Here is a 109714-nt window from a genome sequence, read left to right on the forward strand (position 1 = left end):
TGTGTACATATTTGCGGTCAGTTTATGTTGTAATTAACAATAATTTCGAATTAAAAAACTATTGCAGTGTTCCTCAGTATTCATTCCTATTATACTCTACGTAATGACCTAAATTAACCAATGCCAAATCACACATTTTGTTAATTTAACGTTTGTATTAAACGTAGTATTTTTTAATGTTTAAGCGACTGCAAAATTAAATAAATGAATAAAATGTAGTATATATTCTGTACATATAATGTACATTGTTATGAAAAATATCCCGACCACTTCGTAATTTCCAGACCACAATTATTATAAAATAAATTCACCTACTTAGTTTCCAAGTTTCCAGTTTTTATTTAATTAAAAATTGTTATCTGTCGGTGTAAAATAAACTGGAGTGCACCTATTAATTAAATTAAAAACAAAATTAGAAATCCTAAGATAGATTAATAATTTTTAGAACACTGTGTGATTATCGGGGGCCAGATTTTTTTATGAAAAAATGGTAAAAACAAATCAGTAGTTATAGCATCAAATTTTAATGAATGCATACAGATTAAACATAATTTTGAGTCGTCTTTAACTTATAAGATGTCTTAGTTGCAAAACTTAGTGGTTACTTTGGCAAAACACTCCTGTAAATGATTTTAATTTAACGTTTTAGAACTGTGAATTCAAATGACAAAATGAATTGTTTTCCTAGCGTTGTCGTCCATCTTTGAAATTTTGAGCGCCCTCTGTTGGAATTTAATTTTGCGAATTCTGGTATCAAAAAGTTCCGCGTGAAGTTAACTTATATATCTATGTTAACCACTTCTCACAGGCCACAGCGCCACAGCTGTCAGCCAGCTGTTTATGTTTATATAAGTGATAGGGGTAGGTGTAGGTTCATGTAGGTTTTTTCATAAAAAATTGCGAAAAAATCTGTAAAAACATTGATTAGGGATATGTGACGTTTTACCCTTGAGATTGAGCAAGTATTACATTATTTATATGAAGAATAATATTGATTCGCATGTTTATCAACTCTTATCTATTTTTATGAAAGATAAAAGATATTGTTTCATTTAACATTTAAAATGGCTTTGCACTCAAGTAAAAAGTTAATGACACAAGTATTTTTAAAAAATCATCTTATCAGAGTAAGTAAGGTTATGTTTTAACATTTAAATTTAATTAAACATATTGAAAAAAGTTAGTTTACCATCAAGGGATGAAAAAGGGGTTAATTTGTGTTAAGATCTCGAACAGTGTCAGGATTACAGGCTTTGAATGAGAGGACATTATTTGATTTGTATGTTCTAATTTAAAATTGACTTTTTTTAAGTCACTCATATATAATATATTTAGCCCGCGAGAGCAGTCCCGCTCTTAGAAAAAATCTAACTTTTTATCCTTTTTCGCGATAACTTGATGAAAAATTTTGCAATTTTGAAACAAAAAATCGTAAGTGCCTCGAGGAAGGGTGTAGTACCTAATGTGTAGGTATTTTTCTTTCTTTTTGTGGAATTTATGGCTTTGGGGAGAGCCAATTAGCTTTAATAATTGTTAGAAATGATATTTCTAACATAGCCAGTAAATAAAAATACTATCTATAAAATAAAAATTTGTTGTAAATTCGTATTGTGAGATAAAATCTAACTTGTGACTGTTCATGTTACAGAAGTGAGCGCAACTGCTCCCGGGTTAGCAATCAAAACACAAATAAGGTTCTATAAGCCAATTTGCTAGCTGTCGAAAAGGGCTCTTATTGGCTTGGTGAAGTCTTCTCCAGCGACCAGACCATTTTACCCCTTTCTAGGTCAGCTGGCCAATTCCCTTTGAGTGTCCTATTGGCATGGTGTTCTTCATAGTGTTCTCTGCATGTTTCCAAAATTTCCAGCGTATCTATCCTTATTTTATTTCCTTTATCTGTTATTGCTCTGATTTCTTTTTACTTACTTGTTCTTAATTTTCTTAACCTAGTCCAAAACGATTTATTGTTTACTACATATTTTTCATTTATATCTTCTCCAAATTTTCTCCAACTTTCTGTTTTCGCTTCTTTCACCTCTGCTTTTGCTATATTTCTCATTTTTCTCTGTCAGATACAAACTTATTAAAATCTCATTTTTAACAATTTGTGGGTTGGACGTTTTCTGCTTAACTACGTCCATATAATAATGGCCCAAGAACGCTGACCTGTGGGACACAAGATTTTATAGGAAAATTGTTGGAATTACTTTCATTCACTCTTGTTCAGAATTCTCTACTGCTTATACAGGATTTTAGGACATCTTGGATATTAGTGCACCCTATGTAACGCACAGCTGAATCTTATGTTTGTGCGTCACAGTGTTGCCATGCTGTTTTCTATATTTGTTTCATAATGTCAATCAATGTTAAATGTACCTACAAGAATTATAGAATAAGAACATTTACTTCTCCGTCATTATACTAGGTAGAATGACAAATGAGGTGTCAAACGAAAGCTTATAATCCAAGGATAGTACTAAAGGTGAGAAATTAGACCTAGGTTGTCTGTCCGTCTGTCTGTCTGACCGCGAATATAACTCCTCCGTCACTATACCAGGTAGAATGACAAATGAGGTGTCAAATTAAAGCTTATAATCCAAGGATGGTACTAAAGGTGAGGAATTTTATAAGCTTTTATTTGACACCTCATTTGTTGTTCTACCTGGTTTTGTTTTGTTTTGTTTTTTTATTTCCACGGGACAAGCCCAATAAAGTTACAATTGTTTACAAATTTTGGAACAATTTAGTATACTAAATATAAGTCATATATATATAACACATAAAATATAATAGTTAAAATAGAGTGAACATAAATAATATAAATTACATACAGAACAAATTAGAAACAGACTGGTAAAGGTGGACATAACAAAACAATTAAGAGGCAATATTAATTTGTTGTAAGTCGCGTATAAATTGGTTGGGTGTGGAACTAAAATTAAGCCTCTCCGTATTTTGATTTGCTAGACGTAACATTCTAGTTATAGGTTCATTGAGGCCATAATTACATTGATGAAATGGTACATGAAAAGTGGTTTCGACTGCATTTCGAGTACTGTATGAAGGAACTTTAAAACCAACCTTAGACAATAAATAATGACTATTTGCTGTACCATTTAACAAACTATATAGAATTTTCAAATCATGGTGATAACGACGTTCTTCCAGGGTATTGATATTTATAAATGCTCTAATTTCGTCATAACTGTAAAACCTGTTACTCCCAGTAATAGCTCTAATTTTAAATCCCAAAAACCTAAGGAATTTGTTTTGGTATAGTGACAAAGGAATTATATACGCGGTCGGACAGGCTACGTTAAATTTCTCACCTTTAGTACCATCCTTGGATTATAAGCTTTTATTTGACACCTCATTTGTCATTCTACCTGCTATAGTGACGGAGGAGTTATATTCGCGGTCGGACGGACAAGACGGACAGACGGACGTGGATAATTCAATGTTTTCACATTTTTTCAAAATTGGTGAAAACAACAACATAATAAACTTTACTTAATTGGTGTTTCAAAACTACTTACTTTTAACACATTACACAATATTACAAGGTTCCTAGCAAGTTAAACTTCACAATGATTTAAAATAATTAAGTAAAAACCTGTCTATACATAACATATTAGAATATACCTAAAATACACAAATGATACATTACACACAAATATATTATCACAAAAAATTATAACGTGATAGTATGAAAAAATAGAGGATACTGCAACGGTGTTACAAGTGATGGTCGGATCCAATGCCAAAATCTACACAGACATATTAGGGTGCACTAATATCCAAGATGTCCGGATTTTAACAGTTTTAGGTAGTTGAAGGGACGGTATTTCTTGATTTTGAAAATCAGGCCTGTGTGCCAAATCTTATCAAAGAATTGATTAACATCTAGAAAGGCAGCTGTGCAGTGGTTTTCTTTTCATTGCAGAATTTATGGTGTGTACTATTCCATGAACCTGCTCTATTGTTGAGTGTTTTTTCTAAAGCCAAATTGTTGGTTGAGTATCCATTCCTCAGTATCTGGGTCCGAGTTAATTTTTTGTAGCAGTAAGTATTTTGGAGACAATTGGTAGTTACTGGTCTATATGATGAAACCTCATTTGGATTCTTTCCTGCTTTTGGGATTAGTATTATTTCAGCGGCTTTAAAGAGCTTTGACCAGTAGTTTGTGCATAGAATGGCATTGAAGATTAGAGTAATCAGTGTGATTCCATTATCTGGTAGTTCTTTTATCATCTTGGGTGTTATTTTGTTCAGTCCAAGAGCTTTTATAATGTTTAAATATTGAATTTCTTTTTGAACTTCTTTTTGGTTAGTGATCTAATCAGTGGCGGCTCGTGATTTTTTCAATAGGGGAGGCTATACCTAACTGTAAATTATATAGACAAATTTGCACTAGCAAAAAAAAATCCGCCAAAAAAATCTAATTTAAGGCCCCATTATTTTGACCATTTTTTATTTACATTTTATAATATCATCATAATTCATAATTATTTCATAATATCATATCATTTTAAAAATAGTTAGTATAATTGTAAAAGTGTATTACAGTGAAACTTGGATAATTCGAATCTTAGGGGACTTTAAAAAAATTCGAATTATCCAAAAATTCGAATTAAAAAATAAATCTACAAAAACAAGGATTACCTACAAAAACATCTGCAAATGATAAATATCAGTAGTTGATCAGCAAAAAAAAAACAGTAGTTGATAATTTTTATCGCTTGGAGATGTTTTTGTTCCTATTCTTGCCCGAGTTTTGTCAACCTTAAAAAAATTGGGTGACAAAATTCGGCCAAAAATACCAATTAAAACATTTGCAAGCTATAAAAAAGACCGAATTTATTTTTTTCCAAAGAGATCCGAAATTTTTAGCTGCTTTTTAGAATTTAGCTTCTTAGTAATGACAAAAGATTCTAAGATATTCAGAAAAGATAGCAGAAAAGTTCGAATTATCCAAAATATAATTCGAATTATTCACGACTTTTTACCATTACTTATATAGGAAATGCTAGGGACCAGAATAAAAATTCGAATAAAAGAAGATTTCGAATTATGGAATTTCGAATTAAGCAGGTTCCACTGTACCAGAGTTTGTGTTGTTTATCTGTTAACAATTCTATCTCTGTAAGTAGATATGCATATCAAAATAAATACAGATTTTAAGTTTTGCAGTCCATACAGGTTGAAGGTTTACATTGTTTAAGATACTCAACTGAATTTTTTTAATTCTAAAAGCGGCTTACTCTGCGAATGCAAAAACACGGTAAATTACCGATATTTTGCTTTGCATTACAGATATCGGAAAAAGTTATTTAAACAAGTTGTTCCAAATATTATTCTAATCCCACATACCAAATTTCATCACAAAATTCGCACTTTTAGTTTTTTCATTATTTGTAGTCAGGATCCTAAAATCCCAGAGGAGGCTGCTGGCCGAAAAATCTCGCTTGCCCGATCTCCGGGCAGCGCGTGCGTTAAGCGATGTGCAGCTCTAAGGAGACCGGGTCTCCTTAAACGCTGCTGGGCTACGCGGAGCATTAGCAAGTGAGATTTTCCGGCCAGCAGCCTCCTCTGCGATTTTAGGATCCCGACTACAAATAATGAAAAAACTAAAAGTGCGAATTTTGTGCTGAAATTTGGTATGTGGGGTTAGAATATTATTTGGAACAACGTGTTCAAATAACTACAAATAACTAAGTAAACAAACCAGTGTAGCGTGTGTAAAAAATTTATGGGGAGGCTAAGCCTCCCTTGCCTCCTCTGAGTCCTCTGACCAGCCGCCACTGGATCTGATTACTGGTATGTTTGCTAAAATGTTATTTATGTCTCTTTCAATGTCTGTTTGTTTTTTCCTCATCCAATAGTGTCAATTTCGTTGTGTAGTAGAAATAACTCAACAATTTTTATGCTGTAGAAGCCCATTGACATTCCACTCAAAATTGATTTAATTTATTTGTTATTTGACATTAAAATATTGTGACACTATATAAAACACAAAAGATTATTAAGTACCTATACTTACCAAAGCAACATTTTTCATGAAAAGGTTCCTACTTACTAAGGAGAAGATTGTTGATAATACTGAACTGTATTCAGTTGTATGTACCAGGTGTCCCAATAAGAATGGATCTCTGCCGTATCTCAGGAACTGTTTATGCTGTGCATATTTGATTTCACAAGTTTAAGTCTACCTTTGCAAATAAGAGGTGGGGGTGAGTGGGAACCTTCTTATGAAAAAATGGCTGTAAGTCCGGTTCTGCTAAATCGAATTTTGCATACTTGGTCTTGTTGAAAACAGCACTTTTTCGTCAATGTAAGTGTCTTATTTTCGAAATAGCTTAATAAGTAATATGTGAGCTAGGAGGCGTTATTTAATTATTTTCAGAAATCTAGTTTTCTTTGGAAAATATTAAATACAAGTATGCATTTTTAATCTTATATTACAAAATTAGACCAAATTAGCAACATTATACCGAAAAGCGCATGTCGATACCTTTTTTCTATCTCGAGATATCTTTAAGAAATGTGTAAATTTTAAACATAACTGTTATTGTCATCGGTAAACGAGGTTACTTAGGAAAAGTAGTGTGCTATGGAAAAAACAAATGAACATTTTCCAGATGTAAACGTATATAATTAATTAAAAGAACAATAAGACAAACAACACTATAAAATATAACAAAGAAATAAAAGAAACTACTTACTTAGTTGCCCATCATTTTCGATGCAAGCATTTACTCTTTCAAGAGTAGATTGAATAGCAACATATTTAACTGTTTTAGACTTTTATTTATGGGGACGGATTACAGACCTTGTTTTTGCTGCTAGGCCCACTACTCGAGAAAACATGATCTAGAATCTAGAGAATACGAAACGTCATTCAAAGCATTGCGAAAGCAGAAATTGAGACTGCTGTTCAACCTACTCTTGAATAAAAAGTAAATGCTTGCATCGAAAATGATGGGCAACAATTTGAACATTTAGGTCGGCACTAAAGTAAGTAGTTGCTTTTATTTCTTTGTTATATTTTATAGTGTTGTTTGTCTTAGTGTTTTTTTTTTATTTATTTATGCCTCAACCTCAAAGGGTCATTGGCACAATACAATTAAAAGGTTTACAATTTATTTAGTACATTTATAGAATATAAGTATGATGTCAACTTGTTCATATCAGTTCCGTCACTTAACACATTCGCGGTCATGACTGCATATGAAGTCATTTACTCCATAAGAATACGTGTATAAAATGACATCATGTCCGCGAATGTGTTAATATTGCTTGTGCTTGTAAGGTGTCTTGTAGTTTATATTGAAGTCTCTCCATGCAATAAAGAGGACACTCCAGTAAAATGTGGCGAACACTGAGCTTTGTCTTAGTGTTGTTTTAATTAATTATATACGTTTACATCTGGAAAATGTTTCTTTGTTTTGTCCATAGCACACGACTTTTCCTTAACTTCCTTTACAGGTAACATTAACAGTTGTTTAAAATTCACACGTTTCTTAAGATATCTCGAGATAGAAAAAAGGTATCGACATGCGGTTTTCGGTATTATGTTGCTAATTTGATCTAATTTTGTAATACAGGATTAAAAATGCATACTTGTATTTAATATTCTCCAAATAAAACTAGATTTTTGAAAATAATTAAATAACGCCTACTAGCTGGCATATTACTTACTAGGCTATTTCAAAAATTAGACTCTTACATTGACGAAAAAGAGCTATTTTCAACAAGACCAAGTATGCAAAATTTGATTTAGCAGAACCGGACTTAAAGCCATTTTTTCATAAGAAGGTTCCCACTCACCCCCACCTCTTATTTGCAAAGGTAGACTTACACTTGTGAAATCAAATATGCGCAGAATTTTATAAAGAATGCGATGATTGGATTTCCAGTGCCCTTTCATTAGGCAAATTTTGTACAATTTTGATTTTTTAATTTTTGATATTCAATTACGCCCTCTAGCGGTGGACCTACAATTATGAAAATAATTTTCAGGCTTTTCCCGAGGCAACGTTTGTTATAAATATTTTTTTCTCAAAGCTGTACTATAAACGGTTCCTGAGATATGGCCGAGAGACATTCTTATTGGGACACCCGGTACAGCTTCCCGAACGAACCGAATAACTAATTAATGTTTTTTTAGAACAGTAGTTTTGTACGTATCGTTGAAGTGGGACCAAGAGATGGACTTCAAAATGAATCTGTTAAAGTACCAGCTGATGTTAAAGTTGAATTTATTGACCAATTATCCAGCACAGGACTTAAAACCATAGAAGCGACCAGGTCAGTAAATAAAATTGGTAGAAAATTGTTCTACTAAAGTGCAGGATTTCAATTATCAATTTTATTGTGTACTTTTAGTTTTGTGAGTCCCAAATGGGTACCGCAAATGGGTGACAATGCAGAGGTGTTTTCACGAATTAAAAAATCAAAAGACATTACATATCCAGTACTTGTGCCAAATGTTCAAGGACTTAAATCAGCTGTAAGATCTCATCTTATTATATATACTGAGATTTTTTTAGAATTAAAGTAGCCTTTCATACAAACTACCAAGGGAATTAAATATTATGTTTCTTTCATATTAAGTTTGACAATTATTTTTAGTTTAGTTAAATTTTAAAATATCTGATTTTAGAAAGAAATGGGGTAGTAATAATATATTAGCACTACGAGCCAAGCAAGCTCATGGCTTGGTTTACAATTTTTTTCTATTCCTGTTTCTTTGTCGCTTTTTCTTACTGATTTCCAGAACTCCATGACTTCTGGTCCTATGTCTTCCTTTTCTCTTTTTACCACCTATTTTAGCACACCAAGATTTTTGGCATTCTAACTTGAGTCATTCTTTGGATATGTCCTAGCTTATGTGGTATAGCCAATTCAGCCAATATTTAGTATAGTTTGTTCCTTTTTATTGAGTCGTATGCCTGTTTTAAGTCTACAAACACCTTGTGAACATCAACGTCGTGTTCCCATGATTTGCTCAAGATCTGCTTGACTGTAAATATTTAATCAGGTGTCGATCTTCCCCGTCGAAAGCCCATCTGATACTCTTTTATTGTTCCCGTTCCAAAACTTCCAGATTTTTGAATACTTTATATATTTGTTTTCGTTTTATTATATCAAAACCTTGCTTAAATCTATGAAGAGTGTCCTTGTAGGTTTAATATATTCATTACTTCATTCTATTCATTCTACATTTTCCTATATGTTTTTTAGTGGTTTGTGTATTTTGTCTGTCAGCTACACTCCTCCATATTTTAACATTTCCGCTGTTATAGAATCACTTCCAGAACATTAATTTGTAGTTTTTTAGAGTCTTAATAATGATTTCAACTACATTTAACGATGGTACTAAATTTTTCATACTGTAGCTTTGCTTCATTTATACTCCATTGTTAAGTCTGGGTATTTTTCATTATCATGACTTATTTATATAATGTTCTTGAACTCCTAAGTGGAGCATAGAGCTTCAGTGAAAACGCGCCATCGGGTTCTATTTTGCGCTAGGGCCTTCACCTCATTCCAAGACTTTCCTTGACTTCTTATCTCGTCCATGATGGATCTTCTCCAAGTTTGTGCTGGGCGACCTCTTTTTCTTTTTCTTTGGGGATTCCACTCTAGGGCAGTTTTTGCAATACTGGAACTATCTTTTCGGAGTGTGTGACCTGTCCACCCCCCTTTCTGGATTTTATTTCATTTTCTACCCTCTTTTGTTGGGTCAGGTATAGCAGATCTTCGATTCTGATGGTGTTTGGCCAGAAAATACGGACAATTCTTCGTAGACATTTGTTAACAAAGACCTGCAATTTGTCTATAAGGGATTTTGTCACTTTCCAGGTTTCACGTCCATAGAGTAGAACAGACATAACATTTGACTGGAATATTCGGATCTTTGTCCTTGTAGTATATTCCCCAGACCTCCTAACAGGGCTAAGCATGCTGAATGCTTGTTGAGCTTTTCGTATCCTCATACGAATATCGTTTTCTGTACCTTCGCTTTCTGTTATGACACTTCCAAGGTACGTGAAGTTTTCCACATTTTCAATCTGCATGTTGTCGATATTAAATAGCGTGTTGTTCCTTGCGTTTATTCTCATGGATTTGGTTTTACTAATATTGATTTTTAAACCTATTTTATTGGCCTCAGTGGATAGTGTTTCCAATTGGTCGGCCACATCCTGGAACCTTTGTCCTAACATGCAGATATCGTCGGCGTATTCTAGATCACTTAGACGTGTGGTTAACGTCCATTATATCCCTTTTGTGTCGAAGTCTAGTTTGGAGAGAACATAGTCTAGAGCTATGTTAAACAGAAACGGAGAAAGCACACATCCCTGTCTGACTCCAGTAAGTACGTCAAATTCGTCACTGTTGATCCCATTGTGTGTCACGCTGCACATTATCATGACTTATGTCTTTTTTATTTCCATTATCTGTGCTTTCTTCAGTGTCAATATTTGTATACTCCCCATTTAACAGTTCCTTAAAATGTTGTTTCCATCGTCCTAATATTTCTTGGTCATCACGTATCATTTTCTCTCTGTTATCTTTGTAAAAGTAGGTTGCGGTTTATATTCCCTTTTTTTGATTTTTAATCTTCTTCCTACTTCCTTAATAGGCTCGCACCTGTTCCATCTTCGTGCCTCCTGAGCATGCCTCCTCATCAGATATCCAGGTTGTCACTCCATCTTTTCCTTGGCCTTCCTATACTCCTTCGGCCGTTTGGTGATCAGTCTCGTGATATCTTTACCAGTCTTCCTTCTCCCATTCTGCTTATATGGCTATACCATTCTTTTTTCTTTTCAGTGTTGTCATTTATCTTCTATATACACTGCGGTGCAAAAAAATCGATCCACTAAAAATTTGGTCATTTTTGATGTTTCGAATTTCCTAAACCTGTTGTCCGATTTAAGTGATTTTTTACCACGTTATAGCCTTATTCATTGACAATATCTCTGTAATAATATTGTTGCTAGACAGTCAAACTATCATTGTATACCGGGTGTACGAATCAAACTGTGTTTTTTTCTCGAAGTTTACATCACCGTGTGGAATATTCTGGTATTTATAAAATACTGAAATTAAAACCCAACTATAGCCTCAGGTTTTCAGGGTTTTCTTAACATTTTGTCGTTGCATTCATTCGTTTATGTTGGATAATAAAAAAGTTAGGTACTTTAATAACTGGCCATGTTCGTCATCAGTACAGGGTGTTTATAAAATATTTGCGCAAAACTTTAAGGGGTTATTGTACATGAGAAAATAATGTCAATTTGCTTTATAATCATATATCCGTACACGCTTCGTTTCCGAGATACGGGATGTTCAATTTTTTTTACAAACTGACGATTTATTTATTGCTTTAAAACCAGTTGAGATATGCAGATCAGATTCGGTGGGTTTTAAAACGTAGTTATTGCACATTTTTTGACATACAATTAAGAATTTAATATTCCCCAGTGGCGCGCAAACGGGTATTATGACCGATAATATTACCCTTACGCACGCCAAGGGTGAATATAAAATTCTTAATTGTATGTCAAAAAATGTGCAATAACTACGTTTTAAAACCCACCGAATTTGATCTGCATATCTCAACTGGTTTTAAAGCAATAAATAAATCGTCAGTTTGTAAAAAAAATTGAACATCCCGTATCTCGGAAACGAAGCGTGTGCGGATATAGATTGTAAAGCAAATTGTCATTATTTTCTCATGTAAAATTACCCCTTAAAGTTTGTCGCACTTATTTAGAAACACCCTGTACTGATGACGAACATGGCCAGTTGTTAAAGTACCTAACTTTTTTATTATTTAACATAAGCGAATGAATCGAAAGACAAAATGTTAAAAAAACCTGAGGCTATAGTTGGGTTTTAATTTCAGTTTTTTATAAATGCTAGAATAGTCCACACGGTGATGTAAACTTTGAGAAAAAAACACAGTTTGATTCGTACACCCGGTATACAATGATAGTTTGACTGTCTAGCAACAACATTATTACATCGATATTGTCAATGGATAAGGCTATAACGTGGTAAAAAGTCACCTGTTGTCCAAATCGGACAACAGGTTTAGGAAATTCAAAACATCAAACATGACCAAATTTTTGGTGGATCGATTTTTTTGCACCGCAGTGTATTACAGCTTTGGCTGAGATCTGTGCTATGTTGTCTGTCCCATAATGATTTTCCTGTGATATCTCGGACTATTTTCATTTCACACGTTTCCATTAGTCTTTTTGTCTTTGTGGTGTCAGGTCTTGTTTCCGCAGTGTAAGTCATAATTGGCCTAACTACTGTCCTATAAATATTGGCAAGACATCCTGCTATTCTGTTGGCTTTGTTTATTTGTCGGACAAATTCCGCTTCTGTATCTCCATAACTGTACATTAGTACCCCCAGGTAGCTGATACTTCTTTCTTGCTGGATTATTTTGCTGTCCACTTCCAGCTTGCACCTTATTGGATCTTTAGATATTACCATACTTTTTGTTTTATTTGCTGATATCATGATTTTTAATGCTCTGATATAAATTTCTAATTAAATTATTTTTATAGTTTCCTTCTATATCTTTCAATTTATTTATTTATTTATTTTCAACAGGCTGTTGTCCCATAAGATTAACAATGTTTACGATTTATATACATACAATTTCCTCTTTTAGTTTCGTAATGTTGCACTGGTTTTTCTTCTTTGCTCTATGTAACTTGTTTCCGATTTTTTGTTTTTAGTCTTGAACTTTTCAATCGAAGCTTGCTGTGTTTCTCAATTATTTTTAATTTACATACATCGTTGAACCCATGTCTTTTGTTATTTCTTGATATACTTGCTAGTGCCATCTGATACTACTTTTACAAAAATTTTAATTGTGCCCATGTTTCTTCTACATTGTCATTGTCTGTAACAAGTTCCAATTTCTTGTTAAGTGTCAACTCATATTCCTTTTTTTCTTCTGTTTGTAACCTAACTACATAGGTTGTTTATTTTACATTTTTCTCTGTTTCTGTTTCTATTTATAGGCATTATCTATTTCATTTTAATTTTTACTACAAGTGGTTTGAGTCTGTATCTGTCCCTCTATATGAATATATATGCATTATGCTTTTTTCTACATAATTCTGTACTAAACATGGTCTATTTGATTTACCGTTCGACTAGTGGTTATCTTCAAGTGCTCTTATGCATGTCCTTCCTCTGGAAGTAGATACTTTCTATTAAAAGGTTTTTTCCTTTGCAAAATCAATTAGCAATTGACCATTGAATTCGTTGTTGAATGCAAACTGTGTATGTGTATTGTAGGCATAAATATGTCCTCTCTAGCTATTTTGAGATCATACTTGGGGATGCTTTCATATACTTCGTTCAGTTGAGTACTAGAATTTTCTAGAAACCAATTGGCCATTACAAAATAAAACAAATTATAGTTTTGTTGCATATAAAGAAAAATTATCTTATTTTGTTATTTACATTTACCTTGCTGGGAAAGTTAATATGAATTTATTGACAGTATTATTTGAGCCGATCAGAGGAAAAGTGGTATAACTGCATATAACTTAACTGTTTAAAAGCCTGGAAATTATTTTCGTAATTGTAGGTCCACCGCCAGAGGGCGTAATTGAATATTAAAAATTAAAAAATCTAAATTTCACAAAATTTGCCTAATGAAAGGGCACTGGAAATCCGATCATCGTATTCTTCATAAAATTCTGCGCATATTTGATTTCACAAGTTTAAGTTTACCTTTGCAAATAAGAGGTGGGGGTGAGTGGGAAACTTGTTATGGAAAAATGGCTGTAAGTCCGGTTGTGCTAGATCGAATTTTGCAAACTTTGTCTTTTTGAAAACAGCTCTTATAACAGAGTTATAATTTCGAAAGAACCTAGTAAGTAATCTGCTAGCTAAGAGGCGGTATTTTTTTAGAAATCTAGTTTTCTTTGGAAAATATTAAATACAAGTATGCATGTTTAATCCTGTATTACAAAATTAGACGAAATTAGCAACAGAATAGCGAAAACCGGATGTCGATACCGTTTTTCGATCTCGAGATATCTTAAGAAACGTGTAAATTTTAAATATAACTGTTACTGGTACCGGTAAACTAAGTTTACTGCTATGGAAAAAACAAAGAAATATTTTCTGATGTCAACGTATGTATATAATTAATTAAAACATCAGTAAGACAGACAATACTATGAAATATAACAACGAAATAAAAACAACTACTTAGTGACGACCTAAATGTTCCAATTGTTGCCCATCATTTTCGATGCATTTACTCTTTCAAGAGTAGATTGAACAGTAGTCTCTAAAAGCCAGAATAGACTTTTTTTATAGGGACGGATTAAAGATCTTGTTTTTGCAGTTAGGCCCACTACTCGAGAAATCATAATCCAGAGAATCTGAAACGCCATTTAAAGCATTCCGAGAGCAGAAATTGAAACTGCTGTTCAATCTAATCTTGAAAGAGTAAATTGAATTTTGCCCATCGAAAATGATGGGCAAAATTTTTAATATTTAGGTCGTCAGTAAAGTTGGATTTATAGTTTGACGTAGCGTAGACGTAGACGCAACGGAGACGCACTGGAAAAGATCAACACCGAATTTTGTATACTCGTGTTTATAAATGAACGCAAGCGCCTGACGGAACGTAAGAGAAACGTAACAGAACGGAAGAGTTCACCAACTTTCATCTTTTACAGTCTGGCCAATCAAAAAAAGGAAAAATTTTGTTCTGTCACCCAAAGTGGACACGCCCTCATCAATTTTGTAAAGAAGTTGTTTATCCACATATTCGAATTTTGTTAGTTATTTGTTAATACAATGGATGCTCAGTTATTAATTTAATAAAAATATATCATAGAGTCATTTTAATATTTCAGATAAATCATCATCATCATTCTCTTTGCCTTATCCCTATGCGGGGTCGGCTTCCCTAATTGCATTTCTCCACACAACTCTATCTTGGGTCATAGCAATGTTAATCCCCTTTACCAACATGTCCTGCCTTATCGTCTCACCCCAGGTCTTCTTTGGTCTTCCTCTCCTACTCCTTCCAGGTATCTGCAACTTCAGCTATTCTTCGTATTGGGTGATTAACGTCTCGACGTTGAACATGACCAAACCATCTTAACCTATGATCTCTCATTTTGGCATCAATTGGTGCCACACCTAGACTTCCCCTAATATACTCATTTCTAATTTTATCCTTCTTTGTCACTCCACTCATCCATCTAAGCATTCTCATTTCCGCCACATGCATTCGTTGTTCCTCTTTCTTTTTCACTGCCCAACATTCAGTTCCGTGCATCATAGCCGGTCTTATGGCTGTTTTATAGAATTTTCCCTTCAGCTTCATTGGAATTTTTCTGTCACACAACACACCACTCGCTCCTTTCCACTTCATCCATCCAGCCCTAATTCTACTGCATGCATCGCCATCTATTTCTCCATTACTCTGTAATACCGATTCTAGGTTCTTAAAACTATTGCTTTTCACAATCATTTCACCATCCAAAGATACCATTTTATTTGTAGTAACTCCATCTTTAAATGAACATTCCAAATACTCTGTTTTTGTCCTACTAAGTTTTAAAACTTTTTCCTCCAGAGCTTGTCTCCACTGTTCCAGTTTTTGTTCTAAGTCTCTTTCACTATTTCCTATTAACACTACATCATCAGCATATATTAGGCACCATGGAATACTACCCTGTAGTTTCGCTGTTATCTGGTCCAAAACTAATGAGAATAAATAAGGACTAAGCACCGAGCCTTGGTGGAATCCTACTTTCACCTGAAATTTATCAGTCTCTCCCACACCTGTCCTAACACTAGTCGTTACTCCCTCATACATATCTCTCACAATCTTTACATATTCGCCAGGGACTCCTTTCTTGTTGAGTGCCCACCACAGAATCTCTCGAGGAACTCTATCATATGCTTTCTTAAGATCGATGAATACCATATGAGCGTTGGTCTCTTTATTCCTGTATTTTTCCATCAATTGTCTTACAATGAAAATTGCATCTGTTGTTGATCTGTCCTGCATAGAGCCAAATTGATTATCGGATATTTCGGTTTCTTCACGTATCCGTCTATCAATTACTCTCTCCCATATTTTCATGGTGTGGCTAAGTAGTTTTATAGCCGTGTAGTTTGTGCATTGTTGTATGTCTTGTTTTTGTAGACAGGTACTAATATACAGCTTCTCCATTCGTCTGGCATTTGTCCAACTTCCATAATTCTATTAAATAGACCCGCTAGCCACCTTATTCCTGTCTCTCCCAATGCTCTCCATACTTCCCCAGGAATATCATCTGGTCCGACTGCTTTTCCTTCTCCTCTGCTAGAATATCACTCAGTACGTCTCCTAATTAGTCCTAGAAAGCTCTTCTTTCATTCTCACCCAGACCTGTTTGAGGAGCATACACACACACACACACACACACACACACACACACACACACACACACACACACACACACACACACACACACACACACACACACACACACACACACACACACACACACACACACACACACACACACACACACACACACACACACACACACACACACACACACACACACACACACACACACACACACACACACACACACACACACACACACACACACACACACACACACACACACACACACACACACACACACACACACACACACACACACACACACACACACACACACACACACACACACACACACACACACACACACACACACACACACACACACACACACACACACACACACACACACACACACACACACACACACACACACACACACACACACACACACACACACACACACACACACACACACACACACACACACACACACACACACACACACACACACACACACACACACACACACACACACACACACACACACACACACACACACACACACACACACACACACACACACACACACACACACACACACACACACACACACACACACACACACACACACACACACACACACACACACACACACACACACACACACACACACACACACACACACACACACACACACACACACACACACACACACACACACACACACACACACACACACACACACACACACACACACACACACACACACACACACACACACACACACACACACACACACACACACACACACACACACACACACACACACACACACACACACACACACACACACACACACACACACACACACACACACACACACACACACACACACACACACACACACACACACACACACACACACACACACACACACACACACACACACACACACACACACACACACACACACACACACACACACACACACACACACACACACACACACACACACACACACACACACACACACACACACACACACACACACACACACACACACACACACACACACACACACACACACACACACACACACACACACACACACACACACACACACACACACACACACACACACACACACACACACACACACACACACACACACACACACACACACACACACACACACACACACACACACACACACACACACACACACACACACACACACACACACACACACACACACACACACACACACACACACACACACACACACACACACACACACACACACACACACACACACACACACACACACACACACACACACACACACACACACACACACACACACACACACACACACACACACACACACACACACACACACACACACACACACACACACACACACACACACACACACACACACACACACACACACACACACACACACACACACACACACACACACACACACACACACACACACACACACACACACACACACACACACACACACACACACACACACACACACACACACACACACACACACACACACACACACACACACACACACACACACACACACACACACACACACACACACACATACACACACACACACCACACACACACACACACACACACACACACACACACACACACACACACACACACACACACACACACACACACACACACACACACACCACACACACACACACACACACACACACCACACACACACACACACACACACACACACACACACACACACACACACACACACACACACACACACACACCTACAACATTCAATACCTCTTTATCAATTACAAATTTCACTGACATTATTTCAGATAAATATGAGTTGTTTAAACAAAATAGTTGGAAATCCCACAGCATGCGGCACCAAGGAGCATACCTTCGTTTGTTTCCTAATCCATGCAACACACAAAACATAAATATTATAATAAATAATAGTATAAGTATAAATAAATAAACACAAAGTTTGTTTACTGTTCGTATAATTTATAGGCTATGTTGTTGAATTATAATTAAGTCATTGCTTACTCTTTCTACTCATGCTCAAAAATTCCGCTACGTCGATTTATAAATTGGCATATTATTTTCTTACGTCTCCAGTCCGTTTCTTCCGTCTCCGTTGCGTCTACGTCTACACTACGTCAAACTATAAATCCAACTTAAGTAGTTGATTTTATTTCATTGTTATATTTTATAGGGTTGTTTGTCGTATTGTTGTTTTAATTAATTATATGCGTTGACATCTGAAAAATGTTTCTTTGATTTTTCCATAACACACTACTTTTCCTTAACTTTGTTTACCGGTAACAGTAACAGTTGTGTTTAAAATTTACACGTTTCTTAAGATATCTCGAGATAGAAAAAAGGTATCGACATGCGGTTTTCGCTATTCTGTTGCTAATTTGGTCTAATTTTGTAATACAGGATTAAAAATGCATATTTGTATTTAATATTTTCCAAAGAAAACTAGATTTCTAAAAAAATTAAATAACGCCTCCTAGCTCACATATTACTTACTAGGCTCTTTCTAAATTATAACTCTTACATTAACGAAAAAGAGCTGCTTTCAAAAAGACCAAGTTTGCAAAATTCGATTTAGCAGAACCGGACTTACAGCCATTTTTCCATAACCAGGTTCCCACTCACCCCCACCTCTTATTTGCAAAGCTAGATTATTAAACTTGTGAAATCAAATATACGCAGAATTTTATAAGGAATACGATGATCGGATTTCCAGTGCCCTATCATTAGGAAAATTTTGTAAAATTTTGATTTTTTAATTTTTGATATTCAATTACGCCCTCTGGTGGTGGACCTACAATTACGAAAATAATTTCCAGGCTTTTTCCAATGCAAATTTTGTTATAATTTTTTTTCCAAAGCTGTACTACACTCTGGACCAGAATTAACCGGCCACCTTAAAAATGGGTTATTTTTGATGTCTTATATCTCCTAAGCCTGTTGTCCGATTTAAGTGATTTTTTTAATATGTTATAGCCTTATTCCTTGACAATATCGTTATAATTTTTGCTAAACAGGTCAATTTTCATTGTATACCGGGTGTACGAATCAAACTGTGTTTTTTTTTTTAAGTTTGCATCACCCTGTGGAATATTCTAGCACTTGTAGAATACTGAAATTAAAACCTAACTATAGCCTCATGCTTTCTCAACATTTTGTTGTTTGATTGATTCGCTTATGTTAGATAACAAAAAAGTTAGGTGCTTTAACAATTAGACATGTTGTTTATCAATACAGGGTGTTTTTAAAAAATTTTGACAAAGTTTAAGGGGTAATTCTGCATGAAAAAATAATGACAGTTTGCTTTATAAACTTAGGTCCGCAAATGCTTAGTTTCCAAAATAGGGGGTGTTGAAATTTTTCTGACAAACTGACGATTTATTTATTGCTTCAAAAACCGGTTGAGATATGCAAATGCAATTTGGTGGGTTTTATGACGTAGTTGTTGCATATTTTTTGACATACAATTAAGAATTTAATATTCACCATTGGCGCGCACACGGGTAATATGGGCCATCATATTACCCGTATGCGCGCCAATGGTGAATATGAAATGCTCAATTGTATGCCAAAAAAAAGTGCAATTACTACGTATTAAAACTCACTAAATTTTATGTGCATGTCTCAACCGGTTTTAAAGTAATAAATAAATCATCAGTTTGTCAGAAAAATTTCAACACCCACTATCTCGGAAACGAAGCATTTGCGGACATAAGTTTATAAAGCAAACTGTCATTATTTTTTTATGCAGAATTACCCCTTAAACTTTCTTCTTCTTCTTCAGGTGCCATCTCCGCTACGGAGGTTGGCAATCATCATAGCTATTTTAATTTTTGAGGCAGTAGCTCTAAATAGTTGTTTCGAGCTGCATCCAAACCACTCTCTCAGGTTCTTCAACCATGAAATTCGTCTTCTTCCGATGCTTCTTCTGCCATCTATCTTTCCCTGCATTATGAGTCGTAGGATACCATACTTCTCGCCCCGCATCACATGTCCGAGATACTGTAGCTTCTTTTCTTTAATTGTAAGTTCAACTTCCTTTTCTTTACCTATTCTTCTCAGTACTTCATTGTTTGTAACTCTATCTACCCAGGAAACCCTCACAATTTTTCTATAGGTCCACATTTCAAAGGCGTTAAGTCGTCTCATTGTCTCTACATTTAACGTCCATGATTCCACTCCATAGTATAGAACACTGTAGACGTAACATTTTGTTAGGCGTACTTTAAGAGCTAATGTTAAATCTTTGCTACATAGGACCTTTTTCATTTTTATAAAATTAGAACGTGCTTTTTCGATTCTGACTTTTATTTCTGCAGTGTAGTCATTATTTTCTGTTATAAGTGTTCCTAGGTAAGTGTACTTTTTTACTCTTTTGATCTGCTGGCCCTCTACTATCAAGATTTCGTTAGTATTATGGTTGTTTTTACTAAGGTCTTGTAAACTATCGGCTATTATTACTGTATCATCTGCATATCTGATGTTGTTAACTAAGACTCCATTTACTCTTATGCCGACTGTTTCATCTTCCAGAGTTTCTCGCATTACCTCTTCAGAATAAGCGTTAAATAATAGAGGTGATAATATGCAGCCTTGCCTGACTCCTCTCTTTATTTCCATTTCTTCAGATGTTTCTTTTTCAATTCTTACTATTGCTCGCTGATTGTAATAGAGGTGTGTTATTAGTCTTAAATCTCTTTCATCTAGGTTTTTATTTTTTAGGATTTCCATGAGTCGATCATGTTTTACTTTATCAAACGCCTTATTGTAGTCTATAAAACAGACGTAAAGAGGATGGTTAACATCCAAACATCTCTGTGTCAGCACGTTGAAGGAGAATAATGCCTCTCTGGTACCCATACCATTGCGGAACCCATATTGAGTGTCACTAATATCCAGCTCCAGTTTAGAGTGTATTCTGGCGTGGATAATTTTCAATATAATTTTCAAGGTATGTGACATTAAGCTTATGGTTCGGTAGTCACTGCATTCTTTTGCATTCACCTTCTTTGGCAAACACACAAAGGCTGATGTCAACATTTCTCTAGGGATGATTCCAGTAGTATAGATAGCGTTGAACAGTTCTACTATTATGTCCAGGTTTTTCTCGTTGACCAACTTTATCAGCTCGCTAGGCAATTCATCTGGACCTGCAGATTTATTGGTTTTCATAGAGTTTATTGCCTGACTAACCTCTGATTTGGTTATCTCTGGGCCTACATCTCCCGTTTGGCTATCTACGGATGTACTAGCTTCTCTCTGGTCATGAAATAGTTCCTCGATATACTCTTTCCATCGTCGTAGTTTTCGTTTTGTCTCCATTATAATATTTCCATTTTTGTCGAGCAATATATTTGAGGTTCTTCTATTTCCTATTCCGGCTAGTTCTTTGACTTTTTTATGTAGGTTGAAGTTGTCATATGTGTTTTGCAGTTCTTCTATTTCTTTACATTTTTCAGAGAAGTAGGTTTCTTTAGCCTCCCTAATTTTTCTTCTTATTTGGTTTTGAAGCTGTTTATAGCGGGTCTTATTAATGGTTTTGTTTTTTCTTCTTTCATTCATCAAGTCTAGAATTTCCTCCGTCATCCATTCTTCTTTCTTACATTTGGTTGTAGTAAGTACTTTCTTACTTGGTTCTAATATAGAGGTTTTGAAGAATTGCCAGTAAGTACTTTCTTACTTGGTTCTAATATAGAGGTTTTGAAGAATTGCCACTGCTGTTCTACGTTGCAATTATTTCCTGGGTTTCTGTCTAGATTTGTGTTGATTTCGTGTTTCAGATTTTCTTTTGTTTCTTCTGACTTTAGTTTCTGTATGTTAAGTTTATTGTTGTTGCGGCTTTTTTGCGTCTTTTTTAGTTGAAGTTGAAACCTAGCAATAAACTTTGCCAATTTTTTTTAAAAACACCTTGTATTGATAAACAACATGTCTAGTTGTTAAAGCACCTAACTTTTTTATTATCCAACATAAACGAATCAATCAAACAACAAAATGTTGAGAAAGCATGAGGCTATAGCAGTATTCTACAAATGCTAGAATATTCCACAGGGTGATGCAAACTTTAAGAAAAAAACACAGTTTGATTCGTACACCCGGTATACAATGAAAATTTACGTGTTTAGCAACAATATTATTATAACGATATTGTCAAGGAATAAGGCTATAACATATTAAAAAATCACTTAAATCGGACAACAGGTTTAGGAGATATAAGACATCAAAAATAACCCATTTTTAAGGTGGCCGGTTAATTTTGGTCCAGAGTGTATAAACCGTTCCTGAGATATGGCTGAGAGCCATTCTTATTGGGACACCCGGTACTTACTGAGCCAGTTGTGACGGATTCTTGACAAAATGTTGTTGAAATTTATATGGGACGCCGAATTGTAATGATTGAAGTTCTATGTTCCTTTGTAATTTAGAAGAATACCATTTCACTAACACTCGTTTTTGAGTTATACCACTTTTCCTCTGAGCGGCTCATTTGTAAAATATGTAAGAGTTTATTAAATATAGTATGTTTTCAGTTTTTATATAGTGGCTTCTCAATTTATGCCAAATGGCCATATTTTTTTGAAGCAAAACTATTCATATTAAATTAATTCTATATTTTTTAGTACAATATTATTCTAAAAGACTTTATTTTTTAGATACAAGTTGGTGTTAAAGAGGTAGCAGTGTTTGTGGCTGCTTCTGAAGGTTTTTCAAGAAAAAATACAAATTGTACAATCCAAGAAAGTCTGAATAGGACCAAAGAAGTGATAGAACTAGCTAAAAAGAATGATATTAAAGTAAGAGGATACATATCATGCGTTGTTGGTTGCCCTTATGATGGAATGATTGAACCAGCAGCCGTTGCAAAGCTCACAGAATCTCTACTAAGCATGGGTTGCTACGAAATATCTTTGGGAGACACCATTGGAGTAGGGACACGAGATTCAGTTAATAAGATGTTAAAAGATGTGCTAGCTGTAGCATCAGCTGATACCTTAGCTATCCATTGTCATGATACATATGGCCAAGCATTACTGAATATTTTCACAGCCTTGGAAAATGGTATATCAGTGGTGGATTCATCAGTAGCTGGTCTAGGAGGATGCCCATATGCCAGAGGAGCTACAGGCAATGTTGCAACAGAAGATGTTGTGTATGCTTTAGGAGGAATGGGAGTTTCTACAGGTGTTGATTTAAAGAGGATGATTAAAGCTGGTAGATATATAAGCGATTTTATCAAAAAACCACCAGCTTCACGAGTTAATAATGCTCTGTACTCCAAATATGGTCTGAACTGATAACAGCATCTGTTTGCTTGTGTCTGCTGAATATATTTTACACTTTTTATGTCGAATATACATGTAATCAAACATTTTTATAAAATAAATCATTCCATTTGTGTAACATTCATTTCTATGGATTTAAAGAATCTTCCAAAGATCCCCTCAATATGTACTTTACATATAAACCAATATATTTGTCTTGTAATGGACCGTGATAGTGTGACGTCAAAAAGGTTTCCAAACAAAGCAAAAGTTTGACGTCTGGCAACTGATTATACACGTGGTTTGTGTAATCATTTTGTTTTCACCCAATTTTGAAAAAAAAATGTGAAAACTTTGAATTATCCACGTCCGTCTGTCTGTCTGTCTGTAATCACAATTCCTCCGTCAATATACCAGCTAGAATGACAAATGAGGTGTCAAATGAAAGCTTATAATCCAAGAATGGTACTAAAGGTGAGATATTTGACCTAGGCTGTCCGACCACGAATATAACTCCTCCGTCATTATACCAGGTAGAATGACAAATGAGGTGTCAAATAAAAGCATATAATCCAACGATGGTACTAAAGATGAGATATTTGACCTAGGCTGTCTGTCCATCGGTCCGTCCGACCGCGAATACAACTCTTCCGTCATTATATACCAGTAACAAATGAGGTTTCAAATGAAAGCTTATAATCCAAGGATGGTACTAAAGGTGATAAATTTGATCTAGGCTGTCTGTCCGACCGCGAATATAACTTCTCCGTCATTATACCAGGTAGAATGACAAATGAGGTGTCAAATGAAAGCTTATAATCCAAGGATGGTACTAAAGGTGAGATATTTGACCTAGGCTGTCGGTCCGTCCGACCGCGAATATAACTCCTCCGTCATTATACCAGGTAGAATGACAAATGAGGTGTCAAATGAAAGCTTATAATGCAAGGATGGTACTAAACGTGAGAAATTTGACCTAGGCTGTCTGTCCGTCTGACTGGGAATATAACTCCTCCGTCATTATACCAGGTAGAATCATGATACTATAAATAACAAGATAGGATCTTCCCGCAGCGCAAATACGTCCGAGTTCGCGCATCGAATGACGTAACTGAAGACCGGAACTTGAATTCTTGTTGTTAGCTTATAGTCCAGACTGTATCGTCGCCCCCGTTAAGTAACATATTCCGATTAGATTTTTTTGCACAAACTTAAAATGAGTTCCTAATAACAAATACAGGGAGTGCCGCGGTCGGAAAATTGTTTGAACAAGTTCAAAAAATCATTTTTTCACTTTGTATAATTTTTTTAGATTCTTTGGGTCATTATGAGTCAAAAATGTCTCTTGTAATTTTTCTATAAAATTGATTGTTGTCGCTTTATACGCGATTTAAAATTTGAAAAACGCAAAAATGGCCATTTTCAAGGCTTAATAACTCGGTTAAAAATTATTAGAAAGTCAAAAAGTGACTGAATCAAAGTTGAAAGCCCCCTACAGGATTCTGAAGAAATTTTGTCATTATTTTATTACTGAGCTGTCATTTTTAATTGTTAACCATGAGCGCTAAGTGAGGCGGCCGTCAATGTGAGTACAAGCGAGATGCACCAGTAGACGGCCGGAATGGTGGATCTCTTTCGCACTCATTATTGACGGCCGCCTATACGCAGTTAGCGCTCATTTTTAATAATTAAAAATAACAGCTTAGTAATAAAATAATGACAAAAAATTCTTCAGGATCTTTGTAGGGTGGACTTTAAACTTTGATTTGGTCACTTTATAATTTTCATAGTAATAATTTTTTTCTACAAACGTGTTAAAAATTCAATTTTTAGCACACTATAAAGGAGTCTTAAAAATACCACTTTAAAGCACTGGGTACTTTAAAGTTTTTAAGACACTGCAGTTAAAAGTGAAATGTCAAATTTTGAAAGCAAACGTCAAAATATTTATATGTCATTTAAAACATTATAATTAATAGTACAATTTGCGCTATTTGAAAAATCAATTTCTTCATTCATTTTAACGAAAAATCCACAACCGCGTTTTAAAAAACTAACAGACGTCTGACAGATGCTTCAAACCTTCCTTAAACAATTAAGTCAACAATTGTTGCTAAGGTCCGTAAAGGCCGCGTCTCACCATCAAATAATTTGAGCAAACTTGACGTACTTGAGGAAGTACGTCAAAGTGACGTCACAATTGCAGTTTTTTTTAAATTCTAAAAATCTGTGCTCTCACTCTCAGTCTAGTTTGATCAAATTTTTTGTATTGAGTTGTCTAACTTGTTTGTACTTTATTTAAAATTAAAATTTTTCATTTATCCACAATGAACACTCAGGATGTGATGTCACTGTCACTTTCAGTTTGATCAAATTATTTGATGGTGGGACGCGGTCTTTAATATACGATGCAATTTAAAAATATCTCCTTTCAATGATTCAAATTTAATTTAAACTTTTAAGATTTAACCTTTTTTTTTTAACTTTCAATTAAACATTTTTAACACGTTTGTAGAAAGAATATTGTACATAATGATATACGTGTTAAAAGTACATTTTTAAGGCACTCATGTGAATTGCAGAAGCAGAATGAGCGAAGCGAATTACACGGAGCACGGAAGCGAAGCGAAAACCTTCACATGCGTGCCTTAAAATTGTACTTTTAACACTTATATCATAAATAACTATTAACTGAGTTATTAAGCCTTGAAAATGGCGATTTTCGCGTTTATGTAAAAAAATTGAACGAATTGAAAAAAATAATTTTTTGAATTTGTTAAAAAAATTGTTTAAACAATTTTCTGACCGCGGCACCCTGTGGATAAGGAATTCTTTTTTAGTAAAAAAAGACTAAGTTTTCACTCTAATGGCATATATAGCATATCCCACCAGAATGAAAACAATGGGAACCTTCTCTGGTTACACCTCCGAGGCTTCTACAATTTGCAAGCCATACGGATGCTGAGACTAAGGAAGATGAGGGAATTCTACAATTTACAATTCACGTCCCATCTGCTCAGCGCGGTAAAGTTCCAACGAGACTGGTTCCCTTCATACTCCACACAGAGTAAATGTAAATAAAAAAAAATGAAGGGAACCAGTCTCGTTGGAACTTTACCGCGCTGAGCAGATGGGACGTGAATTGTAAATTGTAGAATTCCCTCATCTTCCTTAGTCTCAGCATCCGTATGGCTTGCAAATTGTAGAAGCCTCGGAGGTGTAACCAGAGAAGGTTCCCATTGTTTTCATTCTGGTGGGATATGCTATATGCCATTAGAGTGAAAACTTAGTCTTTTGTTAGCAGTTGCCGCTAGGGCATCTATGCCATTTCGTTCGTTGCAATTCGGGACTGCACGCTGGGGTTTGTTTTGGTTGGATCAGGGAGAGCAGCATATGTGCCTCCTGATGAGAGACTAATAAGTTTCGAAACCGGTAGAGGTGCTTGCGGCACTCTCTGATTGGACTGGAATATGATTCGGCTGTATTTTCGTTTTGCAACGAAATTGAAAATGGTTATTCATTTTTTATTTACATTTACTCTGTGTGGAGTATGAAGGGAACCAGTCTCGTTGGAACTTTACCGCGCTGAGCAGATGGGACGTGAATTGTAAATTGTAGAATTCCCTCATCTTCCTTAGTCTCAGCATCCGTATGGCTTGCAAATTGTAGAAGCCTCGGAGGTGTAACCAGAGAAGGTTCCCATTGTTTTCATTCTGGTGGGATATGCTATATGCCATTAGAGTGAAAACTTAGTCTTTTGTTAGCAGTTGCCGCTAGGGCATCTATGCCATTTCGTTCGTTGCAATTCGGGACTGCACGCTGGGGGTTGTTTTTGTTGGATCAGGGAGAGCAGCATATGTGCCTCCTGATGAGAGACTAATAAGTTTCGAAACCGGTAGAGGTGCTTGCGGCACTCTCTGATTGGACTGGAATATGATTCGGCTGTATTTTCGTTTTGCAACGAAATTGAAAATGGTTATTCATTTTTTTTTTCTTTTTTAGTAAGTTTGTGCAAAAAATCGAATCGGAATAATTTCGCTAACGGGGGCGACCATACAGCCTGGACTATACAACCGCGAGCAATTCAAACTAATCGGACATTACGAACTAGCTTGGGTCTCCAGTTTTGTCACGACTCACTTCTCGTCGAGATGCGCAATATATTATCATTTTATTTATAGTATCATGGGTAGAATGTCAAATGAGGTACCAAATGAAAGCTTATACCCACATACAATTTCATGTTCTTAGTAGATTCATAGAACATACTTTTCAGAAAAAGTATATGCTGAGAATATGCGTAATTAAGTACCAGTACGAATGTGCAGAGCAGATGCTGAGTATATACTACATTACAGTACTTAAACGTTCTCTGTGTATATACTTAGAATGTACTACCGCACTTCTTTCCAGTATATACCAAGAATGTACTTTTTAGAACATTCCAAGGAAGTGCTATAAACCTTCTATTTATATACTTAGAACATACTACCGCACATCTTTTTAGTTTATACCAGGAACGTACTTTTTAGAATATTCCAAGGAAGTGCTATAAACCTGCTATTAATATACTTAGAATATATACTACTGCACATCTTTTTAGTATGTGGTAAGAATATACTTTTAAGATTATTCCAAGCAAATGCTATATTGCTCAGAAGTACCTATGTTTTCAGCATCACCTAACCTCATCCTAGGTTCGACCAACTATCATATTTACATATATTCAAATTGCATACGAGAATGTAATTAGTACATTTTACAATATTACTTAAAAAGTAAAGTACCTATAGGTACATATAAATTTTAGTTATTTATATAAATATTATATAGGTAAGTATATAATATATATTTACTTAAATTATATTTAGGTATTATGTGCATATCAAAATAAACATGGTGAATTTATAAATATAATACCTAAATATAAATATTATATAATTAGTGAAACTAAACTATAACTAAAATTTATATATTTTGTACTTACCTACTATTTAAGTAATATTGAGTTACCAAAATGAATTTAATATTTTCAAGCACCACAAACAAAATAAAGATATTATGTATGTTCCTAGTCCTATAGTTCCTAGTATACTTTGTCGTTCGTCTTCCTCCTAACAGCATCAAGCATAGATTGGATACAAATACAAATAATGCCTGTGCCTGTTTAATGTTTGTGTTTTTATTTTCATAAAACCTTTGTTAATTCCTACGCAGGTAGAATGAGAAGGGTCATTTCCGTTTGCATTATTCCGATTCCGATCTTTTACGATCTGGTTATGGTGTATTCTTTCCAAACTTTAAATTCCAACGATGTAAAAATACTCATGGTAAAATCAAAATAAAAACGCATTTTTTTTTCTTTAATACAAATTAATTTTTAAACTTTTTTACCATACCTAAAATTAAACCAATTTTGAGAAATGAATTCGTCTGGGATACCTATGTACATACATAAATTTTATTAATTATTTTAAAAATAATTAGTTGATAATCTATAAGGCTAACATTATTCTTCCTATACATACATATTTTTTTAAGATATTTTAAAAGTGCATACGTACAAGTACAAGTATGTGTTAAGCACATACTTTTAAAGTATATTCGATGAAGGTATATTCCAAGAATGTACTGTTATGAATATTCTGAGAAACTACGTACACGAATGTGCTCAGTATATTCGGTACGAGAATATTCTTTAAAGTATATGCAAAGAACATGAAATTTAGAATGTTTTTTATGGTACATGCTACGCTTGTACTATGCATGTACTAAAAACAATATATACTCTATCGAATGTTGGTAGTATATGCTTTGAACATGATGCGAACATCATTGTTATGTGGGAAAAAACCGTTCGAAAATAGTAAATAGTAGAAGTATAATAGAGTATAAGTATAAGAATAGTAGAAAATAGTAAAAGTAATTTGTGTGGTGGGTGGACAGAAGCCGACAAGTTTATTTTTGAGAAAAAGTTTTATTTATTAAACACATCTAAAAAAGTATCCTCTGCTACTGAAATAAAACAGACAAATCAAAATGTTAAAATGTCTAGTTCCATAATATCAAATAGTGATCTTTTACCTACTCACAATTTAAACTTTAATATTAGTTAATTTTAACTTGAAAATTCAAAAATAGACTTCTTTCAGCCGACCACATATTTTAGAAAATATGGTTGACAAACTTGATTTGAAAGTCAGTCTATTTGATTCAATTTAACAGTGTTATTATACAGAGTGGGCCAAATAAAAGTGTCCACCTCGATATTTGGCAGTATTTATTAGATTTTAAGAAAATGACGAAACAGGTCGATTTTTGATCAAAGGGGGACACATTTTTGCGGTACATACATCTGTCATTTGTCAACCCCCTCCCTTCTACTTCCCCACCCCTTATCTTTAAATAGGGAATAGGGGTCGTGTGCTAGCTCATTTGAAAGGTTATTTAATTCACTATTCAGTAATATTAACATTGACATAATTATTTGTACAGGGTGTCCAAGAAAAATTATTTTAAATTAAATTAATTCACACTAACAGAAGAATGTATGTAATTTATTTAACTCAAAATACATTCTACTGCTGACAGAAAACGAAAAAAAAATGTTTATTTGATAAATAAACATGTTTGTTGCTTAAATTCAATATTCAACCTATCAAGAGGAAGATGGGTGGCAGCTTGAACATTGAAATTAAGCAAAAAGCAATGTTTATTTATCAAAAAACATTTTTTCTGTTTTGTGACAGCAGTAAAATGTATTTTGAATTATAAATAAATTACATACATTCTTCTTTTTGTCAATTAATTTAATTTAAAAAAAATTTTCTTGGACACCCTGTATAAATAATTATGTTAATGTTTGTATTACTGAATAGAGAATTGAATAACCTTTCAAATGAGCTAACACACAACCTATATTCCCTATTTAAAAATAAAGGGTGGGGGATGTGGAAGGGAGGGGGTTGACACATGACAGATGTATGTACCGTAAAAATGTGTCCCCTTAGATCAAAAATCGACCTGTTTCGTCACTTCCTTAAAATCTAATAAATACTGCCAAATATCGAGGTGGACACTTTTATTTGGCCCACTCTCTAATATTAGACTCATTATAGTAGTACAAAAAACTTTTATATTTAATTAATATAATTAAATAATTTTTAAGTTAACGAATCTAAGAAACATGCACTCAACTCAGATTGCTGACCAAGAAGATACTGGTAAAGCTAGTTAAAGTTTATAAATGCTATGTATAGCACATAAAAATACTTAATAAAAATTAAGTTACACATTAGATGCGCTTTAATAGCTGATATACACTCTTCTTCTTCTTTAGGTGCCGTATCAGTATTCAGAGATTGGCTGTCATCAGTGCCGGATTGACCATTAGGCGGACTAGGCGGCCGCCTAGGGCCCGGGCACTTGATGGGGCCCGCATCCCACACAAATGCATTAATTAATATTTAATTATTTAAGCAGTTATTAAAAAAAATAAAATGTTAAATCAAATAGGGCTAACTGAGACAAAAAAAAAATGAAAATGGTTAATTTATGATTTCCAATCAAACTTAGTTTTTTGCTTTGTCTTTTGTCAAATATCAGAAAATCAGAAAATACAATCGACTTCAAGACAAATTAAGCAGTTATCTTCAAAGTCATTTTTATATTCCATGTTCTAATCATTCCCTCGATTTGGTAATCAATTTTCCAAGCAAATTTTTATAAAAGCTCGTAATTATTTTGGTATGGTACGTTTTTTTTTTCAATTTCTACCCACCGATTGGCCTTATAGCCCAGTCACTCACGGTAAAATATTGCAAAACCTCCGGATTTTAAGAAACCTTTGAATTTGAAACAAGACTTGGATTGACATGAAATTTGGTGTAAGCATAGCTAACATGTCAAATAAAAAAGTGATATTGTGCCAATGTGTGTTTTTGCTCTACGGTTGAGTCCACCCCTTCTCGGGCGGTGAAAAAATATACCGTCAAAATACGTCCGGAAGTGGATGATGAACTGACTAATTCTAAGCAACTTTAATAGAGTTCAATCGAGTTTTTTCATCAAGTTCAGGGCCGGATTTACATGTTGAACCCGACTAGGCACTAATATTTCTGGCGCCCCCGCCTTGATCTTCCCCCCCCCCCCCATAACCAACCAACTTTTGTCTTTCGCTGCTGATTATTTTAATAAAACCCTCAGTGCTGAGAGAATCTACCGTAACACAAAAAATGTTTATGCGAAAATTCTCGGATCCTTTTAAAACTTCAGAGTCAGTGTTGCCATTCATCATGAGGTAAGGTTCTTTTTCTTTGTTGTTCGTTCTGATTTGCACTCAGTCAAACCAGACTTTTCTTTTGCTAAGGTTTCTAATCGCCAAAAATAATTTCTAAGCTCTACCAAAAAACCAGCCAACGACTGGTAATTTCCTTTTACTTTACTGAAAGTTGTAGTTTCGTACTGAAGCTTAGTACTGAGTTTTTGGAATCGTTCTAAAACGATACTCCAAGATATGGACAAAAATGCTGTGTCTAGTGCTTCAAGTACAGCATGAAGGTTTTTCGTACCTGTCATTCTATATTAGTTTCAAAGTTTCTATAATTGCCGTCCAATTTTCTTTGAGAGCTCGACAAGCATCGTTTCTCGCTGACCAACGTGTTTTAATAGGCTTTGAAGTACCACATAGCATTTGTGGTTCAAATACAGCTCCCATCGATGTGTTGAACTTGTGAAAAAATTGTACAGTTTTGAAGTAGACCAAAAAAAGAAACATCAACCACACACGAACTAACGGCCACAGATCCTACCAGATTTAAGGAATGAGCGGCACATGGGACATACTCAGCCTAAAGACATAGTTTTTTGATTCTGGCTTGAACACCATATGCTTGATCCCTGCCATATTACTGGCATTGTCATATGACTGACCACGGCATTTTGTGATATCCAAATCGAATTTATCAAAAACATTGATAATAGCATCTCTAGATACTATACTAAATAGATACTATCTCTTCAGCTTTGTGTCCGACGTTAGGCAAAAAACACAAAAAGCGTTCTACGGGTATGCCATCCTTAGTTTTATACCTTAGTACCAACGTTAATTGGTCAATATGAGATATGCCTGGAATGGAGTCTATCACAATCCCAAAATATTTTGCTTCCTTAGCTTTATTTAATATTTGTTTTCGAACATTTTCAGCCATAAGAAGGATCACATCTTCATATGTTAACTTAGAAATGTATGAAGTTGTACCTGAACCTCCATCGCCATATACTTTCAAATGCTCTGCTAGAAAGGGGTCAAACTCGGATAAAAATTGGAATAAACCTAATAGTTTTTCTCTTATATTTAATGCTCTTATATTTTTTAAACTTTTAATGTGTGGTAAACTGTGCCAGCGTGTACTCGGAGATATGCAATGCGAACAAAATCCGCCCGTTCGGCGCCCCTAACAAATTTGGCGCTCTAGGCCGCAGTGCCTAGTCGGCCTAGTGGTAAATCCGACCCTGATTAAGTCAATACATTTCGAGTTATTTGCAAGTGAATATCTTCATTTTTCAACAAAAAATAACACGTTTTTAGACAGTTTTTCGCAAATAACTCAAAAAGTAAGTATTTTATCGAAAAAATATTCGTAGCAAGAATATAGCTTTTAAAAACTTGAAAAAATGGTGTATGTGTGCAGTTTGTAGACCCAGTAGAAGCCGAGTTGTAGCTAATGAAAAGTAGGTTCTTATTCGTCAAATTCCAAATCGAATATTTCAACGCGAAATAATCAAAAAATGAAGCACTTTTCATGGAAAACTCATCATAACTTGTTTAAATGTTTTAAAAAAGCATCTTGTTTTTTAAAAAAAATTCTATCATAAAAGTAAGCAAGATACGCTCAGAATAAAGTTGATCCCATTTTTTGGGTAAAAAATTGGTGAAAATAACCCCCTAATTAGCATCCCAAATGTAATTAATCCTTACCGCCTCACAAGCTACTTTACTTATGTATTGTTTATATGCTCTGTAAGTTTTATCGGTATAAAGTGCTTATTTATAAAAAGGGCTGTAGTAGAAAGGGCTTGAACAAGCCACTAATCACGAGTGTATGCAATTTTTTTTATTTGGCTTAATGCCTCGACAACTAATGGCCATTCGCATGGTACAGTGGATTTTTACAATCAGGTACCTAATGTAGTGTGTGTGTTGAGTAAATATCTTGTTACTTAGCAAAGTCGTCATTGTTTTTGCAAAGAGACGCTAATTGTATCCGAACGTCTGCGGTCCCTCCGGTGAGTACCGATCCCACAAGGATAGAAACTATTTTCATTTATTAATTTTTAATAAATGAAAAATTCTCTACCCAGGGTATGTAAATTTTGAACAGTCATATCTTAACCAATTTTTATCTTCCAAAAAAAGCAAAAATCTGAAATATTCAGAAAATCAAAACCTATATTTTTTACTCTTTAAGATTTTTGGTACCACTAATAATTTTTAAGTTATTTTGAAAAAAAAGACATTTTGTTTTTCAAAATTTCAAAAAATTTGTTTTACTTTAATCCCAATGTTTTGAAATATAAACACTGTGAACCGGTGAAACTTGCAGATCATATAAATAATGTACTTATAAGTTTTTTCAAGATTTTCATAAGTTTTCAAGTTTTTGTGCCAAAAAAGGGAATAACATTGTTTTAAGCTTTACTTGCTTAATTTTGATACTTGAAACTTGTTAAAAAAACACACAAAAATAAAACTTTTTTAACACTTTAAAAAAGTTGTGATGATTTTTCACCGAAAATTGCTTCATTTTTTGGTAATTTACGTTGAAATAATTGATTTGGAATTTGTCGAATAACTAATAAGAATCTACTTTTCATTAGCTGCAGTTCTGCTTATACTGGGTCTACATACTTCATACACACACCATTTTTTTTAATTTTGTATACGCTATATTTTTTCGATAAAATACTTAATTTTGGAGTTATTTGCGAAAACTCGTCTAAAAAGGAGTTTTTTTTTCTGTTGAAAAATGAACATATTCACTCGCAAATAACTCAAAAAGTATTGATTTAGTGAAAAAACTCAATAGAACAAAATTTACTTAGAATTAATCAGTTATCCATTATTTTGAATGTATTTTTTTTTCATCCCCGAAGGGTGGCACTCATACTTAGGGCAAAATCACATATCGACACAATATCCCTTTTTTTTCTTTGGCATATTGGCTATGGAATATTAATGAGAAGTTGTTGCGAAATGTAAAAAATAGAAAAATGATCTTTTTTACATTGTCGTAATTTATGTTTGGAGTAACTACTTCCCAAAACAACATAAATATCTGTAAATTTGTTTTAAGTAAAAGGTCGATATAAAGAGGTCTACTTCTTATGGCCTCCTAGGGCCCGCCCCATGATGCCTTAAACCGTCACTGGCTATCATCATATTTACAATTTTTTGAAACCTTTCTGCAGCTGTTGGGCAAAATAGTTCTTCCGCTAGTTTTACTCTATCTTATCTGTCATCCAAATCCTCTCTAAAGATTTCTTCAAAGTATAGATTAAAAAAACAGCGTAACAAAACACGACCCTGTTGTACTCCTCGTCTGATGGATACTTTTTCAGTATGACTATCTTCAGTGTTGTACTCGGTTGAATGCCTTCTCGAAGTCTATGAAACAAACATAAACGTTCTCTTAAAACTCACAAGATTTTTGTACATATAAATTAGTGCCTATCGAGTTCCTAGAACATTTCTAATAGAGCATCTGTAAAAATATTAGTACATTTGGATGTTGAAAGGTGACTCATATTTTTTTGCAGAAATTAATGGAAAATAACTCATATAATAATATTTGAGTTATCCTCCCACTCAAAAAGGTCCGGAACATTGTTTAAATAATCAAATTGTCAAAAAATGAAGGAAAAATTCGATTTTTTCTTGGTTTTTTGATTATAACTTTAAAAGTATTCATTTTCAAGAAAAGCTGCACCGACATAAAGGTTGCGTAATTAAATTTCCTACAATATAGGATTAACTGAAATTTTTAAAAATTGTCACCCTTGTTGCAAAATAGCAATAATTTCGAAAAAACCATAAAAAACAAGTATTCGCATTTTACGTTTTTCACCCGTTTATGCTACACTTAGGACCTTCATATTTCACCCAGAAAAACTTTATGATATGATAAAACAATACTGCCAATTTCATTAATAGATTTTGCAATCCAGCTTTCGTAAAAAGAATTCATTTTTTTAAAATGTTGTAGCACTGAAAATAAAGCAGACAGCAAGTTGAGTTTTTTTACATATAAAATAATACTGTACCTTTCATTTGCAGTTTGCAAAATTAAAATCGGTTAACTACCACGGCGTCAGGAATTTTTTTAAATAAACATTCATTTTTGGTGCTACGCGCAGGACAGCCGGACAGCGGATACGTTCGCTCTGCTTGGGCATTCCAATGACCTTTGATAATGATTGATAAATTTTAATTTTTAGTTCATTTCGAAATAAATAAATAAATTTGTTTATTGCAAAATAAAAACACATACTCCGTCCTTTTGAAATAACACTTTTTTAGCAAAAACTTTCTTTGTTCATATATTTTAACTTATAGAGTTATATTTAAACATATGCAATTGTTTAAACAATTTTTCACAAACAATAATCAAATTAGTTTGATTTTGTGGAATTAAAATATGAACATACAACAAAATATAGAGTAAAAAATAATATATGAGATAAAGATTGGAAGAAATTTTGGTGGAAATCAACTTGTGTGAATCGAACACCGCTGTCCTGCGCGTAGCACCAAAAATTAATGTTTATTTAAAAAAAATCCTGACGCCGTGGTAGTTAACCGATTTTAATTTTGCAAATTACAAATGAAAGGTACAGTGTTCTTCTATTTGTAAAAAATTGTAAATCTACCATTGCACAGAAGGAATACTCAGTTTTGTAGAATTCGTAAGTTTGTGGCTTATCAACCTGATTAGTCTAAAACCACTGCATTTTGTGGGCCTGTTATTCTTTGGTATTATAAACAACGACTCCAATCTGGTTTTTCTTCGTTGTAAATTTTGTTACGGAAAATTGTTAAGTAGGTAATGTTTTCCTCGTCTAACAGTTTAAGTAGCTCAGCAAGGATTTGGTTTGGTCCAGGTTCTTTATTATTTCTGACTTAAGTGTACTAGGACCTCTGTCTAATGTATTGTCACATTTTCTCAAGAAGTATCTTTAAAAAGATCACTAATGCATATCTTCTGATCCACTATCTGATTTAAGTACGTTATCATTGTTGTAATTTCAGATATATTAAGTTTCTTGTGGAAGTTAAAATTGTCGTGTTTTCCTGGAGATCTTTAGTTCTCGAATCAAAATTTGACATTTCGTATTTAGGTTTAATAAATAAGTCGTTTTATTTCTTTAAACATTTTATTTTAATTTTTCTTAAGATTAAGTCTTATAAAAAAAGGGTACTGGGTTAACAAAAAATTCCTCAAAATATGGCCCTGAAGTTAAAATGTTAATAGTTTGCTACATGAATGATGAATAGGTGAATTTAAATCTAAATTTTCTTAAAATCTAATCATTTTTTACATAACGGACAAATGCCAGCATTTTGTTGAGAATTTAATTGCTGTTTTCTATTGATGGTGCGTTGCATTCCAAACAACAAAAATGCTCTTTATTATAATAATCACAAACAGTATAGTCCAGAGAAATAAGATTTTTCTCGGTGACACATCCCCCTCCAGGCCGAAACCAAATGTTTTGAGTAGTATGGACATCTTTGTTAATAACCTATTTGTTTCCTGCAGCCGATTTTGATGATATACATAGTTATAAACAAATGAAGATCAAAAAACGGTAAATTTTCGCTTTTTTCGTCTATTACTAAAAAAACAAATTTGAGAATAGGAAACTCATAACTCATATAAAAAGCTTCAATATGACGTTCGCTGAATATGTCTATCCTTATTTCTGTACCATCTGTGAATAAGTCGATAAATCAAAAATACAAACTTTTCAGTATGGCCATTTTAAACATTTTATTAGTTTTGAAGAATAAAAAATTTAAGTTCAGTTTCGTTTTCGTAGAAATTGGTGGGTAATCATGCAACGAATGACGTACATAATTATGAGCTTTGAGCATGTCACTTACTTTAAAAAAAATCTAACTTACCCACTTATTCACGCCAAATTTCTGTGGTCTTATTGAGTTACCGACTTATTGTACTAAGTGTAAATTTTCAGTCAAAAAATTCAACATTTTTTTATACATTTCTTTATAAAAAGTAACACCAACGTTAATCGGAAAAAGAAACTAAAAAACTACTGATTATCTGCATCAAACTCTTCCAAATCAGTGTCCAAGTCTTGCATATCTGTAGTGGAAAAATTTCGGTAAAAGTTATGAAAAACTTCATCGATGGGCGGCAAAAGATCAAGTAGGTCTTTTTTTTCTCCTTACTAATTGGTAGAAGCTTATCTGTGATTTGAGGCAATGTGTTTGGTACAAACTGTAGAAGCAGTTCTTGTACAACGTTAATGAAACGGGTTTGTCTACTGTTTTTTTGTACATGTCATACATTTTAGCAATAAATAACTCACTAGACACGTACTTTTTAGATGTCCTATTTCTGCAATAGTGACTCTCGTATTTAGAAAATGACAAAATATGATCTTTGGCATTTTAAATTTCTTCCGCAGAGCGTTTATTACCTGATGGCGCAATTCCACGTCTATCAGGAGAAATAATTCCAGAAAATGCATTTTTTTTCTTTTCACCCACTATCTCAATAAATCGTTTAGTCTCGCCAAGGGTTACAATGAGGCAAGTTTTACAAATTGGCTTTTGTATGCCAGCAATAATGACGCTATATTTATATGAACATTTTCTATATTTTTTTCTTGGTCCTAGCTTTTCTGTTTTCTTTGGATTAATGTTAATTAGAGAAGCAATATAGTTAGCCCTTCTATCCCGACTTCCCAAGTTCCAATAATTTTGAAAATATTTACCCCGGTCTTCATCTGAAAACCTTTCATTACATTTCATACGACATGCTTTTAATGGTCTGATATTTCTAGGTTTTACGACCTTTCCTTTTTCAGTAGTGTAACTTTTACCAGCATTTCTGAGTTCTTTACTTTCTTATCTTTGCTTTCGTGTCCTTCCCTGTTTCTTCTTTTTTTCTGTACTATTTGGCTTGTTTTCCACTGAAACATGGTCTTGATCTTTTTCCTGTGTCTTGTAGGAATCTTTTCTTGTCCTGACGGACTAGACTTGACTTGAATATCTAGTTACTCCCGATTCAAATGTAAAACCCCCGACTATTTTGTTATGTTGATAAACAGGTAATTTGAATATACCGAGAAAAATAAAGCAAAATGCAACGTGCCCAAGTGGGTATTTCTGCATACCTAGTTATTCACAGACTGAATATTATGTACCCGGTTGGTCAAGTTAAGATACATTATTTCAAACAAATATTTAAAACTTCAATATTAGATAAGTCGATATACCGGTTCTGATACCTAATAAATCGTCAAATCCAAATATTCACGGGCTTCTACCAAGTAAGCTATTGCATATTTGAATTACTCATTTATTCACCTGACGGAATTGAAAGAAAACTATTTCAATATTGAGATATCTTGTTTTTACGAAAATTTGACTTATCCACTTATTCACGGATGGTACAGATTTGTTGCTTAGAACATTGCAAAATAAGTCATAAATTTTGAGATTTTATAAATGTTCATAACTTATGTAAAAATTAAGTTAGAACCTTCTTATTACACGGAATGCTGAGACTTCTTGTGCTTAAATTATATTTTAAATTTCAAAGCAATTGGTTAATTGCTTTGATAATTGGTTAATAAATAGTTTAAAAGTTATTTAATTTGTTTATCCCAAATTCATTTCTTTTTGCAACACCAAGTCAGAAAATTATGAGGTTACAGTAATACTTCGGACAGTTTATAAAAGAAGAACATTCATACTATTACCCTAATTGAAAAAAAAAGACAAAAAGTAATTGTAACAGTGTAGAATTATTTTGCAAAAACATGTCGATTTTTTGCTTACTTAGAAACATAAACAATTAGAATAACTTTTTAACCGCTACCCGCAGAAAAGTTATTTTTTCATATTTAGAAAGACTGAATTTTGTCCTAGGACAAAAAACAATTGTCCTAGGACAATTAGGGACGAAGCTAGCCCACCTTTTTTAATTCACATGTTCTTGCAATATTTATAATTATTTTTTGTCATCTTCTTTAATTAAATTAATAGTGTAAATCTTCTTCTTTCATAAACTATCAAGAGTATTACTGTAACTTCATCATTTTCTGACTTATAGTGTTGCAAAAAAAATTAATTTAGGATAAACAAATTAAATAACTTTTAAACTATTTGACATTTAGGTTATGATTTAAGCACCAGAAGTCTCAGCATTCCGTGTAATAAGAAGGTTTTAAGTTAATTTTTACATAAGTTATGAATATTTATAAAAATTCAAAATTTATGATTTATTTTGCAATTTTCCAAGCAACCAATAAGGATAGACATATTCAGCGAACGTCATATTGAAGTTTTTTATATGATTTATGAGTTACTTACTCTGAAATTTGTTTAAAATGCTTAACTTTTTGGTAATAGACGAAAAATGCGAAAATTTACTGTTTTTTGATTTTCATTTGTTTATAACTATGCAAATCATTAAAATCGGCTGCGGGAAACATATGTTATTATAATGTCCATACTACTCGAAAAATTTAATTTCGGCCTGGAGGGGGTTGTGTCACCAACAGGATATTTTTTTCCTTATTTCTCTGAACTAGCAATTGAATCACTTATTTCAGAAACAATATAAGTCACATTTTGGCGATTTGGTGTTTATTACACTAACATGCATTGCTGTGGTTGCAGGACTCAGAAATATATGAATATTGTGTATACATAATATATAAATAAATTGTGTGTAACCCACAGAAATACATGTTAGTGTAATAAGCTCAAAATCGCCAAAATGTGACAGGTTGTTTCTGAAATAAGCGATTCAATTAGAGTTTTGGAAGTAAATTGTTTGAAAATACTATATTTCTAATTGAAACTATTTTTTAAACGAGTTTTTTATATGTATGGATTTGCTTTAAATTTTGACAGTACCTAGGTAGAAAATAGTACAAATATCAAAATCTATCCTAGGCAAAAATGTGCTTTTTCTCTGGTGGTGTTCATCACCCCAACGTAGGGATGGAAAATGTTACACAGTAATCGCTATAGTGAATTTTAAGACAAAAATGCTCTTATCGAAAATTAAATATTTACATATTACAGTTATTCTCGAATTAAAATTACACGGAAAAAAGCATGTTAGGCGGTTTTCCACGAATAACTCCAAAAAATGTACCTACATTTTTCCAGGAAAACTGTTGGGATGAAATGAAGCTTACAAAAAAAAGAAAATCATTTTTTTTAATTAACGTAAACTTAATATTAGCAGCGTTATGACTGTTAGAAAGTTGACTTTATTTAGTTTTGAAAAATTGAGTTTGAAATTAAAGGATATTTGTATTTTTACAAAAAAATCCCTTGTTCCGAACAATTCGCCCTAAGTTGACCCTTTTTGTGTGATATTAATAATAAAAAAAAATTGATCTCGAGAAGGGGTGACATATCCCCCAGAATAAAAGCACTATACGGAGCATGATTAACTTAAAGTAGAGAATAAGTGAATCGATGTAAATTAAACATTTTAAGTAATTTTTTTTTAAATTTTTGACATTGCGATAGAGAATATTATAAATCATATATATACATAACATGTGTACACATACAGTGCTTTTAAGATACAACTATCCACCTTAAATAACTTTTGAACGACTGATTTTTAGGAAAAGCGCAAAAACACGTCAAATAATATTTGAAGGGGGAGACATTATCCCGTATTTAAGCTTGCTGGAAAAGGCACCCTCTCACCCCCGTACCATCCCTTAATTTTTTTTTTAAATTACTACCACCTTTTTTTATTTGATATTTGGATTCTCGTCGTACTGATTTCAAAAATGAATAACACATGATGCTTATAGTGATTAGTTTATGAGAAAAAAAAATACAAAAGCAAGGAAACTATTAAAAAATTATTTTTTTAATTAATATTTTATTACAAACATTTCACTACCAAAAATTTATACAATACTTTATTGTTCAAAATGAGTGCCATTTATTAGCAATATGTATACTATCGTCTAGAGGTAAATAGCAGTCATTTTTAACAGTTTTATTGTAAAAATTTTTGGTAGTGAAATGTTCATTCTAAATGTTAAAATAACTGTTAAAAAATATTTTTTTTTTCGATCCAGTTTTCTTGCTTTTGTATTTATTTTTCTCATAAACTAAAAACTAATCACTATAAGCATCATGTATTATATATGAAGAATCTAAACCCCTACTTAAAAGATACGACTATATGAAGAAGACCCTTTCTCGGAAGCGACAATACAGGCTGGGGAGGAAATGTTACATGCGATATCCGCTAACAGAACGGAAAGGTGGTGCAAGCTGGTCACGAGTCTGGACATGAAACAAAACAGCAGACGTGCCTGGAAGCTGATTCGGAATCTTGGCAACGATCCCGCTGCTCCGGCACTCAACATGACAGAAGTCACACCCGATCAGATAGCTCATCGTCTTCTAATGAACGGTAAGACGACATCAAGAAAGAACAAGGTGAGAGCTCAACGGAATATCGACGAAGAAAGAGATGTTCTAGGTACCTCTTTTTGTCTAGAGGAGATGAGAGGCGCGATCCACCAAATGAAAGATAATCAAGCTTCTGGCCTGGACGACATGCGAACAGAACAAATAAAGAACTTTGGACTAAAAACCATAGAGTGGCTCGTAAAAATGATGAATTGCTGCATCCGTACATTACAAACCCCCAAAATCTGAAAGAATGCCAGCCCTCTTAAAACCAGGGAAGGATCCGGCGGATACAAAGAGTTTTAGACCTGTGTCTCTCTTGTGCCACCTTTCAAAGAATGATACTGAACCGGATCGCAGAATATGTGGAGACTAAAATTATTCCAGAACAAGCACGATTCAGACCCGGAAAGTGCTGCTGCAGTCAAATTCTTAATCTCACCCAACATATTGAAGATGGTTTTGAAACGGAAGGAAATAACAGGAGTAGCGTTCATAGACCTAACTGCCGCCTATGACACAGTTAACCATCAACAGCTACTCGCAAAACTCTATGAAATTACAAAGGATTTCCGACCAACAAGGTTAGTGAGATGTCTCCTCCAGAACAGACGCTTCTACGTAACGCTCCAGTCCAAGCGGTGGAGGGACCAAAAAAATGGGCTACCACAGGGAAGTGTCCTCGCGCCGATACTATACAATACATACACCAACAAACAAGGCAATTTATTTACGCTGATGATACAGCTGTGGTAGCTCAGGGAAGAACCTTCAATGAAGTCGAAGTGAAATTGACAGATGCCCCGGGAGACTTAGCTCTGTACTACGATAAAAACCATCTGAAACCCAATCCCACAAAAACCCAGGTATGTGCTTTCCACCTGAGAAACAAGCATGCCCGAAGGCCACTGGAGGTAGAATGGCGGGGTCAGATGCTGGAACACGAGACGCCAAAATACCTTGGCGTCCGTCTGGATAGAACTCTGTCTTACCGATACCACTGTCAAGAAGAAAGTAAGTGCCAGAAATAATATCATCCACAAGCTAACTAATACAAAATGGGGAGCACAACCACACACTCTCCGCACTTCTGCCTTGGCAATGTTTTTCGGCCGCGGAGTTTGGAGCACCAGTATGGGCAAACTCTGCTCACGCAAAGAACGTCGACTTGGCTCTAAATGAAACGGTTCGTATATCGGGTTGCCTGAAACCGACACCTACCGAAGAGGTATACCCCATAGCTGGAATTGCTCCACCACATATTAGGAGGAAGGTCACGTCAGAGGTAGAACGAAAAAAGCAGGAGACGGACCGAAGACACCCCTTATATGACCACCAAACGCAGCAAAGCAGACTAAGATCTCGGAAAAGCTTCCTGAAAACATCAAGATCCATCCCCGAAGCGCCAGTGACGCGCCGAATACACCTATGGCAAGCGTCACCTACCGCGATACATTTTCTTCCCTCAGAGGAAATGGCTGCTGGACATAATTTACCGTATCCGACTTGGAAAGCGCTAAACAGATTAAGAACCGGTGTTTCACGTTGTGCTAGTAACTTGAAAAAATAAGGATACCAAGAGGACGATACCTGCGACTGTGGCGCGGTTCAGACCAGCCGGCATCTACTATCATGCAGAGATGGGAGAGATCTGCACAGAAGAAGACTTAATTATAGCAAATGAGAGGGCCATCTATGTGGCCAACCATTGGAAATACAGAATTTAAAGTTGTTGGTGTTCCGGACACGGAAAGTAAGTATGTATTATACATTTTTGAAATCAGTAAAAAGAGGAGAATCCAAATATCAAAGGTAGAATTTAAAAAAAATTTAAGGGAGGATACGGGGGCCGAGACGGCGCGTTTCCCAGCAAACTTAAATATGGCATAATGTCTCCCCCTTTAATTATTACTTGATGTGTTGTTGCACTTTTCCTAAAAATCAGTGGTTCAATAGTTAGGTGGATAGTTTTATCCGAAGAGCACTGTATAAATATTATTTTCTAATAAAAAGCATCAACCATCACAGATAAAAACGCCACACACAATTTTTTTGGTATTTATTTAAAGGATTAATACAGATTTATACAGTGTTTTTCCAGTTATTCGCAAAAAATGATTTTCATGACTTAGAATGTTTTTGTTTACACCGATTCAAGTAGAACCTATATAGAAAATTTAATGCAATGATGCAAACAAGCTCACTATTTCACAAAATTATATAATAACGCTCTATTTTACCTTCATTGGGTCTATTGAATAAAAATAAGTATTTGCTTTTACTTCCTCGTATTTAGGTATTTACTTAATAGTAATTAAATAAAGCATTAACGAAATGACTATTCAATTACTATTAAGTAATTACTTAGACCGACGAGAGCGTCTGTCATCGGCCAAGGTTCCGGGAGGCATCTAAACATTCCGTATATGTATTTGGCACCTCGCCGCGTATTGGTTAAAACATGACCGCGTGCTGCAAAGAACCAATAGAAAACTCCTAGGTGCCAAATACATATACGGAATGTTTAGATGCATCCGGGGGCTGTACTTTGTTCGATCGTCACGTTTACTATAAATATGATATAAGTAATAATTTAAAATTTTTTTTAAAGAGTTTCTAAATGGTATTTAAAAGTAGTTATGAATAAACTTCTGTAGTTGCATATTTCACATTGTGAATTTTATATGTAATCATCTTCATTAATGATTCGTTACTTGAATGATGACTTAAAATATGTGATTGTAATAGTATCTTTCGTTTAAATCCTTTTTTACATTCGGAACAAACATGAGGAGTTTCTTGAGAATGGGTTACCAGCAGGGGCGGATCCAGAAAATCGATTAGGGGGGGGGGCACATAGGGTACAAACTGAAGGAGTCTGGAATACACCCCAATAAAAGTGTATTCAATCTTGTGTATTTTTGATCCGTCTGGGGGGGGGGGGGGGTGCCCTACCCCTAGATCCGCCGCTACTGATTACCAGATGCCTGTCATAATCCGATTTACTTGAGGTTCTGTTATTACAAAAAGAACACAACCGAATTTTTGATGTTACTGACTTCAACAATAATGCGTTATCATGTTGCTATTAAACGGTTTATTGCATTCCAAACAATAAAAAGGTTTTCCACCAATATGAAGTCTTAAATGTGTAACTAAATGGGATTTATATTTACAATGATAACAACCATACTTTGGTCGATCATCACCTACTGTACAGTTAGGAGTATTTAAATTAGATATTATTGTAGTTTTGAACGAGCAAATTTGACAACAATGTATTTTTGAAAGTATTTCAACTGTTTTATCTGGATGTAGCAAATAATGGTTATCCAAAGATTGTCTCAGAAAAGAATTTTTTGCATATTGAACATAAATATTTTAAGCTTTTTTTATTATTCTCCTTCGTTGTCTTCGATTCTTCATTCTCCTTGCTGTTCTTCATAAAAATGGCCTTTATTTTTGAGTGTTCATTGTTTTTATTAAAAGCGATTTGATCACATGTTTTATTGTCTTCTTCGCCGACACTTTTCCTAAAACAAAGAATTTATTTTTTTAAATCACAATTTGACAACGTAGCACTAGGTGTGTAATATTTATTTATTTATTTATTTTCAACGGGACACTGCCCAATAAGATTACAAGTTTATAAGTCCAATATACATAATACATGTGTCAATAATAATAAAACTACAATAATATAGTAATAATAAAACAATAATACAATAAAATATGGGAAAAGAGACTTCTCGGAAAAATTGAATTACTGCGTAGGGATATTGGTCAAGTCACAGAATATGTAAGAGGTGTAACAAGTAGAAAAGTCATTAAGAGAGCTGAAGAAATAATGCGGAGCACTGCAAGACACTCGATATACGATCCAGAAAATAACACAGCCCAACAGTGTCTGGATACATTAAAACAAAAACTCTCCGTCTATTCAGGACGATTAAGAAGGTATAAAGTTAGTAACAACCGAAAATGTGACAATGCACTTTTTGAGAACTCTGAGAAGGCGTTCTACCGAAAACTGAACTCCACCGTAGAAACTGTAGACAAGTCTTACCCAAGCCAGGAAGAGATTCATGAGTTTTGGGGAAATCAACTTTCCACACCAGCTGCTCTTAACAACAATGCTGGCTGGATAGAAGATACGACGCACAACTGTCACCACTACGTCACAGCTAACTACGAACCATTCACTACTGAAGAGGTCTCAAATATCATCAAAGAGCTTCATAACTGGAAATCTCCTGGACCACACGGAGTCCAGAACTTCTGGCTTAAGAAGTTTTGGAGCATTCATGATTGCTTATCAACATTAATTAATCATGTTATTTCTAACCCGCAGGAAATACCATCATTTCTAACTCAGGGAACCACTTATTTAATACCGAAGGATCAAAATAACACCCAAGATCCAGCCAAGTACCGCCCAATTACTTGTCTTCCAACTTTGTATAAATTGGTCACATCCTGTATAACCCGGCGTATCTACCAACACTGTGCTCTAAACAATATCATAGAGCCTCAACAGAAAGGATGCGCTAAGGGTTCTATGGGTTGTAAAGAACAACTTATCATCGACTCAGTCATTTCTAACCAGGCATTCACCAAAAAAAGGAACCTCTTTACTGCCTTTATTGACTACAAAAAGGCCTTTGATTCAGTGCCGCATGAATGGCTTATAGATATATTAAGAATATACAAAGTCGATGATAACGTAGTGACTTTTTTAAGGCATATAATGACAAGTTGGAAGACTAAAATTCACCTCCAAATACCTGGTGAAAACAATATCGAAACGGAAAATATCGCAATCAACCGGGGCCTGTTTCAAGGAGACTCGCTGAGTCCATTGTGGTTCTGTTTGGCTATGAACCCTCTATCACAGCTATTAAACTCCACTGACTCAGGTTTTAGCATTAAAAACAACAATACTGTACTAGCGAAGCTTAATCATCTGTTGCCAAGTGCTGTCAAGTGCCGTGTTTTGAATATAGTCAGAGGAAAGGTACAGCCCGGTGGATTCGATATGCAAAATGGCCAGAACATCGAGGCCATGGGTGAAAACGATATATACAAATATCTTGGAGTAAAGCAGGCGCGGAAAATTGACCATAAGCAAATGAAAACTGAAATAACTAATGAGTTTATACGAAGGATAAAACAGCTGCTTCGTTCACAGCTTAACAGTAAAAATTTGTTTAAGGCACTAAACACCTACGCTTGTTCCGCACTTAGCTATTCATTTGGTATTGTTAAGTGGACAAAAACAGATATAGAAAATCTTCAGTGAAAAGTACGAACACACCTCACAAAGGCACAAAAACACCATCCTAAAAGTGCAGTAGAAAGAACAACATTACCACGGATTCTGGGAGGAAGAGGACTTATGGATATAGGTGAGCAATTAGATAAACAAATTGCTAATTTAAGAACTTATTTTCAGATGCAAGCTGAGACATCTACTCTACATCAAGCTATTTGCGCAGTAGATGACACAACACCGATCAAACTGAGGGAACCAGAAATGCGCATAAACCACCTCACTAAAGACGAAAAACTGCGCACCTGGATGGGTAAACCTCTGCACGGGCGACATCCCAATGAGGTCAGCCAAGACTATGTCGACAATACAGCGTCGAACTATTGGTTGACATCAGGAAAGATGTTCCCTGAAACGGAGGGTTCATTACTGGCTATTCAGGATCAGGTTATACCAACCAGAAATTACCTGAAATATATCATCAAAGACCCTCAGGTTCAAAACGACAGATGCCGATATGGATGTCAAGCCCAAGAAACCATCCAACATCTTACAGGGGCCTGCCAGGCATTTGCTGCAACTGAATACAAGGAACGGCATGACGCAGTGGGAAAAATCCTTCATCAAGAGATAGCTATCAAGCTGGGACTTCTCCAAACGGATCATCTCCCGTATTATCAATACGTCCCTGAGAGTATGCTTGAGGATGGCAACTACAAGCTATACTGGGACCGCACTGTTCTCACAGACCAAACAGTGGCACATAATAGACCAGATCTCGTACTAGTTAATAAATTAACAAGACAGACAACACTAATTGATGTGGCGATACCTAACAACAATAATCTACGTAGTAAATTTACTGAAAAGATCGCCAAGTACAGAGATCTGGAAATTCAAATACGAAGGCAATGGAGAATGCAAAGTACCCAGACGATACCAATTATTATCTCTACTACTGGAGTCATTCCGAAGACCCTCCTCGAAAGCATAAAAAAGTTGAGTCTAAATGAACACCTTTATAAGACCATGCAGAAAGCTGTACTACTTGCGACGGCCAGATGCGTACGAAAATTTCTGGGAGAAACTCCAGCATACCAAGTCACCTAGGGCTCGAAAACACGGAAAGAGTCCCACCAGAGCTCAATCCTTTTGATACCGTAGGTATCTGGGATGAGTCAATTTTCCCCTTAGAGGGAGTGTGAGCCGTATGGCTAAATCTGGACAATAAAATATAAATATGACAAACTTAATCACATAAATCAGATTCATATATCACAATAATGAATATCCAACAACTACTCAAACAAACAAACATCTGAGGCCAGAGATGAATTCAGACTTCGGTGCAAAGAAATCTAGATCAGGTTGAGTGTTTGCCCATCTTAGTGCTCGAGATAAAAAGTTGTTATATGCATAGTTGGTTCTATGGATAGGAACATAGAATGTTTGATTTAATCGAGTTCTGCGGAGAGGAACATGGAGACCAACCTGCTCAAGTAGCTGAGGACACAAAACTGTTGAATTAATTATGCCATAGAGCATCCTTGCATCCTTAATTACTCGTCGGTCACGCAATGAGAGAATACCCAATTGGGTTTCAATTTGATAATAATTTAACTGATTTAACTCAAAAGGTATACCCAGTTTATATGCTATGTACCTTAAGAACTTGTGTTGGACTGTCTCGATTTTTGTTATGTAAATATTGTAAGATGGAGACCAAACACAAGAACAATACTCTAGATGAGGTCTAACTAAAGAACAATATAGTAATTTAATTGCATCAATATTCTGAAAGTCTCTAGTGCATCTTTTTATAAAACCAAGCATTTGTAAAGATTTGGAAATTTTTGATGTATAATGTGATTCAAATAAAAGTTTACAGAATATTAATCATTTTTCATAAAGTTTTTCGAAAAATATACAAAAAAAAAACAATTACATATATATCCAACGCATAAAGTATGAAAGAAATCCGAAGAGTAAGCTCGAACTGGTTAAAAAATTTAAATTAACATATGGGAGCAGCAATCACAAATGAGAACAAAATATAATAGTCCACTCGGGTTAGACGAATAACACAATAACAGTCCTAACCTTGCATGCCGAGCTAGCCTAAATTTTATATTTAATAATTAAATCCCCCCCCCCTCTAAAACTTCGTAAGATAAAACATATAATCAATGACCCCAGAAAGCACAAAAAGATTATATGAAAGCAGGCTGACAAGCAAATTGGAAAACATTAATATGCACAACTGTGAAGTAGAAGAATGCTGGAATGAAATCAAAAACTGCTCTCAAGTTTTTTGCAAAATGTGCAGAAAAAAAAAACAATTACAGTAAAACTTCTGTTAATGGACACTCCTACACAACGGTTACCTCTGCTGAACGGAGAGTTTTTAGGTCACCGAACATTTCATTAAGTGGGTAAATAGGAAGGCACCATGAACAACAGACCCTCTTCACAACAACTCCAGACAAAATTTGCTTCAGTTTTTCTAAGAAATTATGGTAATTTTTAAAGCATGTGTCTAATTACGCTGAAAAAGCAAGAAGATAATAGAAAAATGAAAAATAAAAGTAAATTGAGAAATCAAAGGAATATCCTATGAATCAAATGATCAACGAAGACTTATCCAAGAAAGACAGAGTTGTAAAGAAATATATCAGACAGAAAGCGCAAGAACTAAGAAAGAATGGGAGAAAAGTGGAAATAGGGTATAAGAAAATATTATCATCATCATCATCACCAGCCTTCTTCAGAACAATCCTCCATTCGTTCTCTGTCTCTGGCAACTCTTCTCCATGCTCTAATTTCAATAGATTTTAAACAATTCTCTAAGTTGCCTTGGTACCTAAGTCTCGGTCTTCCTCTTGCTCGTTGTTCTATAGGCCCTCTTCAGTCAGACTTTTCTGACTATATCATCTTATCCATCTAACGCAAGCTACCTGAATGGATTTTAAAACGTCAGGTTCTCCAAAAATTATATATAACTCAAAGTTGTAACGCCTGAGCCACAAATATTCGAATTCGCCCAATACTGTACTAACAATGTCCGAAGTTGTCGTCTAGAGTGTAGAAGTGGAACAATAAATGACGGGCTAGCTGGGACCAGGGTGCAGTGACACAGTGACGGATACTGCATGTGGTGTCTCATCGCAGGGGACGTCAACAGTTTTGTGTACTTGCTGAGACTTCGGAAGCCGTAGCTGACATTAGAACACTATAGCTGGTTCAGTACATGTGCTAAGGGAACTAATCAATGAAGCCGGGAGAGAAAAAATCTATTTAATGGCTCTGCAAGATACACAACAATTATTGTCGGAAATAACTGTAATAGAAGATATGGTGCTCTTTAAAACTCTAATACTGATAAAGACGAATCATTCAGAAGTATAAATCTAAGGTGTTCATTTTTTATACCTTTATTTTACACCATCTAAAGTGTTCATTTAATCCTTTTCGTGCTATATAGAATATTATTGCCTTCCTTTAGTTGATTCTATTACTGCCGTCGTCAGTGCCGCGCTAGCACGTGGTAGCGCCTGTGAGCAAAACACTTAATGGCGTCCAAAATTAACAATTATTTATTGTAACCAGTTGCTCACCCCGGGGGTTTTGGGGATTAAAATCCCCTCCAAGGCATATGAAAAATACATAAAGAACAGTAAGAAAATGTAACTTGTCACTCACCAGCAATACAAAAAAATTTCGGTGCGAAGCCAACACCCCCAGAAGAAAATACTATGTGGTTACTGATTGTAACCAAACAAAAATAACTAAAAATTCTCACACATTCAACAGGAAAATAAAGTAAGTTAAAATAATTAAATAAAAGTAAATCATTGGCGTAACCACAAAAAACTAAAGATATAGGTAAACATGAAATAACTATTTTATAAAAAAATTAACTTTTGCGCCTTAAGTTCAGAAAATCTTTTTATAATATGGTGAATATCAATTTTTATTTAATCTGACGACTCTATAGAGATAATAGATAAATTTTATAAATTTTCATAAAAATTAAACAAACAAAAATATAAAAATTTGTATAAAAACTTTTAATTTTTTTATAAGTTTCAATTTAGAAAAAGTTCGTTCCGCAGTGGTATTGGATATCCTATGGCCAGAGTAAGCAGAATAAGAAGAGCTATTGTTAAATTTGGGTAAACTGCAGTAAATTCGTTTAAAAATATAAATTTTGAAATTTTACTAAAAAAAAAGTTTTTAATGTGAGTTTTTTGTAATGTTTCTGAAATCTTTCATTGACTGAAATCAATGTTTGGTCGAGAACACAATAAAAGAAATAAACTGTGTATGACATTTTAGGATCCAAAAACAGTTCGTCTTTATGTTCTCAATCGAACTGTCTGCTTTTATTCCGACGCCGTAGCAGTGGCTGGTTGAAAACTGAGCTCCACATCCAGTTTCTCTACAGTTTAATTTGCTGTGGTAATGCAAAATTAAACTTGCTATCTGTCGGAAAACCGAGCAAGAATTGTTTTAACTCTTGTAAAGCATTTAACGCAGGCTGCATATTCATTGTTTTTGATTGTAAAGTTTTGCTAACGAAGTTTACTTTCATCAGAACTTCATACCATATCATGGACTGAGCAAATAATGAATGTAAATGTGGATATTTTATCTCCTAAACATCTAGCTTGATATTTTGAATCAAGATCAGATTTATCTGAATGTGTTATATCACATAAAGATAAAGCATCATAAATTTCTGCCAAATTTTTGTACAATGGCTTTAAAGCATAATTTCTGCTGGACCGGTGGCTTGATAGCTGCATGTCTGTACAGGATTTTTTTGTTTATGCAGGCAGATTGTATAAATCAATACGTAATTTGCTCACCTTTGAAGTTGAATTTTACAGGGTGGCAAGGTCGGTAAATGGGTAAGTGTTGATTTTACCGGCGTAAAATTTTTTTAACAACTCTAGTGGCGCCCCTTTATTGCTGGCGCCTGTGTGCGCCGCACACATTGCACACGTGGACGGCGCGGCCCTGGCCGTCGTGATCGGCTGTGAAGTAACGGCATAATCGCTGGCCTCATACACCAGTGCACGTGGGTTCGAGCCCTGCCAAAGACAAACCATTTTCATTTCCAATAATGATACGAGCCGTCTCACCGTGACTCGGAGAGCACGTTAAGCCGTCGGTCCCCCTGGGCTAGTGTACATCGGCACTAGTTACTTAAAACAGGGTTAAAGATGTAAATGGTGCCGGAACTGTCCGAAAGGATCTCCCCGGCAAAAATGCCATACGATATCCTGTGGGAGTATGTATGCCAAATGATATTCTAGATTATTATATGTATCCATACGATATTATTATTATTACTGCCGTCATCAACTCATTCTTTTTTACCTATGTACAATTAATTAATATAATATATTATATTATAAGCAACTTACCCTATATGACAATATTGGCATGTAAAAAATATAGGTTGAGATTTTTTCTCTGGAGGTTCAAAATATTTTTTAGGATTGCTACGTAACTGTTTCATGTAACTTAGTCCATAGTCTACCAATAATTCTTCTCCCTTTGAAATCATCTTCGAAGTTCTATAGTACAGTTGTCCTTGGTACTGAAAAGCTACTAAATTTTGTTCAGCCAAGTAAAATCTATATTGTAAAAGTAAAATGATATTGCCAATATTTATTAGTTGCGATCCTGGGACGACTTTATTGAAAGATAGTTCATTCAATTACATGAAATCAACTTTAACTCAAAATCATGCCCGTCACAAAAAAAAATCATATCATGTGATCTGTCTTTAAGACAACCACATGCAACAGTGACAGTAAAATTCTCGTGTTAGTGATTCCATGTAAGTATTTGGTCTTACATGTAGTTTCTCAAAACTAACACCAAATTCTGACTTTATATGTATGTTATGTTAAATTATAAATAATATTAATAATACATAGATATGTATATGAATAATACTAAAATATAAAATATATGTACTATTCTCTATATGTTATTGAATTCCTAATCATGGTATTTTCTTTCTATCGACTTCCTCTTTTAGTATGGGTAACCACATTCTACTGCATTCTACCGAGGGATTTGCGACACAAATGGTTTCATTTAGCATAATTAGAGCCACTTCTTTGATGAACTAAACAACATTCAAAACAACAAACATATTGAGATTTTTTTTATCTAAAACTAAACCTAATAATGAATAAGAAAGAACAAATAATTGTATTTATAAAATACCTTGTGAATGCAAATAATTTTACTTAGGTGAAACATTAAGACCATTAAACGTTAGAATAAATGAACATCAGTCTTATATTAAAAATAGAGAATTTGATAGATCTCAAATATGTCAACACGTATATGATAATGAACATAGAGTTCAGTGGAGAGATTCAAGTACAGTCCTGAAAGAAACAGATAGTAAAAAGAGAAAATTCAAAGAAGCGGCTCTAATTATGCTAAATGAAACCAATTAAGTGGCCGTTTGTCAAAAGCTGATATGTCCATTTTCGATATTTCTGAGGAGAGCAAATTCAAATGTCCACGATGTCCATAAAATCATAGTTTTAGAAATATCATATTTGATTTTGAGTTTAATGTTTATACAGCCATTTATATGAGTTCAAATACCGGGTGTCCACTTATATTTTCCCCCATTTTAACTGCCTTATAACTTCTAAACGGCTCAAGATAGAAATATGCGGTTTTCACTGAAATGTTTTATTTTAGTAAAAGTTTTGTCTGAATGGATGGAATTCTTTATATCGCTTTCAAATACGAAATAAAAAATGGTGGATTTTTGAAAAAAACTTTGTTGACTTTTTTTTTAATGGAACACCCAGTATATTCTTTTGTAAGTTGAAAGAAAGGCCATTCACCTATCTAGCGATATAAAGTTTTTCAAAATCGGTTGTCAAATCACTGAGTAATTAATTTTAAAATGAGAGGTGCAACGTGGATATCACATACCTAAATAACATAACTAAGCAAGTTATGTGATTTCCACAATGCATCTCTCATTTTAAAAATTAATTGCTCAGTCATTTGACAACAGATTTTAAAAATTTTTATATCGCTGGATAGATAAATGACCGTTTTTTCAAGTTTTTAGGTAAATAACCATTTTTATATCGCTTTTAAATAAAAAATGGCGGATTCTTGAAAAAAAAAAACGCTGTTGACTTTTTTTATTAAAACACCCAGTATATTTTTTGTGTCCTGAAAAAACGGTCATTTACCTATCCAGCGATATAAAATTTTTTAAAATCGGTTGCCAAATGACTGAGCAATTAATTTTTAAAATGAGAGATGCAATGTGGAAATCACATAACAAATATCATTTTGCTCAGTTATGTTATTTAGGTATGTGATATCCACGTTGCACCCCTCATTTTAAAAATTAATTACTCAGTGATTTGACAACCGATTTTGAAAAACTTTATATCGCTGGATAGGTGAATGACCTTTCTTTCAATTTACAAAAAATATACTGGGTGTTCCATTAAAAAAAAGTCAACAAAGTTTTTTTCAAAAATCCGCCATTTTTTATTTCGTGTTTGAAAGCGATATAAAAAATTCAATCCATTCAGACAAAACTTTTACTAAAATGAAACATTTCAGCGAAAACCGCATATTTCTATCTTGAACCGTTTAGCAGTTATAGGCAGTTAAAATGGGGGAAAATATAAGTGGACACCCGGTATAAGCTAAAACTGTAATTTTATGGCCATTGTGATTTACTATGGAATCACTAACACGAGAATTTTACTATCACCGTTGCATGGGGTTGTCTTGTTGTCCCAGGAACTAAACTCATAAATATTGGCAATATTATTTTAAAGTCTACTACTTTAAAATGTATAATATATGTCTGAATTGCCGATATAAATCAGTCAGATTAAATTAAATTATCAGAAGAATTTTTTACTAAGCAACATTTTTGTTTAATCTACTAATATTTTGTATTTTGACAACATCTGAAGTGGAAGTCAAAACGTTAATAAAATTATTTTTTCAAGTTAAATTGTGGCTTATTTCCCAATTAGAATGGTTGATTACAAAAATACCATAAAGAAATAACTTCAGAACAATATTGAAACATTTATCTTTATTAGTCCCAATCACTGCAGCAGTGGAGCTAGTTTTTTTCCCAGTGCCAGTAAATGGCACATAAATCGTTTAATTTTCAATATTTTTTTATGAAAATTGTTTTACATGTATTTTCTTTTATAATAAATGCTCAGACAAATTTTCAAAACAATTGGTACATTATTTTTTATTTTAGACATTTCCAAAAAAAGTATATGAATTTTGTACTTTTACACTAGGATAGCCCCTTAAGATGTTTGCTCTTAAAAGCACTTTTTAGTCGCCATTATGTTGGTTCCTAGCTTGGCACCTACTTTTGTTTCTATCAACACATTCATGGACACTCTTCACATGTAGACACATCTTATGGAGTAAGTGTCTGCATATGCAGTCATGTCCGTGAATATGTTATGAAAATATATTTTTTGTACTTTTATAGCTTTTGTATGTTAGTTCAATGTATTTTGAGTTACAATTAATGTTAATATATCGAGGGGTTCAAGCGAAACCCCGATAACTAAAAATAACATTCGTTAGTAGAGTAGAGTATTTATTGGTAATAATGTACAAATGTACTTTTACAGGTCAGCAATAATTAAAATTGTCTAAAATTACATTAAAAGTTGACAGTACTTCAGTAAAAAAACCTATTACTAAAATTTAAAAACTAAACACTAATTAAATTACAGGACAAAACAAAATTTAGATCTGAAGTACTCCTCAAATGAGTAGAAAGCACCCATCAGAAGATAATTTTTAATTTGTCTCTTAAATTGGTTAAAATCAAGACTTTTAATAGATATTGGTATACAGTTATAAAATTTCAATGCTAGGTATCTGGTTCCATTTCTGGTCCTCTCAAGTCGACTGAAGTCTGGTACAAGGGCATCATGATTTCTAGTCTGATAAGTATGCTGTTGTGTTTTATACAGATCTACATTTTGATGAACATACAACAGGCACTGCATAATGTACACAGAAGGTAGTGTGAGAATCCTCAGGTTTCTGAAAGACTGCCTACAATCGTCCCGATAACCCTGACCTGTGATTATGCGAATACACTTTCTCTGCTTACCAAACACCTTATCTATATGGCAAGAGTGTCCCCAGGAAAGGATTGCGTAAGTTAGTCGTGAGTGAAAGTTGCTGTGATATGATGTAAGAAGGGTTTGAAGGGAGGTAACCTTAGATAGGTTTCTAAATAAAAAGAGTTGGCTTGAGAGCTTTTGGGAAAGTTTCAGTATGTGCCGTTCCCAAGTGAGTCCCTGATCAAGATAAACACCAAGAAATTTAGCTTCCTGTGAACAATCTGTTAAAATGGGATGTGTAATGGTGTTATGTCTTAGGGTAAAGTTCACTGTTTGTGATTTTGAGTTATTGAGAGAGAGAGACGATTTGCCAAAAACCATTGGAACAAATTGCTCTCTGTGGTCTCAAGATCAATATCACTGATTTGGGAAGGGTGGTAACTTTGATAGCATGTAGTATCATCAGCAAATAGGACTGTGCTTACCGGGCCCTCTTGTGAAAATCCCAAGTCATTTATATAAATGAGAAATAATATTGGACCTAGAACTGACCCTTGAGGCACTCCATACATCAAAGGTTTTTTATCAGATTTAAGCTGGTTAAAAAACACATACTGAAATCTATCTGATAGATAAGACTCAATCAATTGAATAGACATAGGATGAAAATTATAGGCATGTAATTTTTTAAGAAGAATACTATGAGTGACACAATCAAAAGCTTTAGTAAGATCAAGGAACGAGGCAAGGGTATCAAGAAAGTTTTCAAATCCTTCCAAAATACTGCCTGTAAAATGATCGATAGCAAGTGTTGTTGTTTTGTTTTTTCTAAATCCAAATTGCTGCACTGCAAAAAGCCGATTAGATTCAAAATAGTCATTGATCTGCTTCTTTAGGATTCTCTCAAACACTTTGGAAAGAATTGGCAAAAGAGAAATTGGACGAAAGTTATTATGATCATCAGCCGAACCTTTACGTTTAAAGAGAGGTATGACTTTCGCAGTTTTAAACACTGAAGGAAAAAATGCAGGATGAAATTGAGTAGTTTATTAGTTTAGTTAAAGGTAAGCTAATGTTGTGTTTAATTGCCTTGATTATTTTTGTGTTCATTCCATCCGGGTCCTTGCTCTGGCTATTTTTTAATTCTTCAATTGCTTTTACAACTTCCTCCAAATTTGTTGGCTCAAATCTGAAGGAGCAATGATTAGAGGCGAATGAAGAAGCATGTGGTATAAAACTAAGGTATGTATTGAATGATTGGTCAGTATGATTAAGTGTATTTATTACATTTTCAGCAATACCACAGAAGAAATCATTAAAACTATTTGCATTGAGTGATGAATTTTTTATTGGTAAATTCTTACATCTTGAGTTTATTAGGGACCACATAGCCTGTTGACGGTTGTTAGAGTTTAATATAAAGTCATCATTAGATTTAATCTTTGCCTTATGTATAGCATGTCTGTATTTTTTCCTATATTCTGAGAGTGTTTTCTTTGTCACTAAAACGAGGTCACTTTTATTTAAAGATGTCAAAAATTGTAGTTTCTCCCTCATAAGTTTCAAATCATCATTAAACCAAGAATTTTTTTTACATTGTTTACCTTGCTCAACAAGCCTAGATTTTTCAGGAAAAGACAGATTTATTGCCTGCGTTAAAATATCGATAAACATTTTAAACCTTGAGTCCACATCAATACATTCATTATCAATAAATTCAAAATTTTGTAAGGAAAGATTGTTATTTAAAGAGGCCAGTCCCATCTCTGTAATGGGCCTGTAGCTTATTCTAGATTTAGAAGTAGTTTGGGACACTTCACATTTAAACAATATGCCTTTGTGGTCTGAAGTGTGTGAAAGATCAACAGCTTCGGATTGCAACATGGTACTATTAATATTTGTAAATATGTTATCAAGACATCTATTGTAACGGGTGTTAAATTTTATTGATTTTTTGAGGTTATAGGATCTAAAGAAATTGCACAGATCCAGGGCTGCAATATCCCTTTCATTGAAGTGCACATTGAAATCCCCTGTTATAATAAGAGGTTTATTTGTATTTAACTTTTTGAAAACTTTTGACATTGTATTGAAGAATTGATTTAAATCACCATCTGGGGTACGATACACAGTGACAAGTTGAATATCAAATTTTACCAAATGTACACCTGTTATTTCACAATGTTTTTCAAGAGACAAACTTTCAAGATTTAATGAAACAGAATCAAAGGTTTCTTTAATATATATACTTACACCCCCATGAGAGCCCACAGTCCTTGCAAAGCCAGAAATCATTCTGTAGTTCTTAATTTTAATTGAAATTAAATCGTTTCGAAATAATCGCGATTAAAGATTTTAGGAAGTTTGAGGAATATTTCAAATCGTCATAGGAAGTTCAATCAAATCGTCATTAAACTTTCTATGACGATTTGAAAACTTCTTCAAACTTCCTAAAATCCTTAATCGCGATTATCTCGAAACAATGTTATTTTTAGTTATCAGGTTTTTGCTCGAACCCCTCGATATTTGTTTTTAAAGCATAGAAATATACCCATAAGTAGTATTATTATAGGTATTCATACCATATAGATATTGATACTGGTCTAAGGATAAGATCAAAATTATAGTAAATGAAACAAATGTTATATACTCACGGATAAAAATATTGCATATGCATATGGAATGATACTTTTTGTGTTGTTATCCTTAGCCCCTCTGTATCATAGGAATAGGATTTCTTTTCCAAATGTGATGTTTTAAAGTATCATATAAGTGCTATAATCGGATTTAAATCTGATCTGGGCTTTATGTTGGCCAGTATAATTTTAAATTGAATCTCATTAAGGTAAGTCTTCATAACACCAATATGTCATATCTAATATGGCTTTCAAATGGCAAAACATGATCTTACTAAATGTTTTCAATGTACATATCAGTTGGCATTCGCCTAATCACCTCCACTTGTTTGGTATGTCCTTTCAAAGCAACACCACTGTGTAGCACTATGCCGCCACCACCAAAACTGATGCTCTGTATGAGGTTACAACTACTGACATACTGTTCGTCAACTCTTCTGTAGACGAAGTTTTGTAAATTTTGCTTCCATATGATTAACGCTATACCAGATGTAATGTCATACAGAGTGTTAATTTTGGTGGTAGCCACATAGCCCTATGGAGTGGTATTTCTTGGAAAAGAGATACCGAACTTATGGATGTGATTGGGTGAATGACAACTGAAACATTTTAGAAGAGAAGATCATGTTTGCCATTTGCCAGCCATAATAGATATAGTCTGTTCGCTAAACTCAGACGCAACTGGCTAGATATTTTAGTCCGTAATTTTGCCAATTTTTGCAAAATTGGCAAAAAAACAAAAAAATTACCTACTAAAATATCTAGCCAGTTGCGTCTGAGTTTAGCGAACCGACTATAACAAATTCCTGTTAATGCATCATGAGGCAGAATCTGCATCTCAGCAGAAAAGTGAATACTTACCTACTTACCTTGATGAGATTCAATTTAAAAATTATATTGTCCACCATATAGCCCATATCAAATTTAAATCCGATTATATCATTTAATGACACTTCACACTCGGACAAAACATCACATTCCGAAAAGAAATCCTATTCCTATGACACTGCCGAGGCAGCACAAAAAATTTTATTTCACATGTTAATTTGAATTATATGCAATATTTTTGTCAGTGATTATTATTTAGATTCTAGTTCTGTAAATGGATAGACTGTTTACGGATATGAAATTTATAATTCATTGATATTATCAATGAATTCTGCTTCACTTACTGATGACTGTAAAGTTTAAGCTTTAATTTTTGTTATTTATTTACCTGTTTCTGTTTCACTTGTTCCTATTATTTCGGGTTCTGGTTCTATATCCATTTTTTATATCCAGTCTGAATAGAGGACTCTTAAAATCTCAATTATAATAATTATATTAAATTATCTCATAAAATCTTAAATCACATATCAATATCAAAAAAATAAAAATTCCATTCGCTTGGACGTGAAGTTAGGCATGATCATAGATTAATAATAATGGCATGATGCTTGATCACAGCATTCGCGATGAAAAACAAAGTAGCTGACCTCTGGTGGAATAAATTTAAACTACTATAAGTGGTATAAACAAACCAGAAAATTGTTTATCTGAATGGAATTTGGTCACTATTAAGAAATTTTTAGTAAATTTCAGCATTATGAGTACATTAAAATATTTTAAATCAAATCGGTTTTGTTCTATTCCTCAATTGAATGTTTGTTTATACCATTTATATCGGCCATTTTCTTGCATTCGACCTGCCCTCTATATTCCGTTTCAATCGCGAATAGAAAACGCAGTTTCATTTATTATGCTGTGGCTTGATGCTGAATGCTGATTAGAGATTAGAGATGGCACTTTGGAACAGGATCTACAGGTTTTTATTTGGAACAGGTTGGAACAGATACTGATCAATACGTTTTTCTGTTCCTGTTTCTTTCGAGTTATTTGTGAGTGAATATGTTCATTTTTCAAAAAAAAAACACGTTTCGAGACGGTTTTTCACAAGGACCTTAAAAAGTAAGCATTTTATCGAAACAAATATTCTTAGTAAAAATATAGCTTATAAAAAAAGTGAAAAATATGGTATACATATATACGAAGTCTTTAAATCCAGTAGGTTATGAAATGTAGGTTCTTATTCGCCAAATTCAAAATCGAATATTTCAACGTGAAATAACCAAAAATTAATCAATTTTTGAGAAAAAGTCATCACAACTTTTAAAGTTTTTTAAAAAAGCTATATTTTTGTCATTTACAGTTTCTAGCATCAATATTAACTATGTCCCGCTCAAAATAAAGTTTGACACTTTTTTATAATATATATGTCTATATACAGTGGAACCCCGATAAGTCGACCCCCGATAACCCGGAAGTCCGGCTAACCCGGACCGATTTTCATCAGATAAACATTTTGATTTTCAATATTTTGTATTTTGACAACGACCCGATTTGGGCGTCGCGAAACGTTAATAAAATTATTTTTCAACTTAATTGTGGCTTATTTCCCATCAAAGTAGTTAATTATCAGACAAACCTTTCAACAATAAAAATGTATGTAATATAATATTTGAGAGATAATGTATCTGTGTGTAATTTGAACTATACGATATTAAAAATGACTCATAGCACACGCCGAAGAAACAACAGGTACCTGTCTGTAGTACCTATTCCTTTTTATTTCAAACTGTCTTAGCATTGTTTAGGAAAGACTATTTAAAAAATTCTTTTATAAACAATGGTCTTTAGTTTTCACTGTTCTTAAATAACAATACATCGTTGTGACTGTATTGTGTGTCTTGTATTGCTTACGTTTGTGTTTGGTGTTTTTTTTAGTAATTTTGATAGTAGGTGCTGTGCATATTTATAAATATATTTCATGTTATTTCAATTCTAATGGAGTTTATCTGTAAGTATACCATATTTTAATAATTTTTACCATATTCTCCGGCTATCTCGGATTTTCGATAACCCGGATCGGCCGCGGTCCCGATTAATCCGAGTTATCGGGGTTCCACTGTATTTTTGTCTATTATATATAGATATTTAGCTATATTTTTGTCATTTATTAGTTTCTAGCATCAATATTAACTATGTAACGCTCAAAATAAAGTTGGATACCTTTTTGTGGTAAACAAATCGTAAAAATCACCTCCTAATTAGCATCCCAAATGAAATTAATCGTTACCGCTTCACAAGTTACTTGACTTATGTGTTGCGCCTGTAAGTTTTACCGCTTCAAAGTGCTAATTTTTGAAAACAATTTGGTTTTATATTAAAAAAAAAAAAAATTATAATTGTGAAATTTTTTTTTAAATAACTTATTATTTATTGGTGATACCAAAAATCTCAACTAGTATAAAAAATATAGGTTTCGCTATTGTGAATATTTTGGACTTTTTGTTTTCCTGAAGACAAGAATTGGTTACCTATAAGATATGTCTGTTCAAATTTTGCATACACTCGTGATTAGTGACTCGTTTATGCCCATTTGACTACATCCTTTTCAAAAATAGGCACTTTGAACCAACGAATTCTTACATATCTTATAAACAATAAGTAAAGTAATTTGTGAAGCGGCAATATCATTTCGGATGCTAATTAGAAAGTGATTTTCTACGTTCTACCAACTGTGATTTTCTATCCACCAAAGTGATTTTCTGTCAAGTGACTTTTTTACTAACCAAAAAAAAAAGATACCAACATTATTTTGATCGAAATTTACTTACTTTTGATGTTATGTCCACTTTACATCAACAATAAATTGAACAAGAAATTGACAAAGTTATTCAAGGCCAAATTTGACGTGTACAAAATGTATGGTTTGTAAAAGAAAATGAAGGAATTTGATGAAATAGAACAATTGGATATGTTTTATTTTGTCAAATTTCTTTATTTTCTTTTTATTCACGGCAAAATTGGATGTAGAATTGTGTTTTGTATAAGTCAAATTTGACCTTGAATAACTTGTTGTCAATTTCTTGTTCAATTATTGTTGATGTAAAGTGGACTTAAGAAACTCAAAAAAAAAACAATAGAGTATTAAAATAGTAAATCAATATTTATCCTATCGTTTTTCATACTTATTTTATTATTATTATTAAACTGTACTTCAAAAATAATAAAAATGAAACTAATTTTTTTCTAAATAACTATTATTATTAATCTACCTCGATGCTTATTCCAAAATAAAATAGCGAATCTTAAAAACAGCTTGAATTAATTTGAATCCGGACCTGCCCCCTGCCCGTCGCCATATTACATGGAGCACCAAGAGTCCACAAGTGGTGACATCTAAAATATACAGAAGGATCGCTTCGCTTGCGTCTAATCTCTAATCCTCTACCTCTCACATCACTGATAATAGTCAACGAGAAGTGCAGGGTAAATTGAAGATGGAATTACAAAAAAATATGTATGTCTTTGCACTCACTTGTAATGTTCAAAAAATGATGGGCTGGATTTTCTCGTATCAAAGTTCTGCGTGAAGTTAGACGTGTTGACAATAGCAATTTTGGGATTGACCCCCATTAATTAATAACATTTGGCAACAGTGATTGTGTCAAACTTCAAACTTTTTCAAATTATTCAAACTTCAAATTATTTGAATAATTTATATAAATTTGCGTTATTTATCGTAAATTTCCCTTATTTATTCTTATAATTGGTGTTTATAAGTTTATTTCGTGTATTGCTGTAGCATTTCTTCGGCTTTTCAAGTGGTTTTGTTGTTTTGAACGAGGAATTATGAATTCTCAGTCAAGTTTGTAGAAAACATTCCAGAGAACATAAAAACTTGAGTTTCTTCCGGATTCCCAGGGATGAAAATTGGTAAGATCTTAATTGTATTTTTAATGTCATTGACCTCATTGGTGTTGTTCTCGATGCCAATATACACCAGTGTTTAACTATAATTTTTTGACAAACAGAATCGCCAAAAACACCCTCTAATTAGCATACTAAATAAAATTAATCGTTACCGCTTCACAAGTTATTTTGCTTATGTATTCTTTATATTTTATATGATCTGTAAGTTTCATCGCTGCAAAGTGCTTATTTTTGAAGAGACTGGAGTTAAAATGGCTAGAACAAGTCATAGTCCAGGCACAGTATATAGAGGTTCCACAGTAAAATCACTCCTCTGTCGGCGCTTTGATCTCAAGAAGTAACACCGGCAGTACGCAATTGGTAATTCACCAGTGGTGGATGCGGGTTTTCCCTGTTAAAAGCCGTACGTTTCATTGCGCGGTCGCCATGCGCGACTACAGATTTTACTTCCAATTTTTCGGAGAGTGGTTCTACTGTCCCTCTTTATACTGTGGTCCAGGGAAATAAGCAAGCTACAGATCATGTTCGGGATACTGAAATATCCAGGTAGCTGACAACTTTTTTAGTTATTGTAGACCTATAGGATGAAGACCTACCTGTTTCCTGACTAAGAGTTCGCGTCCGTTCTTTAATTGTTAATAGTCCAAGAGGCAGCGCTCAAAAATCTCTTTGAATTTACTAAATCTAGATTTTTCACAGTTGATTACCGTGATTGTGTAGAGAAACATACTGAGGCCGGTCAAGCGAAATGTAGAACAGGGCTACTGAGAGGGTATCAAAGTTGCTTTCCTACGAAGGTAATTAAATCCATTTACTATAAGGCTGACAATCAGTACACACATTCTAAATTAAATATAAATAACAGGTATTTATTTATGTAGCAGCTGTATACCGGGACAGAGCCGGTCGGCCAGCCCCAGTTAATGTACAGGGTTATTCACTATATTTTGACCCCCTTGTAAACTGCTGAATTTACAGAATTAGAAAAAAATGTAAAATACAAAGGTTATTCGATTTTTTAATTATGATTTTTTGACATATATGTCGTACTAGTGACGTCATCCATTTGGGCGTGATGACGTAATTGACTATTTTTTAAATGGCAATGGGGTCGAGTGCTAGCTCATTTGAAAGATTATTCAATTCCCTATTCAGTAATATAAACATTAACATGATTAATTATACAGGGTGTCCAAAAATTTTTTTTTTAATTAAATTGTTTAATTAATAATTCAAAAATTTTTTGGATACCCTGTATAAATATTGATCTTAATGTTCCTAGTACTGTATAGAGAATTGAATAACTTTTCAAATGAGCTAGCACACGATCCCCATTCTCATTTAAAAAAATAGTCGATTACGTCATCCCGCCCAGATGGATGACGTCACTAGTACGATATATATGTCAAAAAATCATAATTAAAAAATTGAATAACTTTGTATTTTCCAATTTTGTCTAATTCTGTAAATAAAGCAGTTTACAAGGGGGTCAAAATATAGTGAATAACCCTGTATATTCATTGGGGCCGACCGACCGGCTCTGTCCCGGCATACAGCTGACCGACTATAATAACTTTTATTTATATTCAGTTTAGAATGTGTGTACTGATTTTCAGCCTTAGTAAATGGATTTAATTACCTTCGTACGAAAGCAACTTTTATACCCTCTAGTAACCCCTGTTCTACGTTTCGCTTGACTGACCGCAGTATGTTTCTCTACACAATCACAATAATCAACTGTGAAAAATTTAGCTTTAGTAAATTCAAAGAGATTTTTCAGCGCTGCCTCTCCGTCTATAACAATTTAGTGCAAAAAACGCGATTTTTTCGATTTTTTGCACTGCATTAAAAAGCTGAATAGTTAATATAAAATTACAAAATTAAATTTTTTAGAACATTGAAAAACCTTCAAAATACTAATCTTTGAAAGTTAATTTGTTGCTTCGTAAACTGCAAAACAAATGAACATCGTTATTTGTTAATAACTTTTACTAAAACTAACTTAGAACTTTAGTATTTCACCCAAAGTTGGGTATCGGGGTACTTAACAAACCCTCAAAATTTGAACCGATCCATTAATTAGTTTAAAAGTTATTCTCTTTGTTTATCCCAGGGACCTTTATTTTGCTATAACGATAAGACAGAAAATAATGAATATAAGGCAATTCTGCGTATGCCAAATAAAAGTAGAAAGGTGATATGTACTTTCAAAACGTATTAAAAAAGAGTAAAAAAATATCTAATTTAGTCAAAAATGCTAATGCCAAATTTTTGAAATTTTGTAGTTTATATAGGTACATTTATAATAACTTTAAAAATATTGTCCGTAGAAAAAGTATCTTGTTATATAAAATATGCGAAAAGCTTGTGTATTTTACACGAATTTTTAAAAATTTAGTTCAATTGGTGACTAGTCGTGGTAAGTGAAGGGGGAGTTGGGAGCCGACAAATGCATTGAGTTCTTTTTTAATTTGTATATACTTTTTGTGTACATTACAAATATGCAATTTGTCTAGACATTTATTAATTAATAAGCAGTCTGTGTTTCAGTATGTTTGAGTTATTATTCTGGACTATCAACAAAATAAGAAAATTAGTTGGTGAAGAAATCGTAGGTAGTTTTTTAGCCGCTATTTACGGTTTGTAAGTTAGTATTAAGTCTCTCCTATGAAGTTATTTATATATGAAAAAATTGATAATTGTCAGTGTCAGAGAAAAAGTTATAAAACGTTGGAAAATTTGTAGAAAAGTACGAATTTTGATTGCATTTGTATTATTCAATTGCAGCTAACCTAATTTGATTGTTTTTTACTTCGAAACCTGGCAAATTAAGGAGTAGAACGAGATAAACAAGTTATTCCAAAGTAGACGTTATCTTGTTCGAAACATTTTGGTGCCGAAACCCGGGAATCGAAGTAAGGAAGCTAAGAAGAGGTTAGCTGCTCTCCAAAGGAAGGAGTCATTTTAAGTTCAAAGGAAAACTACTGTCTACAACGATGTCAGCAAGTGAAGGTGAAAGTAAGCGTATATCAAGACCCCCTCCAAGAATGACATACAACGAGTTTAGTTAGAAATCCAATAGATGCCCCAACTCCAGTGAGAGTAAAACAACCAAAAGTCAATTCAAGCCGAAGAAGCTCATTGTCACGAGCTTCATCAGTATACTCAACAAGGAGTAACCAGTCCATAATCGATCTTGAAAAAGAATATGCCTCAAGAGACAAACTCTCCGAGACAGAAGAAAAGATTGCTGAATTACAAATTAAAATCATAGAAGAAGAAGAAAAGGTTGAACAATACTCTGAGGACTTTTCAACCCTGAAAGAGATATCCCCAGAAAACCTGAGTGTAGATGAAGCTGAGAAGCTAGTCAATGTACAAAAAAAACCTACAAGAAAGTAAGAAGACATTGAGGCACCTTCAGCTAAAACTACAAGGCCTTCAATCGTTAAGTTTAGTTCAAGAAAGGAAGCTTAAGAATCTTGAAAAGCTTAAAAAGAAAAAAGATGAAGCCATTCGACAATCAATCGCCGAAGACCAGTAGGTATTTAGGATTTGATGATGATGGTGAAGTCGTCGAACCCAATCATTCAAATGAAGTGAACATGCAAATTGTAGAAGAGATACCACAAGTGAAGTGTCTACCAGAATCAAAAAATCTTTCAGTTGACCTAATTGTTCTGATGGCTCAAGCGATTTCACATATGTCTGCTACACCATCCCATTCTCGTAAACATGAGGCATTGCCAAAGTTTAATGGATATTCAGACGAGTGGCCACTATTCAAAGCTGAGTTCGATCGATCAACCAAAGAGTACAAAATTGACAATACAATCAACATTCGAAGATTAAGAGAAGCTTTGACAGGAGATGCCTTGGAGACAGTTTCATTCCTGCTACCAAATATGGATAATGTGGAAAACATCATGAAGATCCTAGAAGATAGGTTTGGACAACCAAAGTTTGTAATTGAAGGGTTATTAAATAAAGCAAGAGCAGCCCCTTCTCCATCAGTAACCAAACCTGAAGCAACAATCAAATTCGGAATCGCCGTTCAAGCATTAGTAGCAAGCATCACATCCTATAAAAGTAGCCAATATCTGTATTCCATTGAAATCCTGAGCACTCTGGTCAAGAAGATGTCGATAGAAATGGGAACTGAGTGGTACAGCTGGCTTCGACAAGACACCTCAAGAGAAGAAAATCTAAAATATTTTTCACAATGGATTTATATAAAACAGTCTTTAGCATATCTTGTGTCAACTCCCACTACATCTTCTGAAAATGCAAATTACAAGGATAGAAAGAAGAAGCAGACTCATTTTGGAACAGTATCAACTAACCCCAACCCGGATCGAAGAGAATACTGTGTGTACTGCAAAATTGAAAATCATCATGTCAGTGACTGTCGAAAGTTTTCAGCACTACCAATTAAGGAAAAAGACGAGTTTGCAAAGAAAAATGAAGGATGTAGAGGAAGGCATTATACATGATAATTCAAGATTCAATGAAGTTCAAGAAAAAGATGAAGCCTTCTTTCAAGATCAATCAAAATCTCAACCTCCTTCAGCCCCACCAGCTGTTAATATGCACTGCCACCAGAGATCAGCAGGTAGAAATACAGACGATGAAGATGAAGAGACGTTATTATGGTATGCCCCTGTTCAACTTAAAGAAAGTAATGGAACAATTTCCGTCACTGCTATGTTTGATACGGGAGCTCAAAAGACCTTCATTCTAGAAGGAAATGTGAAGAAACTTAGTATGGATGGTAAATGGCGAGATATTTCACTTGGTTGGTTCAATGGTCAAGATAACACGGATCCATCAATGAAAACTAGAATAGAGATCTCAGGCGACTTTCCAAATGCAAAGATTTACATTTTGAAGTGTCATACAGTCCCAGTAATGAACTTGCCGTCTCAGACCTATTCTGCTGCAGAGCTGAAGAAGAAGTACCCGTACTTACGAGGAGCACCATTCCCATCACTGACGAATGCAACCCCATCACTAATCATCGGAAATGATAATCTCTCCTTGTTTTTGTCACGAGATTACATTGAACAATCTCCTGATCTACCAATTGCTGTGAAAACCAAGTTAGGATGGACTCTTGCTGGAAATGAAGAAATGTTAACTAGAGGAACGCAAGGAAATTTCTATATCTTCACTTGTAAGAAAATTAGCAGCGAGAATCTCTCTGAAATCATGAGTGACTTCATTGCAGCCGAAGATTGCACAACGTTCAAATCTGCGACACCAATGTCAAAAGAGGATGTGGAAGCTTTGAAGATTTTGGAAGAAACAACGATGAAAAAAAGGGCGTTGGGAAACAGGCTTACTGTAAAAAAATGGTGTTCTACCTTTACTTGTCTGAAGAAATGACAAGAAAGAGACTGTTAGCCATGGAAAAGAAAGCCGATAAGGATCCAGCTTTTGCTAAGTTATACACAAATAATTTTAAAGAATATATCTCAGCTGGATTTCTCCAAAAGGTTAAAGTATACCCTAACGAAACAGAAGACAAGCGATGGTACCTACCTCATTTTTTTATCTTTCCCCCGAGTAAAAAGCCAAGACTCTTATTTGATGCAAGAAGTAACGGAAAGTCATTTAATGATTTTGTTCACACTGGACCGGATCTGCTTCAACAACTTGCTGCTGTTCTGATGAGGTTCCGAGAACATCGATTTACTATTTCTGAAGACATCAAACAGATGTTTCACCAAGTAGACTGTGATGATGAAGTACCATACGTTTTAGACATCCGCTTCAAAGACTGGTGGAAGAACTTTGAGTAATTCTTGAGATTGAAGTTTCAAGATTCTACGATATGGATTTAAGTATGGAACTCCAATTTCACATATATAGTGATGTTAGCGAAGAAGCGTTTGCACCCGTTGCTTACGTACGAGGTCATGCGAGAGGGAGCTTGAGTGTATCAATCATCGCAGGAAAAGGAAAAGTAGCATGGCCAAGAGTTTCGACATTACCATCTACTGATGACAGTCAACTTGAGAAACGGGTCATAATCAATTTCATTAATGAGAGGGAGCCGTTATGGAAAATGCCTGTTCCGGATGTCAAGAAATATTCAACGTGCACTAAACTAATTATGAAAACAGCAACCTTCATCAAGTCTTTTCGATTTAAGATTAAAAAAGTTGGAGAAGATATATAATATTAGCCTTGTTGATATGAACCGAGCTGAGTTAATTTGGGTAAAGCAAGTTCAACTGGATTGTTTTGTTGAAGAAATAAAACAGTTGCGTCAGAAAGAAATTGTCTCAACTAAAAGTAGGCTTTATCAATTCATTCCATTTTTGAATAAAAACGGAGTCATCGTCGTGGGAAGAAGACTAAGAAAATTCGAAAGAGTTCCAGATCAAGTCAAGTTTCCACCTATTTTGGATGGAAATCACCAGTACGTAAGGCTACTTATTCACCATTATCATGAGAAGATTGCTCATCAAGGTACTGAGACAGTTTTCAAAGCGGTCAAACAAAAGTATTAGGTTCTGAAAGGACGTACAGCTGTACACAGTGTTGGAAGAAGTTGAAAGATGAAGAAGAAAAAAAATATTGATCTACTTTTATAAATATAATTTTAAATAATAAAAAGTACAAGAGCTGTAACTTGTTACAGTAAAATACTAAAAATAATAGTAAGATGTATGGTTAAAGTCCGGGAACTTTTCGAGATATTTTAATTAAAAATTTCTTAATTATGTGGGACATAAGTTGCATTTAGACATCGTGGCCAATGCTCATTGTAGAGAGATGAGTCTAACACTCTTGGCCCATCATAAACCGAAGTCGATTTTTAATTAACTTAAATTTTAAGAATGATCTCTAACCACTGCAGTTAGTTAGCATCAGACCTAAATATTAACAAAGTGTCACCTCAACATTTGGAAAAGCATCATTCATATTCTTTTTTTTAGCAGTTGGTACATTTGAAATTCTTTGCTAATATTTGATGAGCTGATTTCCTCTTTAAATGAATTAACAAATCTTAAAAAACTGTACCAGATGGACACATAAGTTTTCATCTAAATCATTGCTATAAATGTTGGTAAGCTTTAGTGAGTGAGCTTCAATTTCATTCAGAGTTAAATTTTCCAATTTTCCAAAATGATGTAAAAATCCAAAATTGGAATGGATGGAATCCTATGCAGAAAGCCTCTGACTTAGACGTAATCTATAATACCGATAAAATTTTGAGTTCTTAACTTCCCCAATGTTCTCATATCTTTCGAAATTGTCACGTCTTGACTGTAAAATTTGTATAAGTGATCTAAGTGCTGCCACTCCTGAATTAAGGTCAATATTTGGATCTTGAAGAATACGACTTGTGCTGTTTGTCCTCCCTGATATCCTCTCTGTTTCCAGTAAACATATTCGATTATAGGTACAACAAACCATTTGCAATGAGTTTTAGATTGTTGCTCATAGTCTTCCGAAATTTTGGATATTGCTCCTTTGATCTGAATATAACCTTTAACTAGTTCTTTTGCGGCATTACCTCCATGACCATCTAGTAGTATTTGCTCTTTTAGGAACAATAATATTTTTGGCACGGTCGCTTTAAGACGCAGCTTTAAAACATTCTGTTAAGTTGTATCTATATGTAGAGGAAGTGAAAAATATATATAAGCTAGTTCTTCTAAGAAATTAAAGAATGCGGTGCTATGCTAATGCATAATAACACTCAGTTGCAGCTTTTGAAACTAAATTTAGAGAGTGGGCGACACAAGGAATCCACAACTCCAAGATGTTAAGGTACGTATCCATACGTGGGTGCTCCGTGCCCGGTGTAGCAGCTCTACATAGTAGATACGTTGGTGATCGCCAACCAGTGATTTAGCCGGTTTGCTGTTTATATGTAGGGGAGCGCATGCCGTATCCATTTAAGCAGCTACACCGAGCACGGAGCACCCACGTATGGATATGTACCTTTTTGTTCTATAATTTCAGTCTGAACACCATTTTATTTTCCATTGATATCTGACGCATTAACGTAGAACGGTCTCTAGACCAGGGCGCATCTGTAAAAATATTAGTACATTTGGACGTTGAGAGGTGACTCAAATTTTTTTGGAGAAATTGCTTGAAAATAAATCAAATAATAATATTTGAGTTATCCTCCCTCTCAAAAAGGTCCGGAACATTGTTTAAATAATCAAAATGTCAAAAAATTAAGGAAAAATTCGATTTTTTTCTTGGTTTTTTGATTATAACTTTAAAAGTATTCATTTCCGAGAAAAGTTGTAATGAGATAAAATTTGCGTAATTAAATTTCCTACAATATAGAATTGGTTAAAAATTTAAAAAATAGTCACCCTTGTTGAAAAATAGCAAAAATTGTGAAAAAAACATACAAAAACAAGTATTCGCATTTTGCGTTTTTCAACCATTTACGCTACACTTAGGACCTTCATATTTCACCCTGAAAAATTTTATCATACAGTAAAACAATATTGTAAATTTCATTAAGATCGGTTCGATAGAATTTGCAAAATAAATTTTGCAATCCAGCTTTCGTAAAAAAAATTCATTTTTTCAAAATGTTACAGGACTGAAAATAAAACAGATAGCAAGTTGAAAATTTTTTTGCATATAGAAGGGTACTGTACCTGTCATTTTCAATTTCGCAAAATTAAAATCGCTTAACACCACGGCGTCAGGAAATTTTTTAAATAAACATTAATTATTGGTGCTACGCGCAGGACAGCGGATAGGTTGCTCTGATTGGGCATTCCAATGACCTTTGATAATGATTGATAAATTTTAATTTTTATGACATTTCGATATAAATAAATAAATTTGTTTATTGCAAAATAAAAACACATACTCTATCCTTTGAAATAGCACTTTTATTAGCAAAAACTTTCTTTGTTCATATATTTTAATTTAAATAATAAAAGTTTATTATTTTTAAACATATGCAATTGTTTAAACAATATTTCACAAACAATAATAAAATTAGTTTGATTTTTGTGAAATTAAAAAATTAAAATACAACAAAATATAGAGTAAGAAAATAATATATTAGATAAAGATTGGAACAAATTTTGGTGGAAATCAACCTGTGTGAATCGAACACCGCTGTCCTGCGCGTAGCACCAAGAATTATTGTTTATTTCAAAAATTTTCTGACGCCGTGGTAATTAACCGATTTTAATTTTGATACTTGCAAATGAAAGGTACAGTACACTTCTATAAGCAAAAAAAAATTCAACTTGCTATCTGCTTTATTTTCAGTCCTGTAACATTTTGAATAAATGAATTTTTTTTGCGAAAGCTGTATTGCAAAATTTATTTTGCAAAATCTATTAAACCGATCTTAATGAAATTTACAGTATTGTTTTACGGTATCATAAAGATTTTCTGGGTGAAATATGAAGGTTCTAAGTGTAGCATAAATGGTTGAAAAACGTAAAATGCGAATACTTGTTTTTGTATGGTTTTTTCGCAATTATTGCTATTTTGTAACTAGGGTGACTATTTTATAAATTTTTAACCAATTTTATATTATAGTAAATTGAATTACGCAACTTTTATGTCAGTACAACTTTTCTCGGAAATGAATACTGTTAAAGTTATAATCAAAAAACGAAGAAAAAAATCGAATTTTTCCTTCAATTCTTGACATTTTGATTATTTAAACAATGTTCCGGACCTTTTTGAGTGGGAGGATAACTCAAATATTATTATTTGATTTATTTTCAAGCAATTTCTGCAAAAAAATTTGAGTCACCTCTCAACGTCCATCTCAAAACAGATCCGCCCTGGACTACTCCTGCAGTTTTTCAGATCGATATCATGTTCTTGCAAAAATGTCATTAGATAATTAAATATATCTTCTGCTTTATGACGGCGATTTGGCAAAAATATGGTAAACCTTTCAACAGGAGTGAAACCTTCTATGTAACGAAATGTCACATTTAATTGATTTGTATGAACTGAATAATATTTTGACTTCTTAATCCTTGAAACTACTTCATTTAATACGTTTTGACCCATCAGATGTACAATTTCCTCACATATGGTTGATGAAAAATAGTTGACATGTCCGCTTCCAGGATTTGAATATTTATTAAAATATGTTGCTTCAAAAATTGATCATATTCAGCTAATAACTGGAGTATTTTCAAATAATTTTCATTTTGTGATGAACTCAACAACTCCTTTTCGCTGCGAAATGCTAAATCTCGTTCACAAATAAACTTTATAACTCTAAAATTAGTCTTTGAGTTACCATTTTCCAATAATTCTTTATTTTTTCGGTCTGTTTTGCTACTTCAGTATCAATACGCCCAATTCTTTCGTGTGCTTTAGACATTTCGTGATCCATAAGCCTGCCTACTATCTGCATCTACATGTTTCCTATCACAAAACAATGCAATATTATCACTCCTTCGCTCCTTCATTTTTTACTTGTCATACATTATTCCTGTATCTCCTGCCAATATCTGTTTAAATGAATCTCTTATGTTTGGGACTTTGTGGGGCCCCCGAAATGTGGGGGCCCCGGGCAGCTGCCCAGCCTGCCCTCCCTTAAATTCGGCCCTGGTGATGGGTCCTCCGCCAGAAGGACGTGCAGCAATTGGAGAACCACCTTTTACGCATTGTGGAGTGGATTTGTTTGGACCTATTAAAATCTCAATCAGAAGAGGACACGAAAAAGATGGGGAAACATTTTTACCTGTATGACTACCAGAGCTGTCTACTTGGATGCCTGATCTAGCCTGATCACTAGCGATACATTGGATGCAATTGTACGTTTCTCGGCTCGTCGTGTACCTCCTAAACACCTGTATTCAGATCAAAGAACTAATTTCAAAGGAGCAAAAATCGAGATGAAAAAGCTATTAGAAGAAATGAGGAAGAAAATGAAGCTTACAAACGTCTCATTTCAAATCAAATTGAGTGGCATTTGAATCCACCTGCATCCGCTCACATGGGAAAGTTTGATTAAAAACACTAAGAAAATTCTGCATTCTACACTGAAAGAAAAGCATCCAAAGGAGTTTAGGTTACTAACTGCTCTAGCGGAGGCTGAAAACATAATCAACAGTAGACCCCTGTCGTTTGAATCATCGGATTTTAAGGATGGGTCATCTCTAACACCTAATGACATTCTTAAGTTATGCCGTGTGGACGCTGTCCCTTTCAACATCAATATGGAGGAAGCTGGATATAGACGAAAAATGTGGAGAAATGTCCAAAAAATTGCTAATGAATTTTGGAAGACTTGGAGCAAAGCCGTTTTACCGGATCTCATTATTGCCAAGAAGTGGTATGGCAAACAACAACCAGTCAAAATTGGAGACATCGTTTTGCTCGTGGATGACCAAAAACAACGCAGCTAGAAAAGAGGAACTGTTATCGCCACCTCTTCTGGAAAGGACAATGTTATAAGAGTTGTTACTGTTCCAATCTGTTCGAATTCCAATCTTCGATTCTGGAAAGTCGAAAGTAAGTTTTGTGGAGTGTCAACGACACGTGAACAAAATATGCGTGCTCGATTTTAAGAAGAACCAAGAAGATTGAAAGTTTATATAACGATTTAAATTTCATTCATTTCATTATTTTTCATTCATTTGGTTGTTATTTGTGATTCATCTTAATTGGTTGTAAATTTCTTTAAGATTAATTAATCTTAGAGTGGGAGAATGTTTCAATATGTTTGAGATATTATTCTGGGCTATCAACAAAATAAGAAAATTAGTTACTGAAGAAATCGTAGGTAGTTTTTTAGTCGCTGTATATGGTTTGTAAGTTAGTATTAAGTCTCTCCTATGAAGTTATTTATATATGAAAAAATTGATAATTGTTAGTGTCAGAGAAAAAGTAATAAAACGTTGGAAAATTTGTAGAAAAGTACGAATTTTGATTGCATTTCTATTATTCAATTGCAGCTTACCTAATTTGATTGTTTTTTACTTCGAAACCTGGCAAATTAAGGAGTAGAACGAGATAAACAAGTTATTCCAAAGTAGAACTTATCTTGTTCGAAACAGTCTAATTTGCTTTAACAATTTTTGAAAAAATATTGTTTCCCAAAAATCCATTTTTTTAATTATAATATTATTATTAATCATAGAAAAGTTAAGGCAATCTTTAATAAATAAATTATCTTCAATAAATAATTATTTAATAAAAATAATTTATTTATTAAAGTGCACTTTAACTTTTTCTGTGATCATTAGTCATACTATGATTAAAAAATAGATTTTTGTAAAAAAAATATTTTTTCAAGAATTGTTTAAACAAATTAGACTTTTTATTAATTAATAAATTTATAAACGAGGTGCGTATTTGTAATGTACGTAGATATTACATACAAATTAAAAATATATTTTAATAAACAAATAATGATAAAAATCCATTGAGTAGATCCGGAAATACATATCCGAATATAAATATATAAAAATATACATCCGCAAAGATATACACAAGGGTACCTGGAAGTCCCCAGATGGACTGACAGTAAATATGATAGATTATTGTAGACTCGAGACACCAATCGAATATAATAAACGTCCGCACCAGAAAAGGGGCAAATGCGGATTCTGATCACTAGCTGGTCGAAAGTAGAGTAAGGGCTAGAATTTCAAACATCAAAAAGGAAAGAGGCTCTAAACATGAACGATACAAGGTAGAAGGACTCAAAGAAACAAACAAAAATAAAGAGTATAAAGAAAAGATAAGCATCAAACTAGAAAACAGACCAAAACATGAAAACCCAAATAAGGAGTGGGAAGAGTGCAGAGAAATCATAAAAGAGACAGCTAAAGAAGTATTAGGCTTAGAAAGTAAAGAAAGAAGAACAAGATCGAGTGACTGGTTTGACGAAGAATGTCAGATTATAACAGACAGAAAAACAGAGCATATTTACTGATGCAACAGGGGCACAGAACCCGACAAGCAGAGGAAGAATATAAACAACTACGCAAAGAAGAAAAGAAAACTCACCGAAGAAAAAAGAGAGAATATATGAACAAAGAACTTCAGGAACTGCAAGAACTAAGTAGATCGACAGAGACAAGAAAATTTTATCAGAAACTGAACAAAAGCAGAAAAGACTTCAAACCGAAAACGACGATGTATAGAGATAAGGAAGGTAATATATTGACAGAACAGCAAGAGATACTAAGAAGATGGACAGAACATTTTACGGAAAAGCTTGCAGGAGATGGGAGTGAGACGAACCCTGATATATCATTAGACTAAGCAGACAACAGAGAAAAGAGTCCACCAACAACAGCCGAGATTAGAACAGCAGTAGACAAATTAAAGAACAATAAATCACCGGGATCGGATCAAGTAGCATCGGAATTACTGAAGGAAGGAGGAGACGCACTACAGAAAACAATACATGAATTGATAACAAAGATATGGTCAAATAAACAGCTACCAGCGGAGTGGAATAGTGGTATTATTGTACCATTACATAAAAAAGGGAATCAGTTAGAATGTGAAAACTACCGTGGAATCACGCTGCTGAATGCAGCATACAAAATAATGTCCAACGTCATTTATGAAAGACTTAGACCACACGCTGAAAAAATAGTTGGCAGGTACCAAAGTGGCTTCTGTAGACAGAAGTCAACAATAGACCAGATATTTGTTCTGCGACAGATCCTCGAAAAAACAAGTGAACATAACATCGACACACATCATCTCTTCATAGACTTCGAAAGCGCATATGACAATATAAACCGAGAATTCTTAATAGAAGCAATGAAAGAATTTAATATACCAACATAACTAATAGAACTGATAAAAGAATCTCTAAAAGTAGAAAGAAAAATTCGGATACAAAACGAACTAACGGAAACAATAGATGTGAAAAAGGGACTACGCCAGGGAGACGCTCTATCATGCATCTTGTTCAACATCGTACTCGAGAAAATAATGAGGGACACAACAGTCAATACTCGAGGAACAATAATTAATAAAAGCGTGCAAATACTAGCATTTGCAGATGATGTTGACATAACCGCAAGATCAAGAAGAGAAATTATAGAGGCATTCAATCAAATAGAACGAGCTGCACAAAATAGTGGCCTTAAAATCAACCAGAACAAAACAAAATATATGCAGGTAAGTAAAAACACAGAAATAAGGCAGCCAGAAAATATAACAATAGGAGAATACAACATTGAGGGGGTAAAAAAGTTTACATACTTGGGATCCCTAGTCACATCTGATAATAACGTAGCAGAGGAAGTGAAGAGGCGAATGGTTATTGCCAATAAAAGTTACCATGGCTTAATTCGGCAACTAAGATCAGACAACGTCGCAAGGAAAACAAAATGCCAAATATAAAAAACCCTAATAAGACCGGTACTCACATACGGCTCAGAAACCTGGACACTCACTAAAAGAGAGGAAACATTGCTAGCCACCTTTGAAAGAAAAATCTTGTGACACATATATAAGGGCACAAAAGAAAATGGAATTTGGCGAAGAAGGTACAACTTTGAACTATACGAAACATACCAGGATCCGGATATCATAACATTCATTAAAATAGGACGGCTGCGTTGGATGGGACATGTAGAAAGAATGGAAGAAGGCGAAATATCAAAAAAAATATTCAAACAGATGCCAGTAGGAAAAAGAACAAGAGGAAGGCCGAAGCTGAGATATTTAGAACAAATAGAAAATGATATAAAAACCTTAAAAATAAAAAACTGGAGAGAAAAAGCACGAAACAGATCAGAGTGGAGAAGAATCCTGGAACAGGCCAAGACCCAGAAAGGGCTGTCGAGCCAATGATGATGATGATGAGATCCGGAAATACAGAAAATTGTATTAGTTTGATATTGCTTTTTCGGTATTTAAACTCAGTGGATTTGTAGGTTCCCCCTAGTAACCATTTGAACTACATTTTTGAAAATTCGTAGAGGGTCCTGTAAAGGTACAATGTTTATGCAAATTTTTTAACAAAAAACGCCAATCCCATTCTTTAAAATGGCAACAATAAGACTCCTTAATTATTATAAACAAATTAGCTGTGAATTAAAAAAAACACATAGCTAACTTTGGCCCAAATGAACCTAGGTTAAATTTTTTATTTGAAAATTTGTGTTAAGATACTGGCTTTTGGAATGTATAAAAATATTTAAAAAGTTTGGCATTAGGATTTTTGACTATATTAAATAATTTTTTTATCTTTTTGATACGCTGAATTGTCCTACCTTTATTATTTTATGTCTTATGTTATTGCGAAACAAAGTTCTCTGGGATAAACAAATAGAATAGAATAAGTACCCCAATACACAATTTTGGATCAAACCCTAAAGTTCTAAGTTTATTAAAAGTTATTAACAAATCTCAATTTTCATTTATTTTGCAATTTGCGAAGCAACAAATTGACTTTTTAACATTCAAAAATCGGCTTTTTAAAGATTTTAAAGTTTTTAAGAATTTTAATGGGGTGCAAAAAATCGAATAAATCGCGTTTTTGCACTAAATTGTTAATAATTATAAAACGGACACGAACTTCAGGTAGCAAATAGGTAGGTTTTTTCCTACAGGTCTACAATAAATAAAAAAGTAGTCAACTACCTGGATATTTTAGTGTCCTGAGAAAATCCTTATTTCTCTGGACTATCACTAATCACGAGTATATGCAATTTTTGTCTAACAGGAAAACAAAAAATCAAAAATATTTAGAAAAGCAAAACGTACATTTTACTACTCCTTAAAATTTTTAGTATTGCTAATAATTTTTAAGTTATTTTGAAAAAAAAAAGTTATTACTTAGTTTTATTTATTTATTAATGTTAGAAAAACAAAAATAAATCTTTTCTTAAACTGTTTAAAAAAGTTGAAATGAGTTTTCCCCGAAGTGTTCTGTTTTTTTGGTTATTTCACGTTGAAATATTCGATTTGGAATATGACGAATAAGAACCTACTTTTTATTAGCTACAACTCAGCTTCTACTGGGTATAGAGACTTCATGCATACACAATTGTTTCACTTTTTTATAAGCTATTTTTTTGCTAAGAATATTTTTTTTTGACAAAATACTTATTTTTTGAGTTCTTGTCCAAAATTTGCCCAAAAACATGTATTTTTTGTTAAAAATTAACATATTCACTCGCAAATAACTCGAAAAGTATTGACTTAGTGAAAAAACTCGATAGAACAAAAGTTACTTAGAATTAGTCATTTTATCCAATTCCGGACTTATTTTGAATGCATATTTTTCACCCCCGAGAAGGGGGTGTTCCCCTCCATTTTACAAAAATGGAGGGGATGTAGAATTATAAATTTTTTTCCTATACAATAATAGACAATTTCAACTACCTACTCCCAAATATTCATCCTTCCTTTATTTTTTTTGGGGTCAGATTGTTCTTTGATCTGGCTATTGAGAAGTTAATTATCAATAGATTTGCTAAAACATTCATCGTAATGGTTAGAGACAACGAAAGTAATTTAAAAAATATTCATCAAACTTTTCTCAATAAAGAATGAACATAACTCCCAACACCCGTTGACTTTTTCCTATAAAATCTTTTAGTACACTTTAGAAGACAATTTAAGGTTTTATTCGAAATGGGAATACAAATTTTACACTCAGTTCATTGAATTTTGCATGAATTTCAGAAACTTTTCGCAACATTTTGAATTTCAGATTCCCAACACCTATTGTCACATTATACCGTCGTGGAATATTTCACTCAATTACCATCCGCAGTTTTCATTGAAATGAAAGAAAATTTTAGACTGACGGAGTTAATAAGATTTTCACTTTCTGTTTAGATATAAAACGACGCTTTTTTTAGCTAGTCCAAATTTGCCTTTTTTTCGTAAATAGTAAACAACTTTAGTTGTAATAGCTATTTGTATAACAAGGGAGGAAATTGCTACGTTTCCTCCCGAGAATGAAGTTTAGTGCCCGACGTGTAGCGGAGGGCAGTAATCATTCAAGGGAGGAAAAGGCACTTTACTCCCATGTTATACATATGATTTTTCCACCTTCCTCAAATAACATGTCATTTTTCATTTTTACTTTTAATTTATTTATGTAACTAACAAAATTTATTAGAGAACTAAAACTAAGAAGTAGGTACAGCAGAACTGTCAACTGTCAAATATAAGTCATAGCTATTTGTATAACGAGGGAGGAAAGTGATACGTTTCCTACCGAGAATGAAGTTTACTGCCCGACGCGTAGCGGGGGACAGTAATCATTTAAGGGAGGAAAAGGCACTTTACTCCCATGTTATACATATGGTTTTTCCACCTTCCTCAAACGTCAACTAATTTTTTCATTTTTACTTAATTTATTTATGTAACTAACCAACAAAATTTATTAGAACTAAAACTAACAAGTAGGTACAATACAACTGTCAACTGTCAAATATAAGTCAAATTATTAATGTAAACATTGTTAAATCCAAATAACAATTTACTGTTTTTTACCATTCTGCAAAATATAAATAAACGTTATAAGCGTTTTATAAATAAACGTTAAAATGTATAGATACATACTTACGTAATAGAAAATAGATATTGTACAGGTCGTCAATAAGTTATATTTCATGAATGAAATACCATGACGTCACTTTTACTTTTCCTCCCTAGGGAGAAAAAGTACAACTTTGCTCCCTACAATCAGGTCCGGAAAAGTATACTTTCGGAAGAGGTAGGTGGAAATAGCTATTTGTATAACAAGGGAGGAAAGTGCTACTTTTCCTCCCGAGAATGTAGTTTACTGCCCGACGCGTAGCGGAGGGCAGTAATCATTCAAGGGAGGAAAAGGCACTTTACTCCCATGTTATACATATGGTTTTTCCACCTTCCTCAAATAACAAGTCGTTTTTTCATTTTTACTTAATTTATTTATGTAACTAACCAACAAAATTTATTAGAAGTAAAATTAACAAGTAGGTACAATATAACTGTCAACTGTCAAATATAAGTCAAATTATTAATGTAAACATTGTTAAATCAGAATAACAATTTACTGTTTTTTACCATTCTGCAAAATACAGAGTGTTTTTAAATAAACGTTAAAATGTATAGATACTTACGTAATAGAAAATAGATATTGTACAGAGCGTCAATAAGTTATATTTCATGAATGAAATACCATGACGTCACTTTTACTTTTCCTCCCTAGGGAGGAAAAATATTTTCCTCCCTAGGGAGGAAAAGTACAACTTTGCTCCCTACAATCAGGTCCGGAAAGGTATACTTTCGGTAGAGGTAGGTGGAAAAATTATTTCCCACCTACCTCTACCGAAAGTATACTTTTCCGAACATAGTTGTACTTTTCCTCCCTAGGGAGGAAAAGTAAAAGTGACGTCATAGTATTTCATTCATGAAATATAACTTATTGACGCCCTGTACAATATACAATATCTATTTTCTATTACGTAAGTATCTATACATTTTAACGTTTATTTATAAAACACCCTTAAACAGTAAGCAAACTGTAGCTGGAGAAAACTATCTTGGAGAGCAGAACGCGACAGCGACATCTCGCAACAGCCCACAGTATCCTGGATCCAACTACTGATCTACTGATGCATCAGAAGAATGGCTTCAAGAAAATAGCCCTAGAATTCCCACAAATACCGACAGCAACAGAAAGTTCTGCAGAGATTGGAGACCTCCCATAAGAACTGTGTGACTCCGACAAGAGGACTTAAAGCTGAGTACCCTTTTTACCTTTATAACTTTTATACCGGTGACCAGCGGGGTCTCGGTCACAGTTTCAGAAAATTAATTTGGTTGCCTGTACATAATAGAATGATTTTTGTTAATTTTTTTTATCTGAATAAATAGTGTATATAAAATGATTTGGTAAACTTTTTATTTCCTGTACCTTTCTGGGATGGGTGTGAGGGAAGAATGAACAGGGAACGAACCCAGGGCTGAGCAGTCGGGCAGAGCACCGTTCTGATGGATGGAACGGTGGACGTTTTTATTTTGAATATCCTAAGGGATGTTCGAGGAATTCCTCCCCTCGTTTCTCCCAGCAGTGTGGTGTTTCTTAATGCCCTGGTCTTGCTATGATCAGGACGTTACAAAATGGCGCCCAATAGAACCTGTTTGTTCTTTCTCGCGCTTTTCCTAGTCAGGATGCAGGAAATAGAAATTTACTTTTATACTGCATTCCAGATTTTTATCGCTAAACATTTTAAAATAACCTAATTTTACAATTTCAGTTTAACTTATTAGTAGATATTAATATCCACTCTGTTGTTTTTCTTTGTTTTCAACATTAATGGCTTAGCTTAAAATACTAGTTTTTACATTTTCTTTTTCTTTGATAAATTTTAGTTTTGTTTAATTGCCTCTTGCTGGTATTAGCAAAATATATTTAATGATATCTATAAAATATTTTGTCTTTAATATTTATTATTACGATACATTTTTAATGTGGTAATGTATATTATATACCGTTTGTCCCAAAAATAGTAAATTTTCAGGATTTATGCTTATCTTATTATGCTGAATTATCTTATACTGAATTGATAATTTTACTATCTTTACTTAGTTTTGTATTGTAGATTATCATTACATCCTTTATTCTTCCCTCCATATCACATAAAATCATCAAATCATCTTGGGTATGGAATTTATTAGTCTCTTTGTTTTATCTTTTAATTTTTCTGATTTTTCGTATAGCTCCAATAATTTTTCAACTTGCGTTATTAATACGATTTCGGATAGATGTACATTATCTCGCTCAATTAGATTCGATCATTTCTCTATTCAAAGAAATAGCCCCAGAAGACTCTATTGGTCGAACAACCCTTTATAATCAAGTATATTCAAATGGGAAATAAGCTACAATTTTACCTAAAAATGATTTTATTAACGTTTCGACGCCCAAGTCGGGTGTCGTTGTCAAAATACAAAATAATATTAAGTAAACAAAAATGTTGTTGCTTAGTAAAAAATTCTTCTAATAATTTATTTAATCTGACTCATTTATATCGGCAATTCAGACACGTATTATACATTTTAAAGTAGACGACTTTAAAAATGATATTGCCAATATTGATGAGTTGCGTTCCTGGGACGACTTTACTAAAAGATAGTTCATTCGATTACATGAAATCAATCCCAACTCAAGAATAGCCGCCACAAAAAATCATAGCATGTGATCTGTCTTTAAAAAGACAACCAAATGCAACGGTGGTACTGAAATTCTCGCGTTAGAGATTCCATAGTAAATCACGAGGGAAAACCAGGAAAAACCTCGTGATACTATCCCGACATCGCAAGTATTTGGGTTTACATTTAGTTTACTCTCAAAACTAATACCAAATTCTGACTTGATATTTTAAATTTTAAATAATACTAAAATACTAAATATGTACTAACTCGATATGTTACTGATTTACTAATTGTGGTATTTTCTTTCTATTGACTTCCTCCTTTAGTATGGGTAACCACATCCTACTGCATTCTACGGAGGAATTTGCGACACAAATGGTTTCATTTAGCATAATTAGAGCCGCTTCTTTAATTTTTCTCTTTTTACTATCTGCTTCTTTTAGGACTATACTTGAATCTCTCCACTGAACTCTATGTTCATTATCCCATGCGTGTTGTTATATTTGAGATCTATCAAATTCTCTATTTTTTATATAAGACTGATGTTCATTTACTCTAACGTCTAATGGTCTTGACGTTTCACCTATATAAAATTGTTCGCATTCACAAGGTATTTTATAAATACAATTCTTTGTTCTTTCTTGTTCACTGTTAGGTTTAGTTTTAGATAGAATAGATCTCAATGTGTTTGTTGTTTTGAATGTTGTTGATATGTTGAATTTATTTCCTATTGTTTTAAGTTTCTCGGATAGTCCTTTTACATATGGTATTGATATATTCCTCGTATTATTTCTTGTGAATGTTGAGATTGATTGAGATCTATTCTATCTAAAACTAAACCTAACAGTGAACAAGAAAGAACAAAGAATTGTATTTATAAAATACCTTGTGAATGCGAACAATTTTATATAGGTGAAACGTCAAGACCATTAGACGTTAGAGTAAATGAACATCAGTCTTATATAAAAAATAGAGAATTTGATAGATCTCAAATATGTCAACACGCATGGGATAATGAACATAGAGTTCAGTGGAGAGATTCAAGTATAGTCCTAAAAGAAGCAGATAAGTAGTAAAAAGAGAAAAATTAAAGAAGCGGCTCTAATTATGCTAAATGAAACCATTTGTGTCGCAAATTCCTCCGTAGAATGCAGTAGGATGTGGTTACCCATACTAAAGGAGGAAGTCAATAGAAAGAAAATACCACAATTAGTAAATCAGTAACATATCGAGTTAGTACATATTTAGTATTTTAGTATTATTTAAAATTTAAAATATCAAGTCAGAATTTGGTATTAGTTTTGAGAGTAAACTAAATGTAAACCCAAATACTTGCGATGTCGGGATAGTATCACGAGGTTTTTCCTGGTTTTCCCTCGTGATTTACTATGGAATCTCTAACGCGAGAATTTCAGTACCACCGTTGCATTTGGTTGTCTTTTTAAAGACAGATCACATGCTATGATTTTTTGTGGCGGCTATTCTTGAGTTGGGATTGATTTCATGTAATCGAATGAACTATCTTTTAGTAAAGTCGTCCCAGGAACGCAACTCATCAATATTGGCAATATCATTTTTAAAGTCGTCTACTTTAAAATGTATAATACGTGTCTGAATTGCCGATATAAATGAGTCAGATTAAATAAATTATTAGAAGAATTTTTTACTAAGCAACAACATTTTTGTTTATTTAATATTATTTTGTATTTTGACAACGACACCCGACTTGGGCGTCGAAACGTTAATAAAATCATTTTTAGGTAAAATTGTAGCTTATTTCCCATTTAAATATACTTGATTATAAAAATGCCACAAGAAAATAGCTTCAGAACAACAACAACCCTTTATACTCACCACATCGACACCGGAAATACAAAGCCAATAAAACACAGGCAACACCCTCTATCGCCTGCTATGCAGAAGATCCTCAATGAAGGTGTTGGCGAAATGCTGAAGCTAAAGGTTTTTCAACCCTTACACACTCCAACTCCTTGGATGAGTCCTCCACACATCGCGTCTGTTTTGATGGTAGGAAGCTGAATTCTATAACTATTCCGGAGAGTTACCCAATGCCCCTTATCGACTCTATTATCTCTAAGGTAGGTATATAACATCCATTGATGTACGACATGCTTTCTATCAAATTCCTCTCGACGACGAGTCTAAGATCAAATCCGCGTTTTCTATCCCAAATCGTGGAGTATTTTGCTTTAGTGTTCTTCCCTTTAGTCTAAATAATTCCGCACAAGCAATGTGCAGATTAATCGACATGGTAATCGGTCCCAAACTTGACCCCTATGTATTTTACTACGTTGATGACATTATTGTGGCGACTCCAGATTTTTTAACTCACCTTAAAGTACTCTCCTCGCTGTTTAGACAACTGAAACTTGCCAATTTGACCATCAATTTTGATAAATGTCAATTCTGTAGACCGTCTCTTAAGTTCCTAGGGTTCATTGTCGATGAAAAAGGTCTTAGAACAGATCCTGAGAAAATCGATTCTATTTTAGAATACCCTGTACCTCAGAATACCACACAGATCAGACGCCATATCGGTTTGATCGCTTATTATCGTAGTTTTTTCCCTAACTTTAGCTCTGTTTGTTCTCCAATTTCGGATTTGTTAAAAGGAAAAAAGAAAGGACAGCCCATATCATGCACTAAAGAGGCTGATTCAGCTTTTCATGAGATAAGAAACCTTCTCACTCGTGCTCCTCTTCTTGCCAGTCCTGATTTCTCAAAGAAATTTTATATTGCCTGCGATGCATGTGACTCTGGAATTTTGTCAGTCCTGTTCCAAAAAGAGGATGGTTTTGAGCATCCCATCGCTTATTTTAGTAAAACTCTTAACAAATGCCAACTCAAGTACAGCACGACTGACAAAGAACTTTTGGCCATCCTCCTATCAGTCGAGAAATTTAGAGGTTATATCGAAGGCAGAGTTTTTTGCGCAATTTCTGACCACGCTTCACTTCAGTGGCTTTTCACTATGAAAAACCCTTCTCCTCGTCTAGCTAGATGGATAATGAAGTTATCTTCTTATAAGTTTGACATAGTGCATCGTAGCTGTTCTCTTAATGTCGTTGCTGATTCCCTTTTCAGAATTCCAGAAAATATCCCAGAAGTTTCAGTTCTAAATTTGTCTAATCTCACTAGGGACAATTGTTATAACACATTAATAAAAAAGGCTACCAATGACCCACATAAATATCCTTCTCTTAAAGTAGAAGACAACATCTTGTACAAGCTTGTCTTCTCTCGTTCCAAATTCTGCGATTCCTCTCCTGATTGGAAAATTTTTGTTCCCTCCCCACACAGAAAATCTATCCTCCATATTATGTACCACAACGAACCTACAGCAGATCATTTAAGTGTATCCAAAACCCTTGACAGAATTTCTGAACTGTACTATTGGCCTAAAATGAGGCAATATGTTTCAAAATATGTCTCTAAATGCAAGGTTTGCGCTTCCTGTAAATCATCAAATTTACCCCCAGCAGGCCGAATGGGTAAATACAGGGACATCAACTACCCCTTTCAGTTCCTCTCAGCTGACCTTCTAGGTCCTTATACTCGATCTAAGAAGGGTAATCGATATCTTTTGGTCGTTGTAGATTGGTTCACGAATGTTATTATGCAGCCGTCCCAGGTGACACCTTTTGTGTAATTTCATGGCGTTTTGAAATAATTTTAATAGTATTTAGAAAACTATTACCCTCAGGTCGTAAATATTTCCTGAATTTACGCGTGCATTATACATATATAGTTTTTTTTCAACCTTCTGTGTAATCATGTCTTCTGCTTCAATAGGAAAATTTTATGACACCTTTTACCTATTTTCTTTTCATGAACCTTAGATTTTTTTGATAGTAAAATAAAGATGTACTAGATAAACTGCCAGAAAGTTTAGAAAAGTCAAGGTGATAATCGTAGATAAAAAATGAAACAATGAAATTAGAAAAGATGAAGAAGAATGATAACGAGTGAACACCAACTAAAATTCTGATTTAAGTGCCAATAACAAACAATGTCAACAAAACAAAAGAAGACTCTCGAAATATTTTAAAGTATTCACACTATATCTACATAAATAAATATAAATTATATCAAAAATTATACATTGTATAAAAAATAAATCTCAGATGCTTTTGGATTTGTTGGACTTTGATGGATTTGTTGGACTTTGATGGATTTGTTGGACTTTGAAAATACAAATGTAAAAAAATTTAATTGTATTCTAGAAGCACTTAATTTATGCCAGATAATTGATAAACCTACTAGAGTTACAGCCACCTCGGCAACTCTTTTAGATTATGTTATAGTACCGAACAGTACTGATTATGATGGGGGTGTTATGCAAAATATTATTTCAGATCATTCAATGGTATTCTGTAATTTAAAAATTGATAATAACATAAAAACTCCAAAATTTATTACTTATAGAAGTTTTAAAAATTTTGATGAAGTAAGCTTTGAAAATGATCTATTTAACACATCATTTTTTAGAATTTTCGATCAGACCACAGTTGATGAAAAAATTTCGTATTTTGTAAACTGTCTGAATAGTCTTTTTGACAGACATGCCCCTATCGTTACATCAAGAGTTACTAAGCCTAAAGCACCTTGGTTAACTTTTCCTATAAAGATGATGATGGCAGAAAGAGATAAAGCACTAAGTAAGTATAAGCGAACTAGATCTGAGGTTCATTTCCAAACTTATAAAAATTTGGATCTACGAAAAAAGGTCGCCAACAATTGGTCGAGCGAAAAAATGTCGCGCACATTTGAGCGCGTATCAAAAGGTCGCCGGCGAAAAAACAGCGCCGACGAAATAAGGTCGCGTGCAATTGATCGCGCGAAAAAAGATCGCGTCAGAAAATATGTTTTCATTTGCATACTTTAACTTTCCTTCACACTTAATCCAGGCTTAGGTCAGATTTAGATGATGCAATAGAACTAAAGGATTGCTGTTAAATAATGACCCAAACAGTTAAATATTTTCTTATTAGTCATTTTAACCTATTGGTAAAAAATATTTCGTCAACCCAATATTGACTTCTAAATGACTTTAGTTTTATTTTCCACTTTAAATAATAGGAAAATAATTGGAAGTAAATAATCCTATTTGAAATTGATCATGTAAAATGTTCGACCAATTTAATGGTCGAATTAAGGTAATTTTAACTGTAAATGTTGTAGGGAAAGTACCTAGAGGTATTATTTCACGACTTGGCAGTGTCGCAAAATTTACCCTTGGTTATTTAAGAGTAAGTTTTAATATAAGCTTAATATATTTTACAGGGTATATACTACATATAGATAGGGTAGGTTAAGGGCTACCATCTTTATTAAAATAAAATTTCCCAAATAAAATAATGATATTGTGGTTAAAAATTATATAACAGGCACAATTTCATTAATACATTGTCACTGGTGAGTACTTATTGAAGATATCATAGTTAAAGAATACATTTATATTAATAACAGATTTGCATACTTTAACTTTCCTTCACACTTTATCCAGGCTTAGGACTGGCAGTTAGTAACTGGCGTGTTTAAAAGTTTTTTTAATTTTAATTTTTTTATTTTTTTCTAATTTTTATTATTTTTTTTTTATTTTTATTTTTTTGTGTTTTTTTAATTTTTAATTTTTTTTTGTTTTTTTTAAATTTTTTTTTAATTGTTTTTTAGTTTTTTATACTTGCAGTTGAAAATTTTGGGCAATTCCTCTTAAATATTCTAGATTTGGCCGGTTCCCGTATTGCAAACAAATCGTTTTTATTCGCCGCGCTGTATCTTTATAAATTTTTTTTTGAGGTTGTTGGTTTCCAGCTATGTATTGCTCCACTTTTAATCGATTTAAACTCTCTTCTTTCTTTAGCCCCGTAATAAACTTCCATAGATTTGGGTGTGCTGCATTTAATATCGAGGAGAAGCTGTTGTGCCAACCTTCGACAGCATTATTAGTACGCGGTAGATCTTCCTCTATAAATTCGAAGCAATTCCAAAGATTCCTTGGAAACATTGGCGGTCTTCTTTGTTGTCGTCGATCCAATCTGCCTATCCATACATCCTCAAAGTAGTTTATTAAAGGTGTTAGTAAATTTTCATTTTGAGTGTAAAACTCGCTGTCCAGTAGCTCTCCGAATGTTGCAACAACATCTACTTCAGGTACGAAGGCTAGGGCTGCCAATTGTCGCAGATGTAGAGCAAAATTCGCGTCTTCTGTATAAACTTGTTGCAGTCCTGTACCTTGCATGTTTCTCCACAAACATTGTGTGAAATGAAAGAAACATCCACGGATTCTGACTTCAGGAAACTCTTGTTGTAAAGCATTAATTGCTGATTTTTCATAATCCACCATTATTGTTGTAGGACGTAAACCTGGTCGTAACGTTTTTAATTCATGGAAGAGTCGAGTGTATGTTGCCTGAGTTTTATTAGGAAGTAGAGCAAAAACAGTTGGAATAACGTTGCTATACTGTACGCCATGTATTGTATACAGCTGACCAAACAATAGAGGAGTACATGTGAATGTTCCATCGGCATACCAGTGTTCACAGCTCGCCATCAAAGTTAAATTTCTTTCAGTGGAAAATATTAAAATTCTCTGTTCGTTTGGACCACTGTCAAATAAAAGAAACGGTTCGCCGTTATTGTTTCTGGTGTATTCTTCCGGAATAATAAGCTCTGTTAAGCTTCTTGGATTTGCCGGAATAGCTTCCACTCTTTGGCGTGTGTTCTGAATAGTTCGCTTTAGGGATGAAATAGAAGGTAGCTGCCCAGTTGCACCCACAGACACTTCTTGTGAAACGGTAGCTATGATTCCTTGTGTTGTTAGTTCAACTTGATGAGCCAGTTCTTTCATTCTGTTACAAGCCTTTTTTGCTTCTAATATTGACGCATCGGCAACGTGGTTGTGACTTGTACTTTTCACTACTTCATCTCCCACTGTGTGAACTCTCCCGGTACATTTATGCTTATTGTACTGAGCGCACTTCCAAATTGTCTTTTGATCAATCGTTTTTTCCTTTCTATGGATATATCCATTATACACCAACATATTGGCACCTTTTTGACTCTTTACGTAAGTTAAGACCATCTTGACAAATCGACAAGCTAATGAATAATGAGATATACGATATTTTTCCCATCTTCTTATACATCCAAAATACATTAAAAAGTAATAAAAGTACGTTTCACGAATATGGAATAATAATTACCACATTAGTGAATAACGCACAATTAGACAAAGAACTTTTGTACAATATTTATTTTAGCATTTCCAATAATGTCTTATCGTAATGACTTCATGGAATTCCTAATAAATACCTACACAATAAGGTGCCCTTATCTAAACTACTTATTCTTCACTAATCTGCATAACGACTTTCTACTAAGAACCAATTATGCTAATTACCGGTCTCTGAAAATACCAAAAATAGGTAAACTGGTACCTGGTATTCGTTTGTATGTAATATATACTGTAAATAGAACTATTATTACTGTACATTTTTAACGATATCCGATTAGGAAGAGCAAACACTTTTAAACACGCCAGTTTTTTGCTGACAGTCCTAAGCCTGTAAAAAGTGTGAAGGAAAGTACCTTTCTGAATTTAGATCCATATATTAAAATTATTCACGTAGAACAAAAAAAATACTTTCTTCATGTTAAAAATTGTTCAATTTTCAAGTATATTCACTTGAATAACCTGAAAATACCATATGAAATAATTTCCCATTCTCCTATATTTCCCATCTTCCTACACATCCAAAATACATTAAAAAGTATTTAGATATACGTTATTTTTCCCATCTTCTTATACATCCAAAATACATTAAAAAGTAATTAGATGGAATTCCAAGACTAATCGGCTCATAATGCATAAAGTTAAAGTATGCAAATAGAATTTCTTTAGAACCTTTTTGAAAACCAATTGAATGGTTTTAATAATGTAAAACATGACGCGATCTTTTTTCGCGCGATCAATTGCACGCGACCTTATTTCGTCGGCGCTGTTTTTTCGCCGGCGACCTTTTGATACGCGCTCAAATGTGCGCGACATTTTTTCGCTCGACCAATTGTTGGCGACCTTTTTTCGCGACACCTAAAAATTTACGTAACTTTACGTTTCAGTCTATTAAGAGGGAAAAGAAAGCATATTTCGTGCAACAATTTAATAATAACACTCCTAGAGAAATGTGGCGTACTCTAAAATATAATAAATTTATACCTGACAAAAGAATTGAGATACCAAATAATTTAAATAATCCAGATGAGATAAACAAATTTTTTATTGAATCAATTCCACAATCTGAACCATCAAAAGATGTTAAATTTTTTTATAAAACTAATAAAATTATAGATTCTACTTTTAACTTTCATGAAATTAATGACTTGTTTGTTTACAAAGCAATTTGTGACATAAAAACTAATTCTGTGGGATGTGATGGTTTAAATGTTAATTTGATTAAACTGTGTTGTCCACAAATAATTTCATATATTACTCATATTGTTAATTTTTGCATAACTAACTGTGTCGTTCCAACTTCCTGGAAAAAAGCAATTATTAAGGTTTTGCCTAAAAAGCAAAATCCTGTTGAATTTAAAGATTTGCGACCAATAAGTATTTTGCCTACCCTGTCGAAAGTTTTAGAAAGAGCTTTGGAAACACAAATTAAAGATTATTTACATGTTAATTCATTACTTCCTTCTATTCAGTCAGGTTTCCGTAAAGGATATAGTTGTACTACTGCTTTACTTCATATTACTGATGATATTTTAAAAGGAGTAGATCAAGGTGAGTGCACAGTGTTAGTGTTATTAGATTTCAGTCGTGCATTCGATACCATACATTACGATCTTATGATTAGCATGTTAAAATATATAGGATTTTCTAATAATGCCAGTAGTTTACTTGAACAGTATCTCAAATTTAGAGAGCAGCAAGTTTATATCAATGGTGTAAATTCAAACTTTCTATTACTTAAATCAGGTGTTCCACAAGGTTCCATCCTTGGACCTTTATTGTTCTCTATATATACTTCGCAACTTTTAACCAAAATTCGGAATTGCAACGTGCACTTATATGATGATGATACCCAATTGTATTTAAATTTTAAGCCAGATGATGTGGAAAATGCCTGCAAAATTATTAAAGCAATCTAAAAGCATTTATTGATTATGCAACTGAGCACTGCCTGATTATTAATCCAACGAAATCAAAAGTAATGTTATTTGGTAATAAGCATCATCAGCAATATTTGATAAATTCAATTAACATTTATATAAACAATGAAAAACTTGAAGTTGTAAATGCTGCAAAAAACTTAGGTGTTACTCTTGACTCCGAACTAAGGTTTCAGAAACATGTAAATATACTGATACAACGCGCTTACTGTAATATTAAAATGATTTATGGAAATCGCCATTTATTTTCAATTCATATGAAAAAACAGCTTTGAGAAACACTTGTATTATCATTATTTAATTACGCGGATGTATTGTATGGACCAAATTTAACTCTAGTATATAAAAATAAGATCCAAAAAGTTCAAAATTCGTGTCTTCGTTTAATTTTTGGTATAAGAAGGCGACAAAGAGTATCGCATAAATTAAAAGAAACTAAATGGTTAAATATGGAGAATAGAAGAAAACATAATTTTCTCACTCTTTGTCATAAAGTAATTGTAAATAAAAAACCATCTTACCTATATCGAAAAATAAAATATCGCTCTGATGTTCACAATATAAATATAAGAAATAGGAGATTGTTGACTATTCCTCCTTTTTAAAGTGAGCTTTATCGACGCTCTTATAGTTATCAAATCAGCAGTTTATATAATAAGATTCCATCTACATTAAAAACATGTAAGGATTCGAAACTGGTTTCTTAACTAGTAAACAGTGTTTCCGATTAGCTCTTAGTTTTTATCAAAATTAAGGTGGTTTTACTTGTTAGAAAATTATCAAAGTTGGTATAATAGTGTATTATATAGTGCTTAATCCGATTTTGGGATCAAACTGTAAGTTAGATCATCTTTATTACTATTTTTTAATCAACAAACAGTAAACAACGGTTATAAATACCAGTAACGAGGTAATTAAGTAGCTTAATTACTAATGAACCTGTCCAAGCACAAGGGCCGTAATCAGGCAACATAGGCCCAATATGCAGGAAATTTCAGAGGAGAGATCTTCTGAACTTCAAAATTCTCAAGATGTCATTAATCCATCCAATCAATCAAAATTATATTCAACCGCTCTGACTCAACCTAACAAAAAATTCGCAAGCAAAAACCAAGCCATTTTATTCAATTCACTTCCAAATACAAAAATTGAAGATTATTTAAATGCCATAGCAACTAAAGTCGATCCCAATAAAATTCTCGCCATTTCCAGGATTGTAAATGATCGTATTTGCGTATATTTTACTACTGAAGAAACCGAATTTTTAAGAACAGATAATGGAACAATAGTAATCAATCAGGAACGTATCCAAGCCAGGAAGTTAGTCACACCAAGCGAAAAACTGATAATTTTTAATGTCCCCCCATCAATACCTCACAGTATTATAGAGACTCAACTACAAAATTTTGCAATTCATCAAATAACTCCATTGGATTTTCTAAGAATAGGTACAACTAACTCTTTATTTAAGCATATCTTGAGTTTCCGACGCTATACTTACATTTCTCCTAAAAATCTGGAAAATATTCCTGAGTCTATATTAATTAACTATGAACAAATCAATTATCGAATTTATTTTTCACTTGAAAAACAGTCTTGTTACATTTGTAAAGAACAAGGTCATCTAGCCTCTCAGTGCAAAAAAAATACAAACACTCAAACATCTATCGAAAATTCATCACCTACTGCTCAACCAAATTATATCCAAAATTGCCACCCTATCATAACAGATGCTCAGCCAACTATCCATCCTTCACAATCTTCGCAACAATCCACCAGTCCACAATCAAAAGAAACAACCAATACTTCTCTACTTGATTCAAATCCCATTCAAACACCTATCCAGCCAGATAATGTTGAAATGAATAATCACAGCCAAAATCAACCTCCTACACCCTCTGACACTCAATCGTCTAAACGAGCGGTGTCAGAAATAACGTCTCCTTCAACATCAGTAGACCAGAACCCATTTAAAGAACCTCTGCGTAAATCTAAGAAAGCAAAAACTATTCCTGAAGATAATAAGACTTTAGCAGAAGATCTTATTAAATGCACTAGTTCTTTTTTCCAAGATAATTCTGACAACGGATATTTAACCCAGGAAGAACTAATTGATTTCTTTGAAAATGCATACGGCTCTGCAGATCCTCTCAGCATTGCAAAAACGTATACAGAAGATATCGAAGGACTACTCAATTTTTTAACTAAAATCCATCCAGCATTAACTCCCAAGTATCTGAAAAGTCGCTGTACAAGATTAAAAACTAAGATTAATAAACAGCTATTATTATCCGCTTTCTCTACTGATCACAGTGAATACAGCAGCGACGCCTCTGCTGAAATTTAATACAACATTCAACTGTATACTGCAATGGAACCTAAATGGGTATTACACCCATTTAGAAGAACTTAAATTAATTATAGCTAAGTTTAAACCATCTGTAATATGCCTACAAGAAACCCACTTCAAAGAAGATAACTGTCATAATTTAAGAAACTATACTCCGTATTATAAGAACAGAATAACTGCTAGCCATGCTAGTGGGGGAGTAGTAATATATGTCCATAACTCATTTAATACCGAAGTAATACGTTTAAGAACTGAGTTGGAGGCAACAGCAGTATCTATAAAAGGCCCCCACAAAGTCAATATATGTAATATTTATTTTCCTCCGAACTTAGACCCGTCCATAAAAGAAATAACTGAACTCTTCAATCAAATTCCAGAACCGCGTATTATATTAGGCGATTTTAATGCCCACAATATACTTTGGGGAGGTAAAAAAACAGATTCCTTGGGACGTAAAATCGAACAAATTGTTACAGATTCTAATATGAATATCCTTAACGATGGAAGAATCACAAGGTTCAATATTTCCACCGGCAATGGATCCCCAATAGATTTATCCCTCTGTGACCCTGTCTTACAACCAACTCTGTCGTGGGATGCGACATCCCATTTGCATGGAAGCGATCATTTTCCTATCCTAATTACGAACAATAACCATATCTCCTCATCAATTCCATCCAATAAATGGTGTCTGAAAAATGCAGATTGGTCTCTATATTCCTCTTTAATTTCACAAAAACTTTCTCAGTTGGTTCAGCCCTTTGATACAGACATTGATATTAACTCCAAAGTACTCCATCTCGTACAGTTTTTAACGTCAATAGCTCACGAGTCCATAGGTTATTCAAAATTTCCAAAAAAACGTGCTCCAGTCCCGTGGTGGAATTCCCACTGCGAAGCAGCAATTAAAGAGTCAAAAAAGGCGTTTTATAAATTAAGAAGGCACCCAACTTTAAATAACCAGCTAGAATTCAAAAGATTAAGGGCGTATTGTAGATACACCTTAAAGAAGAGTAAGAGAGAAGCCTGGAAAAATTATGTATCATCTTTAAATTCATCTACCCCGACTTCTGAGGTTTGGCAAATGATAAGCAGAATGTACGGGAAAAAATCATTTAACACCATTCATTACCTAGAACATCATAACCATATTTATTCAACTAAGCAAGAAATAGCCTCCGTACTAGCAAACGTATACCAACAACATAGCAGTGACGAAAATCTATCTACAAGTTTCCTAGCCCATAAAAATAAATTTAATAATGCATGTATAAATCTTGATGACCACAATAATTTACCTCTAAATGCCATATTTACGATGGATGAACTGTTAGAAACTTTAAACAAAGTTAAAGACACTAGCCCAGGGCCTGACAACATCCCTACGACATTTTTAAAAGCTATGCCAACGGAAGGAAAACAATATCTTTTGGATCTTTATAATTTCATTTGGACAAATAATGTTTTCCCCATTGATTGGTACGATTCCATTATTGTACCAGTTCTTAAACAGGGCAAGAATAAATCGGACCCAGAGTCTTACCGACCAACCTCCCTAACATCTAATATGTGCAAAGTACTTGAAAAAATGGCAAGCAACCGACTAATGTGGTACCTAGAAGATCGACAGCTACTTAGCCCTATACAAAGTGGATTTAGAAAGTCCAGATCTACATTAGACAACATAGTGGATATTGAATCTGTAATTCATGAGTCATTTGGATGTGGTCAAGAATGTCTGGCTGTATTTTTTGATATAACGCGTGCATATGATACAATCTGGAGATCAGATATCATAAAAATCCTGTCAAGTTGGTCGATTAAAGGAAATATTATCAAGTTTATTAATAATTTTTTATATAGGCGAAACTTCAAAGTTCGAATAGACAACTTTCTTTCAGACTCTAAAATCCAATTAAACGGTATTCCTCAAGGGTCTACTCTTAGTGTTGCACTTTTCCTTATTGCCATCAATGACATCGCTAAGTCACTTAGCCCATTAGTCAAAGCCCGTCTATTTGCTGATGATCTTGTTATATTCTGTCGTGGTAAAAATATATCAACAATGACGACCCATATACAGCAAGCCATTTACAAACTAGAGAATTGGTCGAATACTACTGGCCTAGAATTTTCACCCACTAAAACGAAAGCAATGATCTTCAGTAAAACTCCAAAGAAACAAGTAAATCCACCGAAACTCTTCCTAAAAAATTTACCAATAAAGTATTCAGAATCGATCAACTTCTTGGGAGTAAAACTGGATAGCCGACTATCTTGGCAAGACCACATCCACTCTCTCCGTCTGTCAGTTCAAAACGGCCTTAACTTAATGAAAAGTATCTCTCATAAACAATGGGGTGCCGATTTCCAAACTCTTATGACTGTATACAAAACCCTAATTCGTTCAAAACTAGATTATGCTGCTGTTGCCTACAACTCAGCCAAAGGTTCACTATTGAAAGTGCTAGACACAGTTCATAATTCAGCAATTAGAATTGCACTGGGAGCACACTACACAAGCTCAGTTGAGTGTATGTATGTTGAATCAGGCGAACCATCCCTTCAACTCAGGAGAGAATACCTTAGCCTCATGTATGCCTTAAGAGTATCAACTAACCCACATGTACCTGTTTATAAAAACACATTTACAGATAGATTTCCATCGACATTTAATTGTGGGAAAAGATTGGATCCTCCGTTTTATCATCGAGTGAGAGCAACGTTACAGAGCTTAGACACAATAATTCCACACACTTACAATACTTTTAAAGTCAGCCAACACATATTACCATGGACAATTGCTCTTCCTGCTTGTAATACAAACCTATCTGCATTCAAGAAAGGTGACACACCAGCAAAAATCTTCAATCAGAGATTATTAGAGATATTAAATGGTTTTAATGATCACATCCATATTTATACCGATGCATCCAGATCTGCAAATGGAGTAGGAGCGGCTTTCACAACAGATAACTATAACAGTTCCTACCAGCTCCCTCCCCAAACCTCCATATTCTCAGCTGAACTCTTTGCTATCCTCCAGTCATTAAAGTTTGTTAACACACATGACATCAAATTCTCAATAATCATTAGCGATTCCCTAAGTGCATTAACGGCCTTGAGGCGGGTATACCCCAAACATCCTATCCTCCTCTTAATTAAGGCGGAACTCTTGATATGCCAACAAAATCAAAGATTAGTTCAGTTCCTCTGGGTACCATCACATTGCGAGATAAGTGGAAATGATAAAGCTGACACATTAGCAAAAAATGCGAGTGAGAATCCCTTAACAGACATCATAACTACTTGCGTTCATACTGATCTAAAGCAATATTTTAAAAACAAGATCATGACAAAATGGCAAACAAATTGGAACGAATCAAACTCTACATTAAGAACAATCAAACAAAGTATATCACCGTCGAAACATCCTACAAAGAGAAGAGACCAAGTGCTCATGTCCAGATTGCGACTTGGTCATACGAAGATCACCCACGACTTTTTATTAAAGAAGGAAGCCCCTCCGATGTGTTATGTGTGTGATAGTGAACTAACAGTGCAACATATAATAATAGACTGTCCCCTCTACGTTATAGAACGGCAACATCAACAGTTACCAACTACAATTAAAGATTGTTTAAGTGAAAGTAATTCATGTAAGACTCTTAATTTTTTACGTACTATAGGACTCATTAACCAAATTTAATATACCTAAATTTTGTAATTTGATATAAATACAGTTCATTGCTAATAACCCTTGTGGTTAAAGCAAATTGTAAATAAAAAAAAAAAAAAAAAAAAAAACATGTAACATACCAAAATTTAAATTCTTGCTTAAACGCCGTCTCCTAAACATTCAAAATTAAGGTGCCGTGATTTTTTTCTCTTTCTCATGGTAATAAAAAAGTAAGTGGGTCCGTCTTCCTTGTGAGGTGCATTTTTTACTATCTTACTGTTCAATATTATATTCTTTACTACTGTTTTGTTAGAACCATAAGACTACTATTACACTGGGGTTAAGTGGAAGAATATTTTTGTTGTGTCTTAGAACACAGCAAAAATAAACTTCGCCCTCTACTTTAGAGAATGTACATTTTTGTTATACTTATTATTTTTTGGAAATAAAAGTCGGTTTATTATTATTATTATTATTATTATATTATGGGTGTTGAGATGAAAGTAGTTAAAGCTCAAATTGTAAGGAGATATTTCAAGAGTGCCAGGACGCCATGTAAGCAAAAAAATCTAAATAAGAAAATCTACGGTTTCGTTTTGATTAAAATCTGTCTTCCTCCATCCCCCGATAGCACTATTTCTAGGTCTACCTGTTGTCAAGGAGGCTCTAAGGAAGACAGATTTTTACCATTCCGACCGTAGATTGTCGATATAAATTAAAATAATTTATATCGCAGTATGGATAGAACGCTCTCTAACGGGGAATAAGCGAAATGAATTTCGACTCAATTCAAGCTTTCTGCTTAACCCAGGTATAACATACCAAAAGGCACCGCCAGGAAAACATTCCACTTTGCGGTTCAGAGAGCCCATATGAAACGAGTCTTTGTACTCTATGCAGAGTACGGCATTAACAAAATAAGAAAATCTACGGTTTCGTTTTGATTAAAATCTGTCTTCCTCCATCCCCCGATAGCACTATTTCTAGGTCTACCTGTTGTCAAGGAGGCTCTAAGGAAGACAGATTTTTACCTTTCCGACCGTAGATTGTCGATATAAATTAAAATAATTTATATCGCAGTATGGATAGAACGCCCTCTAACGGGGAATAAGCGAAATGAATTTCGACTCAATTCAAGCTTTCTGCTTAACCCAGGTATAACATACCAAAAGGCACCGCCAGGAAAACATTCCACTTTGCGGTTCAGAGAGCCCATATGAAACGAGTCTTTGTACTCTATGCAGAGTACGGCATTAACAAAATAAGAAAATCTACGGTTTCGTTTTGATTAAAATCTGTCTTCCTCCATCCCCAGATAGCACTATTTCTAGGTCTACCTGTTGTCAAGGAGGCTCTAAGGAAGACAGATTTTTACCTTTCCGACCGTAGATTGTCGATATAAATTAAAATAATTTATATCGCAGTATGGATAGAACGCCCTCTAACGGGGAATAAGCGAAATGAATTTCGAGTCAATTCAAGCTTTCTGCTTAACCCAGGTATAACATACCAAAAAGCTCCGCCAGGAAAACATTCCACTTTGCGGTTCAGAGAGCCCATATGAAACGAGTCTTTGTACTCTATGCAGAGTATGGCATTAACAAAATAAGAAAATCTAGTGGAATGTTACCTCAATTTTTATTGATAGGCTAAATAATCTGTTGTGTTTCCTGCCTAACTTTTGTTTTGACCTAGGGGTACTTTACTTTACTCCAAAAGCCCATCCCTTATTATTTGTTTTATTTATAATTGTAAATTTAAATTTTAGCTTTTAGTATTAATTAGGTATACCTACAGAATTAGTTAATTATTAATTCAGTTTTTTTTAATTATACATGCAATGCTTTATTTTTTTTCTCGAATGAAGGTATCTGCACCAAAAATTTAGAGAGCAGGGCTTAACTAGCTGGTTAGTATCATTTCTTATTAAACAGTTGAATTTTATAGTGCAGCTCTTAGTTACAATTTTTTATTGCTGGCCCAAATATTTATATTTAACTTTAATAACTTGATTTGTGCTAAATATTGTCTCTCTCTTTCTCTATCTCTCTTTCAAATCAACTATTTCTTCTTCTTGTTTATATTATCTTAAATATAATTACCCTAATTATTCATTCCTCTTCTTCTTGTTTTCATGTCTCGAGTTTTTATTAACATTTTTTTTCTGCCATTCTTACTTGTCATCCTTCTTCTTATTCTCATTTTTTTTACAACAATTCTTCTTCTTTTTTAAGAAATTCTTTTTTCTTAAGTCCCTGTGAAACAATTTTCCGGTACCTTGGGGGGTGTGTAACGTTTAAATCAGTAGATTGAACTCTACACCAAGGTCCGCTTGGTATTTGCCTCTCGTACTATATATTTCTACAAGCGACCCTACTATCGTCAAATTAATTTCTTCAATTCTTTTAAGGTATTTAAACCGATACAAATTTGTACTCGTGCTTTTTCTATTGCCACGTAAAGGAGTGACAATATCGCGAAAATTTTTGTGTTTGTGCTTAGGCCGTTAAACATGATTTACGGACGTTTTGCCCCCGCCGTTTCGTCCCCAGCTGTTTCGCCCCCGAACCGTTTCGCATCCGAACCGTTTCGTCCCCGGGATACATACGGGTAAGTTTGATTATCTAGTTTTAAGTCTCAGTATTTTTACTGATTTCTTTTGCACAGCAGATACCTACTTTGCTCCTTGAAATAAAGCATAAAAACTTTTCTAATTTTATTTCTTTTTATTGGTATATAATATATATTACTTTCTTTCTTGTACATAGTTATAATATTTTATTTCTTTGTGTTTCTATTTTTTTTTATAATGCCACGCTGTGATTAGACATTTTGTTGAGATCGTATTTCTTTGGATACTCAGCTTTATTTCTGATCAGGCTTTTCTTTTGGGAGAAAACTGATCTTTGTATGAATTTTTCTAGACCCTACCTTGGGAATAAAGCTTCAGGCGAACACTACATGGGGAAGCAAACTGTAGCTGGAGAAAACACACAGTATCCTGGATCCAACTACTGATCTACTGATGCATCAGAAGAATGGCTTCAACAAGATAGCCCTAGAATTCCCACAAATACCGACAGCAACAGAAAGTTCTGCAGAGATTGGAGACCTCCCATAAGAACTGTGTGACTCCGACAAGAGGACTTAAAGCTGAGTACCCTTTTTACCTTTTATACCGGTGACCAGCAGGGTCTCGGTCACAGTTTCAGAATATTAAATTGGTTGCCTATACATACTAGAATGATTTTTGTTAATTTTTTTTATCTGAATAAATAGTGATATAAAATGATTTGGTAAACTTTTTATTTCCTTTACCTTTCTGGGATGCTTGTGAGGGAAGAATGAGCAGGGAACGAACCCAGGGCTGAGCAGTCGTGCAGAGCACCGTTCTGATGAATGGAACGGTGGACGTTTTTCTTTTGAATATCCTAAGGGATGTTCGAGGAATTCCTCCCCTGGTTTCTCCCAGCAGTGTGGTGTTTTTTAATGCCCTGGTCTTGCTATGATCAGGACGTTACACTAGACCAGCCGAAAAATAAAAGAAACTGAGCGAAAACACCAGAAAACTCATTAGAGAAAGAAAAATCAAGAGATCAGAGCAGAAAGGCGACTCAGCTGAACTCAGAAATCTGAACAGACATATCTCAAAAGCAATTCGTAAAGATCAGAGGAAGTATAATACTAAGAAAATACAAAAGTTGATTGAGGAAAATGGAAATATGTCAATACTCAGAAGAAAGATTTGTGATGGTAAAACGGAAATTGTTAAACTAAAAGACAAGGAAGGTAACATAACCACAAACAGAGAGAGAATACTAGAAAAAACAAAAAGTTTCTATGAAGAATTATATAAAAGCCAGTAAACAGAAGACAAAACACAAATTAGAGAACGCAGAGTAATGAACCAAGGATCCGAACTTCTGCATAACATAACGAAAGAAGAAGTAAAACAAACCATAGAGGACATGAAAAACAACAAGTCTCCAGGAAACGACCAAATAGCAAGAGAAGCTGTTAAAGTAGGAGACAAGAAACTGTTGGAGGTAGTAAATGAACTATTTTTTAACGTATGTCTAAACAGTCTAGTCCCTACAAAATGGAACAATGAAATTATTATCCTAATACACAAAAAAGGAGATATATATCAGACCTAGAGAATTATAGACCGATAAGTCTGTTGTCACTTCTCTACAAATAGTTTAACAAAATCATCACAAAACGGTTAGAACGAAAATTAGATTTCTATCAGCTTTTCTAACAGCCGGACCGGTACTAGAAATTCACAATTAATGGAATCGATTTATCTTTGGAAAATCAAGACACGATCTTCAAAGAGCTCTAGCTCCTTTAGGAAGCATTTTCAGAGTAGGTGAATAATTGGTTAATTTGTCTTAAAATTATCTGAGGAATCTCCGGTCTTCGTTTGCCAGGAGAGTTTCTGAACACCCTGTATATAAAATAAATAATTTTTTTTATTAATAAAAAAAGGTCGTAAGTATAGTATTTTACTCGCATGTAATGTCTATTACTCACTCTGATGTATTACGACACTCGCCTTCGGCTCGTGTCGCAAACTTGATCACATTGAGTAATAGCAATCATTACATACTCGTTGAATAATATACACTGATAAAAACGAAAAAGGAGCCACTAGCTTATTAATTCAATGTAAATTGTTTATTTCATTAGGTAGGATCTTAAAAATGTACGTCCACCCAGAAGACACATAAAGTTTTTATAAACAATAAATAAATAAACAAACAACAAATGAAAGAAAAAACAAGTTTCTTATCTTCGTTTTTCTTGAATTCAGTAAAAAAGCAAAACTTGATAATATTTTGAAATCACATTTATTTCGTATTAGTACTCATTGAAGCTTTTTAGCTCAGAAATTTTTTACTATGAACCGATTTACATGAAATTTTGGAATTAGGCTTATCCTACCCTTAACTTCAAAAGTGATATTGACCCGAACTCCGTTTTCATCCTGGGGGTGGTTGCCACCCCTTTTCGGTGGTGGAGTTTTTTTTCCAAAATAACCTCAGATATCGATAGGAGACCTAGTTTTAAGCAAAAAATGTTGTATAAAGTTTTTTCAAAAACCCAATACTTTTCATGTTTTGGCAATTGAAAATTCGGAATTTTCTCACGAAACAGTTTTTGCAAATATCTCCAAAAATATGCATTCTAACGATAATATTATACTGAACAAAATTGTAGCAGGTAAAAAAATGAACAAATTGGTTTTTTAAAGAGTGTTCTAAGTGCCATATTAAGCGAGATATTGAAGATCAAAGCCGATTTTTATTTTGTATGAAATTTAATCGATGTATTCAATGCCATCTAGCGGAGAGCGAATACATTTTATGCATGCTAATGAGAAAGGATTTTATAGTGCTTAAAGTAAGGTTTAAAATGAGCACTGTTAAAAGTCTTTTGTACGTAAAATGAGTGAGCTGTAATGAAAAAAAGAGGAACATCTAATGTAATGATTTTTTTTAAATCAATGGATTTCATAAGCGCTATTTCCACCAAAATTAAAATTAATCGTATTCCGTCTAGAATCAACTTTAATATAAAGAGTTTGATGGATTCTAGCAGTTTCGCTGCTTTCGAACACATATTTTTTTCACGCATTTTCCTAGATCAAAAAACTATTTGAAAATCACGACTTCAAAAAAAAAATTTTCGAATTAAAAAAAACACCTTTTTTTCATAATATCTCAAAAATAATGAAAGATACGTAAAAAAGTGCAATAATAAAAAATAGTTTTTTTTGACAAAAATTTTAGTTTGTTTGTTTCTCCTATCACATAAAAATTGACGAAGATATGATTGATTAAAGAGCGTGCGGTGGTAGTGCAACCACCTTCTCTCTCGAGCATTTTGACCCTTCACCGTTTCAAAATAAAAGGTTTTTCACTACATAATATTATATGGAAAAAAGTTGTAGCTCCTTTAATTACCTTCAAAATGGTTTTTATAAGTTGTGATAGCTTCAAAATTGAAGTAGTTATGGCCAAAAAACTAGTACTAATTTAATCTAGTACATTTCCATGTAAGTTGTAAGTTTATATTTTATTAATTGAATTATTTTTTAAAATGTATAAACATTCTCAATTTCTTTGCAACACGAAAATGCAGCAGCTGCATAATACTATGGTCAAATCTGAGAGTGCAGGAAGAGTCTATACCGGTTTCGGGGGTTGTGTCCCCCTCATTAGTAGTCCCATATCCTACTCTCTCAGATTCTTCCACGTACCACATTTTGGACCTTTCCAAATTGCAAAGAAAGAAATGTCACGGATGAACTAGGGCTATCTACCGAAAAACAAAGTAAGTTATCAATCGAAGTAGCACAGAAAACGACAATAAATATCGTCTCCATACCACCAGATTGACAATAGGTGGAATACTTTCTTTGGTTACACCTCCTGAGATTTTCAAAATTTATAAATCATACAGGATGTCGAGGAAATTAAGATGAGAGAATTTTAAATAATTCACAACTGGGATATGGGACTACTGATGAGGGGTAAACAACCCCCGAAACCGGTATAGACTCTTCCTGCACTCTCAGATTTGACCATAGTATTATGCAACTGCTGCACTTTCGTATCGCAAAGAAATTGAGAATGTTTATACATTTTTAATTCATTTACTCTTTTGTTTGAGTATTAAGGAATTTTTCTCCTTGGGCTTTTACCACGCTGAGCAGATGAGTTGTGAATTATTTAAAATTCTCTCATCCTAATTTCCTCGGTATCCTGTATGATTTATAAATTTTGAAAATCTCAGGAGGTGTAACCAAAGAAAGTATTCCACCTATTCCTGTCAATCTGGTGGTATGGAGACGATATTTATTGTCGTTTTCTGTTCTACTTCGATTGATAACTTATTTTGAATTATTTTTATTTTTAAATGTATAATCATGCATATTCAATGTTTTCATTTAGGGGTAGTTTTAAGGGTTAAAGAACTTGAGCATATGATTTTCCACCATAGTTTTTCGAGAACGTGGAACGATATTTAAATCCTTTTTAGTTTATCAAAAGAAATTTTTTATACAATTTTTAATCGAGGGGTTGATTTTAAGGGTTGAAAGGGGTTAACAAGATAGAGAACGTAAAATATTATTTACTCTATATTTAAGACTTCTTGTCAAACCAAGTTAATTTTTTGTAAATTTTTTCTATTTAGGGGTTGTTTTTAAGGGTTGAAAAGGGTTAACAGGATAATTAAGATAGAGAACGTAAAATATCATTTACTCTATATTTAAATCTTGTTATGTCATACTAAATAAATTTTTTGTAAGTTTTTTCGATTTAGGGGTTATTTGCAAGGGTTGTACGATTTGCAAAGGTTGTATGGTTTTTAAGGGGATGAAAATGACTTTAACATGAGGTTATTGTGTTAGAAAACACTTCACAATGTCACTCTTTATTATTAAAAACGTTTTCTGGCTAAAAAATGGCTCAATGTCAATTTTTCCATTAAGGGGTTGTTTTCACCCCTTAAAAATAAAAGACGGAGTTCGGGTCAATATCACTTTTGAAGTTAAGGGTAAGATAAGCCTAATTCCAAAATCTCATGTAAATCAGTTCATAGTAAAAAATTTCGGAGGTAAAAATCTATTTTACGCTTCAATGACTGCAGTATATTGGCTTTCTGGCGATATTTACGTTAAATTTGTTAAGAATTAATGATGGATTTTAATGTGCTTGGAAGACCTCAAAGGCGCAGAGTATATCTCACAGGAATTAAAATTTTTAGGGCAATAACTTAATTTGAAGAAAGCTACTCAAGACGCCGTGCAGCAGATATGTTAAAAGCAAGTCGTGCTGAGAAAAATAGAGTATGGACCAGACATAAAATGTATGGAGCTATAATAGCTCTAATAATTAGAAGACAACCTTATACGCATCGTGGAAGGCAACTACAGCTAGAGAGGATCAATCTTTACAACTATGGTCCATCAAAAATCGTCGAAGTACTGCTCGATCACTAAAAAATGAGTTGGTAGAAGCTACGGGTAGAAGAATAAATACTCAAACTATACGTAATTGGCTTCAAAAACACGGGTTGAAAGCAAAAAGGCCAGCTAGAGTACCTCCTTTGAACCATGCACATCGTAGAGCCAGACGCTTGTTTGTAGAAGAACATATCAATTGGACCATGGCACGATGGAGTAACGTGATGCTTACTGACGAATTAAGATTTCTTTTAGATCATGTTGATGGACGTATTAGAGTCTGGAGAAGACCAGGTGAGCGCTTTTTGCATTCCACCAAGAAACCCAGGCTTTTGGGAGGTTCATTTATGGTTTGGGGTGGGATAACTTTAAATGGCTGCTCTGACCTAGTAGTTATTCGCTTGAACCACATGTTGTCCCATTTGCTAAAAATATGGGTCCAGAATGTATCCCTTAGCAGGATAATGCGAGACTGTACGTGGCCAGAATAGCGCAAAATTATTTGATTACCCACAATATTCAGGTTATGAAGTGGCCATCGAGGAGCCCAGATTTATATCCCATTGAACACATTTGGGATTCACTCGGGAAACTCTTGAAGGATCGTCAGCCACTAAGAAAGCTACAACATGTCGATGAAGTACTGGTGGAAGAATGAGAACAACTAGATCAAAAAAATATTCGAAATGTGATTGAAATCATACCTGGACGTTGTGCAGAAGCTCGGCTATTAGTTTTGTTTAAAACGCTGCTATTAAAAAAATTAATCGAATTTTTCGCATTTATCACTTTTTATTTTTTTTTCGCAAGAAAATTTAGAGTAAATTAACAAAAACTTTGCTATATTTACAGCGAAAAGCTATAGGTATAATTAAATAAAAATAGTATAATCATAAAAATAATTACTTAAAAACAAGTGGCTCCTTTTTCAGTTTGATTAGTGTACTATTTTTTGACAGTTTGACCTTTGAAATTTGCAATCCGAATATCAAAATTCATTGTCAAAGAAGCTCTTTTATTGTATTTCCTGATAATCGAATGTTAGTGACAGCGTTAAAAAAATGCTTTTTAGATGCGCTCCATTATTCTAGCCCAGTATTTCTCAACCTATGATGGGCCCGTACATCTACGGGATAGGGGGTTGTCGAACGTCAAAATAAAAAAAAATCCCAAAAATAAAAGCAAAATAATGTTCAGTCTGACATTACAAAAAATTAAGTAAGTAAGTAGGTACAGTATACGTTTAAACTATTTAATTATAATTATTGGAAAAGACTCGGCAATATGCTTCTTTTAAAAGAAAAAAAGTTGTAATGCGTTATTTAGGTGTCTCTAGACTGGATTAATTTTGAATATTGTCTTTTTTGATTATTGGTCTTTGAAATTCAATTTTCTTCAACTTAGTTTTCGTGGTATTTTCCCCGCGCAATGCCGATCGTCTTTATTATAATATATATTATGAATATCTTGAAGATATGAAAATTTTATTAAGAAAGAGATCCGAAAGAAAAAGGGAATGGTTCAAAGATGACCGTCATATTGTTAATAACTTTGTCGCAAATGCCTGTAAAATTTGACGGGTTTTATCCTAGAAATCACTTCTCGTAAATCAACTTTTTTTCTTTTAAAAGAAGCATCTTGCTGAGTCTTTTTAATTGCCGTTTCCTGAACTTAATTTGAAATAATAGTTACAGAGATATTCTATTTGTTTTTAAGTCAAAAAATTGTTTATAACTTTAAAACATTCTTGCGACGGCTCAAATAGTTCTATTTCAATTCTCTAAAGTAAGTTAGATAGGTAGAGTGCTTTTTATATATTATGTAAAAAATTGGCAAACTTCTAAATAGTCGTTTTTGTTGTGCAAGATTCTAAAGAATTTCAATTAAAAAATAGATTGCCAAATTATTATGTGAATTATATTAAATAGATTTATATGAAATTTGGTGTACCTACTGTTTAATATTTTATAAAGATTTTCTAAGCAAGTTATGAAGGTTCTAAGTGGTTGAAAAACGTTGAATAAGAAAAGTCTTGTCTTCTTTTTTTTAAATACAATTTTTTACTTACTTTATTCATCCAATAACGGTGTAGATCTGGTAGTCTCTTCTCTATCCAGTTCTGCTTACAACGCTATTTTATATTTTCGCCAGGGTGCCCATTTTTCAAATTTTCAAATGTGTAACTAGCTGT

At 33.8% G+C, this 109714-nt stretch overlaps 2 protein-coding genes across 5 annotated transcripts; one reads left to right on the forward strand and one right to left on the reverse strand.

Moving 5' to 3' along the window:
* The first annotated feature begins 841 nt into the window (after nt 1-841).
* LOC126878703 (hydroxymethylglutaryl-CoA lyase, mitochondrial) lies at nt 842-23880 on the forward strand. 3 transcript variants are annotated; one of them, XM_050641568.1, is made up of 4 exons: nt 842-1127; nt 8168-8307; nt 8386-8509; nt 23131-23880. In XM_050641568.1, the coding sequence occupies exons 1-4, from the start codon at nt 1065-1067 to the stop codon at nt 23770-23772; spliced, it is 969 nt and encodes a 322-aa protein (XP_050497525.1). In that variant the 5' UTR covers nt 842-1064; the 3' UTR covers nt 23773-23880. The 3 variants fall into 3 exon arrangements, with proteins under 3 accessions (XP_050497525.1, XP_050497526.1, XP_050497524.1); XM_050641569.1 differs by lacking the exon at nt 842-1127 and adding an exon at nt 1298-1466 and having other exon boundaries at nt 8173-8307; XM_050641567.1 differs by lacking the exon at nt 842-1127 and adding an exon at nt 5056-5142.
* Nucleotides 23881-41518: 17638 nt separating this feature from the next.
* On the reverse strand, nt 41519-60846 carry LOC126878697 (uncharacterized). 2 transcript variants are annotated; one of them, XM_050641560.1, is made up of 3 exons: nt 60689-60846; nt 53144-53327; nt 41519-45978 (listed from the first exon to the last, which is right to left on the reverse strand). In XM_050641560.1, exons 1-3 carry the CDS (start codon nt 60738-60740, stop codon nt 45774-45776), a joined length of 441 nt encoding a protein of 146 aa, XP_050497517.1. In that variant the 5' UTR covers nt 60741-60846; the 3' UTR covers nt 41519-45773. The 2 variants fall into 2 exon arrangements, with proteins under 2 accessions (XP_050497517.1, XP_050497516.1); XM_050641559.1 differs by having other exon boundaries at nt 53144-53330.
* Nucleotides 60847-109714: the final 48868 nt, after the last annotated feature.

The sequence above is a fragment of the Diabrotica virgifera genome, chromosome 10, assembly GCF_917563875.1.
Source record: "Diabrotica virgifera virgifera chromosome 10, PGI_DIABVI_V3a".
Classification (NCBI taxonomy): Eukaryota; Metazoa; Arthropoda; class Insecta; order Coleoptera; family Chrysomelidae; genus Diabrotica; species Diabrotica virgifera.

Bases quoted from the DNA above. Each gene is read 5' to 3' on its own strand.
- LOC126878703 (XM_050641567.1), top strand. From the start codon at position 5,071: ATGGAATTTCGAATTAAGCAGGTTCCACTGTACCAGAGTTTGTGTTGT. The intron at 8,308-8,385 runs GTCAGTAAATAA...GTGTACTTTTAG, and splicing joins AAAACCATAGAAGCGACCAG to TTTTGTGAGTCCCAAATGGG. The intron at 8,510-23,130 runs GTAAGATCTCAT...TTTATTTTTTAG, and splicing joins TTCAAGGACTTAAATCAGCT to ATACAAGTTGGTGTTAAAGA.
- LOC126878697 (XM_050641559.1), bottom strand. From the start codon at position 60,740: ATGGATATAGAACCAGAACCCGAAATAATAGGAACAAGTGAAACAGAA. The intron at 53,331-60,688 runs GTAAATAAATAA...AACAAAATTTAG, and splicing joins AACAAGTGAAACAGAAACAG to TAGCTTTTCAGTACCAAGGA. The intron at 45,979-53,143 runs GTAAGTTGCTTA...TCTTTGTTTTAG, and splicing joins TGCCAATATTGTCATATAGG to GAAAAGTGTCGGCGAAGAAG.